The 144,179-nt window shown below is 45.5% G+C and overlaps 1 protein-coding gene across 2 annotated transcripts; it reads left to right on the top strand.

Annotated features, from left to right (window-relative positions):
- The first annotated feature begins 41,777 nt into the window (after window positions 1–41,777).
- Window positions 41,778–141,734, top strand: LOC147424006 (pfkB-like carbohydrate kinase family protein). Of its 2 annotated transcripts, XM_086501209.1 has the most exons (5): window positions 41,780–42,231; window positions 77,948–78,235; window positions 78,320–78,505; window positions 114,106–114,301; window positions 141,264–141,734. In XM_086501209.1, exons 1-5 carry the CDS (start codon window positions 41,842–41,844, stop codon window positions 141,362–141,364), a joined length of 1,161 nt encoding a protein of 386 aa, XP_086357335.1. In that variant the 5' UTR covers window positions 41,780–41,841; the 3' UTR covers window positions 141,365–141,734. The 2 variants fall into 2 exon arrangements, with proteins under 2 accessions (XP_086357336.1, XP_086357335.1); XM_086501210.1 differs by lacking the exon at window positions 78,320–78,505 and having other exon boundaries at window positions 41,778–42,231.
- Window positions 141,735–144,179: the final 2,445 nt, after the last annotated feature.

The following is a 144,179-nucleotide window of genomic DNA, read 5'->3' as shown; positions in this document are numbered from 1 at the left end:
CATCACCAAAACTGAGATCATGACCTGTACATTTGTCATCCACAAATTTGACTACAAGTCTAAGTCTAGGAAGTGCAGATACAGACAAAAGATTCTTTTTTATCCCAGGTACATAAACTTGCATCAATAAGTGTGAAATAACTGCCATTTGCAGCAGTAATCACAATCTTTCCAACTCCCTGAATCGGATAAGAGGCATTGTTGGCACAAGTGACTGAATTCCCATGAGGGACAGACTTGAGAGAGGTGAACAATTCACGATGTGAGGTAATGTGCTTTGTAGCACCACTATCGAAATATCACACATGAGAATCTGTAGCAACTGACATGTATGCATCATGGACAACAGGTTTCTGGCTATGACTGAAAATGTCTCAAAATGTAGTATGGGCACCCTCCATTCCGATCGAACGGGGGAGTATATGTCTCATGAATTTAATGCTTTTCCGGGCTAGTCGTGGGATAAAACACCAATGTATAGTGCCTTATACGCCTCAACAAAATGGTGTTGCTCAGAGGAAAAATAGGTCACTTACGAAAATGGCACAATGTATGGTCAAAAGTCAAGCTTTGCCACGTTCTTTTTGGCTTGAGGCTATCATGTGTGCCACTCGTGTACTAAACAGGTATCCTACAAAAAGCTTTGCAGTCTATTACTCCATATGAAGCATGGCAAAACCCTTCTATTGAGCACATTCGTGTTTTTGGCTGTTTGGTATATGCTTTGGTGCCACAAACACAGTGCAAAAAATTGGATGATAAGGCTGTCAAACGTATTTTAGTTGGTTATAGTGCTGAAAGCAAAGGTTGCAGGTTGTATCATCCGCAAACAAAGAGTATTCTGGTTTCATGGGATACAGTGTTTGTGGAAGATTCTGTTCAGCCCTTACTATCATGTACTAGAGACAGTATTGTCAGCTCACAGGACATTTATGACACTTTGTTGCCTCTTTTCAGTGGTGGAAGTTCGAATGTAAATTCCAATGAGGCAAATGTATTGCCTATGGGGGTTTTTGAAAATGTTACAGATCAACCTATTACTGATGCAGATGTATGTTATGAGGAAAAGGCTGAAAATGAGCAGGCTAGAGGTATGCCAAAATTGTTGGTGCACACTTTGCGTGACAGTAAATTGGATGCACCTTTGTCTAGTCGTACTCGTTCACGCTCTTGCCATGCATCTTATGCATCAGATTGTTATGCTTTGGCTGTGTCTAGCTTACATGATGTTATGGAGCCTCTCTCTTTTGATGAAGCACAAAATTCAGAAAATTGGATGGTTGCCATGCAATCAGAATATGATGCACTTATAGAAAATGATACATGGACTTTATGTGATTTGCCTACTGGCAAATGGCCATTGGTAAGAAGTGGGTTTACAAGTTGAAACGCAAGCCGGATGGTGAGATTGATCGCCACAAGGCTCCACTTGTTGCAAAGGGTTATGCACAACAAAAAGGCATAGATTATGAAGAGACTTTTGCTCCCACTTGTCGTATGACTACTGTACGTTTTCTATGTGCATTGGTGGCTCATTTTGGTTGGGATGTACATCAATCAGACATTGTTATTGCTTTCTTGAATGGTGACATATTTGAGGAAGTTTATGTAACGCAGCCTCGTGGTTTTGTCATAAAAGGACAAGAGGACAAAGTGTGCAGATGTAAGAAGGCTTTGTATGGGTTGAAGCAATCTCCTCGTGCTTGGTATGAGAAAGCTAACACTCATTTGGTTAAACGAGGCTTTCGTAACAGTCCAACAGAAAGCACATTGTATGTAAAGCGTGAGGGTGATGTACTTCTCATTGTGGTTCTTTATGTTGATGATTTGCTGATCACTAGACCAAATGAGAGACATATTGCTGAATTTAAGGCTGATTTGAATGCTACTTTCTAGATGAAAGATTTGGGCCTGTTGCATCATTATTTGGGTATACAGTTTAAGCAGTGTGATGGTGGTATTGCCTTGTGTCAGAAAAGTTACATAGAGACATTGCTATGTAAGTTTGGACTTGAGGATTGCAAACCTATTGCCACTCCCATGGAAACAGGTTTGAAGTTGAGTCTACATGATGCTGGCGATCTTGCTGATGTCACTCTTTACCAAACTGCTGTTGGCTGCCTCATTTATGTATGCAACACAAGGCCGGATATTCAGTTTGCAGTCTCACAGGTCAGCAGATTTATGCATAGCCCAGGGTCTAAGCATTGGCAGGCTGTCAAGAGGATTTTCTGCTACCTTAGTGGCAATTTACATCTTGGCTTGTTTTATCCCAAGGGGGGATCATTGCCGCCATACTTACATGGTTTTTCAGACTCAGATTGGGTTGGTTGTTTTGACATGCGAGTGTCCACAAGTGGTTTTTGTTTCATGCTTGGCAATTCAAGTATATCATGGTTGAGCAAGAAGCAACCTATTGTGGCCACTTCGAGTTGTGAGGCTGAGTACATGGCAGTCTTCACAGCTACGGTTGAGTGTGTATGGCTCATACGCCTTATGGCTGATTCAGGTGTTGGACAGGACACTACCAACACTATCTACACTAACAGTCAGAACACATTGGCAGTTACGAGGAACCCAGTTTTTCATGCTCGCACAAAGCACATTGAGGTGCATTACCACTATGTCAAGGAGAGGCTCTCAGCAAGAGAGATCAACTTGGCTTATGTGCCAACACAGGAAAACCTTGCAGATCTTTTCACAAAGGCATTGTCTCGTGAGAAGCTCGAAGATTTCCGCAAAGCTTTGGGCTTACTCCCCTTTGTGGATTGATCATGTCCTCAAGGCATGGCACTTCCCTTTACTCATGTGCCAACTCTCGTTCACCGCATCACTCCAGGGGGGATTTGTTACCATATACATGTGGTAGTGATGTGTGTTTGCACACGCTAGGACCGCTAGGGCATTTTTTCCCTCTTTAGGAGGTTTTTTCCCCCGTGCATTGTATATACGCCCATCACTCTAGGGCTATCTATCTTTCCATTGCACACTAAGTGACACACTCTCAATTGTGTGCATTGAGCTTCCTTTGTCTTCTCCAAGCTGTGTGTGTTTCTCGACAACCCTAATTCCAACATTGAAATCATCCACTTAAAACCATCATTGCTTTATCTTCAAAACTATAACAAGCATAAAAAATGTTATGGAATTAAAGATGCTATGCCAAAAATAAATAATAATATTGTGAAGCATGTTTGTATGGGTATGTGTAAGAGAGACCTTTTTTTTTGGGGAGGGGAGGGGGAGGGGGTGTCAAAAAATGAGTGCAAAAGCAAAGATAATTGTCTTGATTTTAATATTTACCATTACAAACAAACAAGGATTTTAAGGAATCTACTTACAACTATCATTGGTATATCTTGAAAGCTTTTAAAAAACCAACTAAGCACTAACGCGTTGGGCAAATTGTCCTTGCATACCAAAAACCCAACCAAACACTAAATCCTTTGCCAATAACGGGCCAAAAAATTTCACACAATTAAAATGCATCTAGTTTTCTTGTTCTTTCTTTTAAAATAGAAAAAGCATCTAGTTACTGCATTAGCGTAGAAGGAAAAATCGCAAATCTGACAGCTCCTTCGTCCATGTAGATGCGCTTTTTTAGCAATTGTATCCGTATTTTTCACAGCTCACTCTCTTTTAATTGCAGGCAGATCGCATGAAGCGCTTCCATTGCAGTAAATCATTGCAATTCTAGTAGGCCGTCACTATCTAATAGATTTGTGGCAACTCGTCAGCTCATTTGCAACACATCAGATACAGATAGTTGTCGCAAGGTTAGCAATCTCTCTCTCTCTCTCTCTCTCTCTCTCTCTCTCTCTCTCTCTCTCTCATGGTTTTCTCACTGTTTGTAGGAGGACTGCGTATGATTTGTTTGTGAGTTGTTTGCTTTTGGTCCATGTCTAGTTACATGATGTCTTTGAAACATTTCTAGTTGCATTTTCTCTCACTGTCTATAGGATGACTCTTTATTATGTGTTTGTGAGTTGTTTTCTTCTGGACCATGTCTAGTTTAAGAACACATGCTTGAAGCAAGTAGGATTGCTTCAAAAGAGCTGCGTCCTGACCATCCCTACTCGCTCTAGAGCCCCCGTTGACCATTGCAATTAGGTGCATGCAAAGAATCCCTCGGCAACAATCCACTCGGGAAATGCGGGTTGTCAATCAATCTAATAAGTGCAAGAAATAAAAGAGATACAGTGATAGTGAAAGTAGAGAGTGCTCATTTAGTGGAAGAAATGCATTTGATCAAAATATAACTTGCTGCTTTATCGGGGGTAAATTTAGTAGGCATGGATGACGCTAACACTCACGGGTAACAAAATTCACGGTGATATTGTTACTCAGGGGCTATTGAAAAGTTGTCCTTCTGCTTGAGGAGCTTCTTGTATAGAATGTCGCCTCTTGGAAGGCACTGATTGTGGGATATGCGGGACACGGGCACGGTCTAGAAGATGTGGTGTACTTCAAAACACACAGTGAGTTCTTGAGGGGCTGAAGCAAGCACATCTCTCTAGATGCATCACCTATGCTTGCATCGTGAAGGCATCTGGCAATTTGGAAGATGTTGAGATGGGAAAAAGCCCTGGGCTTTTCATTTTGAAGGTCTGCACAACGCCGAAGTTAAATAAAACAAGAACGTTGCTTTTCTTGTGCCGTTTTGAAGGTCCGCACATGTGTGAGCAAGCATGGCCGTTGTTGCACAAGTTGGAGCACTCACTCTGATGTGATCCGCCACCTCAACCCGAGAGTCTCTTTTGGTGACAGCACTCTCCATATCATGGGCCTCCGTCAGCAATTCAACAGTGCACCATCCCTCTCATCACCAACCACCTCGTGCATGTCATAGCTCAAATGAGGCTCCGTCCGATACTTGGCATGATTGCCTTGATTGCCCTTACCATTGCCAGATCATTGATCCCACTCTAAGAGAGTAAGATCTCCTCTCCTGGGAAAAAATTGGCTTGTCATTTTCTCTTTATGATTTACGATGTCCGTTGACTCAGTAACGAGCTCCATACTTAAGCATCTCTTGGAGTGCATTTGATCGGGATTTTCCCAACAAGGTCAGGACTAGGAAGCACATGGCTTAGAAAAGTGCTTGGCAAGCTCCTCTTTGGAATGTCATTCCTTGGAACACACTGATTGCAGGATATGCCCAACAAAAACAGCTATGGGCCGTTTTTAGCGGATGCAAAGAGATGGCATCTCTCCAGATGCAATTACCTATGCTTGCATTTTGAAGGCATGTGGCACTATGCAACATGCGGATTTGTAGGATTTGCGCAACAGGGCCTTACAGGGCAGGAAGCTTTGGGTTGTTTTCAACATCTGAGAAGAGAGGGCATCTCTCAAGATGCAATCACCAACGCTTTCGTGCTTGACACTAACTTGGTCGACTGGTCGACATGTATGGAAAACGTGGTGTGCCTCAGAAAGAAAACATGCTTGAGGAGCTTCTTGTTTGAAATGTCATCTCTTGGAGTGCATTGATTGTGAGATATGCCCAGCAGGATAGGGCCAGGAAGCTCCAGGCTATTTTCAGCAGATGCAAAGAGATGGCATCTCTCCAGATGCAATCACTTACATACACTAGCATCTAAAAATCATGCGGCATTACCCAAGATGCAAGGAATCCATGATATTTTTAGTCAAAGGTTGTTGCTTGGTGGACATGTATGCCAAATACTTAAGATGACTCAGAAAAGTGCTTGCCAAGATTCATGTCCGGAATGTTGTTCCTTTGAACACTGATTGCGGGATATGCTCAATAAGGACAACTGTGTGTGTGTGTGTGTGTGTGTGTGTGTGTGTGTGTGGACTGTTTTTAGCTGATGCAAAGAGATGGAATCTCTCTAGATGCAATCACCTATGCTTGCATTCTAAAGGCATGTGGCACTATGCAAGACGCTGATTGTGCAGGATTTCGTAGATGGAGCTTGCAAAACCGGACCATACGTGCGCAATGTAGGTATTGGCGCGTAGCTCTCGTCGGGGGCAACACGTGCACTTCTCCGCACTCGATTTCGATCACCGGTGTGCGCGTAGCGTCAAGATGAAGCTCTCACTCTCTCTCATACACAGTATGCTCACTCACAGACTTCAAACTTTTTAAAATGACAAAAAAGGTTTTTCATTAAGGTCAAAAAGTGGTATAAATACCTTACAATTCTCAAACCCTAATGTTCCAATTTAACCATCTACTCAATCTAAATGTCAAAACTGGGATACAATTTGGAAACTTCTGTAAGCCCCAATATTTACAAGGTGAAATATCGGGTTTTCTCAATAAATGGATAATTACAAAAAATAATAATCTGCTGAGTCGTCATTTTTCGTAGGGTGTGTCCAGCTTCTAACACTCCCCCCCTCCTTGCTCATGTCATCCCCGACATGGCTGTTGAGCTGCTTCTTCATCTTACGGTTTCTCACATCTTGAGCAGTGACTCATATCTTGCATGTTGAGCCAGTAGTGTTGGGCCGAATATGTCAAAGCTGATTGTGAAGAAGCCGGTGTAGAAAGCTTCTTCAAAGGCCTGGAGGTGATAGGATTGAAAAAACATGATCCTTTGATACGACGTGTGTATCACCTCCTTGGAAGGCTGACCAGACAGATCGTATGTACATCTGTATGTATCTTGAAAGAAGAAGATATTGTTTATCGCCTGGCCCGGTTTGAATGTCTCGAAGACTGCCAAAAGGGTTTTGCAAATCTTTCTCATCATAATGCAAGAGAGGTCAGGCAAGCCAATGAACAATTTGATGGCGCTCGTTAGGGTTTTCACCATGTATTGAACACTTATTCTCTCGCCTGCCTTCAAGCCTGGCAGCTTCGGATAGTTTAGCCAAGTGGGTTGGCTTCTTTGCAGTAGCTCATGGGCCTTCCACGTCCGTATCCTTAGTAGAGGGTAGAAACTTAGGTTATCTCTGATGACTTTTGGTGCCTCTACCAAATGGATTAGGTACTGTGGATATTTTGTCAGCCATGCCTTTCTCCACCTAAGCTAGAAGTCGACTATCAACTTTACCCCTTCAGGCTTGGAGATGTCTGCTATGTATAGTGGCACTGTTGGCTCTTCTCTAATTCTCTTGTTGATTGTGGTGGCTTCGCACTTTAGCAAAGGATATGGGAGAGAGGGCTGTAGCCATTCACGCCGAAGGTTGCTGGCGTCTATCTTCTGAATGGTCATTGATTTAAAAACACTCTGCTCCCATTCCAATGCTTCTTTGACCGTTTCTCTGATTTCTGCTTCTATGGCCTTGCGCAACTTCTCTTCTTCTTCTTGTGTCAGATCTTGTGGCTCTTGAGAGGGTCCTACAAGGATTTCCTCTTGCATGGGTGTGTCCACAGGATCTGCCACATTCTCTAAATCTATTCCTTCCATGGCTGTTGGCCCTGTGCTTAACTGCTCTTCTGCCTGCTGGCCTCTCAGCTCTTCCATCTGCTTTTGGAATGTCTGTTTTTCTGCTTCAGCTTGCTCTCCCATATTCACAAGGAGGTCGTTCAAATCAGCATTTATCTTCTCCGCTTCCTCGAGCTTTCTCTTGATGGTTTCTAGCTCATCTTGCATTGCCTTTTGCTCTTCTTCCATGCAGGTTTGCATGACCACTAACCCTTCGGCCATCATTGGCCTCTGCTTTTTCTCTAAGGTCAACTCCTTTTGGAGCTTTTTCATTTGTTCTTCATAAAGCTAGCTCTCTGAAGTGGTGTGAGTCGAGCTAATAGCTCTGACTCTGGCAAGAGATGCCCGTAGCCGCTGGATGGTTTGTTCTTTAACTTTAATCTGGTCCTTGAGCTCAATGACCTCCCTGGCTAGCCTCCTGCTCTATTTTTGCCTTCTCTTTGGCATTCTGCATTGCTTCCACTTCCTTAGACTCTTCAGTAAGTTGTAGGGTTAGGTTATCCCTTTCCCTCTCTGCATCTATCAATGTCTTGCTGAGTTTTCTATACTCTTCTTCGGCTCCTTGCAGTCTTTGAGCTACTGCCTGATTTTCTCTTTCCATCTCCTAGCATCTTTGCAATGCCTTTGCTAGACTGGCTTGCAGCTCTGCTTCTCTCTCTATATGCCTTTGGCTTTGTTTGTGTAGAGTGTCGACTTTATACTTGATTTGCACTTCAGTGGCTTTGAGAGTAGCCATTTTACTTTCTGTGGCCAATGATTGTGCCCTTAGCCCGCCGGTTAGCTCGGTCATCACCACATCCCAATCATTGGTGGGTGGCTGCAGGTCCACTGTATCAATGGCCATTTCTTTTAGCTCCATTAACCGCAGGCTCTGCATCTGCTCTTTGGGCCCTGTGCTTGCCAAGTCAAATGCGACTATGGCAGCCTCTTCTTTTGAATATCCAGTAGCTAGTAGGTCTAGAAATGTGTTATACCTTGCTTCATTTGGCTCTAGCTGCTCACTTTTGGGCTTAGCTTCTTCTTTTTGCTCTTGTTCTTGGCTCTGTTCTTGCCTTGACTCTTCTTGATCTTCAAGTTTGTCTAGCTTCTCCTTCTGCTGAGTTTGTGGAGGGCTACGAGGAGGTGATGATGGCGGTGGGCTGGACTCAGGGCTGGACGGTGGAGTTGCCGGCTTTTTCTTGAAATCCCTGTCCGCCTTTGTCTTCCTCTCTCTCTCTCTCTCTTGGCCTTCCCGCTCTTCTAGCAGTTGCCGTCGGACGTCCTCCACTTCTGCCTCTGTAAATGGTACATGTGGGATATTTTCTGCCGTCGCATCCAGAATCTCAAAATTCTTAATATAATCTTCAAATTTGTCCCTGTTCACCCTTCGGGATGATCCCGACATTGCTTCTAGTGACGACTTCCATAGCTCAGTCAAATCCCCCTTGAGGGCTCTTTCGGCTCTGAAACTTTCCATTAGCCGCTCTAGCCGTGCCGCCTTCTGTGATTTTGTCTCTTTGACCGGCACTTGGACACTCTCTTTCTTTCCTTTCTTCAACTATGGTTGCTCCCCTTGCACGATTTCTAACCGGCGTTTCAACCTAGTGGCAACCCTTGGTGCTTTGGACTGTTCCTCTTCCTTATCTTCCTTGAGCCTTAGCCAGTCATTTTGTGATCGGAGGGTCAGGCCATCTTGCCTTGGCATGTAATGCCCCATAAACCACTTTTGTGATTAGCTCACCCGGCACAATGTAGGTGGGGTTCTTGTTGCCCATCTTCACCAGATTGTTGTTGGAATTAGGGTTGCAGAGAAACACACACAGCTTGGAGAAGACGAAGGAAGCTCAAGGCACACAATAGAGAGTATATTACTTAGTGTGCAATGGAAAGATAGATAGCCCTAGAGTGATGGGCGTATATACAATGCACGGGGGAAAAAACCTCCTAAAGAGGGAAAAAATGCCCCGGCGGTCCTAGTGTGTTCACACACATCACTACCACATGTATATGGTAACAAATCCCCCCTGGAGTGATGCGGTGAACGAGAGCTGGCACATGAGTAAAGGGAAGTGCCATGCCCTGAGGACAGGATCAGTCCACAAAGGGGAGTAAGCCCAAAGCTTTGCGGAAAGCTTCAAGCTTCTCACGAGACAATGCCTTTGTGAAAAGATCTGCAAGGTTGTCCTGTGTTGGCACATAAGCCAAGCTGATCTCTCCTGCTGAGAGCCTCTCCCTGACATAGTGGTAATGCACCTCAATGTGCTTTGTGCGAGCATGAAAAACTGGGTTCCTCGCAACTGCCAATGCGCTCTGACTGTCAGTGTAGATAGTGTTGGCAGTGTCCTGTCCAACACCCAAGTCAGCCATAAGGCGTCTGAGCCATACACACTCAACCGTGTACTCAGCCTCACAGCTCGAAGTGGCCACAGTAGGTTGCTTCTTGCTCAACCATGATATACATGAACTGCCAAGCATGAAACAAAAACCACTTGTGGACACTCGCGTGTCAAAACAACCAACCCAATCTGAGTCCGAAAAAGCATGTAAGTCTGGCGGCAATGATCCCCCCTTGGGATAAAACAAGCCAAGATGTAAAGTGCCACTAAGGTAGCGGAAAATCCTCTTGACAGCCTGCCAATGCTTAGACCCTGGGCTATGCATAAATCTGCTGACCTGCGAGACTGCAAACTGAATATCTGGCCTCGTGTTGCATACATAAATGAGGCAGCCAACAGCAGTTTGGTAAAGAGTGACATCAGCAGGATCGCCAGCATCATGTAGACTCAACTTCAAACCTGTTTCCATGGGAGTGGCAATAGGTTTGCAATCCTCAAGTCCAAACTTACATAGCAATGTCTCTATGTAACTTTTCTGACACAAGGCAATACCACCATCACACTGCTTAAACTGTATACCCAAGTAATGATGCAACAGCCCCAAATCTTTCATCTTGAAAGTAGCATTCAAATCAGCCTTAAATTCAGCAATATGTCTCTCATTTGGTCCAGTGATCAGCAAATCATCAACATAAAGAACCACAATGAGAAATACATCATCCTCACGCTTTACATACAATGTGCTTTCTGTTGGACTGTTACGAAAGCCTCGTTTAACCAAATGAGTGTCAGCTTTCTCATACCAAGCACGAGGAGATTGCTTCAACCCATACAAAGCCTTCTTACATTTGCACACTTTGTCCTCTTGTCCTTTTATGACAAAACCGCGAGGCTGCGTTACATAAACTTCCTCAAATATGTCACCATTCAAGAAAGCAGTAACAATGTCTGATTGATGTACATCCCAACCAAAATGAGCTGCCAATGCACATAGAAAACGCACAGTAGTCATACGACAAGTGGGAGCAAAAGTCTCTTCATAATCTATGCCTTTTTGTTGTGCATAACCCTTTGCAACAAGTCGAGCCTTATGGCGATCGATCTCACCATCCGGCTTGCGTTTCAACTTGTAAACCCACTTCGTACCAATGGCCTTTTTGCCAGGAGGCAAATCACATAAAGTCCATGTGTCATTCTCTATAAGTGCATCATATTCTGATTTCATGGCAGCAATCCAATTTTCTGAATTCTGTGCTTCATCAAAAGACAGAGGCTCCTCAACATCATGTAAACTAGACACAGCCAAAGCATAACAATCTGATGCATAAGATGCATGGCGAGAGCCTGAACGAGTACGACTAGATAAAGGTGCATCCAATTTACTGTCACGCAAAGTGTGCACCAGCCATTTTGGCATACCTCTAGCCTGCTCATTTTCAGCCCTTTCCTCATCAAGTACATCATGTACATCTGCATCAGTAATAGGCTGTTCTAAAACATTTTCAGAAACCCCCATAGGCTGTACATTTGCCTCATTGGAACTTACATTCGTATTTCCACCACTGAAAAGAGGCAACAAAGTGTCATAAATGTCCTGTGAGCTTACATTACTGTCTCTAGTACATGACAGCAAGGGTTGAACAGAATCTTCCACAAACACTACATCCCGTGAAACCAAAATACGTTTTGTTTGCGGATGATACAACCTGTAACCTTTGCTTTCAGCACTATAACCAACAAAAATACATTTGACAGCCTTATCATCCAATTTTCTGCGCTGCACTTGTGGCACCAAAGCATATGCCAAACAGCCAAAAACACGCATGTGCTCAATAGAAGGTTTTCTATCATGCCATGTTTCATATGGAGTAATAGACTGCAAAGCTTTCGTAGGACACCTGTTAAGTACATAAGTGGCACACATGATGGCCTCAAGCCAAAAAGAATGCGGCAAAGCTTGACTTTTGACCATACATCGTGCCATTTCCGTTAGTGACCTGTTTTTCCTCTCAGCAACACCATTTTGCTGAGGTGTATAAGGCACTGTACATTGGTGTTTTATCCCACGACTAGCCAGAAATGCATTAAATTCATGAGACATATACTCCCCCCCTCGATCGGATCGGAGGGTGCCCATAGTACATTTTGAGACATTTTCAGCCATAGCCAAAAATTGTTTGAAGCACATAAAAACTTCGGACTTCGCTTTAAGCGGAAATACCCACGCATGCCTGGAGTAATCATCAATGAAAGTCACGAAGTACAGGTAATTGCCCAAGGACGGAGTTTGCATGGGCCCACAAACGTCACTATGCACAAGCTGCAACCTGCATGTGGCCCTAACTGAACCATCCTTTGGAAACTTAGAACGCTGCATTTTACCCAGAATACAGCCTTCACAAACATGTTTGATAGGTGCTTCAAGAGGCGGCAAAGAAGCAACCATATCAGATTTCTGCAAACGCAGCAAACTGGCAAAATTCAGATGACCAAAACGTGCATGCCAAAGTTTTGCATCTGAAATAGCCCTTGAATCTGCAACAGCATTTGCAAAATTTTGTCCACACTTGTCATACAAAGTGAGCTTATACAGCCCACGGCACAAAAGCCCAGATGCAACAATTTCATCACCAAAACTGAGATCATGAACTGTACATCTGTCATCCACAAATTTGACTACAAGTCCAAGTCTAGCAAGTGCGGATACAGACAATAGATTCTTCTTGATCCCAGGTACATAAAGTGCATCAACAAGTGTGAAGGAACTGCCATTAGCAGCAGTGAGCACAATCTTTCCAACTCCCTGAACTGGATAAGAGGCGTTGTTGGCACAAGTGACTGAATTCCCATGAGGGACAGACTCGAGAGAGGTAAACAATTCACGATGTGAGGTAATGTGCTTTGTAGCACCACTGTCGAAATACCACACATGTGAATCTGCAGCAACTGACAAGCATGCATCATGGACAGCAGGATTGTAAGTGCACTCTGCGCTAAAAGCCCATTCTGCATCAACATCAGCATCACAATCTCCTTTCACAGAAGACTCAACAATGGCTGCATTTGTAGTGGAACCAGCATTTGCAGTGGAACCACCCTCTTTCTTCTTAGCCTCTTTGGCCTTCAACTTAGGACACGACTTGATCAAGTGATCATTGGCTTTACAATAATGGCAACGCATCTTCTTTTTGCCCTTATCACCAGAATTGCCAGATGAAGTGCTGCCAGCAGAAGCATTAGGAACAGAATTTTTGCCACTCGCAGCAGAACCATAAGAAGTGGCTGCATTACTGTTACCACCCTTTCTTTGAGAAGCAATAAAAGCCTGTTCAACTGCACGTTGCCTAGTCCTGTTTTTTCTAGAAAGTGACTCTTGCAACAGCAATGTGCATAATGCATCAAACTTGACAACTTCAGGATTTCCTTGGGTCATCAGTCTCCAAGTACTAGCAAAAGTCTGGTAGGAATCTGGTAAGGCATCAAGAACAGTCTGCACAAGGGAACTGTCAGAAATGACTTCACCTGCAGAAATGAGTTGCTCATTGATATCCTTGACACTAGCGAGGAAAGTGTCCATATCATCTTCCTCATGCATAATCTTCGACTCTAGCTCTTTACGCAGCAAAGCAATTTTAGCCTCATTGCGGCTTGCATAAAGACCTGCTAGAATATCCCAAGCCTGTTTTGCAGATTTTGCTGAACGGATGTGAGGAATAATGGTGCGCTTCACAGACAACGCAATCAATGCATGAGCCTGCGCATCCTTAACATCCCAACGAGCTTGTTCTGCTGTAGGCAAAACAACTCTAACAGCTGCAATCCTTGCAGCAAGACCTGCAACATCCTCAATATCGCCTACATCTTCAGAACCAGGACGTACATCAATGCCCTGCACAATGTTCCAGACACCTTTTGACACAAGAACGTGTTGCATCATATAAGCCCACATAGGGTAGTTGTCCCCATCCAACCTGTCCTCAGCAGCAAACATCTTGAACACATCTGTGTTGTTGTTGTCAGCCATGGTAAATGCTGCACCTGATGTGAAAACTGCCCGAAAATAGGAGAAATGGAGCGGGAACAACTTGTGCTATATAGCACAAACCGTAGAAGACTATAAGGCACCTGTTATGCAGAAAACGGCACTGACAGAAAATCTGCACAAAATGACGAAATAACCTGTGCAGTACTGCCCGTAGTGGAAACGGAGGCCGAAATGAGCCCAAATCAAAATTCTGAGCAGACCAGGCTCTTTGAGCTCTCCCAAAATATTTGTCGACCTGCGAACGCTTGCCAAAGCTCACTGAAATCGGAGAAAGTGAGCAGGCGTGTGCTGGAGCAGCTGGCGACTAAGCCCGGGAGGACGTGACCTGCTCTGATACCAATTGTTGGAATTAGGGTTGCAGAGAAACACACACAGCTTGGAGAAGACGAAGGAAGCTCAAGGCACACAATAGAGAGTATATTACTTAGTGTGCAATGGAAAGATAGATAGCCCTAGAGTGATGGGCGTATATACAATGCACGGGGGAAAAAACCTCCTAAAGAGGGAAAAAATGCCCCGGCGGTCCTAGTGTGTTCACACACATCACTACCACATGTATATGGTAACAATTGTCATGTATATAAGCTGCATAATTGATTACCTTCGGCTTGCTTTTCTGCATTGCCTAGGTGAAGGTTGTGGCAATTGCTCCAGGCGGCATTCTGTACTTTTGTGGCCGCTTTGTACACATATGGAAGTACTGGTTGTACAGCTGACTCATGATTACCACTTTAGGGTTGGCAATGTCTTCAAAGGTGTAGTTGCCTTTCTTTTCAGTGTACACCTTTACTTCGTCTCTTCTTTTGGTTACACTATCCCCTTTGTTGGAGAGGTCTAGTGCAGCTGCCACTACTTTCTCTGTGATTACAATCTCTGTGTCTGGCTTGCCTTGTAGATCCGTAACTCTAGCCACTCCATCTTCTTTGATTGTAGTCACGAACTCCCATACTCTTTTTATGTCGATTCCTGCCGGCACAGCTTCAAAATAATTGTGGAGATCTATCTTCTCCAGGTACCTTGCCATCTTGCTTCTGACAAACTCATTAAGTTCCCGCGGTAGCATGGGTAGCTCTATTACATTTCCTTCCGTGTAGAACACACCTTGGTAGATCTTCATATCATTTGACTCTAGCAAGTCCTCTTGGATCCACGTGTTGGTTGGCTTTAGAGTTCCTTCTGGGATGACAAAGGGCTCTGCTTCTTCCAAATAATCTTTTATGGTCATCATCTTCTTCTTTGCCGGTGACTTTGCGACTGCCATAGATCCTGTTGCACTCAGTAGTCCGAAGTTAGCATTTTATTTTTTTCATATTAGCTGAGAAACTGAGTTTTAACTATCCAAATGACTTGAAAATTGAAAATAAAACTTAAAAGGAACTTGGGCAACCTTGCATGTGCTCACAGTGCAATTCTGTCAAAAAATTATCATTTAGACATCCTACGCGTAGGATGTCTTTTTCATCAGATTTTGGTGATACTTGGCAGGCTGGTGGCCCTTGGCCTTTGCAACATGGCTATGTGCTTGGAATTGGGTTTGGGCATCAAAAAGTGCATTTTGGGGCAGATTCAGGCTTTAGGCTCACAAATTGGGTAAAATGTCCACAACAGGTGGCAAATGATATCCAAATGGGAATTGATACATGGGCTCCTTGCACCATGATAATGGCTCCCATGATGTCATTGTTTGCACAAAAGTTCAAAAACATGCTGGAGACATCCTACGCGTAGGATGTCTATTTCATCAAAATGGCTTGGGATTTGTTATGTGGGTAGTCCCTGGCATGTGGAACATGGCCATGCTCTTGGATTTTGATTTGGACAAGATTTGGTGTTGGTAAGACCATGTGTAGTGTTTTTGGGCTCAAAAAGTGCATCTTGGAGGTGTTGGGGGTCAACAATGATTAGAATGGCTTCAAACTTGATATATGAGTTCTTGAAGGTGATATAAAAAGATCTGGAATTGAAAAACACCCTCTGTAGGCCAAAAATGTCACATAGACATCCTACGCGTAGGATGTCTACTTCATCATTTTTTGCAAGTGACCACACAGATTGGTTGGCAATGTGCTCATGAATGTGTTGTGCAAGTTTCATGTGATTTGGACAAGTTTTGGTAGGTCTATGGCCCATTATTGCCTCTATGCCCTAACTTTGCGTTTGTTGGTGCATATGAGGTCAATTTTGGTCCAAATGTGATGAAACTTGATGGCTAGCATGTAAAGGCTATTTAGAAACTTTGTGCAATGAACAATGTTGGGTTTTGTGCCCATAAATGGCCTTGAGACATCCTACGTGTAGGATGTCTCCTGATGAAATTTTTACGGAAACTGCTACTTGTGCCTGCCCTTAGTCCCCATGAGTCCCTTTTAAGCCTAATTTCAACAAAAAAAGTCAAATAGATAAGAAATAACTCCCTGTGTGGATTTCAGAGCCTCCGAGCCGTTTTCTGACTTTTGGAGTGCTTTTCGGCGATGAAATTTCTTGATGTTGGTCTCCATAGCTTCCCGATCCCTTGGGGATCCTTGCCGTATGGTTTTTGTCAACTTTGGCTTCACCGGAGCTCCATTTGGCAATTTGTCGCTCTGGAAACACCCGTGGTTGCGTTTGCATGTCTTTGATGACTTGTGGTGGTCTACCACCATAGGACTTGGTTGTTGATGGTCTAGGAAAGCCGCTCGTGAAGTTTGGTGGCAAACGGACATGCGGTTTGGCCGCAAGAGCTATTTGACGCTTTGTGTGTCTTATGCCGTTTCTGAAGTTTAGTGCCGCTTCGGGTCACCTTTTGTTCATATGGGCTACATAGACTTGTCGAGCATGTCAAGGTGCTCCTACCCATGAATTTTGGTAGCATTTGGGCGCCTCTCCGCCGATTTCCCATTTGGTGGCCTCTTGCGGGGCTCTAGAAATTAGGGTTTTTCCCAATGGTTTTCTATTGCCTTTGGACATCCAAGACTGGTCTTCTATGCTAGGGTAAGCTGCCGATGAAGTCTCACTTTTTTTGGGTTAGCCGTTAGGTGGCCACTTCTACTTATAGGTCTTTACTGCTCGCTTTCAGTGTGAACCCTATGCTAGTTTTCGCGACAAAACGACAAACATGCACGAAAAGCTCAAGGTGGTGAGCCTACCTCTCATGTCTGAAGCCCATCGGGTAGTCGTGCGCGTCGTAGAAGCTGCTAGAAGTTCCGTTCGCTCTAGGTGGCAGAAGCTCTCTCTCAAAAGTCAATAGTGGAAATGAGCTTAAAATGAAGTGAAAAATTCTTATAATGGGGGTCCCCGAACTACTTTTCATGAAATTTGACATGTGCTCCCAACTTCTTGCGAGATGCGATGTAGGCTCAAAAATTTCTTGATTTGGACTCCATTTGCACAGTTTGCAAGAAATTTGATGTTTCGGTCAAAATCTAACTAAAACACACTTTCCGCTCCAGTCTCATAATTGCACCCCCACTGTACCATAGATTGTCCTATAGTCACTGATCATCCCCATATTTTTTTGTTTTTCATTACGACTATTTTTCACCTGCTTTTTGTATTTTTGAAGTTTTTCTGCCGAAAATTAGTAAAAATTAAAAGGAAAATAGCAATTCAAACCCAGAAAATCCCCAAAAATCATAATAAATCAAAAACATAACCACAAAACACTACATACACTCACATGCAATTTTTATGGCTGGATTTCTCCATTTTACCAATATTTTGCTCGAAAATTGGCTATTTTTACTTATATACACACACCTAGGGGCTTGATTTGGCGTTTGGCCCCATATACTTGTAGATTCATGCTGTATAAGGGCATATGTACTTGGGTTAATCCAAAAAAAATTGCAATCAAACAACAACCCTTCAAAGTAGTCGAAAAACATGCCCTTTTTTGCTCTTTCTGCCATTAGGTCCGCATTTGAGAATGACTGTCCCCCTCCTAGCCGGAGTCCTCTCGGACGACAAGGTATTGCCTCGGAGTATGTGCCGTGCACGGGTTGAAAAATTTGTGCTAATGCTTGGCCGTGTAATGTGGACCTATTTTATGCATACTCGGTCAATGCATGGAAAAAACTAATGTTGTGCAAGAGAAGGGTATAAGCAAGATGCTTATTGGCATTCGCCGTCGAGGTTTTCTGTTTGTTGTTGATTTGGTGGGCAGAGTTTCTTTGCAAGTAAAAGTTGTAACTCTATGGCTCTTTGTTTGATTGTCTGTCTTGCAAAAGTCGCTTGCTTTGCCGCTACTGTTGATATGGCCGTAGTTGTCCCCGTGGAGAGAATTGGCTTGGTCGGAATGGTCGTAGACCTTATCTCTTTTGCTTTCCATTTGTAGCTTTGTGTTTCCGGTCTTTGTAGGTTTCTTGCTACTGCCTTGGTTGCCATTGTTTTGTTTCTGATTGGCACCCACATAAATCGGGTGGTCGGTTTCATATGCAGTTGTCTGCCTTCCGATGTTGCTTGTACTGAAGGGAGGTCCTTTTGCTTCGGTTTCGGAATTCAAATGCGAGTCGCATTTGAGTTGTTGCTGAACATTTTGTTTGGGATCCATATCTTTTTTATTACCTTGGTTTTTGGTTGAATTATCTGCTTCTGTTGATTTCTTCTGTTGTGTTGTGGTTTGTTTGCCAAGTCATTTCTATCCTTCCGCACCCATACTTGTTTTTCATGTGTTGGTAACTGTGATGTTTTTACTGCGGTTGGTGACTTTTTATGCATGTAGTGAGAATGGTTTGCAGTTCCCTGTTTGTTCTTTAGTGGCATCCTTCCGTTTGGCTTTTCATCCAGTGATTGCTTTGCTGGCAGCTGATTCTTCTGGGGTTGTTGAGCAAAGGCTACCACCTGTTGTTCTTGTGCATGTTGAATTTTGACTGCATTCGCATTCCAATCTATCTACACATTTGTACTCTTTTTGCCAAGGTTGTCCCAACAACATGGGATGTTGTGTGCTTTCATCCTCGACCACATAAAATTTGTGTGTGTAAATATATTGATGTACTTGTACATGCAATACAGTCCAGCCCAATGTTTTCAGTGAATGTGATGTACTACTTTCCAACACTTGTGGTGTAGGATGAAGTTAACATGTGGGCTTGAACTGTTTGTATAATCTGTAAGAGATCAAATTTGCTTGAGCTCCAGAATCAAGCAATGGCATCGATTCAACTTGATTGCTACCCACTTTGACTGCAATTATTGGCTCCATTGTGTCTTCATCAAAATTCGTTAGTCGAATGGCATTGATTCGCAACGGTGATCCACATTGTTGTTGTTGTCGTAGAAGCCTTCTTTTTGCAATGCGTTCTTTTGCTTCTGCTTGAGCTTCTTCCCGTACCCTTTGTTTCTCCTTCATTCGTTGTTTTTCTTGATGGATTTGTTGAAGCATATCATGTGCTAGTGGTAAATGATATTTCTTCAATTGACATCCACTAATCCAATTTGGCATTTCTTCACCTGCTAATGTAGCAAGCTTGACAGCTCCGCTTTGTGATAGGTCACTAATCACAAAGGGTCACATCCCTCGCTTTTTAAGTTTCTTGGCATGTTGCTTCAAGGTATAAACAAGTACATAATCACCTGTTTTGAACTCTTTCGTGTGCACATGCTTGTCAAAGAACTTCTTTTGTCTTCTTTTTTTAGCATAGATCGAAGCTACAGCTCTCAAGCGAAGTTCATCTAGCTTTTCAAAATTATCTATTCTTGAAGAGAGCTCATGCCCTATCCATTCTAAACGTTTCGCTACTCGTAGAGTTGGAATTAAAAACTCTATGGGTAATATGGCATTTAGGCCAAACACCATGTTGTACGGTGTCGTTCCTATCGATATTTTGTAAGCTACCCTGTATGCCCATAGTGTTGAGTGTAGCTAGTGATCCCAGTCTGTTCTTGACTATGATACAATTTTAGTGAGAACCGTGCATAGCGTTTTATTTGTGGCCTCAGCTTGTCCATTTGCCTGTGGATGATATGGAGCAGATTTTCTATGTATGACCATGAATTCCTCTAGCAGATATTCAATGACTTCATTAAGAAAATGTGTTCCTCGATCACTGACAATTTCTATTGGTGGCCCGTATCGTACAAAAACATTCTCATACAAAAATTGTGCAGTGGTTCGTGCATCTGCTTTTTGTGTTGCCTTGGCTTCTGCCCATTTCGTGAGATAGTCCGTAGCCACAATGATATATTGGGTATGGGTGCGATATGCAGGGGGTGAAATAGGCCCCACAAAATCAATGCCCCATTTTGCAAATGCCCTTGCTCCCATCATTGGCCGTAGTGGCATCTCATCTCTCTTTATCGGCACCTTGGTGCGCTGACAAGCATCACAACGCTTTACAAACTCGTCGGCATCCATATGCAATGTAGGCCACCATATTCCTGCGGTTAAGACAATTTTTTCCGTCTTATCGCCTGAAAAATGGCCTCCACTTATTCCGCCATGTGCGTGTTCTAGAGTCAATAGGTATTCACTTTTACTTGCACAGATTCAAAGTTGATTGTCCTTTCCTCGCTTATAGAGTTGGTTCCCAATTAACTGAAAGTCACGAGCCTCCAGCTCTATAGCCCTTTTTCGTGCTCTTCTTATGTTTTCAGGAAATGTCCTTGTGGTTAAGAAATCAATGATATATTGACTCCATGCAAGTGCAATGTTTCCACTAGTCGGTTGGCACTACATATAGTACAATTGGTAACATAAGCATGTGTGTCCGCGTACATAGTTGGCCAATAAACCCCTAACTGTTTCAGTCTCTGGTGTGTTTTCACTGTTGAACAATGAAATGCACAATCCTGGATATGCGCTTCTTCAAGATAACACTCGAATTCCTCTGGATTTATACATAATCGTAGAATCTGGTCCGATCCTAGATGATACAACTGTCCTGCAATCAACTGGAAGTTTTTTGTTTGTCGAATTGTTTATTGTTTGGATCTGTCTTCCGTGTTATCAAACCTACCAACAAAGGAAAGAATGCTAACAATTTCCTGAGACCATTTGGGTATCATTTCAATATTGAAAAGATAAGCATCTGGTATGTCATCATCTACTCCTTCAGGAGCTTCCCCGTTGTGTAGCCTTGAAAGATGATCTGCCCGTAGATGAGTTTTACCTTTTTTGACCACCAGTGTGAAATCAAACTCTAGCAATATAATAAACCAGTGTACAATTCTCCCTGTATTGCATGGTTTATTTACCAGATACAAAAGAGCTTGATGATCTGTGAAGAACACAAATTTGTTTGCGAGCAAATAATGCCGAAATTTCTTTACAGCATAAATCATTCCTAACCCCTCCCTTTCCATGGTTGTGTAATTCTTTTCCGCAGTGTTTAACTGTCGACTTGCATAACAAACTGGAAAATCCATTGTTTCGTCTCAGGTTGTGCCAGAATACTCCCGATTGCATATACAGAAGCATCAATGTGAACATGGAATATCTTTTCCCAATCCGGTGCTTTAAGTACAGGTGCTGATAGAAGGTTTTCCTTCAGCTTTTGGAATGAAGTTTCACACTCCTCAGTCCAGTCGAAATTGACTAGCAAACGATACAGAGGTTGTGCGATGACTGCATACATAAATATGAATCTTCGATAATATCCGCAGTGTCCCATGAAGGATTGCACTTGTTTCACATTAGTAGGCCTAGGCAGGTCTACTATGACTTTGATTTGTTCTAGGTCTGTGGTTATGCCATTTCTTGAGACAATCTGTCCTAAAATGCGGCCTTGCCTAACCATAAAAATACACTTTTCTGGGTTAAGATAGATTCGATATATTATGCATTTTTCAAATACCTTTTGCGAATGGTCAATATGTTCCTCTCGTAGAAGAGAGTGTACACAAAGATCATCCATGTATATTTCTAAGAATATTCTTAGGTATTCTTTGAATGCGTGCGTCATTAACCTTTGAAAGGTAGCTGGGGCATTAGTTAAGCCAAAAAGCATGACTTGATACGCATAAATTTCCCATTCTGTGGCAAACACTGTTTTGTGTTGATCCTCTATTGCAATTGCCAGTTGGTTGTATCCTGAAAACCCATCTAGAAAGGAATAAGCCCGTTTCCCGGCTACCCTCTCAAGTACATGTTTTGTGATCGGCAAGGGATAATTGTCCCTTATGGTGGCTGCATTTACCTTTTTGAGGTTTACACACACTCGCAGTTTTCCGTTCTTTTTGGGGACTACCACTATTGGTGACACCCAATCTGTATGTTCGATTTCATAGATAAATTCAGCATCCATTAGCTTGTCAATCTCCTCTTTGGTTCGTTTAGCAAATGTGTCATTGTATGTATAAGGACACTGTTTGCTAGGTTTGGCATCTGATTTCAAAGGGATTGTATGTTGACATATCGATGGATCAACTCCTTTAATTTGAGGTCTTTGTAGGACCATGCGAACACATCTTTATACTTCTTGAGAAGTTGTGTTAGCAGTTCTTCTTCTTCAGGCTCTAAATCAGTTGCAATATAGACCGGCTGTGGCTTCTCACCTCGTTCAGCGAGGTCTATCCGTTTGGCATTTTCCAGCCCATCATAAGATTCATGGTTGGTTCTTTCCCTGATTGGTGGTGTCATTATGATTTTTCTATCCTGGATGGTAAATTTTTGATAGTGTGATGGTACATTCATGTTTCCTTTTTCTGACTCCCCTTTACCATCACTATCTCCCTCCGTAGTCCATACCTCTCGTAAAGACCGTTTTAGTTCTTGGTATTTCTGTTTACGCTCCAATTTGGTCCACTCTAGTTCTTTTGTTGTTTCTTGTTTTGATTTTTGCTCTTTTTGTGATTTTTTTTCTGTTTTAGCTTTCCGTACTTGTTTTATTTCCTCTCGCGTTCTTCCCCTTCGAACTTTTGAGAATCTTCCTGATACTTCATCTTTTACACAATCCTCTGCTTTGACAAGCATTAGATAGTGAGTTTTATCTTTTATCCTTGGCATCAGGTTCTCTCTCGCTTTGTATTCTGCTCGTTTTCTCCTATAGCGTTCCTGACGTCTAGGGTGGTGATTGGCAAAATCATAAAACTTGATATTCTCTGTTTTCTCCCCACGCTCACTTGAGCTGTCTGAACACTCATTATCTGCATCATTATTTACCTCCAGATGCTCAGAGGAGTTATGAAACTCTTCTTGTTCTGGTGGTTCTACCATCTTATCTCCTCCTGGTATAATGCTTACCATGTAAAAGGATAGCACATCATAGCCATCCTTATCGCAAAATTTTGTTGTTGGACTATCTATAATGGTACAGACATCCAATGTTGCTAGTATGTGTTCCCATTCCACAGGTTCCAAGGCATCTTCAAGAAAAGATTTCGGAATATAATCCTTGTTCTCAATAGCTCTTTCTAAGACGCATTCCTCTCTTTTCAAGCTCCCACATTGTGAAGCTCCGCACATCCATAGCTCTTTTTGTTGCCCTAACCATGCTGAGAGTTTCGACCCTGCTAATGTAGCTGAATCAAACTCTTCCACTGGTGTTTGGTTCACATCCTTGTAACTATGGTCCTTCACGTGTATTTTGGTTGTTGTCTCGCCTTGTCTGAGGTAAATGGGGTCGTAACCCCAATCCTGGACCATCTTCAATTGTCTCATGAATGGTCTTTCCAAGATGATCTCGTAATCGACTATTGCAAATGTATGCTCATACTCGATTCCGCACGAAGTGACAATCACTTTCTCTAAGAGTCCTAGAGGCTTCTCCATGAACCCATCTGCCAATTGCAATTTCATTCTGGTAGCTCTCAAAGCTGGTTTTCCCATTTTTTCCAGATTTCCTTGGTGGCGATAGCAACTCCTGCTCCACTATCAAGAATAGCTTTGGAAACTACTCCTTGGAATTCTACTGTTAGCGTGGTGTTTCCATCTTCTCCCTTGCAATACTCTCCAACCTTGTTTAAAGATACTGGCCTAGTGTTTAGTTGAGGCTTGTCCAATTCTCTGATCCCTTCCTGAAGCTTTGAGGTGGGGTCTTTCACTCCAAATTTTTCTAGGCATTTGCCTACTGTGGTCCACATGTTTAGTCATAACCTTAGGAGTTCGGCTAATGTGATTGTGCATGCCACCGGGGTGGAAAATAACTCAATCAACCCTTGTGAATCCATCACTTTGTTAGAAGAAAGTCTTTGAGATGGGATTGCTCTCACCTCCGAGTTGGCTTCATACTCTCCTAGGTAAGAGGGTAGAGTTTTCAGCGAGTCTGGTTGGCTGTGCCCCGAACTAATTGACCCCTGGTCTCCCCCTTGTGAATGTATATCAAAGTTCATTTGTGATCTTGCCTCAAATTCCTCAATAGGAGGTAAGATCTCGTTTTTCTCTTTTCTCGTGCTATTCATGTGGTAACTCACCCTGTTCGCTTCATTGGCCTCACGGATTTGCTTCCAAAGATTATCTAGACTGTTACAATCCTTACCCATTTCTACCAATGTTTTAGGCTGGAACCCGTCACTTGCCTCATCTGTCGTATTTGGCACTATGATAGGCTCACCCCTAGGTTCATAAGCATTCGTGAGTCTTTCCTTCCTTTCTACTTGTTCCTCTAAAGTTTGTTTGATAGGGGTTGGAGCTGGTACTTCCTGCCAATTCGCAGGTTTACCAAGCGGGTTTTTTTATCAAAGATTGAGTTGTTTCAATCATCTTTCTACACATTTCCAACCTCTCTTTTTCTATTTCAGCATATGGATAAGTCATCCATCTTTGCTCGTGGGTTTGGTTATTTTTTAGTCTGGCTTCGTAAGCTCTTAAAAGTGCATCTAACTGCTCATTTACCTTGTCTGCCAGTACTGATCCTCCTGATCCTGCACTTTTGGGTTCTGCTATTTCCTTGGGTGCTATGGTTGCCGCAGGGTGTGAGCTTAGGCTAGCTAGATCCTCTAACCGCTCTAATCTATCCTTTGTGTGTTTTAACTCCTCGAATAGAGCCGTTTGCTCTCGTTCTTTTCTGGCTTTCATACGCGTTTTTCTAGCTTTCCAAGTGCTTCTCTGATTTTTCGTTTCTAAACTTGGGGCATCGGTTTTTGGCTCTTCAATTATGGGTTCGTTCGTCATTCTTTGAGCTTGGGCTCGTGTCACTGCATGAATAGGTATTATTGTTTTGTTTTCTGACCCTCCACTAGAAGGCACTACTTCCAGCATGTTCAAAGTGGTTTTTGCTCCTTTGCTCGGGTTCAAATGAGTAACTCCGCACTCGGTGCAATATGCGTTGACTCTAATGATTTCATCATGAGGATAGTCTCTTAACCAATCGTCTCCACCACACTTGTAGCAGGGGCCTTTAGGCTGTTGAGGTGCTCCTTGAGCTCCTCTTTGTTGGTATGCATGTCTCTCTCCACCCATACCTCCGTTGGCTATGAACAACAAAGTTCGTTCATCCAAGCTATATCTTCCTTCTCCTGCTGCCTTTGCAACGGTTGGTGGTCCTGCACCTCCCATCATGCTCCATGGTTCTTGTGTTGAGGGTTCTTCCAGTGGGTAATAGACAGGATTTGCCGCATATCCATTGGGATCTTCATAATATACATACATAGGCACCAAAGCCTTCTCTTCTGATTCGGTTACGGTTAGTGTGTATCTTATGCCGACTGGTCGTAATCCTGGTAGGGCTGGTTGTTGCCCCAACACTGGTTGTGGTCTTTCTACACCTACAGGTCCTGGTAGATTGCTTGCTTGATACCTAGGCATCGATGGAACTTGAGGAGATGCTACCTGAGCTTGGGGAGCATAAGGTCTCTTTCTCACATATCCCTTGTTATAATAACATTCCTCCGTCTCATGGTTTGTCCATTTTTGTTCAATAGCACACCACTTGGGCTGTTTAGCCTAGGGTTTGGCATACAAGTTAATCTGTTTTAGCACTTCCTCTACAAGCTGCTCCTGGTTTACAGCTACTTCTCCTTTCGGTGATGTCTTAGAAGACTTGCTTCTACTTTGTTGTGAGGATGAATCATCGTCAAGATCCTTGAACTCACCCTCTTTGTAGACCGCACAATTGTCTACAAGGTAAAGAGCCTCTTTGGTTAACTCATTCAACGTCGTGCTTCTCTTCATATGTAAGTCCTTCTGGAGGTCTGCATTCCTTAGTCCTTGGATAAATATAAGCATAAGTCTGGACTGAGTTGGCAGTTCTTCCACGGGGTAGAACTTAACATATCTTTTTAGTCGTAGGGCTGCTTTTCGCACAGATTCCCCGTCTTTCTGTTTCAATTTATGGATTTGTGAGACCGTATTATTAGCTATCCCCCTTTGTGAGAATTCCTTGATAAACTCGTCAAACACCTCCTCCATAGACTCAAAGTCTCTACACTCCACAGAGTCAAACCAAGTAGCAGTGTCATCCTCTAAAGTTAGTCCAAACCCTGCAAATTGGGTAGGGAATTCTAACACCTCTTCAGCTCTAATTACACGCACAAAGGCAGCTACATGATCTCTCGGATCTCCGTTTACTGTGTATTTCTTGTTTACCCATTTTTGCACATGAGAAGGTCTAATTCTACGATGGTTTACAAATCTCATCATTGGATCTCCTCGTCCCAATCTATATATCTCCTCTGGTCTTCTGTAGTAGGCTGGTTCCTCTCCCAATGGTGCTCCTAAGCCATAATTTCTAACAGTTCTTGCAAGAGATGGTTCATCTCTTCGAACTCGTTCTATGGGTGGTCTTCCAGGCTCTGTTGACCCTTGAGTCTTTGGCTTACTCTCTCCTTGATACCGTGAATAGAGTGGTAGTTCTTGTAAATCCCTTAGCCCATGTTCAACTTGGTAACCATCTCGGTTACGGTCTTGTTCCAATGTTGCAGTCTGTTGAAGCCATGCCTACAATGATGGCTGAGTTGCTGATTGGTTTTGGTTGTTGAATGTCTGCGGTCAGGTAGAATGTGAGGTCGCGTCATACTCCTCTGAAAAGGGATTTGTCAACTTGCTAGGGGTGTAGGTGGCTCTTGGCACATCATCGGGGGCATATGTTGATGCTCCTGGAACTGTTGCCTTTTCTACCTCCTCTGGGAGAATACGTTGGTATTCTCGCCCGTACCTATCAACAAAAACGATATCCTTCCCCATAGCAATTTCATAGGAGAATAAGTAAAGAACCTTGTCTTTGCTTAACTCGTTTGGATATGGTTCTTTGCAACAAAAGTAAGAAACTATTCCCTCGCTCTCATGCTTGTAAATTCCCACATTTTCATTATAAGTTGAAACCCTGGTTGTTTTCTTATCATACATAAAAATCGCTCCAGAACGATCAATGTTTGGAGGTGGTTCTTGAGTTTCTGAAACCATTTTTCCCTTGGCCACATTATCTCCATATCTGTTGTAATCCTCATGGTTACTAACTATCAAATAGTGGTTCCCCTTTTCGTCTCAGAATCTATCTCCATCATCATAGACTCGAATTATCTCCAATATCTGAGCCGGCCTTTCTTCAATACAAATACACTGCGTCCTCGATAGTCATAATAAACTAGGGCTCCCCTCGAGTTTGTTCCTTCTAAGAAGATTACAGTGAACTTGGAATCATTCAAAGGATTTAGGGAGGTGCTTCCTCCTGGCATTGGTCCGTCATAGGTGAAACCTCCTGGCTGTTGACTACCGATCATGAAGAAGGATTTGTCTGATGAAGTGTCAGTATCACTACCCTCCTCAATAATCGGTGCTAGTGGATCTAGCCTTGCCTGAGTTACACTCTTCTCGGTGGACATTAAGCTACCTTGGTCACCGGCTAGCCACCTTTTGGTCTCTACAAATGTATCTTCCTGATCTTAAATTCATCAAACTTATCAATGCACTTTATTACAAATCCAACCACTCACTTGGCAAAGGATCAGTCTCCACACAACTTCTTGCTTTGCCGCTGAATATACATGTACACAAGCGTTTAATTTCGGCAATCGAATCAAAGCATTTAACCGCTAGAGGTGGTTTTAGTAATGATTGGTATAACTGGAGAGTTAACCTCAACCACTACTGTATTTTATACACTGGTAATGTTCTGGATTAGGTCTGCTAATCTGGAATTGTACTTCCCTCGGATGTTGGTCAATTTACCTAAAAAAGTCTTAATTCTGTCTTTGCTCCGTCAAAAGGTCAAACAAGGTCCAAATTCACTTCTGAAAGAAGTTATGGAACCCTTAAGCCAAATAGAGCCTCACTGTATAATCTCAATCAAATTTTCCCTTCACTAAGTCCCAGTACACATCCTACGCGTAGGATGTCTCCTGCTTTGTTTTTCCTGGATTTTGCCACTATGGATTCCCCTTGATGTTCTGAGTCCATAGCTGTTTTTACTTTTTGATTTGGACACCTATAAGATGGTCAATGGATCAGAAATCTGTTCCGACAGCTTGCTGTTGGTCTTGATCAGTTTAATCAACTCCAATTTGGACCAAAATTGACTAGGAGTCTTGCCTCAGGCTATACAACACCCTGCTAGGCCCACAGTCAGTATCTGGCTTCAATTTCTTGCTTTAAACATTCTATACATAGCATGTCTTTTTGCTCTGAATAGCTTCAAATGCAAAGCACAGACTCCTCTTGAGGTGCTGATCACTTTGGTATGCTCAAAATTAGGTTTGGAGTGCAAAATCACACAGATGACATCCTACGCATAGGATGTCTTTTTGGTCTACTTGACCCCAGACTTGACCCACAGCTTCCCCTTGATGTCAGCAACCCAATGGTATGCTTAGATTTTGGTTTGGATTTCAAAAGTCCCCAATTTTAGTTGTTCTAGCCTTTTTCAGTCAAAAGTGCTAAAGTCTGCTTAGAACCCAATTTTCTCACCCAAATGAGATGAAACCTCTCTCAGACTGAATATATCATGCTCATGCAGCCATCCTATGGTTTTGGTCTTAAAATAATGCCTTTGCACAATTTCGGTAGGATGTCTGGCAATTTCAGTCTATCTGACCTTATCCTGTCAAGATATGGTCAAATTTCCACTTTCCAGGTGAAAATATGGTAAAACCTACCTTCTGAACACACTGGTCTACTCAAAATTCCAAAATTCCCACCAAATTGGCATGTAGATATCCTACGCGTAGGATGTCTCCTACCTTAAAATTAATTTTTTTCCTGACAGAAATGCTCCTGATGCTCTGCAGCTCTATCAGAAACACTCACAGTAACTTTTGGACTTCACTTCAGCTTTTAAACACACTTTTGCGTCTTTTACAACCTTGTGATGACTCTAACAAGCAAGTATACATGCATGAAGTGCTCTAGATCCTGAATCATGATGTCCTACTTACTCTTCTCCTACTCATCGTGTGAAATAGTGATAATGGTGTTTTGGTTGCTTCTTGGCCTCTCCAGACTCTCAAGATCTCCTCTCACCGCTTCTACCACTCCAACTCCTACTCTTTACAACACAACTCAACTAAAAACTCCTAAGTCTACCTAAATCTACCTAAGTCGAAGGATCTAAGCCAGACACACGCTCCCTACACTCCCTCTAAGACCTAGAGAGTCCTCCACCCTCTCATCCTATCTAAATGTAAAACGAGACTCTTGGCAAGCCAAAGAATCCCTATCCTCAAGGACTAGTCTCGATCACCTACCTAAGGTTTTCGTCCCCGGCAGCGGCGCCAATGTTGGACGGATATGCCGTGACGGACGTCAGCATAGCGAGAACTCACCTAACAAGATTTGTCAGCTAAGGACGAACCTCAACCCGCAGGTGCGTGGAAGCAAGCATAGGGTGTCAATCTACACTCGACCGACTCCTAACTAATTCCTACATAGGTATCTACCCAATGTCTAAGCTACAGCCTTCAAGAGTGCATAAGAGGAAACTTCCTACAACGCTTTCTAGAGCCGAATACCCATCAAACAATTTCGAAACACCATAGAACTTGAAGGAGACCCTACTAACACCAATAGGCCGCTCTCCCTAAGGTCTAAGAACCAAAATCCCAACCCGAAACACCCGGTGCAAAATCATGTAGGATGTCTGGCCGAAATTTGCAGGTCTTCATTTTCGAAATCTAAAGTGCCTAATGTGTAGCTCTACTCAATGCGAACACATGGATATGCTGCAATGCAAAATCGGACAATGTATGCTCACCAAATCACCAGATGGAGCTCGTAGATGGAGCTCGCAAAACCGAACCGTACGTGCGCAATGTAAGTATTGGCACGTAGCTCTCGTCGGGGGCAACACGCTGCACTTCTCCGCACTCGATTCCGATCACCGGTGCGCGTGTAGCGTCAAGATGAAGCTCTCACTCTCTCTCGTACACAGTACGCTCACTCACAGACTTCAAACTTTTTAAAATGACAAAAAACGGTTTTTCATTAAGGTCAAAAAGTGGTATAAATACCTTACAATTCTCAAACCCTAATGTTCCAATTTAACCATCTACTCAATCTAAATGTCAAAATTGGGATACAATCTGGAAACTTCTGTAAGCCCCAATATTTACAAGGTGAAATGTCGGGTTTTCTCAATAAATGGATAATTACAAAAAATAATAATCTGCCGAGCCGTCATTTTTCGTAGCGTGTGTCCAGCTTCTAACATCAACACAATTTGGAGATGGAGATTGCAATAATCCAATTCGTCATCATCACATCGTCTGCCCTGTAGTCCTATTTATCATCATCATCACAACACCAGTCCTCATCGGCTGCACACCAAAGCATCGGCAGTAGAGCAAGATTTCAAGTTGAACATACAGAGGAGGGTGCACCAGACCTTTGAGGTGGTGCAATACAGAGATGACACATGAGAAAAGTAATGAGAAGCATAAATGTTTGCCAAATGTCTCAAAGAGAATTACGGTTGTGGAGGATGAACCAAAGGCTTTCTTTTAATAACAACCTCATGCATTCTTTTGATATTATTGCCAAAAATCAGCTTACACCATAACGACAAATCACGATGTGAAGGCAATGATGGGCTGAAAGCTTTTGAAGGATAGCACAGAGCCGGAAGGCGGATCAAAATCATCACAGACAGCAAGTGAACCTGTTGTGAGGTCGTTCACAACAGCCTGCTTTAAAGTGATTCTGTTGGTTCTCTTACGAAAACATTGGGTGTGTTGATAGTCACCTGCATTACAATTGCCACCGTCGATTAGCGGGTATTGCCCCTTGCTCTACGGAATGCCCTCAACAACTTGGAAACTTCCTACACCAACGATCACCCAAGCCTTCCGGATGATGAACTCCAACCATCTACGAACTGCTCAACCCTGGCATAGAACTGTCTTGCCTAGTGCAAGGGAGGGGAGGCGGCTACAGAATGAGCTGTCACATGTCACAAGCTCGCTACACGATTACAACGAGAGAAATATATCGTGGATGATCTATAACATTTGGGTTTTGGAGAGTATGTTTGTTGGAGTTGCGGCGGCTATACCCAGCATGTGACTAGCTTGAAAGAAGAGGAACAACGCAGAAGCAACGGTGATGGTAGTCGATCTGGTAGTAAAAGTGAAAGTGACAATCAGCACAAGGATAGAAGTCATAGAAGAGATGATGAGAAAGGCTCGTATGCCTCTCCTTATCCAAATCTTAGAGCATGCAAATTGCAAGATATTCCCAAAATGATTGAGACAAAGCAACCTGGGGAAACACAACCTTTGGCCTGTTTTCCTAAATGCAATTGTAGGTTCAAGCCTTTAGCCATTTTGACAAGACCAGCGTGATAAAAACAAAGCCAAACCCAACACGATAAAAACAAAGTCAGAACCCCTTGTTGCCGTATGGCCTTCAAGACGTCACCTTGAGCCCAAAACTCTATGGCTGAAGGTCGGGCTAGACATGATCGACATGACAGAAGTATAGCAAACAACGAAACCATGACAGAGAGGATGATATTTACTCGAAAGTTTTGATCGCACAAGCACGACTCCAGCTTGACAAAACTTCAAGGTCCGTTATTTGCATGCAATTCCCCATGTCTATGCGTTTGCTTGGCGCAACACATAAATGCTACGGGGCAAGGCACGGCTTCCGTTTCTTATAATTTTTGGAGAGACCACAATGCCAACTCTCCACCATACTTTTGTATGGCACTTCTACTGACGTGCACTGTATAATTAGCATTTTCACTCTGTGATGTGTCATTGCAAGACAAAATGTTTAACTATTTACATTGGTTTTCTGTAGCTTGACACAAACATTATCCTCCGGCTTGGACAATTAGACGAGGACCGTACATGATTATCAAGTTGGTAGTGCAATTTATTTTTTATAGTCAATTGATGCTTTTTGTATTTTTTGAGTTTGTCAATGCTTCTTAAGTTTAGAATAGCTACATGTTTTTCTCACTAGTACATGCTCAATCTCAATCGTCTTATCTATATATCAAATCGATACACACTTCTTTTCTCATCGATGCTTGATGTCAATCTGGGTATTTCTTGCTCTCAATTCATTTCCACACACATGCAGCTATCAAAGGGAAGCTCTCTCTCTAATTGCAATCGCCTTGAAGGCTTGTACCGTTCCACCAATTTGTTATCCACTTGCAGTCATGCGAGCTAACGAAGCACTCTAGTTACCTTGATTGTGTAATAGTAATTTTGGGAACAGTCTTTGTCTTACTATTATACGTTATTGCAAGTTGAGGACGAAGAGGAGGAGAGGGTGGAGGGAGAGACGGCCTGCTATAGAAGCTTTGAAGCGGCTTTGGAGTATGACGAGTTGTCGATAGTAATGCTTCAAACAAAAACATCAATTGCATAGTAGTGTCGTGATTTGTCAACAACACTAGTATTATGTTCTATTAGCAACTCTATGGATCGTCGCTGCTGCAGGCTCGACAGATCCGTCAGCAAATCCAATGAACGCTTTTGTAGGGCTATCATTGTCAAGGGTGAACCGACTGTAGTAGAAGCCAAGCTTTTATAAGTTGTTTGTTGGCCTTGAATAGCACTAAAATTAATACAAGTTGAGGACAAAGAGGAGGAGAGGAGAGGGTGGAGGGAGGGATGGTATGTAGTATACAAATTTGGAGTGGTCTTTGGAGGACGACGGGCTTTAGAGGCACGTCGATTGCAGTAGAAGCTGAGGGTGGAGGGAGGGACGGCCTATAGTAGACAAACTTAGAGTGGTCTTTGGAGGATGATAGGCTTTAGGGGTGGATTGTTGCTCCAGTAGAAGCTAAGCTTTTATAGAGGCCTTGAGCACCCATGTCAACTCTACATTCGCATCATTGTCTGCTTCAACCAAGCAAAACGTATGATTGGTTGTTGTTAAGGGTGATGTGATTCTATTAGTGAGGAAATCATTGGTTCAAGTGGTCCGCTCAAACAAGGCATGATATCATGGCATTATGTGAACTAAATATGCAGGATGTATAGTAGGTCTTGCAAATGACGCTCCACTCTTGCTTGCCACCCAACCTTAGATGATTCATGGTGAAGGGCTCCATGGCTTCTTTACTTGGTTGGCCTAAGGGCTTGGCCTAAGGGCTTTTTCTGAGATGGGGCTATAGGATGCACCACTTCGTGCAATGTTGACCATCAATCAAAACACGATTGAATGACACAAGTGCATACTATGATTCATGATTTTTTTGATCGTCTATGTTGACTATTGAGTGTATAGGCTTTATGAACAAAGCATGTGGACAAAACGATGGATTTAACCTTCCGTGGTCTTTTTATCCTTGATCACAGAGAAAGGGAATCAAAGATTTGGGAAAGCACCTCGAGCATGAGGCTAAATAGGAGGAACAACACATGAGAAGCGGTGATGGTAGACATGATAGCATAACTAAATGCAGCAGTTGACACGATGGCAAAAATTGCAGAAGAGATGACGATGGAGATCATGGTGGACATGATCAATGTGATCAACACGATGTTGGAATAGGGTTGCATGGAAACACACATAGCTTGGAGAAAAAGTTCACACACATCACTACCACATGTATATGGTAACAAATCCCCCTTGGGAGTGATGTGGTGAACGAGAGTTGGCACATAGAGTATAGGGAAGTGCCATGCCCTGAGGACATGATTAGTCCACAAAGGGGAGTAAGCCCAAAGCTTTATGGAAAGATTCAAACTTTTCACAAGACAGTGCCTTTGTGAAAAGATCTGTGAGGTTGTCCTATGCTGGCACATAAGCCAAGTTGATCTCTTCTGCTGAGAGTCTTCTCCCTGACATAGTGATAATACACCTCAATGTGATTTGTGCGAGCATGAAAAATTGGGCTCCTTGTAGCTGCCAATGTGCTTTGACTGTCAATGTAGATGATGTTGGTAGTGTCTTGTCCAACACCCAAATTAGCCATAAGGCATTTGAGCCATACACACTCAATCATAGCTGTGAAGACTGCCTTGTACTCAACCTCACAACTAGAAGTGGCCACAGTAGGTTGCTTCTTGCTCAACCATGATATGCATGAGCTGTCGAGCATGAAACAGAAACCACTTGTGGACACGAGCATGTCAAAACAACCAGCCCAGTCTAAGTCCAAAAAAGCATGTAAATTTGGCGACAATGATCCCCCCTTGGGATAAAACAACCCAAGATGTAAGTGCCACTCAAGTAGCAAAAGATCCGCTTCAAAGCCCGCCAATGCTTAGACCCTGGGCTATGCATAAATCTACTGACTTGTGAGAATGCAAACTGAATATGTGGCCTTGTGTTTCATACATAAATAAGGCATCACAGTTTGGTAAAGAGTGACATTGGCAGGATCACCAACATCATGAAGACTCAACTTCAAACCTATTTCCATGAGAATGGCAATAGGTTTGCAATCCTCAAGTCCAAACTTACATAGCAATGTCTCTATGTAACTTGTCTAACCCAAGATGTAAGTGCCACTCAAGTAGCAAAAGATCCACTTGAAAGCCCGCCAATGCTTAGACCCTAGGCTATGAATAAATCTATTGACTTGTGAGAATGAAAACTGAATACGTGGCTTTGTGTTGCATACATAAATAAGACATCCAATAGAAGTTTGGTAAAGAGTGACATTGGCAGGATCACCAACATCATGAAGACTCAACTTCAAACCTATTTCCATGGGAGTGGCAATAGATTTGCAATCCTCAAGTCCAAACTTACATAGCAATGTCTCTATGTAACTTGTCTGACACAAGGCAATACCACCATCACACTGCTTAAACTCTATGTATGCCCAAGTAATGATGCAATAGCCTCAAATCTTTCATCTTGAAAGTAGAATTCATATCAACCTTAAATTCAACAATATGTGCCTCATTCGGACCACTAATCAGGAAATCATCCAAATATAGAACAACAATGAGAAGTACGTAACCCTCATGTTTTACATACAAAGGTGCTTTATGTTGGACTGTTACAAAAGCCTCGTTTAACCAATTGAGTGTCAGCTTTCTCATTCCAAGCACGAGGAGGCTGCTTCAACCCATACAAAGCTTTCTTACATTTGTGCACTTTATCCTCTTATCCTTTCTTGACAAAACCATGAGGTTGCATTACATAAACTTCCTCAAACATGTCACTATTTAAGAAAGCAGTAACAATATTTGATTGATGTACATCCCATCCAAAAAGAGGTCCCAAGGCACATAGAAAATGCACAGTAGTCAAACTACAAGTGGGAGCAAAAGTCTCTTCATAATCTAAGCCTTTCTGTTGAGCATAGCCTTTTGCAACAAGTCAAGCCTTATAGTGATCAATCTCACCATTTGTCTTGCCTTTCAACTTGTAAACCCACTTCGTATCAATGTAGTTTTTGCCAGGAGGCAAATCACATAAAGTCCATGTGTCATTTTCTATAAGTGCATCATATTTTGATTGCATGATAGCCATCCAATTCTCCAAATTTTGTGCTTCATCAAAAGACAGAGGTTCCTCTACATCACATAAGCTAGAAACAACCTTAGCATAACAATCTGATGCATATGATGCATGGCTAGAACCTGAATGAGTACGAGTAGACAAAGGTGCATCCAACTTACTGTCACGCAAAGTATGCACTAGGCATTTTGGCATACCTCTAGCCTACTGATTCTCAACCCTTTCCACATCAAGTACATCATGTACATATGCATCAATAATGGGCTGATCCATAGCATTTTTTGAAACCCCTATAGGCTGTACATTTGCCTCATTTGAGTTTACATTCAAACTTCCACCACTAAAAAGGGGCAACAAATTGTCATATATTGTCCTGTGAGATTACATTACTGTCTTTAGTGCATGGCATCAAGGGCTGAACAGAATCTTCCACAAACACAAACATCACGTGAAACCAAGATACACTTCGTTTATGGATGGTATAACCTGCAATCTTTTGCTTTCAGTACTATAACCAGGAAAAATGCATTTGATAGCCTTATCATCCAATTTTTTGCATGGCGTTTGTGGCACCAAAGCATAAGCCAAACAACCAAAAATACGCATGTGATCAATAGATGGCTTTTTATCATGCCCTGATTCATATGGAGTCATAGATTGCAAAGCTTTTGTAGAACACCTGTTAAGTACATAAGTGGCACACATGATAGCCTCGAGCCAAAACGAATGTGGAAAAGCTTGACTTTTTACCATACTTCGTGCCATCTCCGTAAGCAACCTATTTTTACTTTCAACAACACCATTTTGATGAGGTGTATACGATACTGTACATTGATGTTTTATCCCACGATTAGCTTGAAATGCATTAAATTCATGAGACATATACTCCCCCCCTCGATCTGAACGAAGGGTGCCCATAGTACATTTAGAGACATTTTCAACCATAGCCAAAAATTGCTTGACGTACATAAACACTTTGGACTTAGGTTTAAGTGGATACACCCATGCATTCCTAGAGTAATCATCAATGAAATTTATGAAGTACATGTAATTGCCTAAGGATGGAGTTTGCATAGGTGCACAAGCATGGCTATGGACAAGCTGCAATCTGCATGTAGCCCTTATTGAACCATCCTTTGGAAACTTCGAACACTGCATCTTACCCAAAATACAACCTTCACAAACATGCTTCACAAGTGCTTCAAGAGGCGGAGAAGAAGCAACCATATCAGATTTCTGCAAATGTAGCAAACTAGAAAATTCAGATGCCCAAAACGTGCATGCCAAAGTTTTGCTTCTGAAGCAGCCTTTGAATCCACAACTGCATTTGCAAAATTCTGTCCACACTTGTCATACAAAGTGAGCTTATACAGCCCACACCATAAAATGCCAGATGCAACAATTTCATCACCAAAAGTGAGATCATGAACTGCACATCCGTCATCCACAAGTTTCACAACAAGACCAAGTCTAGCAAGTGCATATATAGACAAAAGGTTCTTTTTTATCCTTGGTACATACAATGCATCAACAAGTGTGAAAGAGCTGCCATTCGTAGCAATCGACACAATATTTCCAACTTCCTTGACCGGATAAGAGGCATTTTTTGCACAAGTAACACCATGAGGGACATCCTCGAGAGAGGTAAACAAGTCACGATGAGAGGTAAGATGCTTTGTAGCACCATTGTCAAAGTACTACACATAAGCATCTACAACAAACTGATATACATGCATCATGGACAGAAGGATCATAAGTGTACTCTGCACTAAAAGCCCATTCTGCATCTACATCAGCATCACAATCTCTTTTCACAGAAGACTCTACAATTGTTGCACTTGTAGTGGAACCATCCTCTTTCTTCTTAGCCTCTTTTGCCTTCAATTTCAGAAGTTGCTTGATCAAGTGATCATTAGCTTTATACTAATGGCAACACATCTTCTTTTTTCTCTTTTCACCAAAACTCCCAAAGGAGGTGTTTCCACCAGAAGCATTGGATACAAGTGTTTTTCCACTTGCCAAAGAACCATGAGAAGTGGCTACATTCCTGTTACCCCTTTTTCTCTGAGCATCAATAAAAGTATGTTCAACTACACGTTGTTTAGCCCTGTTTTTTCTTGAAAGTGACTCTTGCAATAGCAATGTGCATAATACATCAAACTTGACAGCTTCTAGATTTCCTTGGGTCATAAGTCTCCAAGTACTAGCAAAAGTCTAGTAAGAATCTGGCAAAGCATCAAGAACAGTATGTACAATGAAACTGTCAGAAATGACTTCGCTTAAAGAAATAAGTTGCTCATTAATATCCTTGATACCAGAAAGGAAAGTTTTCATTTCATAATTCTCATGCATAATCTTTGACTCCAGCTCTTTATGCAGCAATGCAATTTTAGCCTTATTGCGACTTGCATAAAGACCAGCCACAATATCCCAAGCCTGTTTTGCAGATTTAGTTGAACGAATGTGAGGAGTAATAGTGAGCTTCACAGATAACACAATCAATGCATGAGCCTGCACATCTATAACATCCCAAAGAGCTTGCTCAACCATAGGCAAAACAGCTATGGCAGTAGCAACCCTGCCACCAAAACCTGCAACATCCTCAACATCACCTGCATTCTCAGAACCAGGACGTACATCAATGCCCTGCACAACAGTCCAAACCCCCTTTGACACAAGAACATGTTGCACCATGTAAGCCCACATTGGGTAATCGTCCATATCCAATTTATCCTCAACAACAAACATCTTGAACACATCTATGTTGGCGTCAGCCATGGCGAATGCCGATGTGAAAACTGCCCGAAAAGAGGAGAAACAGGACGTACACCAATGCCCTGCACAACAGTCCAAACCCCCTTTAACACAAGAACATGTTGCACCATGTAAGCCCACATTGGGTAATCGTCCATATCCAATTTATCCTCAACAACAAACATCTTGAACACATCTATGTTGGCGTCAGCCATGGCGAATGCCGATGTGAAAACTGCCCGAAAAGCTAGACCAGCTATATAGCACAACCCGTACAAGACTGTGAGGGACCTGTTATTGCCGAAAATAACACTGACAGAACATCTGCACAAAATGACAAAATTGCATGCGCAGTATAGCTTGTAGTGGAAAACGAAGGCCAAAATGAGCCCGAATGGAAAATCTGAGCAGACCTGGCTCTACGAGTCAACCCGAAGTATTTGTCGACCTAGGACGCTCATCGAAGCTCACTGAAATTTGAGAAAGTGAGCTTACGACTAAGCCTAGGAGGACGCAACTTGTTCTAATACTAATTGTTGAAAATAGGGTTGCAGGGAAACACACACAACTTGGAGAAGACGAAGGATTCTCAAGGCACACAACAGAGAGTGTATTACTTAGTGTGCAATGGAAAGATAAGATAGCCCTAGAGTGATGTGCGTATTTATAATGCATGGGGGAAAAACCTCGTAGCAAGGGAAAAATATCCCCACCGTCCTAAATGTGTTCACACACATCACTACCACATATATATGGTGAGAAGGGATGAAAGATGAAGAGACCATATTGACAGAGAACACAAATATAGAAGGGACTGTAGCCATAGGCATAGTGATCAAAGGAGTCACGTGCAATTGCATGTTATGCTTCATGCTTTTTTGATGTTGACTAGATGACGCATGTTCATGCTATGCTTTATGCTATTTTTGATCGTCAATGTTGATTGTCCAATGCATCAAAAGCTTTGAAAAATGAGTTGGTTATAGCAGTCCATGAGAAGCCAGACTTTAGTTGTGATCGGAGAAACTGGCTCAGGGAAAATGACACAGGTCACACAATACCTAGCAAAAGCATGGTACACAACAAAAGGAAAGATTGGAAGTACACGAGTGGCTACAATGTTTGTAGTCAACAAGGTTGCTGAAGAAGTTGGTTGCAAGCTTGGTGAAGAGGTTGGTTACATGAAGAGGTTGGCCTTTTGCAAAGCCCAACAAAGGATACATGCAATACACCATGGCTAGGCAATTTGGAATGATAAAAGCCTTCATAAAACATTGGTAATGAGTTCTTTCTTGTGCAATTACCATATTTCTACAATAAGAAAGTCTATGAGAACTAGATGATTGGAAAAAGTGGTTTTTCATCTTTTGGATTAAGGGCACAAGCTTCTCAAGGCACAAAATGCACGTCTCTGCATTTTCGTCTGGAACTTCTTCTCCATCACACATCATTTACACAAGAAGTTTTGGACAAATTCTCACAATATTTCCCACATTGCGACTTACCTCAACATCACGAGCTTCTGTGAGGGAGGCGCCACATACCTAGCTAGGTACGATTCGGGGCAGGGAACCGCCGGCCTGATGGTCCCTTGCCCCCAATCGTACCTAGCTAGGTATGCGGTGCCTCTCGAGCAGAAGCTCATGATGTTATGCATTGTATGAAAAACACTGAGAGAAAGACTCCGTTTTCGTACATGAGAAAATTTCTAAATCTTCTTGTGTTGATTCAAAGTTCTAATTGTGTTGCGAGGGCATAGATCTTCCGGGAAAAAGATAGATGCATGGAAGCTTCGAGAACAACTATGATATGAAGTGAAAGGTTAGCGTTTGAATTTTTACCATCTGCACACTGAAGCAATCAAATTTTCCTCAACTATAGGGTGCGAGTATGTGCCTTCGATTTCGAAAAAAGATGCATTAATCGGAATCTTTTGAAGATGCCCTGAAGGTAAAGACGCACGACGGCGTACGACGACAGAAGGAGCAGAAAGAAGCGAGCTGAAAGGGCCCTGTGGCGTCAAGGCAAGGGGCGCAGGCAGGAGGCGCCAGCTAAGGGCGAGGCAGACCATGAAGAGCTCCAGACGTGAAGGGACAGGACAGACACAGTTACTTTTTTTATATACATAAGGCTTCAAGCTGGGACACCGAGTAGTTCCAGTTGGGACGGTTAAGTAGTGATTACTTTACTCCGACGACCCCTGAGTTCAACTCCTTAAAATGAGAGGAGCTTTTGCTCCAGAATGAGGAGAATGAATTAAATCTCAAAGGGTATCTGCAGAAGATTCTAGGCAATATAATAACGACGCCACCAGTATGTGGTTCTAATTTTGCGAGCAGGACACATTGATTGGAATCTACGAAGATGCTCACTTTTTTTGTGAAGGATAAGGCCCAAAAAATCTGGGAAATTCAAGGAAAGGAGTTTGACGTTGCATGCGGGATCTGAGCGCAGGGCGCGTGGAACAGAGAGAGAGCAGGAAGAGACAGATATTTGGAGCGACGAAACAACAGTAAAGTGGCAAGTGGGGAGGTGTGAGGGAGGTGAATCGAGTGGGTGGCTCAACCTGCAGGCAGGTGGTAGGTGTGGAGGGACGGGAGGAGGTGGTGCCACGTGACGACATTGGAGAGAGGAGGATGATACGAAAAGCAGATGGACTAGAGGGTTCATTTTTGAAAGCTTGGCATGTCGAAATAGGGAGCGCGGGACCTGTGCAGGCGAGAGTGCCGCAGGAGGAGGACGTTTGCAGGTCGGTGTGTTGGCCTTGTTGCGTGTACATGGGGTAGGATGGAGCGAGCGAGAAGAGGATACATGAGAGAATGGGTGATGGCGTGTAGCGGTTGCAGGTGGGCACAGGGGTAGTGGAATAGTGCATCTCTTTATACAAAATACAGAGGATGTGGAGAGGGTGGGCGCTTAGGCAAAGCGGGACTGTGAAACGGGGAGAGGGTGGATGCGGTGGCACAGCGGGCTCGTGGGAACCGGGGCGAAGGCTGGGAGCTTTGCGTTCTCAAGAGTGGGCCTCGTCACTATATGGCACGGTTCCGGGTCAGAGGGGATCTAGGGCCCAAATTTGGGGGGCAAGGCGGCTTTAGTCTCCGTCGTCGGATCACACAGTGAACTAGGGGTGAACTGGGGGTGAACTAACGGTGAACTAGGGGCGGGTAAGCTAGGGGTGGGTGAACTAGGGGCGCCTAAACTAGGATATAATCATGTGCCATGCCAACCGCGCGCTAGCGTGGTGGTAGGACATTCGTGTGGCAACCGAGACGTCCCAGGTTTGACCCACACCCCGCGAGGTGGGTGAACTACGGGTGTAGGGGCACCATTTTTGCCCCGAGTTCACCCCGAGTTCACCCCCAGTTCACTATGTGATCCGACGGCCGAGATTAAAACCGCCTCACGTCGCCAAATTTGAGCCTTAGATCCCCCCTAGATAGATCCGTGCCATATAGTGACAAGGAAGAGCGGGGGAGAGAATCTTCGAGTGTAATTAATTAATGAACCATAACATAGACCCAGTATGAGTGCATTAAAGGGCCGAGTCTAACGTGGCCTCAGCACAAGGGAACAGCTCCCGGCCAAGAAAGCATGTAAAACAGAATGGAGCACGGAAACTTGCGCTGCTCCTCTAATGCGATCGTCAGAGAAGGGCTTGCTGCGCGTTGTAGCTGGTTCAGAAAGAATACTTTGAATGAGGTGAAATGGTCCTTTCAGTCCTCGAAATCGAGGTTATGCAAGCAGATAGTGCAGGCTTGCAAGAGTGGGTATGCTGTTGAGGCTGCGAAGCAGGAAAACCAGGAGCATACAGGTCTTGCGCCGTTAGTGGTGGTCGGATCTGCCAATGCAGATATCTACGTGGAGGTACAGCGCCTTCCGGCTCCAGGAGAGACTATCGCTGCCTCTACTGGTCGCACCCTTCCAGGTGGTAAAGGTGCCAACCAGGCCGCCTGTGCTGCCCGCCTCTCGTATCCTACCTTCTTCATTGGTCAGGTACTCCATGCGTCCCTCTACTATTAAAAACAAAAAATGGTTGTAATAAATGTTAGGATTTGCATTAGACGGGTTCCACCGAAGTTTATCCTTCCTGATGGAGAAGTCTTTCTGTCAACCCTTCATAAGTCTAGTTTGCTCTTCTAAGTCTCCTTGAGGTTTTAATCTACTTTAAAACATAATATAAGAGTCTTCATGGAAGTTTTGAACGTTGTACTTCTTTGGTAATTTTTAGCCTCTTCTACGTAGGTTTGTAGTAGCGTTCTTTTAGTATTTAGCTTTAAGATTTTGTTGCTTTAGAAGTCGTTGTGTGGAGTCTGATCTCTAGGTTTAAGTGTTTGAGATGTCTTATCCTTGTTAGTTTAAAGTTGAGTATTTGTTTCAAGTTTTAGTCAAGTAAGCTGCTTCGACTTTATTTTACTTATGCCTTTTCTAATTAAAAAAAAAAAGCGAATAATGGTTTGTTTTATCTAGTTTATTTTAGTAGCAAATAAACCGATTTAGTTCTTTTTTCTTCTTTTTTTCTTGTGTTTCTTGCTTTAGTAGTTTTTGAGTGTTTTATTCCTTCTTATAATCCATAAGTTCAGACTATTTTGTCCTTATAAAGATATTTGTATCGTGTTTTTCTATTGGAATCTCCCCACATTTTGAGGTAGCCCTCTCTAGTAGGGGCAGTTTGTAGCCCATTGGGCAGGTTTCTTTACTAATAATGGAAGATTTTTTTCTTGCAAAAGGAAAAGAAAAGAAAGAATACAACCGGTGGGGCTTGATACCCATACTTCGTTCTTGATCTTGATAGGACTAGGGAGAATCCTCTCCCTGACTCTCTCCTTATAGAATCCTACTCGATCGAGGGTATGGCAACCCTTCGAGTTCTTGGACTTCATAAGAGAATCCCTATAGCTGAGGATTGAATCCTTCTAGTGCCACTCCTCTCACTTAGGAGATGCAATGTGCAAAACACAAGCAACGGTCAAGCAAATGTTATTAGAGTTGGATCTTTTGTTAGGTGGTGGCTCAACTATATCCCAAGAGCAGATTGTCAGAGTGCGCAGCGGAAGAAAAACACAAACATGAGAATATGAGAGAGAGAGAGAGAGAGAGAGAGAGAGAGAGAGAGAGAGAGAGAGAGAGAGAGAGAGAGCATGGAGAGTGATGGCCGCATGTGCACAAAAAACCCTAGCTTGCCGCAACCTGCCTCTTTTGCGACGTGTGTGCTCTGCGCAGCTAGCATTCCCCCCCCCCCCCCCCCCCCCCCCCCCCCCCCCCCCCCCCCTTCCATTAGCCTTGCCCCAACCATCTGCCCGGTCAATGCCCTTACCATTTGCCCCCGCCTTGCGACTTGGCGCTCCCCTTCTACCTTGTGGCTTGCCTCCCTTCTCCTCTACCGCGAAGGAATCCCTTGCCGATCCCGGCTTTGCGATATCCTCGACTTGTAGCGTCACTGTTGGCCTCTCTACAAATTCGATTCATGGTCTCCTCTATAAGTTGGCTCCATTCTCTAGGCTTTGATACGTTAGCAGTTTGTTACATCTCCCCTTTTTGAAAGAGAGTAATCGTCCTCGATTACAACATATCTGCAAAAAAACTCAAGTTAGCTCAAAAATTTTCGAGGGTCATTCCGAGGGACAATCAGTTTGCTCTTTTTATTAAGGAGTTAGCTTCTCCTTTCTGCTCTTTTGATCAAGGAGTTAGCTTCTCCTTTCGGCTGTTTTGATCAAGGAGTTAGCTTCTCCTTTCGTCCAGATCGGAACTCTTGATATTCCGGCGTAGTAAAATTAGCCATCACACCCAGACCGTACTGATCTTCCACGGGTGTCTTGATGCACTGAAATTACATACCCAGGCAATCTCATCCAATTAGGAATATTCAGTAATTGGCACATCACAATGCAACACAAATGCTTACATATGTATGTTACAAGACATAGAAACATAAAGCCGCCGATGAACACTCCTTCTGCATAACCTAACAAGGTCCGGGCCGGGAGATATTCAACAACTCCCTCATCACTCCTCCCGCATAAACTAAAAAGGTCCGGGCCGCGAGATATAGAGGCCTTTTACAACCAAACGCCCCCCCAGACCGCAGCCTGCGTCGTTTGGAGGTGCTGAGAGCAACCACTGCTCAGACTTCTTAATACTCCTCTCGCATAACCATCCAGGTCCGGGCCGGGAGTCACAACAATTATTTTACAAGCATACAACCAAACGCTCCCCAAGCATCGGCCTACGTCGTTCGGAGGTTTTCAAACATACAACGAAACGCTCCCCAGGCATCGCCCTGCGTCGTTCCGAGGTTCAAACAATACCAAAACAGTATTTCTCACTTCTCAACCCGGGAGTAAAATCGCCAATCAATGAAACCAGTAATAAAACCAGAGTCAAACAATTCAAATCGGCATCAAGATAGGTTCAAAACAGATACCATCCATTTCAAACAAATTCCAAACAGGATCACCAAACAAGATCAAACAGAACTCAAACTTAAAAAGCAATCTCGACATTAGTCGAGCTCGAAAAGTCGATCGACTTTCCATCTTGAAACTTGCATAAAAAATTAGGGTTAGGTTCCTTCCATGAGGTCGTAGCCGAGCACAGCATGGTCCATCAGCTCTTGGACAGACAATGTTTCTTTGGCGGCGATGGTAATTCGAAGAGATAGCAATCACACCAAACCTCCAAGGTCATCTGCTCGTGAAGAGACATCTACTGAGAGATGTCGAGAAATTTCAAGTTATAATCTGCTAGGGTTTCCATGGCAAGCATTTCAAGATACCCCACTCTGCCAGAAGTTGCACTCCGAAGGAAGATGTCAGAAACCATACAACTTCGGGCAAAATTTTTCTTGAAAGCTTGCCAAGTACTTGGAGTATGCTGCTTGGTAGTTGTAGACATCAACATCTGCATGGCACTGCTTCTGAGAAAAAAAACAGTGACTTGAAACAAATCTGGATCCTTCTCTTGCAAGTGATCTTAATTGGCTTATGCCCTGTAAGACACTGCGGTGAAGACGGGAGCGCGCGCGATGCGTGATGAAGTAAGGGTGGGAGTGGCTAATACGTCCGGGCTGCAGGGCGAAGATACCTCGAATCAAATTCTGATAGCTCTGTCTGCTCTTTTGTAGGACCGGCTGGAGGGCGAAGATACCTCGAATCAAATTCCAATAGCTCTGTCTCCTCTTTTGTAGGACCGGTATGCTTTTAGAAAAGCACACGCCTGATGCTCTGATACCACTGTCACAAGGTGGACACCACGTGCCAATAGAAAAGAACAGATTGAACAGACTTTTAGCACTTCAATAACAACTGAACTGAGAAAGAGAGAGAGAGACGACACGAAGATACCTCAAATTCCGATAGCTCTGTCTGCTCTTTTGTAGGACCGGCTGGAGGGCGAAGATACCTCGAATCCAATTCCAATAGCTCTGTCTCCTCTTTTGTAGGACCGATATGCTTTTAGAAAAGCACACGCCTGATGCTCTGATACCACTCTCACAAGGCGGACACCACGTGCCAATAGAAAAGAACAGACTGAACAGACTTTTAGCACTTCAATAACAACTGAACTGAGAAAGAGAGAGAGAGAGACGACATGCGATACGGAGTGGCGGAATTCCACCCCAGAGAGTATTGGCCCCAAACCTTGGCGCCCCTTTCAGTATTTCTTATATTGCATCAACACAGTACAAGCCGGAACTCCAGACTCTGCACCTTCTCCAGGAAGCATGCTAGAGAATGAGCCCTAGCCTCATATTTAAAGGCCCTTGGCCTAAAAAGCAGTTTACATGAAAAGCTTTCAAACTCAAAAGCTTCTGGTCCAAAAAGCAATGCGAAAAGCTGCCAGCGTAAATCACAGAAATCCGTACAGCCTGCCACGTCATCATGCCAGCCCAATTTTGGAAATCAGCCACGTTGTTGCAGTTTTAGGGTTAGGGTTTTCAAAATTAGGGTTTTTGGAATTAGGGTTTCAGTAGTTAGGGTTTCTGGTAGAAATTAGGATTAGGGTTTTCTGCTCTCGGGCAACCACGCCATCACTTTGTGACACTTCTTCTGTTACTTGTTCTTCTTAGGGTTTAGACTCCCCGGCCACATCTGTAAGTTGGCTCCATTCTTTAGGCTTTGACACGTCAGCAGTTTGTTACATTTGCTTACATACAAACTTACTCAATTTGCCCTACCTACTTTCCAACAAAAGTCACTTATAAATAATAAGTGAAAAATGTCAAAAATAGGTAAAATAGGCTAAAATGCACTGGAAAATTCCCCTCAAGGATTCTGATGGGAATGCTTATGATCATGCTGTGTGCAACCAGAGGATATGCATCTACACTAAGTGTTTGGGCATGCACGGTCTGCGAACAGACTCACAAAAGTGCCAGATCACTTCTAATCTAGATTGACTGGACTGACTGAACCCTTGTCGTGCTGTAGCTTGTCCACGGACACATAAAGTTGGATGTGTCACGTGACATCCCCTCCTTTTCAAAGTGAGGTACTGGTACCGAACTGTATGGCGTCGAGGGAGATCGCCAATAGCATCCAGAATCCTGGAAGGGACTCTTCCCCGGCCCACTCTGATGTGTAGGTCGTGCGGTCCTTGAACTTCATAAAGGTTTGCAACGCTTGCTTCTTTGGGCCGCACTGAAAGCGACAAAGTCTTCTGTGGCTCCTTCGATGCTTCAACTTCGTCTAGAGTCATGCTTCTTTCTTCTTCAAGAATCTCCATGGTTGAAAATTCCTGAAACCATTTCCAACACAAAACCATGAACATACCCATTCCATGTAAAGTGAGTGGAAAAAAGCTTGTCTTCCTCAAAGACTGTGCATGCAATGTAGATGAACAAATAGATGGAGTGCCAAAGCGTTCACCACACACACGCAAACAATGAGATCAAATCTTTCTTGTTTGATCTAAAGCAATCAACTGTGGCAATTCACAACGGAAATGCCCATGCTTGGTGCTGATACTTTCATGTGCTCTTTCTACGAATGTGTCATACCAAGGAAGAGACATGGAATGTGAGGTCCTTGAATGCATACTTTTCAGCTTTTCATGAAAAATCCGTATTGTGCTCATTTATGAGTGAAACGTGCTCAACGTAGAATATGTCATGCCTAGGAAAAGGGATCATATAAAGACGCTGACTAAAATACAGGAAACGATCACGAATGAAACACTCGAACAATGCGTGTGTATCAATTATGGGAACACATAATACTTCCTGTGAGGGTTCTTTGGACCTAGGCTCGAGAGCTAAGATCGATTCTTCGTGAAGGGGTTCTTTGGACCTGGGCTCGAGAGCCAAGCTCGATCCTTCGTGATTGATCGAATCTGCAACGATGTTAGATTCGCTAGAAAAAGCATCAACTAATACATCATCCTTGTGAACAATCACATCATCTTCATGCAAATCATCATACTTGTGAGAAATCACATCTTGATCATGCAAATCATCATGCTTGTCCTTGTCATCCAAATCATCATGCTCATCCTTATCATTCAAATCATCATGCGTATCATCATGCAAATCCTGTGTGTCATGCTTTGGAGAAGAAGAGACCGAAAGAGTCTCCTTTTCTTGATTCTGTGCAAACTGCGCCTGCACAGTGCACAATAGAAAAGATCGCAAGAACTCTTTTGTGTGTTGGTCACTCTGTTCTTGTCTTGCTTTGTTCTCGCGATCAAATGTTGCTTGTCTTTTGTTGTTCTCGCGATCAAATTCTGCTTCTCTTTCGTTCTTCTCGCGATCCAATTTGGCTCGACTTTCTTTGTTCTCGCGATCCAATTTGACTTTGACTTTCTTTGGCTTCCAAGTCTTACTTACGCTCTATGGCTGCCACGCTTTCTTTGTAGTAACGATCTCTGGCTGTCATTTCTTCTTCGTAGGCCTTTCTTTCTGCTTCTCTTACTGCTTTTCGTGCTTCGCGGTCTAACTTCATGTCAATCACCATCTTGTCGAAAGCTTCCATAGGAGTTAGTGCAATTCTTGACGTAGATGGGGAAGGGGAAGGGTCGGAAAAACCTCCTGGTGGGGAAAATTCTTCTTCGCCTCTCTCATGCTCATCACCTCCAAGCGAAGTATCCATTCCGCTTCGAGTGATGACCATCCATTGAAGTCGTGGGTTCTTGTGGTCTTGGGTTCTTAAGTTCACGAGGAACTTGGGTTTTCGCGGGTCTTGGTTCTTGGGGTTCTTGAGTTCTTGAGGTTTTTGGGTTCTTGAGGTTCTTCTTTCGCTTGCAATCTGTGTTTGAGAAGGATCTTCTCTTCACCCGAGTTCTACTCTTTTCCGCGGGCGCACCCCTTGGCGGCCTTGCGCTCACACCAAGGTTGCTTTTTCCCACCTCACGTTGATTGGCCGTCCTCTAAGTGCACGGTCCGCGCTCAATGAGTGAAAAGAGACACAAGGGGAGGCTGGACAAGCCCTTCTTTCTTGGGATTCCTGTCACTTTTCAAAAACACGATTAGGAATCGACACGCCCAAGTGAACTTGGGTTCGTGCGACCTCAACAAGCAAAAAAATTCTTGTGATTCTTTCCTTGAGTGATATAGAACATGTAAGGTGCAGCGGAATGAATGTTTGAACTTTGCTCAAGATGAGTGCTCCGAATTGTGCTCAAGGTTCCTTTTGTTCTTATGGAAGGGAGAGCCTTTCGTTCTTAATGAGAGAGTGCAATGAACACAAACAAGTGAATGGACACTGTGCGTGAAAGTGTATGAGACTGAGAGATAGATAGAGAAGAGAATACGACACCAGAGACGTTTTAAAACCCTCCTCCGAAGGCCCCACTCTCGTCGGCGAGAGTGGTCTACTTATGATTGCACAAACTGGTACAATGATGATGCATGTGACTGATGCAAGTGTAGGCTATGTCGGCGACGACGATGGTGATGACGAAACCGACGTAAGGGCTGAAATCTGCAATCGTTTATCTGCTGTCCAAAAACGCTATGGGCTGAAATCTGCTGTTGCCGAAAACACTGATTTTGCTGGTCTTTAGGGCTGAAAATCTGCCTCTACTGTAGGGTTGAAAACTGAAGTTCTTTGGGCTGAATCTGCTGGTCTTTTAGGGTTGAATCTACTGTTGTTTCATTGCTGAAAAACGCTGCTATAGATGGCTGAAAACGCTGGCTCGACGAGGGCTGAAAACGCTGATTCGACGAGCTGAAACACTGGCTATCTGTGGCTGAAAACGCTAACTGAATCTGCTACTGCTGGCGTTAGTGGATTAAAACGCTAGGCTTGTGGTTTGCTTGCGGTGATGCCTTGGGTCAAAACGCTAGGCCTGGGATCTGATGGCGATGGCTACCTGATGCAAAAACGCCAATATCTGGAGTCTGCGGTCGATGATGTCCAAAAACGCTAGGCTTGCTTGTTGGAGAAAACGCTAGGTTGATGGAACCTCCAAGGGGGTCTTGCTTGAGAAGTTGCCTGTTGAGCGGTGAGCTCTTGCTGCCTCTTCTACCATTCAATGCTAGTCTAGGTTTGCTTATATACAAACTTACTCAATTTGCCCTACCTACTTTCCAACAAAAGTCACTTAAAAAAAATAAGTGAAAAATGTCAAAAATAGGGAAAATAGGCTAAATGCATTGGAAAATTCCCCTGAAGGATTCTGATGGGAATGCTTATGATCATGCTGTGTGCAACCAGAGGATATGCATCTACTCTAAGTGACTGGGCATGCACGGTCTACGAATAGACTCACAAAAGTGCTAGAACACTTCTAATCTAGACTGACTGGACTGACGGAACCCTGATCATGCTGCAGCTTGTCCACGGACACATAGGGTAGGATGTGTCACGTGACAGAACACTGCCAAAGCTCTGATACAAGTGTAAGGTGCAACGGAATGAATGTTTGAACTTTGCTCAAGATGAGTGTTCCGAACTGTGCTCAAGGTTCCTTTTGTTCTAATGGAAGGGAGAGCCTTCCGTTCTTAATGAGAGAGTGCTATGATCACAAACAAAGTGAATGGACACTGTGCGTGCAAGTGTATGAGACTGAGAGATAGAGAGAGAAGAGAATAAGACACCAGAGACGTAAAACCCTCCTCCAAAGGCCCCACTCTCGTCGGCGAGAGTGGTCTACTATTGATTGCACAAACTGGTACAAACTGAATGCATATGACTGATGCAAGTCTAGGCTATGTCGATGTCGACGACGGGGATGACGAGACCGACGCTATGGCTGAAATCTGCTGGCCTTCTATCGCTGTCGAAAAACGCTAATGGCTGAATTCTACTGCGGCTGAAAACTGATGTTCTTTAGGGCCGAAACTGATGGTCTTTTAGGGCTGAAACTGATGGTTCTTATCTGCTGAAAATTGCAGGTCTTAGGGCTGAAAGTCGCCATGCACAAGAGAGGGCGCTCTGGCTCCAAAAACGCTAGGGCTGCAATTTTGCTGGCGTTCTTTGCTTGAAGGAAAAACGCTAGGGATGTTGATCTGCTTGCGGTGGAGACTTGCTGAAAAACGCAAAGTACTGAGAGGCTAGGGCAATTTGATGAAAAACGCTAGGGAGGACTGCTTGATGGAATCTCCAGGGATGGGATCTTGGCTTGGAGGGGAAACCACCAAGCTTCTTGCTGAGAAGTTGCCTGTTGAGCTTGGCTCCTGTTACCTCTTCTGCCCATTAGTGCTAGTCTAGGTTTGCTTACATACAAACTTACTCAATTTGCCCTATCTACTTTCCAACAAAAGTCACTTATAAGTAATAAATGAAAAATGTCAAAAATAGGTAAAATAGGCTAAATGCACTAAAAAATTCGCCCGAAGGATTGTGATGGATTCTGATGGGAATGCTTATGATCATGTTGTGTGCAACTAGAGGATATGCATCTACACTAAGTGTCTGGGCATGCATGGTCTGCGAACAGACTCACAAAAATGCCAGATCACTTCTAATATAGACTAACTGGACTGACTGAACCCTTGTCGTGTTGTAGCTTGTCCACGGACACATAGGGTTGGATGTGTCACGTGACAAAAACCATGACCAAGATCACCTAAAGACTATGGACAACAGATCAACCATCCGGTTAGCGGCCTATGCACTGAAAGAGTTCTCAAGGAGATGGCTTGTTTGAGGGGGTGATGATTTGCCATCAATGATTTTAGAGCAACTTTCTTCTCATAGCCGACGCTGAATCTCCACTTTCTCTTCTTCAACAAACCGTTTTTTTTTTTTTCCGAGAAAGAGATCCTTCTATTAGTTAATGAAAACTGCCCATAGGGCTACATCCACCTCTGCAAGAGAGGGCTACAACAAGCATGATGGGGAGACTCTTCCAATGAAAAAACAGCATATATACAATGAGGCTAAATCAAGAGATGGGAGGAGGGAAGAGCCACACAAGTGGACAGTAGTGCCATCTGAGCACCCCCTGGACTATGGTGTAGAAAGGCCCAAGGCGCCAGAGTCGAAGGAAAGCCTCGCGGCGCTCCTGCATGCGGTCGGAGCTACCCTGTAGTCCCTCAAGCTGTCCTCCGAGAGTATGGATCAGCTCTAGCCAAAAGTCACGAATAGTCTCTGCTGGTGGCACAGGGCGAGCCTCAAAGATGCGGAAACAGCGGGCCCGCCAGATGAACCAAAGTGTCAGGCCACTGATAAGCTCCCAGCACTCCTCTCTCTCACTCCACCACTCCTCTGGAGTAAGCTCTGTAGCAGGTTGGAGTGTAGGTCGCCCCCCCTGCATCACTATCATCCTGCTGGTGGAAGATAGCTCAAATTGAAGTGCCGGGCCGGTGAGTGTGGACCAGGCCGCTGCCCCCCAAGTGTATTGTCGAGCCGTGGAGAGAGCAGGCATCAACCGAAGAACTCGGAGCCACACCTAATGGGCCGAGGGACAGTCCCAATGACAATGATGCTGACTCTCCACCAACCGGTCATAGGCTGCACATGTGGCCGAGAGACCACAATGCACAAGCCAACTCCCTACTGCCGTGGCTCTGTGTGCAACCAACCACTAAAACAAAGTGACGCGCCTCGGCTGTCTGGAGTCCCACAGCCTCTGCCAAAAGTTTGCCAAGAACTCGACTGTGAGGCCCTCCTCCTGCCAATGACGTGCTGCAGCGGGGCGGCCCTCTCTCTGTGCTGCAAGTATATGACGTCCAAGCCGAACAGTGTACTGAAAGAAGGGGACTCCTGGGCGGTCTGTAGAAGAGAGGGGGTCCCTCCATAGCCACTCACCAGGATCCCACTGTACTCGTGCCAGCGGACAACACTCCCAAGCCCATGCCTCCAGTGTCCAGTCTCAAGAGTTGCTGGGTCAGGGTCTATGACGCAAGTCCTCCCACAGATGCCCACAACTCGGATCCTTTGGAAACAACACTTTGCTACCTGCGGGACCTCTACTGCAACTCGCTGTAATCGTCCCCCACCCTGAAGCTCGAAGAACAGGGCTGGGACAGTCTTTGAGCAGGCCCTGACTGAAATGAGAACCTCCAGTCGTGTGAAGGCTCCCATCCACCGGGGTGCTACTGGCTCGAGAGGCGTGAGCCACTCAGCTGGAACTGACTGTGAGATGTCCTGACACATACTTTGCACCCCTCTCATGCCCTGTAGCTGTAAACCCTGCACCTCCTCAGACAAACCTGTGAACTCTAGCCAGTCACCTAGAGAGCGCGTTGGACCTGCTGCCATGGGACCCCAAGAAACATGAGGCCGACTCCCAACCAAGTGGCACTCTCTGAGTGCTAACTATGGGGTTCTAGACGAGGGGCTGCCGTAGGCGCTCCTCCGTGCACGTCGGCTGTCTCTGCTCTAGGCCACGCCGTAAGAGCTCCCAAGATCGAAGCAAACTCACAGCGAAGCGGTCCTCCAGTCTCCTGCTCAAACCAACTCGACGCAACTCTGTAAAGATCCATCTGGTCGAAGGTTGCCAAGGGCCTCCTGACTGAGGCACCCTGGCACGAAGCCTCTGCAGCGAGAACTCCTTCCAGGGCTCCTCGCCTGGAAGAAGTCCTCTGACGACGAACTTCCCAAGAAGGGCTCTGCTGTGCTGTGCTGGATCAATCATCCCAAGTCCTCCTTGAGAACAAGGAAGTGTGATGACCGACCAAGCCACCTTGGCTCGGGCAATCTGAGTGTCACGACCTGACCAAAGGAAGTTCCTGATCAGCCTCTCAACCTGACTGATACAAGAACTCGAGAAGATCCAGCAAGAAGTGATGTACCACATAGTCGCCAACAACACCTGGTTGGCAACTACTGCTCTACTAGCCAACGAAAGTCGTGCTGAGCTCCAATGTAACAGCTTTCTCCTGATGGTCAGGAGAAGAGGAGCAATCTGCTGCTCGGGGGACAAGTCCAAACCAACCTGACAACCCAAGTACTGAACTGCAGTCCCTGGGGAAATCCACCTGAAACCCTCTCCTGGCATCCAACCTGGCACAGGAGCACTGCCAACCGAGAAAGCCACTTTCTTTCTCCAGTTGATCAGTGCGCCCGATGCACAACAGAAGGTCTCCAAAGCCTGCTCACATCTGTGTAGATTGGCCTCTTGGCCCTCTAAGTACAAGGCTGAGTCGTCGGCAAACTCAGCGTCCAGAAGCTCATCCCCCCGTATAGGGAGTGCTAAGCCCCTCAGACCAACCTGTTGTGACACCAAAAATCTGCTCATCGCCTCCGCATAGAATAGAAAGAGAAAGAGAAAGGGGGCAAGAGGACAACCCTGTCTGACGGATCGTGTGAGCATGAAGCGCTCACCTCTACCTCCTGCCAAAAGCACCTGACCGTGAGCCTGTCTGTACAAAGCTGACACCCCTCTGATCCAAGCATCTGAGAAGCCCATCCTGCGTAGAGTGCCCTCTAGAAAGTCCCAGTCAACTCTGTTGTATGCCTTCTCAAAATCGAGAAGAAGAATCACAAGGTCCTCCCCACGGAGCCGTGCCAAGGCAGAAGCCTCCCAGAAAGTGAAGATGTTGTCAAGGATACTGCGTTCCTTGACAAAACCTGTCTGAGTCCCATGTATAAGGCTCTCCAAAAGTGGCTGAATCCTCAAACTCAGAGCCTTGGCAAGAATTTTGTAGGCTGAGTTGAGGATGGTGATGGGGCGCCACTGTCGAATCTCATCCAAGGAGCCACCCTCTTTTCGAATGAGGTAAATCAGGCCCTCACTCATGCTATCCGGCATCACTCCTGTGTGCAGAATGTACTGAAAGGCACTACAAAGATCTGGGCCAAGCAGGTCCCAGTACTCCAAGAAGAAGCTGGGAGTCAGCCCATCCTCACCTAGACAGCTACCACGAGGGAGGGCCCTAAGAGCCGTGTGCAGCTCCACAAGCTGAAGAGGCATCTCTAGCCTCTGGCGCAATCTCCTCAGTCACAAGACAAGGCATCTGTGCCCAAACCTGCTCCCTGCATGCATCCTGCCGCTCTGACTGGGGCTGGGGCTCAGCCGACAGTAACTCACGGTAAAAGTCAGTAGCAACTGCACGCATATCCTCGGGCTCACAAACAACTGACCCATCGGGACTCCTCAACTGATTGACCTTGGCATGCGAGTGCCGAGGTCCCACTGTCTCAAAGAAAACACCTGTCACTCTGTCACCCACCTGAGTCCACTGAGATGCCTGTCGGTGAAAGGCAAACTTATGACGCCTCTCCTCTGTGCAAGCAAGCTCCTGTCGAGCCTGCTCTAACTGCTCCTCCAACCATGGACTGTCTAGATGCTGCTCCTGCATCCTCTGTAGTGAAGAAATGCCTCGTCTGAGACGCTGCTCCTCCTCTCTCGCTGCAGCCCGTCGAGTCAGAGACTCGTGGAGAAAAAAGTGGCTAAGCTGAGCTAGGCCTAAGGCCACTCTGTCTGCAGGTAGAGCTTGGCTGTCCATGCCCTGTGTCCAAAGAGCCTCTACCCTCACTCTGAGTGCTGAGGCCAACAAGACCCGCTCTGGGATGCGAAGCATCGTGCTCCCACTCCTCTGCCTGTCTGCCACTGTGAGGATCACTGGTGCATGGTCCGAGAAGGATGTTCCTGCCAGGATGCCCATTGATCCCCCCAAGTCACTGAAGTGGTCACTAGTGTAGAAGCAATCTATCCGCGATAGATTCACTCCTCCCATTCTGCGGTCCGATCTAGAGAAGGCAAGACTCTCTAGAGGCCTCACAAAGCCAGAATGCTGCCATGTATCCGAGACCCTCAAAGTCATACACAACCTCTCCCAAGCTGCTAACTCGACTACATGCACAGTAGCATGGCTGCCTCCGATCCTGTCAGAAGGGTCCTCCAACATGTTGAAGTCCCCTCCTACACACCAATGGTCAGCCTGTGGCAAAGACTCAACAATCTGTGACCAAAACTCTGCGGGAGCACTCGCCACATTGGGCGCATAGATGTTCAGGAAGCCCACAAGGCCACCCTGAACCTGCATAGTAATCCACTGAGCCCTGCCTGGCACAATAATCCCTCTGCCCACAATGGCTTGCTGCAATGAGTCCGCAATAGTCATACATACCCACCTTGGATGCCTCCAGGTCCAAAAGCAGCTGACCAAAAGGTATCATATCGTCCACGCAAAATTTGACCACATCGCCGAATGTGGCTCTCAGACAAATGGTGCTCCTGAAGCATAAGGAGATCAATCTCTCCTCCCACAAGGCAACGCTGAAGCTCCTGACACAATCGGCCCCGCTGTCGCTGAAACTGGGGCCCACCTAATCCCTGCACGTTCCACGAGACGATCCTCATGGGGAGCGAGAGAGAACAGATGTTGCCGTAGCTGCAAGACGGGCTATCTTTGAGGCTGGCTTGGATGGGGAGTAATCCGCATCCGAGCGTCCTCTAGATTAGGCGAGACTGCAGTGAGTGTCTAGCCCAAGCCCAAGCAGAGCGAGCCGTGCGTAAAGCAACCTCCTCTGTCCAAGAGTCCTCATGAATGTATACATAGCAAGGCAAACACTGCGTATCAGCAAAAGAGTACACCACAATGTGCCTACATCCTGCTGAGTGTGGGGGTGTCACCGCAAACTTGGCCAGTGGCCACAAAGTCTGCAGCAAATGTGTAACTCCAAGTTCTCCCATGTGATGAGAGAACTCGAGAACCTGTGTATGCAACCATCCCACCACTGAGTCGAGGGACTACTCTGTCTCGGTCCTACCACAGAGGGGGAAGGAGAAACCAACTGCTGAGTCCAAGGCCTCTGTCCCCCTAGCGGCGAGGAACAAAGCATGGACCCTGAAGCAGGCTGCCTCGTGGTCTGCTGCGGAATCGCCGAGAAAGCGAGTGAACCCGTAGTCGAAGAAATCCTAGCGGCGTCGGAGGTCAATGCTCGTCAGACCACGAGGGATAGCTGCAAGGGAAGATGTCTGAATCTGTAAAGGGGGCCTCAAGAAGGGTTGACCCTCTCTCGCTAGGCGACTCGTGGCAAAGGCGCTGCCAAGAGATCTCCTAGCCGCTGGCGAGGGACCAGTCTCTTGAGTCGACTGTGGTACTGGAGCAGGAGGGGAGGGAGAAGGAGCTGGGAGGGGGGAGGCGGAGGGGAAGAAAAGTGGGATGGGGCGACAGAGGTAGAGGGGCGAGGTGGGGAGTGGACGGGAGCAGAGGGTGGGGGGGAGGATGAGGAGGAGCAGGGGAACTCTGAAGGTGGGGCGGCTGGCGAGGGTGAAGCGGAGGTGGAGGCTAGCGTAGGGGGCTCCTCCTGCTCAAGAGGACCAAAGGCACCTACGTCAAGAGCTCCTACTGCTGCTGAGTAGGCACCTGAGGGCCACTCTGAGTGCCAGGCTGTCGCTGTGGCCCCTGGCGTCGACGGCCACGGGCCTACGGCCACGGGCCTGCTGCCACCCCTCCTCCGTTGGAGCCCCAGGCTCGGAGGGTGGCTCTGAATATGTGCGCTGTGCCGCTGGCTGAGGCTGCGGCCCAACCTTGGCAGGTTGAGGCTGAGGTGTAGGTCGTGGCCTCCTCCGTGGACAAGCCTTCGCTAGGTGGCCCATCTGTCTACAAATGAAGCACTGGTTCGGGAGACCTGAGTACTCCACACTCTGTCTAAACCAACCCCCACTCACCCGAGGCAGAAGGATGACCTTCGGGAGCGTGTGGGTATCTCTGACCAAAAGTCTAAATGAGGGGATGCCAGCCGCCTTGGCAGACACTGATGCTGCTGTACGAGGTGTCTCCAGGACAGTCCCGATGGCGGAGCCAATCCTAGAGAGAAGTGGTAGGTACTCCCTCCGTAAACCCGGAAAGCAGACTGAGATGGGTATGTCTGCCTCCTCTACTAGCACATCCGAAGTCGGGTCAAAACCATGTCGCCACTGTCGAAAGTGGGCGCGCGATGCTCGGATGGCCAGTGGACTCATAGCTATGACCTTGGAGGCCATCTCAGAGGTCTCGAACTCGATCTGGTAGTACCCCCGTTCGAGAATCTGGACATCCAAGATCTTGCCCACCTCTGCGAGAAGGCGGGCCTGGAGAAGGTCTCGCAGCTCTCCTCTTCTAGGTCGGGTGCCGAGAACCTTGCAGATGACCGAAGTCGCCTGCAAATGCTCTACCTCTGCGGCAAGGCTCGCTTGCTCTGTCGGCGAAAGAGCAAGTCGAATGGTGGGCTCAGCGGGGTCGGGCGAGAGGGCTTCAGGCGAGTCCCTCTGTGGCGAAGCTGGAGCCTCCATCTGTGTCTACTGCTGTGGCGTAAGAAGAGGAGGACGGGCGGAATCTGCAACTTGGCACACAAAGCATTGCCCCAAAATGGACTCAATGCTGTAGGTACTGATTTGCAGGATGCAATTGGGAGGAAATAAAAAGCAGGCGGGCTGGGGGGGGGGGGGGGGGGGGGGGGGTAATGCGGGAGCGTTGGCAGCAAAAGGCGGGGGCGGCAATGGCGGGAGCGACTGCACCAAGGGGAGGGCAGCTGGCGGCAGGGGCTGCAGCAGCAGCAGTAGCGCGAGCTGCTACGGCAGTGAGGGGGCTAGCGGGGGGGCAGGCGGGCAGCTCGGGGGGGGGGGGGGGGGGGGGGGAGGGCGAAGGCGTAGGGAGGGGATTACAGCAGCAGCGAGTTTCATCAGCAAACCGTTTTTCCGTAGATAACCTTCGGTTTTCATTCTTAAGGGTTTCTATATGCTTCTGCTGAGCGGCTATGATTCTAGCGTCGTCGTCGTGGCCAATGGATAGTTCGAGCATCTTGGTCTTAAGCTCGGCCACCTCCCGCTTGGCCTTCTCTAGTTCAGTCTCGGTCTCTTGAAGTTCTGTTTGGTTAGCAGTGATTATTGAGCCGAGAGTCTTTTGTTGGGCTTCAATCAATTGTCCCATGGCATTGACCATTGTGTTCCACCCCAACGTCATGGTGGAAACACATCCATCGGTTATGGCATTGATGTCTGTTTGGGAAGTCGCATGTGCAATGAGAGGTGTGGGGTAGGGCACCAGTGCCTTGTCTGCTTGTTGCACCACCATCCTCTCGTGTAGTGGCTTCTTTTGAAGGCCTTGGAGGTGGTCGAGTTGCTTTTGCTGAACTAGGGGCACCGACAGGGCTAGTTGGAACTTGGATGTCTTTGCTCCTTGTGTCTGTTGATGGAGCAGCTGCGTCTCAGTGGTTTGCTTTTTGGCAGTGTCTGGTGGAGTCTGAGCCAAATCAAGGTTGTGAAGCCAAAAGCAAATGTACGAGTTCGCTAGAGGACAAAGGCAAAGGCAAGCTTGACAAGGATGGCAGTAGCAGTACTCAGTTAGCTGCTTCGGTACCCACGAGGTCCAACAATAGTTTTTATAAATGTGACATGGCGCTTTGTTTGGCTCCGGAGTTTGAAGCTAAATACAAAAGCAGGAATTCACAGGAAGGCAAAGACAAAGGCAAGTTAAACAGAGATAACGGTGATAAAGATTTGAAAGAGGAGATTGGCATGGCACACGTGGTGGCAACCACAATGGCCACGACACGAGATTCTAGTCAGAGGGTAGATGCCGCCACTAGCTTCAGCCAAAGAGAGGCTTGTGAGTGGCAGAGAGGGGCAAACAGTGCTCCGTATAATTAATTTGGACCCTTGTGTTGGAGGTCAAGCTATCGGTGTTTGAACTTGTGGGTTTGAGCTCAAGGCACATGCATCTGGCAGGGAACCAATTAGACGTATCTAAAACACTATGGATGAGTGCACCAATCCATTGTTGTTGGTCGGATTATGGACAGGATGTGTTTGAAAGTTCATTGTCTGAAAAGTATTTTGGACGTGATGTGTTCACAGTTCAGGAATGGGGATTCTTGGACGTAGTGTGGTCTACAGTTCAATTTTCTAGAAGGCAACCGATGCTGAAGATGACATTCTTCTAAGGAACAAAGTTGAGGTAGCAAATCTGAGGTATATCCAGTGGAGTGTACAACTAATGGGGTGTCCATGGTAGCTTCTATTTGACTTGGTCTCACTATTTATATTCACTATGAGCTGCAGAGAGGGTGTTAGAGTTTAGGCATCTCAAGTGAACTGCCCAAAGTGATCCCATTATTTATTTTGGCTTGTAGGTATTTATTTTACTTATTTGTCAAAGTCTGGGTAGGGCAATTTACTGAGGTGGGTATATATGTGACCCCTTGCCCCCATTGTACATTGTATTAGTTATTCATTGCCAAGGTTGATTGGTTCAGGAGACTCTCTCTCTCTCTCTCTTTCCTTGGGCCTCTGAAACCGGCCCGTAGGGCGGTAGACGTAGGCTTTCACCTGAAACTTTACTTTAGACTTTAGGACACAGAGAAACTTTGCAAATAAAAACCTGTAACGGGAATTGATATTTCAAGCACACACGGCTTGGAAGCTAGAGCGCTACCAAGCAGACACTGATAACCTGCAGGCCCCCAAAACTGGCGCCCCTTTCGGTATTTCTTTATTCCTTTAGAGGGAAAAGTTACAAAACTAGAGTCTTGGGGACCTCCTGTATCCAACTAGATCACACATGTTCTGGCAAAATTTTGGCAGCATAACGGCCCCAAAAAACGCCTTGAACAAATCCCCCTGCTAGAACTCGCTTTCAAAGACATAAACCCTCTGTTTTCAGCCTAAAAACAGTAATTACAGCTCGTTGTATTTACTGGTTTTTACAATGTTTTCAGCCCTAAACAGTCTTGGAACTCCGACACTGTTCCCAATGCTTCTGGCATCCATAAGGCTGCAAAACAGTCCAAAAACAGCGCATAACGAGCGCTGAAAATGCACCTGTAAGGTGAGGTTATCACCCTCACTGGTCCTTGCTTTTGGAGTAGCAGTTAGCTACTCCTCTTCTTGCTCAAAGAGGCTCTTGGCTCGGCACACAAGCATAAAACCACACAACTGTACATAGGTCAAATGAAGAGCCCTCTTGTGGGGCATCACGTTATTGTATGTAGGGGAGAGAGAGAGAGCAATGTAGAGTGTGCAGGACATTACTTTTTGCACTACACTGTACATGAGAGGGAAAGCTTGCACACAGTAGCTCTTAACCTGTGAGACAGAGACTAAAAATGCGCCCCTTTGCTGAATTTTACTCGCCCCCCCTTCACAAAAGTGGAAATTTGTCCAAAAAGTGCCACTTGGCACTCATGCGTGCATTTTCACCGCATTGGGCTTTCAACTTAAAAATCTCTCAACTAGTACATCAATTGATTTTGCAGCAGGGTATTAGAATGTTCCTCTTGTCAATCCAGAGCTAATGACTCGAACAGATTTCATGGCTCAAAATAGCAGCTCCCTAAATTTTAGGAGATGCTTCCATTGGACCCTCATTGGTCATCTGACCATCTATCACCACTGGGACCACGTCCAAAAATGCAATGTAGCCCAATTCTCGGGTGAATTTCTCTTGGTGACCCCACCTTGGCACTGTGCCTCTATTAGTTAGTGCGGCAAGAGGACCTAAATGACTTTGAACTGAGCCTAGACACCCTTTTGCTACTCGAATTCCTGTGTCGACCAACTTACTGTTTGTGTGAAACTACCGTTTCACACTGGCCATACAATGTCCGGCCATTTGCAACTTCAAAAAGAGTGTCTTAAACAATTAATGAAAAATTATTGGAAAGAAACCAACAACTAATGTTAGCAATTGCCACGTCCTCGTGACAGTCTCTATGCTTCCGCATTGTCGACTTTGACACACCACATAGCAGGTCCGTCTACAGAGGTTGGTGATTATTGGTCGCCTGGATCAGTGTCTCGGTCTCAGGTGTCATCAATTTCGGCACATGGTGAGAGACTGCTCGTGTCACCACCCTCGTTGCCGTGAGCCACAACATCCCCCACCTAAGGCCCCTTGTCGCCTTACCTTTCTGTGGGCACAGCCTCTTGCAGCATCGCATCCACCACCTCGACAGCTTGTCTCCCTGACAGTCCCACAGATTTCAACTACTCAGCCGACTCAGTCAGTATCGGACATACCCTCTACTACTCGGCATCTGTCGAGTGCTACCTCACATCTGGCCATGGAGACTAATTGCCCATCTCTGCCATCTTCACCAGCTCCTTCTCTTTTGTCATTGGTTTGGCTGTACATATTATGGCGTGCACAGATGGCACACTCTTTTCTAAGTAGTAGGCAGAGTCCTAGGCTCTCCTCCTCCCTACCTTGTGCTGGCACGGAGACATACAAAAGGTTTCAGTGATGGATTTTGTTCTTCAGCACACCTTGCAGGCTATCTAGGCTTGGACAGGCTGCATTTCATCATGCATTGCTACAGACAGACTGACACAACATAGGAGCTATACAGTGGCTACACATAGAGGACTACTACTGTTTACCATTGGTTTTGTCTGTGGACCATAATACCTCGATCCCTCACACCATGCGAGTATGGTCAGAGTCGGCAGTAGTCTCCACACACTAGGATGCTCTTTTGACTATTTTGGTTCTTAGTTTACAACTGCTCTCTCCTTTGCTCTAGGTCAACTTCTACGACCACTACCACATCATGAGGATGTCCTTTCATTAGCTTGTTCCACAGCTTCGGCTAGGGATCAAGAGAGCTTGGCATTGATCCTCAATCTTGTAGCGGTTGACATGGTCGATGTATTCCTTTGAGGTTTCATATTCATCATTGATTGACACATGAATTTACATTTTGTCACTTAATATGCAAATGGCTTGTATCACACTTGCATCAGTGATTGTAGACAGAATTTTCTTTGTAGAGATTTGTGCTCTCATATAGATCGAGTCTACTTAGTTTTTCCGTACGTCAACCACACGTCGGACGTACACGGGTACGGAAGAACGAAATAAGTACGGATCAGACTACCCAAAATTTCACACGTCAGATAGCCTATTACATAGGATGCTTAAAAGCCTACATATTACACCACCATGTTTAAAACTTTATACACAAACACAAAACTATAGAAACTTTAGAAATTAGAATTTAGAGACTAGCTTGTTGCTCAATCTGCACACGATACAGTGGGTACACCAATCAGTCAATGACCATGTGTCAATCAGGCATGTAGACAAAGAACAAAAAGTGGACAGATGGAGCCTCAAAGTAATGAAGTAACCTCCAAACGAAAACCTCAAGAACCTCAAGAACCTCAAGATCCTCAAGAACCCAAGAACCCAAGACCCTCAAGAATCCAAGTTCTTCGTGAACTTAAGAACCACAGATCATAGTGCATGGTCGTCACCCGAAGCGGAATAGATACTTCGCATACAGGTGATGAGCATGAGAGAGGCGGAGAAGATTTTTCCCCACCAGGAGACTTTTTCGACCCTCCCCTTTCGCCATCTACGCCACGAGTTGTACTAACTTCTATGGAGATGATGGTCAAGTCGATGTTAGGCATGATGGCACAACAACAAGAAATGAATCGAGTTGCGTCGTCACAACTCGGAAGCAAAGCAAATCAACAGGAAGCTAAGCACCGTGAGCAAGCAACTAAGGACCACGAGTGCGACGAAAGAAACGCAAGATTTGCCGCACAAGAAGAAGAAAATCGCCTTGCTTTAGAACGCGAACGCACCGCATGAAAAGAAAGAAAAGAACTACAAAAAGAGGAAGCGGTAGCACGAAGCACGGCCTTGGAGACCGAGCGTGAAGCTCAACGAGAACTACGAACTCAAGAATTGGTTCGACAGGTACTTGCCTCGAAGACCAAACCACCCAAAGATTGTGGAAGTTCATTAAGTGGCGCAAGCCACGACACGAATTCCAACCATCCAGTCACAGAGAAGTTGACTTTCAGTAAGTATGACGGTAAGATGGATGCTACGGTTATTCATTCTTGGTTGCATCAATTTAATGCTTATTTTGCGACAACTAAGAAGGCAGGAAATAGCAAAGTTTTGACGGCAGCTATGTACCTTGCCGGTGATGCCATCAATTGGTACCACGCATGGCAAGAGGCACAGCTAGCCGCGCACCTAGAGAAAGCCGACGGATTCATGCCCCTTTCCTTCAGTTGGGCTGATTTCCAAGACAAGCTCAAGGCGCAGTTTATGCCACCTCAGTACCTCGCACGATTGAAGGACGATTGGCGCTCTCTCAAGCAAAATGGTATGCCAGTCATGTCTTTTTCTAATCGTGTTTTGTAGCTAGGCACTCAATTACGAAAATCGGATGATTAGCACAAAGAGGCTTTTCTCTTTGGATTGGAGGAGTATATCAAGTTCGATGTAGAAGTCTTCGATCCAATCGATCTCAACAAGGCGGTAGCGATTGCTCTCGCACAGGAGATGAAGCACAACAAGGGAAAGCCTAAAGAGAACAAGACTTCCACAAGTACCTCGCAGACTTCTCAGAACCCTCAGAACAGTAAGAAAGGTAAGAATGGTCAGGGTTCAGTTCAGTCCAGTCAGTCTAGATTAGAAGTGATCTGGCACATTTTGTGAGTCTATTCGTAGACCGTGCATGTCCAGTCACTTAGCATAGATGCATATCCTCTGGTTGCACACAGCATGATCATCAGTATTCCCTTCAAAATCCATCAGATTCAGTCAAGGGAATTTTCCAGTGTATTTAGCCTATTTTCCCTATTTTTGGTATTAGGGGAATTTTCCAGTGCATTTAGCCTATTTTCCCTATTTTTGGTATTTTCACTTATTATTTTTAAGTGACTTTCCAACAAAAGTGGGTAGGGCAATTTTGCTAAGTTAATATATAAGCAAACCCAAGTTAGCACTAAATGGCAAAAGAGGCAGCAGGAGCTTCCCGCTCAACAGGCATCTTCTCAGCAAGAACCCGCAGTACCCTCAGCACCCGCAGTACCTCAGCAACCCCTTGGCGTTTTTGGTCCCCCCATCCTCGCCTACATTCAGCCTGGCGTTTATGTAGCATCATGATCACCTCAAGCACCTGCCGTTTCCAGCCATCCCATGATCGCCAGCAATCCCAGAGAAACCAGCATTTTTCACTAACGCTAGTAGGGTAGATCAACATTTTTGGTTTTCAGCCCTTATCGCAGCAGAGTTTTCAGCTTTGAAGACGGTAGCAGATTCGGCCCTAGTTGGTTGCAGAAGATCCCCATTTTCAGCCATAAAAAACGCAGCCAAAACAGTCATTTTCAGCCACCGAAACAGTCCCGAAATTCAGCAGTTAGAAGACCACAGATTTCAGCCCTAAAGTCGTCGTCGTCATCACCGTCGTCGTCATCGGCTTAGTCCCAGATTGCATCAGTCCATTGCATCGTCATTGTATCACTTTGTGCAATCATAAGTAGACCACTCTCGCCGACGAGAGTGGGGCCTTCGGAGGAGGGTTTTACAACGTCTCTGGTGTCGTATCTCTCTTCTCTCTATCTCTCAGTCTCATTCACTTACACGCACAGTGTCCATTCACTTTGTTTGTGATCATAGCATTCTCTCATTAAGAATGGAAGGCTCTCCCTTCCCTAAGAACTAAAAGGAACCCTTGAGCACAGTTCGGAGCACTCATCTTGAGCAAAGCGCAAACATTCATTCCGCTGCACCTAACATTGGTATTGGAGCTTTGGCAGTGTTCTGTATCACTCAAGGAAAGAACCACAAGAATTTTTCTTGCTTGTTGAGGTCGCATGAACCCAAGTTCGCCTGGGCGTGTCGGTCCCTAATCGTGTTTTGTTGAAGAGTGACAGGAATCCCAAGAAAGAAGGGCTTGTTCAGTCTCCCCTTGTGTCTCTTTTCACTCATTGAGAGTGGACCGTGCACTTAGCGGCCGGCCGATCGACGTGAGGTGGGAAAAAGCAACCTTGGTGTGAGCGCAAGGCCGCCAACGGGTGCGCCCACGGAAAGGAGTAGAACTCAGGTGAAGAGAAGATCTTTCTCAAACGCGATTTGCAAGCGAAAGAAAACCTCAAGAACCTCAAGATCTTCAAGAACCTCAAGATCCTCAAGAACCCAAGAACCCAAGAACCCTAGACCCTCAAGAACCCAAGTTCCTCGTGAACCTAAGAACCATAGATCATAGTGCATGGTCGTCACCCGAAGCGGAATGGATACTTCGCATACAGGTGATGAGTATGAGAGAGGCGGCGAAGATTTTTCCCCACCAGGAGACTTTTTCGACCCTCCCCTTTCGCCATCTACGCCACGAGTTGTACTAACTTCTATGGAGATGATGGTCAAGTCGATGTTGGACATGATGGTACAACAACAAGAAACGAATCGAGTTGCGTTGGCACAACTCGCAAGCAAAGTAAAACAACAAGAAGCTAAGGACCGTGAGCAAGCAGCTAAGGAGCGCGAGTACGACGAAAGAAACGCAAGATTTGCCGCACAACAAGAAGAAAATCGCCTTGCTTTAGAATGTGAACGCGCCGCACGAAAAGAAAGAAAAGAACTAGGAAAAGAGGAAGCAGTAGCTCGAAGCGCGGCCTTGGAGACCGAGCGTGAAGCTCAACGAGAACTACGAACTCAAGAATTGGTTCGACAGGTACTTGCCTCCAAGACCAAACCACCCAAAGATCGTGGAAGTTCATCAAATGGCGCAAGCCACGACGTGGATTCCAACCATCCAGTCACAAAGAAGTTGACTTTTAGTAAGTATGACCGTAAGATGGATGCTACGGTTAATTCTTGGTTGCATCAATTTAATGCTTATTTTGCGACAACTAAGAAGACAAGAAATAGCAAAGCTTTGACGGCAGCTATGTACCTTGCCGGTGATGCCATCAATTGGTACCACGCATGGCAAGAGGCACAGCTAGCCGCGCACCCAGAGGAAGCCGACGGATTCATGCCCCTTTCCTTTAATTGGGCTGATTTCCAAGACAAGCTCAAGGCGCGGTTTATGCCACCTCAGTACCTCGCACGATTGAAGGACGATTGGCGCTCTCTCAAGCAAAATGGTATGCCAGTCACGTCTTTTTCTAATCGTGTTTTGCAGCTAGGTACTCAATTACGAAAATCGGATGACGAGCGCAAAGAGGCTTTTCTCTTTGGATTGGACAAGTATATCAAGTTCGATGTAGAAGTCTTCGATCCAATCGATCTCAACAAGGCGGTAGCGATTGCTCTCGCACAGGAGATGAAGCACAACAAGGGAAAGCCTAAAGAGAACAAGACTTCCACAAGTACCTCGCAGACTTCTCAAAACCCTCAGAACAGTAAGAACGCTAAGAATGGTAAGAAAGATAACTCTTCTAACCAATCTTCCAACAGTCTCTCATCAAAGAATTCTTCCAATGAATCTAAGGGTAAGGCTAACACAATTGCTAAACCTAAGCTTACTCCAGATGAAAAGGTAGCACAAGGAATTGTAGGAGGATACATCACGTCGGAAGAACAAAGCACTTATTCTAAAGAAGGTCGTTGTTTTCACTGTCACATTAAGAGTCACATAAAAAGAACACGTCCTAAGCTTGAATCGAATGAATCTAAAGAATCCACAGAACCCACTTCCTCTGTCAATGTAGTTAATGATAACACGAGTGTGTCCCAAGTTCCTCATGACCCTCCTATCGATGATTCTCTCATTAAATGTTATGGTCGTACGTCGAGGCACTGTTTTGTCATATTGTTTGACCCAAGTAGTATGCATGATGTGATCAGTTCCTCTCTTGTTGAGAGAGCCCGCCTCGAAGTTAGTCCGAGATCTCCTATCGAGGTCTGTGGCTTTCGTCCCGGTATGGACGCTCTCATCACGGAGGAGTGCCTTGATGTGTTGTTTGCAATTCAACAGACTGCCTTCACTAGAAGATTTGTTGTTTCTCCTCTCTCAGGATGTGATATGATTTTGGGCATTAGATGGTTTCGTGATAATGACGCTCTCATGGATTTTATGACTAACACTATAACTCTCAATGCCACAAGTGGTTCTCCTATTGTCATTCATGGAGAGGACATTGCTCATTCTCCATCTCTCATTGCTAATATGCAGGACAAGATTGAAAGGATTCAGGAGAAGGAGACTCTCTCAGTCTCTTTTTCTCCACAGCATGACACACAAGATTTGCATGATTGTGAGCAGCACGATGATTTGGATGATAAAGACAAGCATGATGATTTGTATGATCAAGATGTGATGTCTCACAAGCCTGATGAGTTGCATAAAGAAGATGTGATTGTTCACCAGGATGATGTGTTAGTGGATGCTTTTTCTAGCGAAGCTAACCTCGTTGCAGATTGGATCAATCACGAAGGATCGATCTTGGCTCTCGAGCTTAGGTCCAAAGAACCCCCTCAGGAAGAACCGATCTTGGCTCTCAAGCCTAGGTCCAAAGAACCCTCACAGGCAGTATTATGTGTTCGCATGATTGATACGCACGCATTGTTTGAATTTTTCATTCGTGATCGTTTCCTGTATTTTATGTATGCGGATTGTTCATGAAAAGCTGAAAAGTATGCATTCAATGAAGTTTCATTCCATGTCTCTTCCTTGGCATGACACAGTTTTCGAACGAGCACATGAAAGTATGAGCACCAAGAGTAGGCATTTCCATTGTGTTTTGCCACAGTTGATTGCTCTAGATCATAAGAGAATGATTCAATCTCATTGTTTGCATATGTTTGGTGAACGGATTGTCACTCCGTCTCTATGTTCATCTACATTGCATACACAGTCTTTAGAGAAGACAAGATTTTTTCCCTTCACTTTACATGGAATGGGTATGTTCATGGTTTTGTGTTGGAAATGGTTTCAGGAATTTTTAGCCATGGAGATTCTTGAAGAAGAAAGAAGCATGACTCTAGACGAAGTTGAAGCATTGAAGGAGCCACAAAAGACTTTGTGTCGCTTTCGGCGTGCCCCAAAGAAGCAAGCGTTGCAGACCTTTATGAAGTTCAAGTACCGCACGACCCGCACATCAGAGTGGGCCGGCGAAGAGTCCCTTCTAGGATTCCGGATATTATTGGCGATCTCCCTCGACGCCATACAGTTCGGTACCGGTACCTCACTTTGAAAAGGAGGGGATGTCACGTGACACATCCGGCTCTATGTGTCCGTGGACAAGCTATAGCATGATTAGGGTTCAGTTCAGTCGAATCAGTCTAGATTAGAAGTGATCTGGCACATTTTGTGAGTCTATTCGTAGATCGTGCATGCCCAGTCACTTAGCATAGATGCATATCCTCTGGTTGCACACAGCATGATCCTTCAGAATCCATCAGATTCAGTCAGGGGAATTTTCGAGTGCATTTAGCCTATTTTCCCTATTTTTGGTATTAGGGGAATTTTCCAGTGCATTTAGCCTATTTTCCCTATTTTTGGTATTTTCACTAATTACCCTATTTTTGGTATTTTTAGCCTATTTTCCCTATTTTTGGTATTTTTAAGTGACTTTCCAACAAAAGTAGGTAGGGCAATTTTGCTAAGTTAATATATAAGCAAACCCAAGTTAGCACTAAATGGCAGAAGAGGCAGCAGGAGCTTCGCGCTCAACAGGCATCTTCATAGCAAGAACCTGCAGTACCCTCAGCACCCTGCAGTACCTCAGCAACCCCTTGGTGTTTTTGGTCCCCCCATCCTCGCCTACATTCAGCTGGCGTGTTTGTAGCATCATCATCACCTCAAGCACCTGGCGTTTCCAGCCATCCCATGATCGCCAGCAATCCCAGAGAAACCAGCGTTTTTCACTAACGCTATCAGGGCAGATCAGCGTTTTTGGTTTTCAGCCCTTATCGCAGCAGATGCAGCAGCGTTTTCAGCTTTGAAGACGGTAGCAGATTCAGCCCTGGTTGGTTGCAGTAGATCCCCATTTTCAGCCATCAAAAACGCAACCAAAATAGTCATTTTCAGCCACCGAAACAGTCCCGAAATTCAGCAGTTAGAAGACCACAGATTTCAGCCCTAAAGTCGTCGTCGTCATCACCGTCGTCGTCATCGGCATAGTCCCAGATTGCATCAGTCCATTGCATCGTCATTGTACCACTTTGTGCAATCATAAGTAGACCACTCTCGCCGACGAGTGGGGCCTTTGGAGGAGGGTTTTACAACGTCTCTAGTGTCGTATCTCTCTTCTCTCTATCTCTCAGTCTCATTCACTTGCACGCACTGTGTCCATTCACTTTGTTTGTAGCATTCTCTCATTAAGAACGGAAGGCTCTCCCTTCCATAAGAACTAAAAGGAACCCTTGAGCACAGTTCGGAGCACTCATCTTGAGCAAAGCGCAAACATTGATTCCGTTGCACCTAACAAAACAAGCCAAAAAACATTCAGGAGTGTAGTCGTCTGAATCCAAAACATAAGTAGAGACTAGCGGCTAGAATCTAAACCGTAGAGTCAAGAGTGAACACCATAAGTAAAGGTCCAACACCATAAGCAGGCGACCAGGCGCAGTGAGCTCTAACTCTGACCATAGCTCACATCCTCATCGTCATAAGCAGTGCTGTCATCACCACCACCACCATCACCATCATCCTCGTCCTCGTGCTCATCCTTATCCTCAACCTCATCACCACCAATTGAGCATGATGTCCCAATATGATTGGTATCAGCATAGTTTTTCCAAAAGGATGCATTAAACACAATGTTCGAGACCTCAGTAGCCTTTTGAGTCTTGGATCTCTTCATCTTAACAAATTTGTCATCAATCATAAGCTTGCGTATACCTTGCATGCATCTCTCATCCACAAGATTGGCCAACATAATAAAGTAGTACTCAAATCGAGTGGCTGACGGCTTGACCAAGTCCTTCTTGCTAAGTTGCCGAAACAATGCCAACACAGTAGATTTTCTTGTCACAAATGTGACAATCTTTGTTGCATCCTCAAGCACTTTTCCAACCCAACCAATCTGTCCAATGTCCTCAAACAAAAGGTCCAAGCAACGGCAAGCACATCTGGTAAAAAAAATGTGTTTCCACTCCCTTTCAATCATCTCCCCAGCACCAAGACAATTGGTTGCATTGTCCATGCATACCTGCACAACATTTGCTGGGCCAATCTCTCTGATAACCTGTTTGAGATGCTTAAAAATAAATTCCGATGTCTTTGTTTCCTCAGATGTGTCTACAGCTTTCAAAAACACTGACCCATGAATAGAGCATGCAAGAAAGTTAATGATAGGCCTGCGCCTAGTGTCAGACCATCCATCACACACAATAGAGCATCCATATCTTTTCCATTTCTCGCGTACACCCATGATCTCAGTCTTTACGCATTTAACCTCCTCATTCAATTCTGTGGTGCGCAAAGCATGATAAGAGGGGGAAACATACGAAGGACTTGCTTGCCCAATAGCTTTCACCATTTGCAAAAAGTAAGGGCTCCTTACTTTCCATGTAGGAATATCCTCAGCATAAAAAAACCTGTGCAAGGCTTGGTCTGCTTGCTTCCGTGTTTGCAAGTCAAATGCACTCGCCAAACCCCCTTGAGAAACCTTCCTCTTTTTGCTTGAGGACCCCACATTGGACTTGGAAGAGCCACTTACATTAGTTGTTCCCTTAGCATGTGTACTCATTGAAGCACCTCCTTGAGCTTGAGAGGCATCTCCTTCCAAATCATGGACCAGTGCATCTACAAAAGCAGCTCTGTCTTCTCCCTCTGGCCTTGCATCTGCATGCAATCTTGTGACAATCTCTACAACATCTGCTGGGGCCTCATCACATGGGCCTCCCACACCATGGCCGGCAATGCCCAAAATATGTGCACGGATACGCAAAGGACCACCGTCCCATGAATGCCCACAAAAATTACATTTACATGTCCATTTTCCTTTTGGAAGACACTTCACTTGCTGCACATACTGCCACTCGGGACGCTTGGTTCGGCCCATCTGCAAACTTGCAAGGAATTCGGCTTGGAAGTTGGAACTTGGAAGATGGTGCAATGAGCTTGAGCCTTGGAGTACTGAGCTGGCTGCTGTGCTGTGTGTTGGCGGGAGAGGTTGGAGGCAAGAGAGAGTGCGACCCGAGGGCGGAGACTCGAGAGGATGGGCGGGCTGATGTCCAAATCTCACTTCATACACGCTCTGTGACAGTGTCTGAGTCTCTGCAATCTCTGTATATTCTATGCAGAGACATTCGCCTACAGACTATACGAGCGCGCTGCCAAAAAAGTGTAGCCAAAACCTTTGTGCCCCAAATTTTTTTCCACGTTGGCTGCAGGTACGAAATCCCCATCCGTACTCCATCCGTACCCGTACCCGTACGGCAGTACGGCAGGCCATCCGTACGCGAACGAAAAAAACTATGGGTATCAGCAATGGAAATAGGCTCTATCGCATGTGTAGTACTCTCTGCAATGGCCTCCTGAATCTCTTGTAAGGCAAGCAAGCGGTTCTCATCTTTTTCCTTGATGAGCATTTCCAATGTGACCTCCATCCTCTCACAGCCGTGCTTTTCGATTTTGGATATGAGCCTCAAGTTGGTGTGTATATACACAAGCTTCTCTGTATGAGATAGGAGTAGCCTATTTCTTCTCTTGGTATGAATGAGAGGGAAGGTGCTCCAATTTCTCTTACGTGGAGAGGCACATGTCCCTTGAGAAAGCATCCTCAAAGCAAGAGCTTGCAAAGCGGGTGTGCAAGCCCCAAAAGTTTCCCACCATTTCACTCCCTCTTGCATCCTATTTTGATCTTTTGCAATTGGATGAGCAAATGACTTTCTTTCAGCTTCATAAATGTCAAACTCATCAATTAGGGTGCCTTGCAAGGTCAAATCACCCTTGGTGTACGTGTCCAAGAATGTCATCCATCTTTCATGCACCTTGCCATCACTTTCTTGCCCTCTTTCTCGCTATATAGGATGCAACATGTATCCTACAACATGTAATGGTGTGCCCAACATATTCCATGTTTCAATGCATAGATCCCTAATCTCTCTCATCTTTGCAGCATCAATGCCTTGCATGTTTTCAATTTTCTCTACCATGCGATCCGTAAGCTTGTACATAAGCTCCATGGTGGTTCCTTCCTCATCAACCAAACTGTGAATTTTTAAAATTGGAGCACAAATTTTCAAAATCAGCTAGGCCTCTTGCCAAAAGGATGCATTAAACACAATGTTCAAGACCTCGATAGCCTTTTCAATCTTGGATCTTTTCATCTTCACAAATTTGTCATCAATCATAAGCTTGTGCATCTCTCATCCACAAGATTGGGCAACATAATAAAGTAGTACGCAAAACGAGTGGCTGATGGATTCACCAAGTCCTCCTTGCTAAGTTGCCATGCCAACACAGTAGACTTTCTTGTCACAAATGTGACAATCTTTGTTGCATCCTCAAGCACTTTTGCAACCCAAGCAATCTTGCCAATGTCCTCCAACAAAAGGTCGAAGCAATGGTAAGCACGTCTGGTAAAAAAAGAGCGTTTCTACTCCCTTTCAATCATCTCCCCAGCACCAACACAATTGGTTGTATTGTCCATGCATACCTGTACAACATTTGCTGGGCCAACCTCTTTGATAACCTGTTTGAGATGCTTAAAAATGAATTTCGATGTCTTTGTTTCCCCAGATGTGTCTACTGCTTTCAAAAACACTGACCCATGAATAGAGCGTGCAAGAAAGTTAATGATAGGCCTGCTCTTAGTGTCAGACCATCCATCACACAGAATAGAGAATCCATGTCTTTTCCAAATCTCGCGCACACCCATGATCTCAGTCTTTATGCATTTGATCTCCTTATTCAATTCTGTGGTGCGCAAAGCATGGTAAGAGGCGGGAACATACGAAGTACTTGCTTGTCCAATCGCTTTCACCATATACAAAAAGTAAGGGCTCTTTACTTTCCATGTAGGAACATCCTTAGCGTAAAAAACTTGCGCAAGGCTTGGTCTGCTTGCTTTTGTGCTTGCAAGCCAAATGCACTTGCCAAACGGCCTTGCGCAACCTTCCTCTTCTTGCTTGAGGACCCCACATTGGACTTGGCAGAGCCACTTACATCAGTCCTTCCCTTAGCATGCCTACTCATTGAAGCACCTCTTGAGCAAGGAGGCATCTCCTTTCAAATCATTGACCAATGCATCTTTAAAAGTAGCTCCGCCTTCTCCCCTTGGCCTTGCATCTCCATGCAATCGTCCGACAATCTCTACAACATCGGCTGGGGCCTCATTACATGGGCCTCCCACACCATGGCCCAACAATGCCTAGTATATGTGTACAGATACGCAAAGGATCACCCACAAATTTTCCTTTTGGGAGGCCCTTCACTTGCTGCACATATTGCCACTCGGGACGCTTGGTTCGGCCCATCTCCTCAATGTCTTGGCTGTCGCGAGAAAGAGTCACGCTATGCGATGGTTTAGGCTTCGTGGGCGTGGGAGAAGCCGAAGGACCTAGGTGAGCAAGAGATGGCAAGACCTGAGACTTGAGAGGATGGGCTTGCCACCAAATCTCACTCTCTGGGAGTCCCTGCAGTGCCTACATACAATATACAAAGAGCTGCATACAGTATACAGAGGCAAAAATGCTTGCGCGGCCAAAAAATTGAACACGTAAAAATTAGCCCCAAATTTTTTTTTTGCGCTAGTTGGCCGTACAGAATCCCATTCCGTACTTTTTTCGTACTCGGACCCGTATGGACTGGTGGTTGATCAACTGGACGCGTCCGAAAAAAACTATGGATCGAGATGTGGATATACTTCTTGAGTAGGAGCACAAGTTATGTATAGATAGTTATCGCAAGTTGTTACCTAGGGATTCTCATACATTTTGGGAAACTGCGATTGGATAGTAGTATTCTAGCAGTCGTGTATGCATTTGTGTGGGACCTCGTTGGCGCCATTGTGTACGTGATGTGGATTACTCTAGAGATTGATGATACCTTGGTTGGTGTGATGTCCATGTATGCCCCCACTTCAACTCAAGAGAGATCCGAGTTTTGGCATTAGATTGTAAATGTATTACCTACTGTGGATTCATGGGTTGTTGGTGGTGATTTCAACAATGTAGAGACCACTGAGGGCTGGTGAACTATTCAACCTCCATCTTTACCAAATGTAGCACCGTGTGAGAGAGATGCTTGGGATAGATTCCTTTTTGCAGTTTTTGGTAGAGATGCCTAGCATATTTCATCTGTGGCCCGCACTCCACAATCATTGCAGATTTTGTGGGGTTTTAGAAGGCAGTCAGGTTGTTTGCTACAGCTATTAGATAGATTTTATGTGGCATCTCATGGTGGGATAGATACAATTTGGCCTCGCACAGTGCTCTCTGATCATGACCTAGTTTCTTTGCATTTGAGATTTGAGACTTCCTCTATGCCTAGACGAGGATTCTGCATTCCTGACTTGGTGTTAGAGGGTGCTTCATTGTCTCAATTGATTTAGGATGTTTGGACACGCATTGGTTTTGCAGATCCTGCGTCCTATATGGTTACATACATCACTTCGTCTTCCGAGGCTTGCAAAGAGACAATTGTAGAGCGGCGGCGAGGCCTGTGCCGCAGTGAGTGTGAGCTACAAGCCTGTTTGAGTTGTATACGCTGGCAGCTCAAGGAGTTTTCAGGAGACGAGTTTATGAGTGAGCGCGAGGTTGACACCACACTTAGTCACATTCAGACTGAGAAATCGGAATTTGCCAATCGTGCTTCGGTCTCGACATGGATATCAAAGCGGGGCTCTTTGACACTCTCGTGGCTTCTGCATTGCTTTATGGAGCTGAGATTTGGGGACCTTCATTGGATCATCACGGGAGGACAGGCCGCAGTGATGGATGGGGGGACATGTAGAAGCCTCTGGTCTCTATGATCTCGCCGCTCATTAGAGCCATTAGCCCAGGAAAGTGGTTTGTCCGTCAACCTTGGTAAAACCAAGGTCATGGTATTTAATACCACCCCACAGTGGATCAGGAGGTCAGCCCCAGCATTCACATACGGCCAGGAGATTGTGGAGTATACAGATGCGTACACTTACCTTGGAGTGGTTTTTAGTGGGCCAACATTCTTATTGAGGAGGGCAGCAGAGACTAGACTGACCAGAGCCCATGCAGCATTGGGTAGATTGGAAAGGATGTGTTCACAGGTTCAATTTCAGGAGCCTCGGACGAAGCTCTGGCTCTTTGACACTCTGGTGGCTTATGCATTGCTTTATGGAGCTGAGATTTGGGGACCTTCATTGGATCATCACGGGAGGACAGGCCGCAGTGATGGATGGGGGGACATGGAGAAGCCTCTGGTCTCTATGATCTCGCGGCTCATTAGAGCCAAGGCCTCAGTACCACGTGCTATTGTTCGAGCAGAGCTAGCGGTCCCCCCACTAGTGGTTGAGGCGCTCACCAGATCTGTCTCCTTCATACACCGCATGTGGGAACTTCCCAGAGACAGATATTCCCGCCTTGCACTTGAGTCCTCTCGACAGTTAGCCATGCAGGGAGATACAGCATGCTGGTATGGGGAGATGACATCATGGGTTCAGGCGCATGGATTCAGCATAGACAAATTGCCTCCCTTCCAGTACTCACTGGATGCACCCTCTCTGACTCTTACACAGTCTGAGATCACCAAGCTCATCCGCCAGGACTTGACTCAACTAGACACCAGGAGGACATGGATACAGCCAGCACAGGAGCTGGGCACGAAGATGGCTTTCTACAGGGAGCATCTCCTCCAGCTTACGGTTGATGGTTTTGTGACGAGGCCCAGATACATGGACACCCACTTGTCTCATGGGGTACGATGTGCTATCGGCCAGATACGCACATCTTCACATCAGCTGCGGATCGAGATTGGGAGATACAGCGGAGTACCAGCAGAGGCCAGGACATGCCCCCTGTGACATCGAGCTTGAGACAGAGTTGCACTACACATGCCACTGCCCCGTCTACTACGAGATACGAGGCCGCTTCCATTGCTTGTTCAGAGAGGGCTTTGGACCATTCTCCAGAGTCATGCAGTACGAGGATCAAAGATGCTTGGGTTTGTTTTTGCTCGAGCTACGCAGACACAGAGAGCGCCTGATGAGAGGAGAGGCTAGGCAGTCTCAGAGACAGATCACAGATTTCTTTAGAGCTGCCACTGGACACCTGGAGGAGTTACTACCATAGTAGAGCTCGTCGTCTCACACCAAAGGCCCACTGATCGACCGAGCGACTAAGCTGGGGAGATCTAGACGCCCACGACAGCGGAGGACTACACAGCATCGGCAGAGGCTGCATCAGAGGATTCGGATCACTTTGGCTCGACATGCACGACGCCCGGTCAGACTACTGACCATGGAGGAGATTGATGAGATCCGCAAGCGAGCGATGCTGGATCTCTTGTGATCTAGCTATCCGAGCTAGCTGCTTAGTTCACACCTAGTAGTTTAGGATTCCATAGTATTTTATTGTGACATTTGTCATTTCATTTTTGTCATCTTGTTACTCTGACTTTGTATCAGATCCACTAGATTGTGACTTTCTGGTCTCATAGGTCACTTTGGCCTTTTGAAGACGTTTATATAACATTTCATTTCATTTCATTTCTCTCTCTCTCTCTCTCTCTCTCTCTCTCTCTCTCTCTCTCTCTCTCTCTCTCTCTCTCTCTTTGTTGATGCCAGGAGGAGGATCAGGTATAGCTCTATTCCTTGAGCATGTTGGTCATTGTCCATGTTGAGGCCGAGTCAGAAGTCTCTTGTGCAGGAGTAGATGGCAAGTGCAATAGGAGTTGTGTACTAGGGGACTGTCCATCGAGGGCATGTCACATCTATGCCGAACCACCCTTGGACACTTTGTACATATAGCTTTGTGTCAGCATAGAGAGCCTTTCCCAAATCTCTCTCTCTCTCTCTCTCTCTCTCTCTCTCTCTCTCTCTCTCTCTCTCTCTCTCTCTCACACACACACACACACACACACACACACACACAGAGGTGTCTTGTTTCTTTCTACCTTAGTGATCTATTTTCTCCATAGTTGCTTTGTATATGTATGTGGCATTGTAGTCGTTCTCTAGTGTCAGAGGATCTATCGGAGTCGAGCCAGCCAAAAGCACTTAACGTTATTTCCTCTTAAAAGTTAGCCCCAAAAACAGCAAACATCGTTTGCTATCTACAAATGTGTGCACAAAAGCACCAAAAATTATATGCTATCAATAAATGGCGCCCAAAAGCAGGTCCCAGCATAAAAAACAGCCATGTCAGCTCTTGGAAAATGCAACTGTGAATTGTGCCGTGTTTCACAGGCTGCCTGGCTCAGTCTTGGTCTGCCAGGTTTGGCTCCTGATCAACTCTCATGTCCAATCGTTTATGAGAACCATGCCACGCAAGTCAGAACTGCTGCTTGTATAAACTGTCATTTCTATGTTTATAGCTTGCTTGCATTGACCTTAGCTAGTGTTTACAAGCAGAAATTACTCAGTAGATGATCATCAAGACTTTGGATGCTAAAATTTTTAAATCGCTTTGAACACTTGGGCACACAAGTTTTTAATGCTTTTCAATGATATTTTTGCAGCCTTTAGTATCGGTGTATGTAAGTGTTTACGTTGGATTGCTTCCTTGTAGGTCGGAGAAGATGCACATGGAACATTAATCCAAGATTCTCTTTTGACATGTGGGGTGCATTTGGATCATTTAAGCTCTGTTCCAGAACCAACAGGTCATGCTGTTGTGATGCTGCAACCTGGAGGTCAAAATTCAATTATTATTGTTGGGGGCGCAAATGTGTCATGGAGAAGGCTAGAATCTACTTCTAGCCAGTTCTCTATGCAAACACAACAACTAATCTCTCAAGCTGGGGCTATTCTTTTACAAAGGGAGATTCCGGATGATGTCAACATTGAAGCTGCCAAGGTGTGTGAAGTTTCACAAGTATTGTGCTATTTTACAAAAAAAAAGGCACTTTAGCCCCGGCTGCATTTGTTTTGGATGTATTAGATTGCGAAGAATGCAGATGTTCCTGTCATCCTAGATGTAGGTGGGGCTGACACACTTATACCTGAAGATCTTCTTCAATGTGTTACAGTGCTCAGTCCAAATGAGACCGAACTTGCTAGACTTACTCGGGCGCCCGTGGATAGTCTAGAAGATTCAATCAGAGCTGCACGACAATGCCAAAAGATGGTAAAGCTAGCTTGCAAGCATTTGAAGTCTTGGTGCTATCTTTGTGTGGAATTTTTGTTGAAAGGGAGTCAACTGAATACATATAGTTTCATTACTCTCAATCAACATTCAAACAAACTTTAGAAAATTGCAAATATGAATTGGTTTTTGCAGGGACTACGTAGAGCTATGTTCAATAGCATGGGAATTGGCATTGTTAAAACACAGCCTCTCTCTAGCTAGAGGCTATGGTGGGTGTTGGATGTCATAAATTGGGCAAAGCAAGAAAAGTTTACTGTACCCCTCTCATACACCAAAACCAGTACAATAAAACCTTCAGCCGTTCTAGTCTTCCATGTATCTAGTAGGCCATTCTGATATTCCAAGCACGAAAATGGCAGTGGAAGATGATGCCCAAAAATGAACATCGTGTAGAGCAGCACTCTTATCATAAACAAACCAACCCTGACATAGAGAAATGGGGAACCGACAAAATGATGGTATGGTAGACACAACACTCACACACACTTCCCAAGGTAGCAAGGCAAGATTACTGGACTTTAGAAGAGTGGGCGACGGAGAGATGTGCGCTCTCATGCACATGGCAGCGAGAACCCTCCATGGGGAAGTCACCCAGAACAAGTGGAAAGGGATAATCTAATAATGCTGGGGATTTACAGAAAGAATAGAGACAGACTTTTGTGCTCAGAGGACTGCACATACATGCCTTTGGAGGACCCAGATTTGGTGGATCAGGAGTATGCCTTTCATATTTTGCTTGATAATGTTATCTTTAGAGAAGTTTCGATGCCATTGGAGGAGGAGTGGATCAGGAGTGTGCCGATGATACCCCCCCTTGAGAAAGTTTTTGATGCTATTTGCTGTGCGCCAACTATGTTTTGTATCACGAATGGCACTGGTGTCAAATGGTGTCATGAACAATAGTGCATAACAATATCAATGGGCTCAGCTAAATAGACTTTGTAACTTAGATAGAAGCCAACCTGAAATACAGAAAAAAAAAGAGGGACAAAGAAGATCAACATCATACTGGAGGCCAAAAGATGGGCTGGTCCCCCCCGTTAATATCTTTGATTATTGTGGAGAAAGTCTGTACAAGCCAATGAACCGAGAGGTTGGGGACGATTCACACACTCGGTTCCATTATCTTATCTCGATGGTCTTGGAAGCCTTTGCTTCCTAATCTCAGGGAAAAACCCTAACACCAGAGCCTCTTCTCCTCGTTTTGAATCCTCTACAAAAAATGCTCTCAACTCTAGAAGCTAAATCTAGTCGCAGGGCACGGCACTAGCAGAGACCATAGCCTCAAACCTTCTATCTTAGACACAGAGTCCATCCTTGGGGATCTGTATTCTCTAATCGAAACTTGAGAGTGTACAATTCTTGATCTCTTAACCCGAACCCAATCTTTGTCAGAATAGGCAGCAAAAGATGCAATGAGGACAATGATTGGCCTCCGATCTGGTGGACACCTTGACTCCGATCTGGCTCAACTCTGATAAGATCCTCTCACGTTAGAGAACGCCTGCAATGACACATACATAAACAAGGCGACTGTGGAGAAGAGAGATCATTGAGGTGGAGAGAGAGAGAGAAAGAAAGAAAGAAAGAAAGATTTTTAACGTCTATGTCAGGCCGAAATCGGCCTATGAGACAAATCAAATGTACATGGTGTGTATGTCATCCGTCTATCGGAAAGACAAATGAAACAAAACTGATACAAAACTGAACTGAATGTAGGTAGTGGAGTATTTGAGGAGGGATGGAGCTCTATCTCTAGGGGTATATGCATGTCTATATGCTCAAGGTAGTACAATCATGAGAATGCATCAAGCTATCTAGCTCCATCCTGTACTAATGGGGGGATGTAAGATGTGGTACATGGGCGGGTCTGGTGCCAAGGCTACCCGGATGAAAGCTGTCGGGTCGGCCCTCATCTGAGCCACTCGCTCCTCAGTGGCACGGCGCTCCCGGGCTCGGATCTCCTCGATCTGTCGGTGGAGAGAGAGAGAGAGAGAGAGAGAGAGAGAGAGAGAGAGAGAGAGAGAGAGAGAGAGAGAGAGAGAGAGAGAGAGAGAGAGAGAGAGAGAGAGAGAGAGAGAGAGAGAGAGAGAGATCCTCCAGCTCAAAGTAAATCCGGCATCTGTCGACCCGATCCCAGAGCTTCGGATTGCTCGCTGCCCCCCCCTCATCACTTCCCTCCCCTCCTGCACTGTGTGCTTCCTAGCGCGCTGTGCCAATCCCCCGCCATTGCCCCTTGCAGCCACACTCGCTCGCCCTCGCCCATGTCCCCCCCCCCCCCCCCCCTCACCCCACACACACACACACCACCCCCAAGCCCATCTCCTCCCTCCCTGGCTCTTGTTCACTTAGGGCAAGGGCGTCGCCATCCGCTTGGCCTTCGATTTTTGGTTCCGCCTTCGTTCCGTTCTCTTTCGACATTGTAGCAGCAGACACATATGGAGGATTTTGCTCCGCCTCAGATGGACTCGACAGAAGCCCCCTTGCTCAACTTGCTCTCTCGCCAACAGAGCAAGCGAGCTTAGAGGGAGAGGTGGCGTGCCTTCAGGCCACCTTTGTTTTTTACAGGATTCTCGGCACCAGATCCAGCAGAGGGGAGGTGTGTGATCTCCTCCAGGCCCGCTTTTTAGCTGAGGTGGGCAAGATCATCGATGCTCAGCTTCTCAGGCGCGGCTACTATCAGATAGAGTTTGAGTCTTCCGAGATGGCGTCCAAGGTCATTGTGATGAACCCTCTAACCAGCCGAGCAACTAGAGCTCACTTTCGGCAGTGGCGCCATGGATTCGATCCGTCTACCGATGCTCTTGTTGAGGAGGCAAACCTCCCCATCTCGATCTGCTTCCCAGGTTTGAGGAGGGAGTACCTCCCGCTCCTTTCCAGTATTGGTTCAGAGATTGGGACGGTCTTGAAGACACCTTGCACAGCAGCTTGCATACCTTAATTACGCGTTCTGGTTCGAGATACCCGCACTCTCCCGAAGGTCGTTTACTACGTAGGTTGGCTCTACCAGAGTGTGGAGTATTCGGGCCTCCCGAATCAATGCTTCATTTGTCGACAGACGGGCCATCTAGCGAAGGCCTGTCCACGGAGGAGGTGTCGACCTTCGGCATAGACCCAGACCAAGCCTCCTAAGGCTAGCCAGCCTCAGCAGATAAAGACGCAAGGAGCTTAGACAGGTTCCTCCTTCCAGCCTAGAGCCCAGAGGAGGAGTGTAAGGTGCAGCGGAATGAATGTTATTCCTTCTCAAGATGAGTGCTCCATAATGTGCTCAAGGTTCCTTTTTGTTCTTATGGAAGGGAGAGCCTTCCGTTCTTAATGAGAGAGTGCAATGATCATAACAAAGTGAATGGACACTGTGCGTGCAAGTGTATGAGACTGAGAGATAGAGAGAGAAGAGAAATACGACACCAAAGACGTAAAACCCTCCTCCGAAGGCCCCACTCTCTATGGCGAGAGCGGTCTACTTATGATTGCATAAATCTCTACAATGCTTGGACTTGCCGATGATGTCGACGACGATGAGGACGACAACGAGACGGGCTGAAATCTGGAAACTCTAAGGACTGAAATCTGCAAATCTTGTATCTGCTGAATTCTGACTCTATGTGGATGACTTTAAATGCTCCTTCCAACAAATGCTTTGTCAAACTGTTCGAGGAAAGAGAAAACCTTTGTCCTCTCATCAAAGCCATTGAATGTGTCAATGGACTCATTGATCATCTTCTTTGTATGGCTTTAGCTTATCCATTGACTCCAAATTGTCAAAAGAGACAGTTTGCATAATGGGTACACCTGTGGGAGCCATTTGTACTCCCTGGCCAGTAACATGTTGATGTCCAGGTGTCATATTCACTGATTGGATTGAAAAACCAGCCATACCTAAGTTGCCTTGTGACACCCCAAACTGACCTTGTGTACCTTGAAATCCTGGGTGCAAACCAATGTTTGCATACATGGGGTTGGGCACCATGCCTTGCATACCCCTAAACACTATTCGTGGCATGTCAAAACTACCTTGAACTCGATGTGCTATTGATGAAGATTGTATGAACTCCATAAATCTTGGATTCTCCATCAATTGCTTGAACATGGTCACAGCAGTAACAACCTGCAAAGCTTTCTCTGCTTGGCCTGAACTATCGCCAATTTCATGTACAGTTGGAATAGGCTGTCTATCTTCTGAAGAGGAATCCTCTTTCTTGTTGCCATCCATCCTGTATCCGAAGAAAGACTCGTAGCCTTTCCCACTTGTATCCAAAGAAAGACTCTCGTAGCCTTTCTCACCTGTAAATCCAAAGAAAGACTCGTAGCCTTTCTCACCTGTAAATCCACTCGATCTACTTTCAAATTCTCTGTGTTTTCAAGGTCATCCCAAACTCTCTGTGTGTCTTTAACCCAAACTGACCAAGGCTCACTTTTTGAGGAAAAAGTGATTTAATCCGGTCGATGGAACCATGTAACCGGCCTGTTAACTTCAAAAAGGGCGGTAGACTTTACTTCAAACCTTGATTTAGCTTTCACCCATTACTAGTCGTCTATTCTACCTGTGCTATAATGAAACAAGAGAGGGGAATGGGATACAGATGCTAGAATGCATCTGTATGCGAGTCAGACACCAGATTGGCCCCTAAATAGGTGCCCCTTTCGGTATTTCTTTATTCTTTAAAAGAGGGAATAAAAGCTGTGGTTCCCTACAAGCTGCCCCGCACAATCTTGGCTGAATTTCAACTGTTCTGGCCTGATTTTGGCAGCATAACTGTACTAGGACCCTTCACAGTCAGTATTCCCACGCATTGGATGACTTTCCCGATGCATACGGACACTTTGCAAAACCTGGCGAGAATCTGCAGCAGGCTGAATTCTCTGTTTTCTGCCCCGAAAATGCGCCAGATCACCTGTACAGCGGTCCCCTTGCGTCCCCGAACCTCCTGGGGGTATTAGGGTCCGTTTAGGGCCAAAACCCTAAACCTGCAAAAAGACACAGCAGGCTGTAATTCCCTGTTTTGGGCTCCGTTTCGCGTGCCGGTCGCATCTGTAGCAAGACCTCGAGCTCCCGCACCTGTAGGGTTACTTGCCCTTTGAATCGGACAAGATTTCGGGCGTGAAACCTCTCCAAATTCACCTGTACTTGCGGGGGATTAGCCGCTAGCTAATCTAGTACCTGTGCAAGAGGCTCTTGCCTCGGCAATCGCGCATGAACCCACACAACTGTACATTGGTCAATCTGATGAGCCCACTAGAGGGGCATAACCATAAAGAATAGGGGAGAGAGAGAGCAGTGAGAGGTGTGCAGGTCATGACATCCTGCACCTCACTGTACATAGAGGGTAAGCCAGCACTCCATTGAAGCTCTCCCACCTGTGACAGCACTCAAAAACGAGCTCACAACTGAAAATCACGTTTTTGCCTTCTCTTCAAGTAGTAAACTGGCCTCCGAGTGCCAAGTGTCACTCATTTGTGCATTTTCCCGCTTTAGATCCTCGGGTCTAAAAATATCTCACTTGCAGCCTCTATTGACTTGGCCACAGAGTAACAAAATGATCCCCATGTCAAAATGCACGTAATGACGCGAAGACATTTTGCCGTCCAAAAATAGCAGTCCCTAAAATTTAGGAGTTTCTGCCATTACATTCTTCTAGATCATCTGACCCTCTTTGTACACTGCAGCCACACCCAGAACTGAAATGTAGCCTATGTAAAAAAGGATTCCGCTTTGGTTGGCCAATGACCCCACTTTGGCTAACCATAGTCCTTGTCCAACCTTAGTGCTCTTTAGCCCTCAGGCTTGGACTCCCTCTGAACAGTTCCACACTCGCTATGCAATGCAGGGGAGTTAGATTTCCAGAGGGGTGTTTCCAAAAGGTAAAACAAATGAAATTCCCCAAAGAAAGAGAAAATAAACAAAAATGGAATTGCCACTGGCTGGTGACAGAAACTGCAAACTTCGATGAATCCCATCGTGCGGCGAGGAACTGCCGCGGGAAGGTGAGATCTGAGAGGTTTAGGGGTTGTTCTACGAGTGCTAAAGGCTGAAAGCACTGGTCCTATGGCTGATTCTGTCGCGATGATCTGCAAAAACTCTAAGGTTAATCTGCAAACCAAAAACGCTAGGGCTGAAAACTGACCTTGCGGGGAAATCTGCTAACGCTAGGAAATCTGCTGTGTTGCTGTGGGAATCTGCTAACGCTAGGGCTGATCTGCTGTCTACTGTCGTCGGGAATCTGCAAGTGCAAAAGCGTTGGCTGATCTGGTGCAAAAACGCTAGGCCTTCTGTTGAGAGAGAACGCCAGAGTTCTCGCGGGGGTTGGTCTTGCTGAGAAGTTGCCTGTTGAGCAAGGTGCTCCTGCTGTCTCTTCTGCCAAAAAGTGCTAGCTCTGGTTTGCTTATATACAAACTTAGCAAAATTGCCCTACCTACTTTCCAACAAAAGTCACTTAAAAATAATATGTGAAAAATGTCAAAAATAGGGAAAATAGGCCTATGCACTGTAAAAATGCTATTGATGGGATCTGATTGGAATCTGATGGTCATGCTGTGTACAACCAGAGGATATGCATCCAATCTAAGTGTCTGGACATGCACGGTTTGCGAACAGACTCACAAAAGTGCCAAATGACTTCCTATTCTAGACTGACTTGATTGAACTGAACCGTGATCATGCTGTAGCTTGTCCACGAACACATAGGGTTGGATGTGTCATGTGACATCCCCTCCTTTTCAAAGTGAGGTACTCGTACCGAACTGTATGGCGTCGAGGGAGATCGCCAATAGCATCCGGAATCTTGGAAGGGACTCTTCGCCAGCCCACTCTGATGTGTGGGTCATGCGGTACTTGAACTTCATAAAGGTCTGCAATGCTTGCTTCTTTGGGCCGCGCCGAAAGCGACACAAAGTCTTCTGAGGCTCCTTCGATGCTTCAACTTCATCTAGAGTCATGCTTCTTTCTTCTTCAGGAATCACCATGGCTGAAAATTTATGAAACCATTTCCAACACAAAAACATGAACATACCCATTCCATGTAAAGTGAGTGGAAAAAATCTTGTCTTCCTCAAAGACTGTGCATGCAATGTAGATGAACAAAGAGACGGAGTGCCAAACCGTTCACCACACACACGAAACAATGAGATCGAATCTCTCTCTTTTGATCTAAAGCAATCAACTGTGGCAATTCACAACGGAAATGCCGATGCTTGGTGCTCATACTTTCATGTGCTCTTTCTACAAATGTGTCACGTGACACATCCCAACCCTGTGTCCATGGACAAGCTACACCACAACAGGGTTCAGTCAAGTCAAGTCAAGTCTAGATTAGCAGTGATTTGGCACTTTTGTGAGTCTATTCGTAGACCGTGCATGCCCAGTCACTTAGCATAGATGCATATCCTCCGGTTGCACACAGCATGATCATCGGAATTCCAATCAGAATCCATTAGCATCAGTTAGGGGAATTTTCCAGTGCATTTAGCCTATTTTCCTATTTATTGGGATTTTCACTTATTATTTTTAAGTGACTTTCTTACAAAAGTAGGTAGTGCAATTTTGCTAAGTTAATATAAAAGCAAACCAAAGTTCACACTTTCTGGCAGAAGAGGCAGCAGGAGCTTCCCGCTCAACAGGCAACTTCTCAACAGTACCCCCCCTCATGACCCCCCATCGCTATACCTTCCATCACCTTGGCGTTTTTCAAATGCAGATCTGCCCAGCGTTTTGGATCAGCAGCCCAGCGTTTTGACCTGCAAATTCAGCGGTAAGAAAACGCAGTTTTCAGCCTATGCACATTAGCCGATCATTCCCCAAGAAGGTTGCAGATGGTTCCCCATTTTCAGCCATAAAAACACAGCCCAAAACAATTATTTTCAGCCCTAAAACAGTCCAAGAATTTCGGCCTAAAGAAGATCACAGATTCAGCCATCGAGTCGTCGTCGTCATCGCCGTCGTCGTCATCGGCATAGTCCCATTGCATTAGTCCATTGCATATGCATTGTACACCTTTGTGCAATCAAAGTTAGACCACTCTCGCCGACGAGAGTGGGGCCTTCGGAGGAGGGTTTTACAACCTCTCGGTGTCGTATCTCTTCTCTCTCCTTCTCTCAGTCTCATTCACTTGCACGCACAATATCCACTCACTTTGTTCGTGACCACAGCACTCTACAAGACGGAAAGCTCTCTCTTTCCGTAAAGTACTAAAAGGAACCTTGAGCAATAAAGATCACTAATCTTGAGAAAATACAACATTCATTCCGCTGCACCTAACATTGGTATCAAAGCTTTGGAAGTGTTCTGCATTACTCAAGGAAAGAACCACAAGAGCCACAAGAATTTTTTTGCTTGTTGCGATCGCACGAACCCAAGTTTACTTGGGCGTGGCGATTCCTAATCGTGTTTTGTTGAAGAGTGACAGGAATCCCAAGAAAGAAGGGCTTGTCTAGCCTCCCCTTGTGTCTCTTTTCACTCATTGAGAGCGGGCCGTGCACTTAGCGGCCAGCCAATCGACGTGAGGTGGGAAAAAGCAACCTTGGTGTGAGCGCAAGGCCGCCAAGGGGTGCGTCCGCAAAAAAGGGTAGAACTCGGGTGAAGAGAAGATCTTTTCCAACGCGATTTGCAAGCAAACGGAAACCTCAAGAACCTCAAGAACCAAGTTCCTCGTGGACTTAAGAACCAAAGACCCTAGTGCATGGTCGTCACTCGAAGCGGCATGGATACTTCGCATTCAAGTGATGAGCATGAGAGAGGCGACGAAGGATTCTCCCCACGAGGAGATTTTTCCAACCCTCCCCCTTCGTCATCTACGCCACGAGTTGTACTCACTCCTATGGAGATGATGGTCAAATCGATGCTGGACATGATGGCACAACAACAAGAAACGAATCGAGTTGCATTGGCACAACTCGCAAGCAAAGCAGAAGCACAAGAAGCCAAGGACCGCGAGCGCGATGAAAATCACCTTGCTCAAGAACGTGAGCGCATTGCTCTTGCCGCAAAACAAGAAGAAAATCGGCTTGTTTTCGAACGCGAGCGCGATGAACGAGAAGCTCAAAGGGAGATTCGCCATCAAGAATTTCTTTTCCACATCCTAGCCTTGAAGACCGATCCACCCGAAGATCGTGGAAGTTCGTCAAGTGGCGCAAGCCACGACGCGGATTCCAACCATCCAGTCACAGAAAAGTTGACTTTCAGTAAGTATGACGGCAAGATGGATGCTACAGTTATTCTTTCTTGGTTGCATCAATTTAATGCTTATTTTGCGACAACTAAGAAGACAAGGAATAGCAAAGTTTTGACGGCAGCTATGTACCTTGCCGGTGATGCCATCAATTGGTACCGCGCATGGCAAGAGGCACAACTAGCCACGCACCTAGAGGCAGCCGACGATTTCACGCCCCTCTTTTAGTTGGGCTGATTTCCAAGACAAGCTCAAGGCGCGGTTTATGCCACCTCAGTACCTTGCACGATTGAAGGACGATTGGCGAGCTCTCAAGCAAAATGGTGATCTGGCACTTTTGTGAGTCTATTCGTAGACCGTGCATGCCCAGTCACTTAGCATAGATGCATATCCTCCGGTTGCACATAGCATGATCATCGGAATTCCCATCAGAATCCATTAGCATCAGTTAGGGGAATTTTCCAGTGCATTTAGCCTATTTTCCTATTTATTGGGATTTTCACTTATTATTTTTAAGTCACTTTCTTACAAAAGCAAGTAGGGCAATTTTGCTAAGTTAATATATAAGCAAACCATGGCTCACACTTTCTGGCAGAAGAGGCAATAGGAGCTTCCCGCTCAACAGGCAACTTCTCAACAATACCCCCCTTCATGACCCCCCATCGCCATACCTTCCATCACCTTGGCGTTTTTCATAGATCATCTTCGCCCTGAAGTTTCCCCCCTCTTCTGGCGACAGTTCCAGCAGTAGATCAGCCAACCTCGGTGGTTTTCCCGCGACAGAACCACACCAATCACTAGCGTTTGAACCTCAGCATCAGCCCAGCCCCTTAGCGTTTTTGCTAATGCCAGCACGGCTGCATTTTCCAGTGTTTCCAGCAATATGCTAACGCTAGCAGAGCAGTAAGTCCAGCATACCAACGTTTTTGTTTTTCAAATGCAGTTCTGCCCAGCGTTTTGGATCAGCAGCCCAGCGTTTTGACCTGCAAATTCAGCGGTAAGAAAACGCAGTTTTCAGCCTATGCACAATAGCCGATCATTCCCCAAGAAGGTTGTAGATGGTTCCCCATTTTCAGCCATAAAAACACAGCCCAAAACAATCATTTTCAGCCCTAAAACAGTCCAAGAATTTCAGCCTAAAGAAGATCACAGATTCAACCATCGAGTCGTCGTCGTCATCGTCATCGCCGTCGTCGTCATCGGCATAGTCCCATTGCATCAATCCATTGCATACGCATTGTACAACTTTGTGCAGTCAAAGTTAGACCACTCTCGCCGACGAGAGTGGGGCCTTGGGAGGAGGGTTTTACAACCTCTCGGTGTCGTATCTCTTCTCTCCCCTTCTCTCAGTCTCATTCACTTGCACGCACAATATCCACTCACTTTGTTCGTGACCACAGCACTCTACAAGACGGAAAGCTCTCTCTTTTCGTAAAGTACTAAAAGGAACCTTGAGCAATAAAGATCACTAATCTTGAGAAAATACAACATTCATTCCGCTGCACCTAACAAAATGTGTCATGCCAAGGAAGAGACATGGAATGTGACTTCCTTACATACATACTTTTCAGCTTTTCATGAACAATCTGCATACATTCGTGCTCATTCATGAGTGAAACGTGCGCAACGTACAATATGTCATGCCTAGAAAAAGGGATCACATAAAGACGCTGACAAAAATACAAGGATCAATCACGAATGAAACACTCGAATAATGCATGCGTACTAATCATGGGAACACATAATACTTCTTGTGAGGGTTCTTTGGACCGAGGCTCGAGTGCCAAGATCGGTTCTTCCTGAAGGGGTTCTTTGGACCTAGGCTTGAGAGCCAAAATCGGGTCTTCGTAATTGATCGAATCTGCAACGAGTTTAGCTTCGCTAGAAAAAGCATCAAGTAACTCATCATCCTTGTGAACAATCACATCTTCTTCATGCAACTCATCATGTTTGTGAGAAATCACATCTTGATCATGCAAATCATCATGCTTGTCAGTATCATCCAAATCATCATGCTCATCATTATCATTGAAATCATCATGCGTATCATCATGCAAATCCTGTGTGTCATGCTTTGGAGAAGAAGAGAGTGAGAGAGTCTCTTTTTCCCGAATCTCTTGCATTTGTGCTTGCACTTGAGAAAAGAGTCGCAAGAACTCTTTCATGTGTTGGTCGCTCTTTTTTTTTATGGCTTTGTTCTCGCGATCAAATTCTGCTTGTCTTGCTTTGTTCTCGCGATCAAATTAGGCTTGACTTTCTTTGTTCTCGTGATCCAATTTGGCTCGTCTTTCTTTGTCTTCCAAGTCGTACTTACACTCTATGGTTGCCATGCTTTCTTCGTATTCACGATATATGTCTGCCATTTCTTCTTCGTAGGCCTTTCTGTCTGCTTCTCTTTTTGCTTTTCGTGCTTCGCGTTCGAACTTGTTGTCCATAAACAACTGTGTCAACTCCTTCATAGGAGATAGTGCAATCCTTGGCGTAGATGGTGAAGGGGGAGGGTCGGAAAAACCACTTGGTGGGGAAAATTCTTCTTCACCTCTCTCATGCTCATCACCTCTAAGCGAAGTATCCATTCCGCTTCGAGTGATGACCATCCACTGAAGTTGTGGGTTCTTGTGGGTTCTTGTGGTCTTGGGTTCTTAAGTGTCTTGAGGTTCTTGAGGGTTTTCTTTCGCTTGCAATCTGTGTTCGAGAAGGATCTTCTCTTCACCCGAGTTCTGCTCTTTTCTGTGGGCGCACCTCTTCGCGGCCTTGCGCTCACACCAAGGTTGCTTTTTCCCACCTCACGCCGATTAGCCGGCCGCTAAGTGCACGGTCCGCTCTCAATGAGTGAAAAGAGGCACATGGGGAGGTTGGATAAGCCCTTGTCTTTTGGGATTCCTGTCACTCTTCAAAAACACGATTAGGAATCGACACGCCCAAGTGACCTTGGGTTCGTGTGACCGCAACAAGCAAAAAAATTCTTGTGATTCTTGTGGTTCTTTCCTTGAGTGATACAGAACACTGCCAAAGCTCTGATACCAATGTTAGGTGCAACGGAATGAATGTTGTTCCTTCTCAAGATGAGTGTTCCATAATGTGCTCAAGGTTCCTTTTTGTTCTTATGGAAGGGAGAGTCTTCTGTTCTTAATATGAGAGTGCAATGATCATAACAAAGTGAATGGACACTGTGCGTGCAAGTGTATGAGACTGAGAGATAGAGAGAGAAGAGAAATACGACACCAAAGACGTTGTAAAACCCTCCTCCTAAGGCCCCACTCTCTATGGCGAGAGCGGTCTACTTATGATTCCACAAATCTCTACAATTGCTTGGACTTGCCGACGATGTCGACGACGACGAGACGGGCTGAAATCTGGAAACTCTAAGGACTGAATTCTGCAAGTCTTGTATCTGCTGAATTTTGACTCTATATTGATGACAATGGCGATGATGACGATGCAACGACGACGCGCTGAAAATGTAGATGCTGAAATCTGCGTTTTCCAGGCTGAAACTGCAAACTTCGATGGATCCCATCGTGCGGCGAGGAACTGTTGCGGGAAGGTGAGATCTGCGAGGTTTGGGGGTTGTTCTACGAGTGCTAAAGGCTGAAAACACTAGTCCTATGGCTGATTCTGTTGCGATGATCTGCAAAAACCCTGAGGTTGATCTGCAAACCAAAAACGCTAGGGCTGAAAACTGACCTTGCGGGGAAATCTGCTGTGTTGCTGTGGGAATTTGCTAACGCTAGGGCTGATCTGCTGTCTACTGTCGTCGACCCACCTTATCTTCACCACCGATAGTCCCTCCTCTCTCCGAGCCCCCCCCCCCCCAAGTCGGCCGAGGGGGCAGGACCTTTCTCGGCTGCTAGGAGATCTCTTGGCAGTGCTTTTGACACGAGCCGCTTGGCGAGAGAGGAGCAGCCTTTCCTGCGGATCTCCCTTCTGGTGCAAACATCTCCCTTTGTCGCAGTCCCTCGAGGATCGACGAATTTCGACATCCGTCACCGGGAGACTTCTTTGCCTACGACTTTACACCTTGGGAATAAAATAGATCAAGCCCTCACTCATGTTGTCAGGCATCTCTCCAATGTGGAATATGTACTGAAATGCGTTGCAAAGATCTGAACCAAGCAGGGCATCTGTGCCCAAACCCGTTCCTTTTACTTCATGAGAGAGATGTGCAATAGACCAGTGAGAGAAGAGAACGATTCTGTTAGTAAAGGTTCTGTGAGTGATAGAGAGAGAAGAAGACTAACACTGGATGGGGTCCCAAACCTCCATCCCCCTCTCTATCGCTAGAGAGGTATTTGCTTTAGATTGCACAAATGCTAATACAATGGTCCTAGATGCTGAGATGCCGATGGGATCATGCCTCAGATGATTGGATTTGCGAGGCTAAGGGCTGAAATGCAAAGGAACTGATGGGATCTGCAATCTTTGACTAGGCTATGGCTGATCTGCTATGACCGATGTTGAGGGTGGTCTGAAAACTGAAAACCGCTTGCTGATCTTAGGGCTGAATCTGAAAAAACTGGTGTGAATGGTTGGATATGCGAATGCCGAATGGTACGGCGAGTATGGATGAAAACTAAAAACGCCGGTGCTGATGTGGTGCTGCAGGTTGATGTATGCTGATCTGGTGGAGAAACATTGGAGATTATGATGGTACTGCTGGGGAAAATGCTAGGGCATGCTGTTGCTAGAGCTTGTATTGCAGGTATTGGACTTATGCTTGGGAAGTGACTTCTAGGGTCACTTATATATGGAATTAAAGCTGGGTCTGGCAATCTCATAATGTTATGTGCAGCGGAAGTGATTGATGGTGAATGCTCAGGATAAGTGCTCAGTGCGTATGAAAACTGTGAGAATTGTGCAATAGACTAGAGCGAGAAAGCGAATGAAAACTGTTAGTGAAATTGGAGAGAGAGAGAGAGAGAGAGAGAGAGAGAGAGAGAGAGAGAGAGAGAGAGAGAGAGAGAGAGAGAGAGAGAGAGAGAGAGAGAGAGAAGACTGACACTAAATGAGGTCCCAAACCCCTCTCCAAGGGCCCCCTCTTTATCGCTAGAGAGGTATTTGCTTTAGATTTCACAAATGTTGATACAACGGGTACTAAATACCTGGATGTTGACGGTACTTGTTGCAGATACTAAGTATTGCAAGGCTAGATACTGCGAGGCTAAAAGCTGAATGCTGAAAACGCTAATGATGTTGAGGCTAGGGTCTGTGACATGATGGCGATAAGGACTTGTTAGGTGCAGCGGAATGAATGTTTGCGCTTTGCTCAAGATGAGTGCTCCGAACTATGCTCAAGGTTCCTTTTGTTCTTATGGAAGGTAGAGCCTTCCGTTCTTGATGAGAGAATGCTATGATCACAAACAAAGTGAATGGACACTGTGCGTGCAAGTGTATGAGAGAGAGAGAGAGAGAGAGAGAGAGAGAGAGAGAGAGAGAGAGAGAGAGAGAGAGAGAGAGAGAGAGAGAGAGAGAGAGAGAGAGAGAGAGAGAGAGAGAGAGAGAGAAATGAAATGAAATGAAATGTCATATTAACGTCTTCAAAAGGCCAAAATGACCTATGAGACCAAAAAAGTTACAATTGGTGAATCTGATACCATGTCTGAGTACAGAAATTACCAGGTTACAAAGTTACCAAGTTACAAAGAACTAACACTGAAACACTAAGGCACTAAGGAGAAAGGGAATAAAAAAGGGGGGGGGGGAGGGGGGGTTTGTGGGTTCAGATGAAATCTCTCATCGGTCGCTGTCGGATCTCATCGACTTCCTCCATGGTCAGAACTCTGGTTGGGCGTCTTGCATGTTGAGCTAGAGTGATCTGTATCTTCTGTTGCAACCTTCGTCGGTAGTGGGAGACCCCCCGAGGTCGTGGACGTCTGGATCTGCCAAGTTCAGTGGCTCTATCAAGCAGTGTACCTCTAGTATGAGTAGGCTGTAATGACTGCTCCGTTTGCTCTCCTCTGTCTGGTGTAAAGAACTCTGTGATTCGTCTCTGAGACTGTCTTTCCCCTGATGTCCTCAGCAAGCTCTCCCTAAGTCTGCGCAGCTCTAGCAGGAACAATCCGAGACACTTCTGATCCTTGTATCTCATGACTCTAGAAAAAGGTCCGAACCCTTCTCTAAACAAGCAGTGGAAGCGTCCGCGTATCTCATAGTATGCCGGGCAGTGGCATGTGTAGTGCAGTTCTGTCTCTGGCTCTAAGTTACATAGGTGACATATCCTGGCTCCTGCAAGCACCCCTCGGAATCGGCCAGTCTCGATCTGGAGCTGATGTGAGGATGTGCGTATCTGTCCAATAGCGCATCTTATTCCATGATATAAGTGTGTATCCATGTATGGTGGCCTAGTCACAAATCCGTCCTCCGTGAGTTGGAGAAGATGCTCTCTGTAGAAGGCCATCTTCGTGCCCAACTCCTGTGCCAGTTGTATCCATGTGCTCCTGGTATTTAGTTGAATCAGATCCTGATGTATGAGCTTGGTGATCTCTGTCCGTGTGAGAGACAAAGAGGGTGCATCCAAGGAGTATTGAAGCGGAGGTAATCTATCCATATTGAGACCATGCGACTGGAACCATGATGCCATCTGTCCATACCAACATGCTGTATTGCCTTGTAGAGAGAGAGAGAGAGAGAGAGAGAGAGAGAGAGAGAGAGAGAGAGAGAGAGAGAGAGAGAGAGAGAGAGAGAGAGAGAGAGAGAGAGAGAGAGAGAGAGAGAGAGAGAGAGAGTAAAAACTACATGAGAGTAGCATGGAGACAGTTGTGTAGAAGGTTTAGTTCTTGTGGTTGATGTGGATGCAGAACCACTAGCAGTACGGTCACCTGTGGTAGAGGATGAAATTGTTGAAGTGGAGCGGAAGCAGGGATTGAATGAAGAAAATCAAAGTGGCTGAACATGGATCAACGGATCATGGGTCTGAGGTTAGCCTATGGCTCAGCCTATGGCTCAAGCCACCGTTCTGTGCCAAGTGTTAAGGCTACACCTCAGTGGAGTAGGATTTTGACTTTAAAAGTGACTATGTAGTGAACCTTAATATGGGGTGTGTCTTTTGAGATCTTAAGTGTAGGGATGTTTATCTATGTCAAGGGGTGTTTGGCAGTAGGCAGTTCATGTTACAATGATGAAGAGGATGTAATGGCAGATTCCTGCAGTATTAAGGAAGTGTAGAATGTTTTGTCAACAATGTTGTCTTCTTTCTCTTTTTGTATCCTCATCAATGTAGTATTGTAAATGCATAATGGAAGCAACGAGTCTTTTCAGAGTATGTCTGCGAGTCTGTACTGAAGTTTGTAGCAATGGAGGAATTTTGTGAATGTTCATAGTGTTTGTTGAAGTTGAATGATGTTTAAATGGGAGAGTTATGGGCAATAATACAACGAAGTTGTTGGGTAACTTCAGCTTGCAAAGCAGGGTTGCCCATAGCTTGTTGCAACCTAGTAACAAAGTAATTAACGAACATGGGGGCATTGTCATTATCACCTTCATGTGCAAAATCAAAGTTTATCAATGTTCATTCTACTCTCTTGGTTATTGTCAACCATGATAATTATACTTATGTATAGAATTACTTTGTGCTTTGGTACCCTCAAAAACCTTAGTCAATACTCTTCTTTACCTTTGAAAATCAATCCTCAAGCAGCCACACCCATGGTTTAGACACTTTTGATTGCAAAGACTAGTGGAGAGGGTTTAACATTGCTCGATTGATTATGGTTCTTGTTGAGCTTGCTCGTAGCTCAATAATGGTTAAGCCAAAAGCAAGCCTCGAGAGGCTCCATTATTAAGACTGTAGCTCCCAATGGTATACCTCGAACTTAGTCCTTCTCAACCAAGATAATAGATTCCTATCTCACTTACCCTATTGCAATAAATAGGCCCAATCTTCCATGGACAACTTAAGGACCTCTCTTCTTAAGCAAGAAAAGAGAAACCAATAGCTTTGATACCAATGTAATGGAAATGGCCCATGAACTTTGAGAATAACGGAATTAGTTGAATTAGAGTGAGTATTTTTGTGAGACTACTTTGAGAACATAAAGGGTGAACTTAATTAGCAGTAGCAACATAACCATAATACTTAATTAACTTGGCATGAAAAATACTTTTTCAAGAGAGAGAGTTTAGAGAACTTCACAAAGTTGAGGACCGAATTTATGTGGAGCTAGCGGTCCCCCTCTAATAGGATTTTGTATTATAGATTCTCCCATCAAGAGAGACTTGGTACAATATAATTTTTGTGTTCCTTGTAACCTAGGTGATGCAATAAAGATGGAAAGCTTCATGCATCACGAGCATAACATAGACTTTGTGAAAAGCATTAACCATCCTCGGCCTCAGTCCCAAGGCCTCAAACACCTTCAAAGGTGGAGAGAGATAGAGGGGAATGAGGATAGAGAAGAGGAAGAAGAAACATTCATAGGAGAAAGAAGTAGTTTCTCACTTATGATCACTCTTCTTGCTTAACATACATAATAGCATAGTAATGAAGATGGAGAAGATGGCAAGCTTAAGCATTGGAATATGGCTCTTGGTTGGATTTGCATTCCATAGCCAAGAGTGTTGGTGTAGACTCTCAACTTCTCTACAAGCTTGGATAAGGAGATGGAGCTCTTGCACTTTGCAACTCACATAATGAGAGTTTTTGTGTGGGTGTGTGTGTGTGTGGGGAGGGGGGGAGACCCCCTCTTCTAGCACTATCTTGCACTTGATTGGACCTCCTCAAGCCTGGACAATCACATGCTTAGTGCATATCAAGCAACAAGGGTAGACTTGGGACAAGTGTCCCCCTTTTCCCTTTGATAAAGGGGACAATAAATGCATAAACAATTAATTAAATTAAATAAATTGGGGGGACAACCAATAAGCTTTAGACATACCAGGAGGGAAACATGACGAGGAGCTTGACATGCATCCTTGTTACCTCCTTGGTCTAGGCTTACCTTGTGTGAGGGTGTGTGTGTTCTCTCTCATGCACCCTACTTGTAAGGCTTGCCCCCTCCTTGTAGGAATACTTGTTGACCTTTTGACACCTCAACCCCCTCAACCTTGGGCCCGGTTCCCACCTCAAGTACAACCCTAGCATCTCAAGCATGACAAGCAACTCAAGTATCTCATTCATCAAGCACCTGAAGCATCTCAATCATCAAGCATGATAAGCACCTTAAGCTTGGGCCAGGTGTAAAACCCTCCTCCGAAGGCCCCATTCTCGTCGGCGAGAGTGGTTTACTTATGATTGCACAATCTGGTACAAATGGAATGCATGGCCTGATGCAAGTCTAGGCTATGTGGACGATGATGACGAAGTTGACCTAAGGGCTGAAATCTGCAATCTTTCTACTGCTGTCCAAAACCGATATGGGCTGAAATCTACTAATCTTCTATCTGCTGAATTTTGACTCTATGTCGGTGACGATGTCGATGATGACGATGCGACGACGATGCACTGAAAACACAGATGCTGAAATCTGCGTTTTCCGGGCTGAAACTGTAAACTTCGCGAGATCTGACCGTGCGGCGAGGATCTGATGCAGAAAGGTGAGATTTGCGAGGTTCGGGACTTCTTTTGCGATGTCTGACTGCTGAAAACTGAAAATGCTGGTCTATGGGTTGATTTTGTCGCGAAGATATGCAAAAACACTGAGGTTGATCTGCAAACCAAAAACGCTAGGGCTGAAAACTGACCTTGCGGGGAAATCTGCTAACGCTAGGAAATCTGCTGTGTTGTTGTGGGAATCTGCTAACGCTAGGGCTGATCTGCTATCTACCCTTGCCGGGAATCTGCAAGTGCAAAAACGCTGGCTGATCTAGTGCAAAAACGCTAGGCCTTCTGGTGAGAGAAAACGCCGGAGTTGCCGAGTTGTCGCGGGGGTTGGTCTTGCTGAGAAGTTGCCTGTTGAGCAAGGTGCTCCTGCTGCCTCTTCTGCCAATTAGTGCTAGCTCTGGTTTGCTTATATGCAAATTTACTCAATTTGCCCTACCTGCTTTCCAACAAAAGTCACTCAAAAATAATAAGTGTAAAATGTCAAAAATAGGTAAAATAGGCTAAATGCACTGGAAAATTCCCCTGATGAAATCTGATGGATTCTGATGGGAATACTGATGATCATGTTGTGTGCAACCAGAGGATATGCATCTACACTAAGTGACTGGGCATGCACGGTCTACGAATAGACTCACAAAAGTGCCAGATCACTTCGAATCTAGACTGACTGGACTTGACGGAAACCTTGTTGTACTGTAGCTTGTCCACGGACACATAGGGTTGGATGTGTCAGGTGACATCCCCTCCTTTTCAAAGTGAGGTACTGGTACCGAACTGTATGGCGTTGAGGGAGATTGCCAATAGCATCCGGAATCCTGGAAGGGACTCTTCGCCGGCCCACTTTGATATGTGGGTCGTGCTGTACTTGAACTTCATTAAGGTCTGCAACGCTTGCTTCTTTGGGCCGCGCCAAAAGTGACACAAAGTCTTTTGTGGCTCTTTCGATGCTTCAACTTGGTCTTTAGTCATGCTTCTTCCTTCTTCAAGAATCTCCATGGCTGAAAATTCTTGAAACCATTTTCAACACAAAACCATGAACATACCCATTCCATGTAAAGTGAGTGGAAAAAATCTTAGTCTTCTCGAAAGACTGTGCATGCAATGTAAATGAACCAATAGACCGAATGCCAAACCGTTCACCACATACACGCAAACAATGAGATCGAATCTTTCTCTTATGATCTAGAGCAATCAACTGTGGCAATTCACAAGGGAAATGCCCATGCTTGGTGCTCATACGTTCATGTGCTCGTTCTACGAATGTGTCATGCCAAGGAAGAGACATGGAATGTGACTTCCTTACATAACATACTTTTCAGCTTTTCATGAGAAATCCGCATACATTCGTGCTCATCCATGAGAGAAACGTGTTGAACAGACAATATGTCATGCCTAGGAAAAGGGATCACAGAAAGATGCTGACTAAAATACAGGAAAAGAAACGAATGAAACACTCGAACAATGCGTGTGTATCAATCATGCGAACACATAATACTTCTTGTGAGGGTTCTTTTGACCTAGGCTCGAGAGCCAAGATCGGTTCTTCCTGAATGATCGAATCGTCCTGTGGGGGTTCTTTGGACCTCGACTCGAAAGCCAAGATTGTTTCTTCGTGATTGGTTGAATCTACAACGAGGTTAGCTTCGCTAGAAAAAGCATCCACTAACACGTCATGCTTGTGAACAATCACATCATCTTCATGCAGCTTATCATGCTTGTGAGAAATCACATCTTGATCATGCAAATCATCATGCTTATCATTGTCAATCGAATCATCATCAAGCAAATCATTGTCATTCAAATCATCATGCTTCTCACAATCATGCAAATCTTGTGTGTCATGCCTGGGAGAAGAAGAGACTGAGAGAGTCTCCTTTTCCCGAATCTCTTGCATCTGTGCCTGAGCTTGAGAAAAGAGTCGCAAGAACTCTTGCATGTGTTGGTCGCTCTTTTCTTTGATGGCTTTGTTCGCGCGATCAAATTCTGCTTGTCTTGCTTTGTTCTCGCAATCAAATTTGGCTTCACTTTCTTTTTCTTCCAAGTCGTATTGATGCTCTATGGCTTCCATTCTTGCAGCGTATGTACGATCTATGGCTGCCCTTCTTTCTTCGTAGTCGAGCTTCTTGTCCATAAACAATTGCGGCAACTCCTTCATAGGAGTTAGTGCAATCCTTGTCGTAGATGAGGAAGGGGGAGGGTCGGAAAAACCTCTTGGTGGGGAAAATTCTTCTTCGCCTCTCTCATGCTCATCACCTCCAAGCGAAGTATCCATTCTGCTTCGAGTGATGACCATTTTGAAGTCGTAGGTTCTTGTGGGTCCTTGTGGTCTTGGGTTCTTAAGTTCACGAGGAACTTGGGTTCTTGGGTTCTTGAGGGTCTTGAGGTTTTCTTTCGCTTGCAAACCGTGTTGAGAAGGATCTTCTCTTCACCTGAGTTCTACTCTTTTCCGTGGGCGCACTCCTTGGCGGCCCTGCGCTCACACCAAGGTTGCTTTTTCCCACCTCACGTCGATTGGCCGGCCGCTAAGTGCACGGTCCGTTCTCAATGAGTGGAAAGAGACACAAGGGGAGGCTGGACAAGCCCTTCTTTCCTCGGATTCCTTTCACTCTTCAAAAACACGATTAGGAATCGACACGCCCAAGCGAACTTGGGTTTGTGCGACCGCAACAAGCAAAAAAAATTTCTGTGGTTCTTGTGGTTCTTTCCTTGAGTGATACAGAACACTGCCAAAGCTCTGATACCAATGTAAGGTGCAGCGGAATGAATGTTTGCGCTTTGCTCAAGATGAGTGCTCCGAACTGTGCTCAAGGTTCCTTGGACGAGACTGTGGAGTATACAGATGCGTACACTTACCTTGGAGTGGTTTTTAGTGGGCCAACATTCTTATTGAGGAGGGCAGCAGAGACTAGACTGACCAGAGCCCATGCAGCATTGGGTAGATTGGAAAGGATGTGTTCATAGGTTCAGTTTCAGGATCCTCGGGCGAAGCTCTGGCTCTTTGACACTTTGGTGGCTTCTGCATTGCTTTATGGAGCCGAGATTTGGGGACCTTCATTGGATCATCACGGGAGGACATGCCGCACTGATGCATGGGGGGACATGGGGAAGCCTCTGGTCTCTATGATCTCGCGGCTCATTAGAGCTAAGGCTTCAGTACCACGTGCTATTATTCGGGCAGAGCTAGCTGACCCCCCATTAGTGGTTGAGGCGCTCACCAGATTTGTGTCCTTCATACACAGCATGTGGGAACTTTCCAGAGACAGATATGCCCGCCTTGCACTTGAGTCCTCTCGACAGTTAGACATGTAGGGAGATACAACATGCTGGTATGGGGAGATGACATCATGGTTTCTGGCGCATGGATTCAGCATAGACAGATTGCCTCCCTTCCAGTACTCACTGGATGCACCCTCTCTGACTCTTACACAGTCCGAGATCACCAGGCTCATCCGGTAGGACTTGACTCTGCTAGACACCAGGAGGACATGGATACAGCCAACACAGGAGCTGGGCATGAAGATGGCTTTCTACAGAGAGCATCTTCTCCAGCTTACGGAGGACGGTTTTGTGACGAGGACGGTTTTGTGACGAGGCCAGGATATGCCCCCTGTGTGACATCGAGCCTGAGACAGAGTTGCACTACACATGCCACTGCCCCGTCTACTACGAGATACGAGGCCGCTTCTATTGCTTGTTCAGAGAGGGCTTTGGACCACTCTCCAGAGTCATGCGGTACGAGGATCAGAGATGCCTGGGTCTGTTTTTGCTCGAGCTTTGTAGACTCAGAGAGATAGAGCTTACCCCCCAGGAGTGGTGCAGTGAGAGAGAGGTGTGTTGGGAGCTCGTCTGTGGCTTGACACTGGTTCATTTTGCGGGCCAATGGTTCCGCATATTGAAGGCTCGCGTTGTCCCTCCGACAGAGACTGTTCGTGATTTTTTGTTGGAGTTGGTTCACACTCTTAGGGGCCGATTCGAGAGACTCTAGGGCAGCTCCGACCACATGCAGGATCGCAGAGAGACCTTCCTGCGACTTTGGCACCCATGACCCTTCTTTACCTTGGTCTAGGGTGCATCCGGATGGCACTACCGTCCACCTTTGTGGCTCTTCCTCCTCCTATCTCGTGATTTAGCCCCATTGTACATTTTTGTTTGTTCACAGGGAGAGTCTCCCCATTCTCTAGATGTAGCCCTCTCTAGTAGAGGTGGTTTTGTAGCCCTATGGGCAGTTTGATTCACTAATAAAAGGATCTTTTTCTCGAAAAAAATAATTTACCAATTTATGAGTAAATTTAGTATACTCTTACCTTTCTTAATCTCTCTCTGTATTCTTCTTTTGTGCGAAAGGAAATGCTTACAGGGGGTTCCTTGAGGGAAGTTGGGGACTGTAGGCTTGTTTTTATCATACGATGGGCTCACTCACAGATGTTCTTCAGTTTCAAAGATCACATTCAGTGGCATTACTCGCCACCACAGAGGTTCATCCTACACTCTTCTTATACCCCACCTTGAGGAGTTAGATTTGCGGACTCTTTGCGATCCACCTTTGTTTTACACTTCAGCCCTGTACATCCTGCGAGATAGGCTATCTCTAGCATCTCCGGGGCTTTATTGTATTCAGATTTATAGAGAGGATCTTTCCACCATAACAAAAAAGAGAGAAAGAGAGGAAAAAGTGTATCATGTTATATTACAATGTCATTTACATATCCCAACACTTTTCCAGAGAGAGAGAGAGAGAGAGAGAGAGAGAGAGAGAGAGAGAGGGGGGGGGGGGGGGGGGGGGGGGGGGGGGGGGGGGGCGAGAGGAGGAGGAGGAGGAGAATTTTAACGTCGTAAGAAACTATCCCAAGAGACCTTAAAAGATTTATCCGAGGAGGAGAGTTGAACTCACTACCTGTTATTCAAGAGGGAAATGGCATAACCAATCTGCCACAGTTGGGTGATAGAAAGGTTATACCATTTTCCTCTTCTTATTAGCACACACCCACACACCCACACTCACACCCGAGAAGAAGAGAATTTTAACGTCGTAGGAAACTATCCCAAGAGACCTGAAAGAACTATCTGAGGAGGAGAGTTGAACTCAAGACCGGTTATTCAAGAGGGAAATGGCATAACCAATCTACGACACTTGAGTGATAGAAAGGTTATGCATTATTCTCTTCTTATTAGCAACACCCACACACACACCCGAAAAGTAGTGAGTTTTAACGTCGTAGGAAACTATCCCAAGAGACCTTAAAGATCTATCCGACGAGGAGAGTTGAACTCAAGACTTGTTAGGAGAGAGAGAGAGAAATGAAATAAAATGATATATTAACGTCTTCAAAAGGCCAAGATGACCTATGAGACCAAGCTGTAACAACACAGTGATCTGATACCATGTCCGGAATCAAAAAGAACCGAAACAAAAAATACAACTATTACAAGCTGGGACTGTATGGATGTGTCAACTAATACAAAAGGTGCCCAATACAATGTGTAGTACAATGAGAGAAAGGGGGGTGGGGAAGATATGGTAGAGATCCATCCTCATCTTCACTATGGATGTCGAGAAAATATGGCTCAAATCCTTTGTTGTAGTCTCTGTCGATATTGTGTAGCTCCTCTCCTCAATCGCGGTTGTTTAGATCTCCCTAGCTCCAATGCTCGGTCTATGAGAATGCTAGTAGTGGTAGTATGAGTACAGGCAGAGCTTTGCAATGGTGGCTGCTCCACTGGCTGCTCGTTTGGGTGTCCAATATCTAGTGTAAAGAAATCTATAATCTGTCTTTGGACTGTCTCTCTCTAGCTCTCCTCAGTAAAGTGTCTCTATGCCTGTGTAACTCAAGTAGATACAGTCTAGACATCTTTAATTCTCATTACTCATGACCCTAGCTAGAGGCCCAAAACCCTCTTTGAATAGACAATGAAAATGGCCTCGTATCTCATAGTACACTGTGCAATGACGTATGTAATGTAACTCTGTCTCTGGCTCTAGATGACATAAGTGGCATATCCTGGTATCTGCTGGTATCCCTCTGAATCTGCTAGTCTCAATCTTGAGTTGATGTGAGGATGTGCGTATCTCGCCAGACGCACAACACAAACCATGAGAAATATGTGTGCCCATATAGTTAGGTCGAATCACAAACCCATCCCCTTTGAGGTGGAGAAGATGCTCTCTATAGAAAGCCATCTTCGCGCCCAACTCTTGTACGGGCTCTATCCATGTCCTTGTGTTCAGCTAGATCAGATCCTAACAAATGAGTCTAGTAATCTCCACCCGTGTCAGAGACATCAAGGGTGCCTATAGAGAGTATTGAAAAGGAGGCAGCCTGTCCATGGTGAAACCATGTGCCTGAAACCATGATGTCATGTGCACATACCAGCATGATGTATCCCCGTGTAGAGCTAACTGTATGGAGGACTCTAGGGCCAACCTAGAGAGAGAGAGAGACACAGAGAGAGAAATGAAATGAAATGAAATGTTATATTAACGTCTTCAAAAGGCCAAAGTGACCTATGAGACCAGAAAGTTACAATGTGGTGGATCTGATACAAAGTCAGAGTCAGGGTAACAAGATGACAAGAATGACAAAAATGAAATGACAAATGTCACAATAAAATACTATGGAATCCTAAACTACTAGGTGTGAACTAAGCAGCTAGCTCGGATAGCTAGATCACAAGAGATCCAGCATCGCTCGCTTGCGGATCTCATCAATCTCCTCCATGGTCAGTAGTCTGACCGGGCGTCGTGCATGTCGAGCCAAAGTGATCCGAATCCTCTGATGCAGCCTCTGCCGATGCTGTGTAGTCCTCCGCTGTCGTGGGCGTCTAGATCTCCCCAGCTTAGTCGCTCGGTCGATCAGTGGGCCTTTGGTGTGAGACGACGAGCTCTACTATGGTAGTAACTCCTCCAGGTGTCCAGTGGCAGCTCTAAAGAAATCTGTGATCTGTCTCTGAGACTGCCTAGCCTCTCCTCTCATCAGGCGCTCTCTGTGTCTGCGTAGCTCGAGCAAAAACAAACCCAAGCATCTTTGATCCTCGTACTGCATGACTCTGGAGAATGGTCCAAAGCCCTCTCTGAACAAGCAATGGAAGCGGCCTCGTATCTCGTAGTAGACGGGGCAGTGGCATGTGTAGTGCAACTCTGTCTCAGGCTCGATGTCACACAGGGGGCATGTCCTGGCCTCTGCTGGTACTCCGCTGTATCTCCCAGTCTCGATCCGCAGCTGGTGTGAAGATGTACGTAGCTGGCCAATAGTTACATCGTATCCCATGGGACAAGTGGGTGTCCATGTATCTCGGCCTCGTCACAAAGCCATCAATCGTAAGCTGGAGGAGATGCTCTCTGTAGAAAGCCATCTTCGTGCCCAGCTCCTGTGCTAGCTATATCCATGTCCTCCTGGTGTCTAGCTGAGTCAAGTCCTGGCGGATGAGCCTGGTGATCTCGGACTGTGTAAGAGTCAGAGAGGGTGCATCCAGTGAGTACTGGAAGGGAGGCAATCTGTCTATGCTGAATCCATGCGCCTGAAACCATGATGTCATCTCCCCATACCAGCATGCTGTATCTCCCTGCATGGCTAATTGTCGAGAGGACTCAAGTGCAAGGCGGGCATATCTGTCTCTGGGAAGTTCCCACATGCGGTGTATGAAGGAGACCGATCTGGTGAGTGCCTCAACCACTAGTGGGTGGGCAGCTAGCTCTGCTCGAACAATAGCACGTGGTACTGAGGCCTTGGCTCTAATGAGCCGCGAGATCATAGAGACCAGAGGCTTCTCCATGTTCCCCCATCCATCACTGCGGCTTGTCCTCCCGTGATGATCTAATGAAGGTCCCCAGATCTCAGCTCCATAAAGTAATGCAGAACCCACCAGAGTGTCAAAGAGCCAGAGCTTCGTCCTAGGCTCCTGAAACTGAACCTGTGAACACATCCTTTCCAATCTACCCAATGCTGCATGGGCTCTGGTCAGTCTAGTCTCTGCTGCCCTCCTCAATGAAAATGCTGGCCCACTAAAAACCACTCCGAGGTAAGTGTACGCATCTGTATACTCCACAATTGTAACAGACTTGGACACTCCAAGTCAAGAATCAGCCCCTTTCGGTATTTCTTTTTGTATTAATCAATTCAAAGTTCAAGAGAGTGGGTCGGGATTCACTCTCAGACTCTGCGTCCAGATGCTCTGAGAAGTGAGGCCCTCACCACTAATTTAAAGGTTACAAGGGATGCCCAAAAGCAGAGCCCCAAAAGCTTTTCAAATAAAAAGCATCAGTTCTCTCTCTCTTAGAGAGTCTTTTCTCTTTTTTTATTTAAAAAAAAAGCAAAATTCGCGTCGCTCATCATTTTCATTTTTTTTTTTTAGCCTCCGCGATTTTCGGAAATTAGGGTTTAGGGTTTGCAAGAATTTTAGGGTTTCTTGCAGAAATTAGGGTTTCTGCTGTCCGCTAGGTCATCACTTTGTGACATACCCCCCTCTTGAAAGCATTGTAATCGACCGCGATTACGCCTGCAAAACCGACAAAAGCCATAAACCGTCTTAGCAGACACTGACTGTTAGTACCTACGTACTAGGAACACACATCTAGCACATGTACGAAATCGACAGTCACATAACACGACATCACAGGACATCACCAGACATCACAGGACATCACATGACATTCAACATTCATTCGGATCTTAGACCATGATTTATCGGCAATGTAGCTAGCAATCACATCTAGGTCCAATCGGGACCTCAACGATGTCCGATTGTCTAACCCCTACTGCAACCATGTCTATTCGAGATCAATCAGACCAAAATGCTGCAGTCATTTCGTCTATCAGTTCCTGCACTCACAAGAAGTCAAGAACAAATCAGTATCATAATCAGGAATTCCATTTCATAAAGTCATCCAACAGAATACTGTTAGCTCTCAGTATCCTTGAAGCTCAAAGAGACATCAGTGACTTTAGTATCAAAATCGAGGCATCTGTTGACAAAGGAGCGGACTAACTCCCCTCTTGTGCATCCCACTACACCAGATCTTCGGCCAAGCTGAGTTTTTGGGTTCCGTTTGGAGTAGACTATGCTAAACCAAAACATCGAGGTAAAGTTTCACAATCCGAGGAGTATCTGCTAGGTCCTCCTCCTCCATCCACTTCGTATCAAATGCAGGAAAGTTCTTGAACTAAACCAAGAACCGCCTTCAGACTTTACCTTTCTTCGTATCATTATGTGCCAAAATCTGTTCAGGAACAAGGACTTCCTCGTTTTCTTCCACTTCGGGTTGCTCATCAGGCTCCCCATCATCAGGCACATCACCCTTAACAGGGTTCAAGAGACTCACATGCAATGCATTGTGAATCCTCCAAGTATCTGGTAGTTCCAATCGGAAGGAGACATCATTCATCTTTTCAGTAATCTGGAAAGGTCCGTAGTATCACATACTAAGCTTTGGAAAAAGCCTCTCCTTTCCCTTTTTCTTTCTTAGGCGTGCCTTCTCAAAAGTAAGAGCAGCCAATCATCCTCCTTCAGTTTCAAGTCGCGACGATGGCGATCCGCTGCCTTTTTCTGTCGTTCTTGAGACTTCTGCAAAGTCTCGCGAACCTTGTCAAAAGCTGTATCCAAATCTCGCGAATATTCATCCGCTTCCAATATCTAATCTTTCGTGCTCAGGAAGGATGGAACCTTCGCAGCACTTTCAACAATCTCACATGGCGTCTTCCCCGTCGAAGAGTGTATCGTGTTACTGTAGGCAAATTCCACCAAAGGTAAGTTCTTTTCCCATTGAGTCTTCTGATCCGAGATACAAGACTTCAATAAATCTAAAATCACTGAATTGGCAATCTCAAATTGCCCGTCAGTCTGCAAGTGGAACGAGGACGAGAACTGCAACCGCGTGCCAATGTTCTCCCAAATTGCCTTCCAAAACAAACTCATAAATCTGGGGTCTCTGTCGGAGACAATCGTCTCAGACTGCCATGTAATCGGAAAATCATCGTGATCATTCTGTGTTCTCGGGAGATCAAAAATGAAATCCATTTCAATACTTTCCCAGGGGTGGGTGGGTACGGGTAAAGGCTGTAACAATCCCTGTGCCTTATGCCTGTCAAACTTGACCTTCTGGCATACCAAGCAACTGCGCACAAACTCTTCCACATCCTTTTTGAGTCTCGGCCCAAAGAAGTATTTCTCTACCCCCTTCATGGTGGTAGCAATGCCACGGTGACCCGTAAAAGGTGGACAGTGGCATTCAGTCATAACCTTTTCCCTCAACGGCTGTGTAACGCACAACATAGTCTTTTTCATCAAGTAGCCTTCCCGAAGGGAGTATCCAGCTACTGTCTCCCCATCCCGTATCCGTGTGAAAATATCTGCAAAATCTCTATGTGGCATATTGATCGACCATATCCTCGAAGCTCTTATGATGTATCGCGGAAACAGCTAGAACCAACGGTTTCCAAGACAAAGCATCTGCCACCACATTCTTCTGTCCTTGCACATGGACAATCTGGAAGTGAAACTGTGACAAGATGTTTGCCCACCGCATCTGCTTTTCCGAAAGCTGCTTCTCTGACAAGAAGTAGCGCAAACTCTGATGGTCTGTAAAGACAGTAAAATCCGCTCCGAGTAGGTAATGCCGCCACTGAATAAGAGCATGGATAACCGCCAAAAGCTCTTTCTCATAGATCTGTGCTGTCATCTCCGGCCTAGAGAACAAACGGCTCTCGTAAGCTATGACATGGCCTTCTTGCATCAAGACCGCACCCAGACTACGACCACAAGCATCACAAAATACTTCAAATGACTTCTGCAAATCCGGCAAAGTCAAATCTGGTCCTGTAGTCAATTTCTCTGTGGGTTCCCACAAAAAAGGTACTCCTTTCTGTGTCAAGGTATGCAAAGGGGAAGCAACCTCTGCAAACTTTCGTATGAACCGCCTGTAGTACGAACACAGTCCCAAGAAGCTTCTAACTTCATGGACATTCCTCAAATTGGGCCAATCACGGATAGTCTCTATCTTGGCCGGGTCCATTTGCACTCCTCTTGCTGACACAATGTGTCCCAAAAAGTGTATCTCTGGTAGGAAAAATTCACTTTTCTTTGCATTAATCACTAACGTGTGATCTCGTAATGCCTGAAAGACTTGAAGCAGATGATCTCTGTGTTCTGTCTCATTCTTGGAGAAAACAATGATGTCGTCAAAGAAAGTGTCAACAAATAGCCTGTACTCTCGAAAAATCCTGTCCATCATCCGGTTAAATGTCGCAGGAGCATTGGTTAAGACAAAAGGCATCACCAAAAGCTCAAATAACCCAAAAGTCGTCCGAAAAGCTGTCTTGTAGACGTCTCCCGGCACTATCCTGATCTGATGATATCCACTCTTCAAGTCAATCTTGCTAAAGCACGAGGATCCCTGTAACGTGTAAAGTATATCATCGATCCTAGGAATCGGAAATCTGTTCTTGATGGTGATTTTGTTGAGAGCGCTATAATTGATGCACATTCTCCAAGATCCGTCTTTCTTCAAAACCAACAACACTGGAGAGCAATCCGGTGAAGTACTAGGCTGGACAAGACCCTTTTCCAAGAGGTCTTTCACTTGGTTCATAATCTCTTCATTCTGTGCTCGGCTCACACGATAAGGTGGCCGATTCGGTGGCGTGCTTCCAGGTATCAGATCAATGGTTTGATCTTCAGGCCCTCTGAAAAGCAATCGGCATGAGTGTGGAGAAAAATCTTGGCGTTCTTTTGATCAGGTCAAAACATATTCAACCTTTATCCATCGTTCAGCTCTCCCAAAAGAATGAGTAAGAAAACTGAAGTTCATCAAGTACAATCTCTAAGCCCTTCATTTATCAAAGTCGCTTTCTTGGCCCGATAGTCAACCACGGCGTAGTTCTTGTGGTACCAAGGGATCCTGAGTAGAACGTCACTCGCGTGCCCTGAACACCCCTGTCATTGCAAAAGAAGTTTGCCAATGCTCGGTGTAATGGCAACATCCCATCCGGGTGCCAGTCGAAGTATCACCGCCTGTGGCGTCAGTCTGTTGGGCGTATTTCCAAATCGAGCCGCCAATTCCAAGTGAAAAGAAGTTGGCCTTGGCTCCTTCAAAAGAGCTTCCTAATCCTTCACTTTGCCCCAAAAGCGGCAAAGTTTGTAGTTTCATTCATTTAGTTCGGTTCAGGTCCCACGCCATGTGGCACCAGTTCTGCTTTTGTGTCTGCCTTTTCTGCCACATTCCTCAGCTGCTCTCGAACTCTCAGACCTGTCGTCGTCTTTATCATTCTGTTCTTTCTGTGCCTTTTTAGGGCACTTCCCGGAGATATGTCCATGTTCCCCGCATCCAAAGCACTTCCCCTCTCTGATGAAGCGAGCTCTCTCCTCAGGAGTAAGCTTGGGTTGTGCATCCTTTTTCTCTGGGTTGCTCTTTTTCTTTCTACTTTCATTCCCAGAAGTCTGTTCGGCTCGTTGTGTCATGGCCTTATCTGTGGGGTAGGTCAAACTGCCAGAGTGAATGGCAAAGCCCCGCTTCGCATGACTCATCAACTCCTGAATAGAAGCTGACTTCTGTTCCAAGCAGTGATCTCGGATCTCTGTAGGTAGACCCAAGGTAAACCGCTCAATCTGTTCTCTGAACGAGATCTTCTTGAATGAAGAGGCGGGTAGAAAAGAGCTCCAGAATCTTTCACAATAAGCATTGATTGTATCTTTCTTGGTCATCTGAAGATGGTTCCAAGCAGCTCGTACATCTCGTTCATATTCTTGCGTCAACCAAGAAGAAATAAAAGGCTTCTTAAATTTCAGCCATGTAACTGGCGCAGTCCTGTTTAAAAGAAGCGTGGTCCATCAAGTACGAGCATTCCCCTTAAGGTAAGAGGTAGCTCTTCGAATCTTGGAGGCTCTGAAGAGCGTCCTCCCGCGAAAGCGATGTCAAACTGCTGTATAAAAGACAAAGCCTTCGAAGCATCTGAGTATCCTGAAAAGTATCAAACTTGATCGAGTGGCCACCTTCCTTAAACTCTCGGACTTTCTTGCTTTTATCTTCGAGAAAGTCATACTGGTTGGCTTTGTAAAAATTCTTCTTGTTCGCATAAAACTTTCCGTCATCGGAATTTGAGCTGTTTGTAGACGAGTCCATAGTAGAACTGTCAGTCTCTGGGCGAGATTTAGCCTTCTTTGCCTTTTTCTTGCCCTTTTCGAAGCTTTGTTTCTTGCTTCGCTTTTTTTACCTTTTCTGTCTTCTTCGCTCGAATCCGAGGAGCTAGAAGAACTATAAGAAGAAGAAGAAGCTTTGTTTCTTGCTTCGCTTTTTTTACCTTTTCTGTCTTCTGTTTCTTTGCCTTGTCAAATGTCGACCGACGACCCAAATAACCTGGAAAGTCAGTGCTTTTCTTCTGCTTTTTGCCGTGCTTTTTGGCTTTCTTTTGCGCGTCAAAAAGCTGAGCAATCCGTGCATCAACCACGCTCTCCAGTTCCTTCTCCGTATATTTTCTTGGAGGCAGAAGGTTTCTTGAGAGCGGGTTTCGGGAGTGGTGTTGTGGTTCTCTGCCACTCCATCTGTACCTCTTCCAAAGAGGTCTGGTTCATATATTTTGTCATCTTCGGATCCTTGGCAAAATTGAGCATCATCTTTGTTGCATCGCCAATCAATTGACCACGCTCCATCTCTCTCTGCTCCGCCTGGGTAGGCCGAGGCGGGCCATACTCTCTGTTTAAATCTTCGTTGTGATCCCAGCCCGCATCTCCAGATGCAGAGGGAGTCGACTGATCATTGCCTGAAGCCATAGGTGCTGCGGAAAAAAAATTCGGGGATCGGATTTCCCGGAGAAGAGAAATCGGCCGTGCTCTGATACCACTGTAACAGACTTGGACACTCCAAGTCAAGAATCAACTGCGACAACACCAAATAACCACATCAAAACAATTCACAGATCACAATAGATTTGCACTGGCCCGGCGGAGTTCTGTGCCTAGAGATATTGGCCCCAAAGACTGGCGCCCCTTTCGGTATTTCTTTTTGTATTAATCAATTCAAAGTTCAAGAGAGTGGGTTGGGATTCACTCTCAGACTCTGCGTCCAGATGCTCTGAGAAGTGAGGCCCTCACCACTAATTTAAAGGTTACAAGGGATGCCCAAAAGCAGAGCCCCAAAAGCTTTTCAAATAAAAAGCATCAGTTCTCTCTCTCTCTTAGAGAGTCTTTTCTCTTTTTTATTAAAAAAAAAGCAAAATTCGCGTCGCTCATCATGAGCCTCCGCGATTTTCGGAAATTAGGGTTTAGGGTTTGCAGGAATTTTAGGGTTTTTGGCAGAAATTAGGGTTTCTGCTGTCCGCCACGTCATCACTTTGTGACAACAGTCTCCTGGCCGTATGTGAATGCTGGTGCTGACCTCTTGATCCACTGTGGGGTGGTATTAAATACCATGGCCTTGGTTTTACCAAGGTTGACGGACAAACCACTTTCCTGAGCAAACCTATTCAAAGCATCTAAGTGACGTTGCATCCCCTCCGGAGAGTCGGAGAAACACAATATCATCAGCATATAACAATAATGGAATCCATGTCCCTGCCAGCTGTGCACCTCTATCACCATCTCTCTCAATGTAGTCAGAAACCTCATCCACATACATACCAAATAGAGTAGGAGAGAGTGGGCAGCCCTGCTTCACCCGAATAGTGGAGTGAATCGGTGTGGATAGACCCTTTGAGGTGCGTACCTGCCCCACTACTGACCTGTATAATGCCATGACCCCCCAAATGAGCTCTGTGGGTACTCCCATCTGCTGTAATCTGCGCATCAATCTAGCTCTAGGCACTGTGTCAAATGCTTTGCGGAAATCCACAAAGCTACAATAGATCCGTCTCTCACGTGATCTACCCTCCTCAATGATGGCTCTGAGTGTCAAGATATGGTCAAGAGTAGAAAAACCCCTCCTGAACCCTGCCTGCCCGGCTGCGCGTATCCCCTCCCTCTCTGCCCATCTACTTAGCTGCTGCTCAAGAATAGATGCGTACAACCGTGCCAATGTGTGTCCAAGCATGATAGTGCGATAATTCCCAGGCTCCATAGGGTCTCCTGACTTGAAGATAGGTACAATAGTAGATAGGCTCCAAGTATCAGGCAAGCCCTCACACATGGCACGGTTAAACATCACTGCTAGAAGCTCTGCTAGTAGATCTCTAGCATGTATGAAATGCTCAGCCACTAAACCATCATGATTGTAAGATCTCCCAGTCCTCATCCTGTCAATGGCCTTCCTCACCATCTCCGCGGTGAAAAAAGCACATGTGTGTGGGCATGGATCAGGAGGGTCGGGAAGGGGGGGCTGCTCAGGAAACTGTGTACAGAGATGATGCGTACTGGCCCCAGTCCTCTGTAGAGGTGATGGCGGGGGGGGGGGAGAGTGCTCCTGAAAGAGCCGCCATGCCTCACGTGAGTCCTGACTCAAGAACAACTGATATAGATCCTGCTCTAGCCGAGCCAAAAATGCCCTCTTCTTCCGCCGCACTAGGCGTCGGAAGTCAATCTGTGACTGTCTGTGAGTGATGTCCCCCAAAAGCACCTCCCTCTGAAGTCTAGCTCTAGTGTCCCGGCATTCCTCATCATACCAACTGTTCTGGGGCATGCTCCCTGAACGGCGTCTCTCCTCAGGCTGGGTATGTGGGTATGCCTCTGCTGCTGCATCATGTAGTGTCTGTGTCAATATAGTAGTAAGCTCCTCCAGAGGTCGCCCTGGCTCCTCTGTGCATAGGCGTTTGTAGATCCCATCTATGTATACAGAGTCTGTCTCCCGCGTGAAGGTGTAGCGAGTAGGGGCTGCTGTCCGTAGCCTGTGTGCTACACTAAACTGAAAAGAGATGGTCATTGACACAAGAGCATGATCCACTGCCACACCAACAGGTCTGGGTCCAATCGTGAGATCCTGGATACTAGAGATGAGGCTCGGCTGTGCCATGACATAGTCCACTGTGCTGGCTCCATGTCTGTGTGGAAAGCATGTAAAACCCCCTGAGGCGGGAAATCTCTGTAGGCCATTCAAGATGGCCAATCCATGTGCAGTCCCCATGTCTATCAAGTGTCGTCCATACTCAATGTGTTCTCCATCTCGTGATAGTCTAGATAGGCCTGTCTCTGCAGCATCCAGCTCTCTCAGCATCTCCTCTGAAGTATCATAAAATACTGTCTGATGATGGGCAGTCCTAGCATTGAAATCCCCTAGAATGATGATGTCACCATCTCTAGAGAACTCCCATATGTCATCATCCAAAATAGAGAAAGGGGACTGTCCTCTGGGTGGTGCATACAGTGACGTGCTCGGAGGAAAGTAGCAAATAGCAATGTAAAGATATCTGTCTGTCTTTGCTCTCAGTCTCACCCACATGTACCTAGCTTGCTCATCTCTGCGGGCTATATGTATCAATGGCTGCAACTCCTCCCTGAATAACACTGCCACTCCTCCCGATCCCCGCCCTCTGCGCTCTGATCGTGTCTCCTGTCTATAGGCAGTCTCCCATCTATATCCACTGATGTGAGACATAGACTGCCCATGGGCCTGATGTGTCTCAGAGTAGAAGACGATGTCTCTTCCCCTGAAACTATCCTCAAAGGTGCCCACATCAAGTTGCAGAGAGAGAGAGAGAGAGAGAGAGAGAGAGAGAGAGAGAGAGAGAGAGAGAGAGAGAGAGAGAGAGAGAGAGAGAGAGAGAGAGAGAGAGAGAGAGAGAGTTGTAACTGACACATTGTGCTTGCTTATTGTTTCTTTTTCGTTGCATTTTTACGTTTTGTAATCATTGTCTTTTTGCTGCTTTGTTTGGTCTTTCAAATGCTCTAGCAGGTAGTTTTCTTACTTGAAGAATATTTAGCATGTAGTTTTGATGTGCCATTTGTCTTTGTCTTGTTCATAGGGTGTCAAACAAGTGCTGATTAAGCTAGGGAAGCGAGGCTCAGCTCTCCTAACTGAGGATGGGAGCACTCTCTTGCAACCAGCAATCCCTGCCCCAATTGTTCTTGACACAACAGGAGCTGGTGACACATTCACTGCCGCATATGCTGTTGCTTTGGTGGAGGGTCAATCTTTAGGCAAATCTCTAGAGTTTGCAAGTAATATGTTGCCCTCAATATCAATACTAAATTCTGTTTATATGTGCAAGGTCTTTAAAGTTTGATAGGCTTAAATAAGTTTGAGTGCTTCTGAAAAGTTTTTAGATTGATGGGGTCTTTTATGGTATACTATGGGAAATCTTGAAAGGTTTTTCAACATACCCAGTCGTTTATTCTCGAAAGTACTATATCTACACAAAAGAGACTAATAAAGCCATGAGTTCACTAGGTAACCTCTCAACTTGAAAGTTCACGCAACCCATTTTACTGGCATACTATTCATGTGCCATGTTTGCTCTAAATAGTGGATAATTTGTTCTAAATTTCTTCCTTTTTGCTCAAAAAGACCCTTCTATTAGTTATAAATCAGATCAACTGGCTACATCCACCCCTATCACGAGGGACACTGTAGATACGACTCGAGAGTAAGTTGTGGCTTTGATACCATCTTAAAGGTCGACAGGAAAGGTGAATCGGTGGATGACTGTCAAGTCTGCAATTGCAAGGCTCGAGCAAACCTCCTCTCGAACACGGACACCCACTGGATCTCAGTTTTTTCGGGATAGAACTCCACTGAATCAGCCCCCGATCAAGGGCAGCCCACGAACAGCCCTTGGACAGCTTGGAATCGGTAGTACTTGCAAGAGGGAACCTGCACACATAGTAGCTATGAAGTGTTGAAACATTTCGTATAAAACGAGTTTCAAAAGTTTGAAAATGGTGTAGCTAGATTAAGAAATGCCACCTAGAAATCTGGAGTGAAAAGTCACAAATACGCATGTGCAAATCTTATGAATATAATGCCTTGACGGAGAGATTACTTATATAAGTCTAGGGGAAGTCCAAAACGGATCTTGAGTTGAGAACCCAATAAGTGTGTTAGACCATGTGACATATAGACTAGAAAGAAGCATTCACCTTCGAAACATCTTGATAAAACGTTTCTAACGTTTCGTAAGTTGAGATCTTAGGCAAAAAGAGAGAAAACGTTTCTGAACTGCAAAACACAAGAGAGAGGGCAACGCTATAAAAATGCTTTAGAGAGGTGAAAAAAACGTGCGCGAGAGAGAAGGGAAAAACAAACGCAAGTCTCCAAAATGTTGGCTCATATTTGCTAACGTTGGAATGTCGAATATAAGGGGGACTAGGGGTCCCTATATAGGGACACCCCACGTCTGCTTGACCAAGATAAAAATACCCTAAATCTATTAAAATAGGGGTGCACCTAAACATATGCCGCCTCACCACAAAAAAAATAGCATAAGTGGCACATTTGGCCTAATTGGACAGGTGGGCCATCTACTGGTGCACAAAACGGGAGACTAGAGAAAACTGAGAGCCTTACAATGGTAAACCCGAGGAACTGGGGTCCTTCCTCATGCTTGTGGGAAAATACATGGCTCGTACTGCCGAAAAAAGTACTCTATCTCTAATACGGCCAAGTTCAACCACAAAACAGCCCTCACTTCCTAATCTCCTCCTGGAAGATACTAGCATAGTCACAAGGGACGCGTCCCGAGGAGTGGGGACGGGGCTCAAATGGATTTTTAGTGTAAAAAAGAGGGCGGGACGGCAAGTGGGGACGGGAAGCCCAAAAATGGGTGTCCCCTGTGACTATGGATACTAGAGCCACCAACAGACAAAGATCAAACTCAAATGGAAGGAGCCACTCGTTCAAAACTTAGAGTGCAAGTAACTCCTTCAAGGCCACTACTTTATAGTCCCTTGGCCTCTTGCTTTTACAAGTGCTCAAATACTTGAAAGTCAATTGCTTGTAAAAACGGAAAGCCGCAAGAGCTAAAAAACTTTAAAGTCATTGCTCTCAATAAGTGGTCCAAAAGCTCTCACACTACCAAGTTATCAACCGTACGACCAGTGAAATGTGCTGTGTTTTAGTTAAAGTGCAATGGAAGGTGTGGTTACAAGGGAACACGAGGGCCAGAGGAGAAGAGGAGAGAGAAAAACGTGCCAGATGGCATTGATCTGTAGCGGATGTCTTGATGCAGTAAATCTCTTTATTCTAAGATTTATATCACCTCACCGGTGAATCTCTATAAAATGTTGTTAACATTTCATCTTACACATATACTCAAACAAACACACATTTGCAAGGATACACAAATCAATCAATATCAAGGAATTCTTATCATAATATTTATATATCATGGAAACCAATCTATGTACGAATCAGATAAAGTCGCTTGGCAAAGTACTATCAGCATGTCGGCACCCCCAAAACGTCAAAGACAAATTGGTTGACTCTATCTTATTCTAAGCAATATTTTACAAAGGAGTGGAGTGACTCCCCTCTTGTGCAGTAGGCGTTGCACTAGATTTTGACCTGCTGATTCGATGTGCACTTTTGGAATAGTTAAGGCTAAACCAAAAACCTCAAGGTAAAGCTCTAGTATCTAAGGAGTATCTGCCGTGTCTCCTCCTTCAACCAAGAGTTGGATAATTCCTAAACTTGACCAAGTATTTCCGGACTAGCTTTCCCTTCACTTGCCTTTCCTTGTGTGCTAGGACCTACTTAGGTGTAAGAATCTCCTCAATTGTCTATCGTGGTTGCTCCTTTGGCTCCTATCCTCTAGCACTTCACCTGAAAGATATCAATAGACTCACATGGAATGCATTTGTGAATCTCAATACTTGGCAACTTCAATCTGCAAGATGCATCGTTGATCTTTTTTGAAATATAGAAGGGTCCATAGTATCACATACTTAGCTTTGGAAAAGCCTCTCCTTACCCTTGGTCTTTCAAAGGTGTGCCTTCTCAAAGCTAAGGAGCACCCCATCTTCTTCCTTCAACTGCAAGTTGCTGTGATGCTTGTCCTCCGCCTTCTTATGCCGCTCTTGAGTCTTTTGCAAAGCTTCCTTAACCTTGGCACAAGTAGTCTTCAGACCCTATACAAAATGATCTACTTCGAATATCTTGTACTTGGTGCACAAGATAGGCTAAATCTTCTTGCCACCATTGACAATTTCAAATCGTGCCTTCCCCCTTTGAAGTGTGAAAAATAAAGTTGTGAGCAAAGTTCAAACTCCCTTAATGGAAAATACCTCTCCCATTGAGACTTATTTTCAGAGATATAGCACTTTAATAAGTCTAATACCACTGTGTTGGTAATCTTTGGCTGCCATCTGTCTGTGGATGAAATGACAAAGAGAATTTGAGTAGAGTGTCCACATTCTCACACACTATTTTCAAGAACAAGCTCATAAATGTAGGGTCTCTATCTAAACCAATAGATGTAGGTATCCCATGTAACTAAAAAATGGGCGGGACAAACAACTTTTCCAAATGATTGGCCATCACTGTCTTCTCCTTTGGTACGAAGTGAGCCTGCTTTTTGAATCTGTCCACTTTACTTGAAATACCATAATGCCCACTTGTGCCTGTCATTTTTTCACTTTTTGACACACTATACAAGTACGCACAAACTCATCCACGTCCTTCTTAAGATGAGGCCATTAAAAGTAACGCTTAATACCCTTGAGTGCTGCCTTGATTCCTTGATGTCGAACAAAAGGTGGATTGTGACACTGTGTCAATCTGTGTGCATCAAATCACCTGTCACACACAACATGGTCTTTTGCATCAAATACCCTGTCTTGAGAGAATATCTAGAAACTGTTTCCCCACCATGTACCTTGTTGAAGATTTCTGCCGAATGCAGGTCTATAGCATACCGGTCAACTGGGCAACCGGTCGGGAGATTTTTAGGCGGCAACTGGGCAAGTACCTTGTTGAAGATTTCTGTCGTGAAGTCAACTGGGCAACCGGTCGGGAGATTTTTAGGCGGCAACCCCGAAACCGGAAATAGCCTGTAAATGTGCCAAGTGGCACATTTCTGTGCACTTTCCTCATGCAGGAAGAAGTGGCGCTGATTTTAGGAGAAGGGAGGCTCATTTTCAGTCTGTCACAGGTTGAGAGCTATGGAGTGATTCCTTTCCCTCTTATGTACAGTGCGGTGCCAGGAGTGATGCCCTGCACGCTACGCATTGCCCTCTCTGTCCCCTATGGCAGTATGTTATACCTCTCTAGTGGGCTTTTCAATTGACCAATGTACAGTTGTGTGGGTTCATGTGCGATTGCCGAGGCAAGAGCCTATTGCACAGGTACTGGATTAGCAAGCGGCTAATCCCCCGTAGCAGGTACAGGTGATTCGGAGAGGTTTCACGTGCGAAATCTCGTCCGATTCAAAGGGCAAGTAGCCCTACAGGTGCGGGAGCTCGAGGACTTGCTACGGATGCAACCGGCATGCAAAACGGAGCCTGAAACAGTGAATTACAGCCTGCTGTGTATTTTTGCAGGTTTAGGGTTTTGGCCCTAAACGAACCCTAATACCCCCAGGAGGTTCGGGGATGCGAGGGGACCGCTGTACAGGTGATCTGGTGGATTTTCGGGGCAGAAAACAGAGAATTCAGCGTGCTGCAGATTCTCGCCAGGTTTTGCAAAGTGTCCGTATGCGTCGGGAAAGTCATCCAATGCGTGGGAATACGGATTGTGAAGGGTCTTAGTACAATTATGTTGCTAAAATCGGGCCAGAACAGTTGAAATTCAGCCAAGGTTGTGCGGGGCAGCTTGTAGGGAACCACAACGTTTATTCCCTCTTAAAGAATTAAGAAATACCGAAAGGGGCGCCTATTTAGGGGCCAATCTGGTGTCGGTCTTCTCATACAGGTGCAATCTAGCAGCCTGTATCCCTTCCCCCTTTGTTGTGTCTTGAAAGTACAGGTAAAGTGGGCGACAAATTAAATGGGTGAAAGCAAATAAAGTTTAAGTCTAAAGTCTATCGCCGTTTTTGAAAGTACAGGCGGATTTCATGGTTCCATCGCCGGGATTAAATCACTTTTTCCCATAGAAGTGAGCCTTGGTCAGTTTGGGCTTGAAGACACAGGGGATCATAGACCAGACACAGGGAATTGCAATTATGGTTGACAGACCAGATGATGTGACTGAAGAGGTTTCCTCCTCACAGGGTCAACAGACACATGAAGTGGGTGAGTCTTCAAGACCACCACAAACGGATGATGATATATTCAGGACCCAGTAGGCTACTGCTGTGGCTATGTTCACACAAGTAATGTAGAACCCGAGGTTTTTAGCCTTTCTGCAACCTTCTCTTCCGTCTTAGCAAGTTGGGTCACTGGATCATATTCAGAAGCCTCTTAAGGCTCAAGCACAGGTGATTCATACTGCAGAGTCAATGGAAACACCGGTACACTTGACGGAGAACATGCAGTCTCCACAACCTGTGCCTAAGGTGCAAGAACAGGTGGCTGAAATGCCAGTCTTTCAAGCTGTACCAGTTCAGCCAGCCACCTTTCAGCAGCCTATAGCTGGTTCTAATGGGCAGGGAAGCAACCTATAGGCTATGCAACAAGTCTTCCCACCACCTTCAGTACACCCTGGCTATTTTGGAGGTGGATCGATATTCCAGAGCATGGCTGGTCATGCACCTCGAAATCAGTTTTACACGCCAGGAACAGTGTTCGGGGGTGCTCAAACGATGATGCTTAACCCCATGTATAGTGTCATGGGTATGCAACCAAGGTTTCAAAGCATTTAGGGCCAATTTGGGATGCCACATGCAAATTTTGGTATGGCTAGAATTACAAATCAACAGCCAAATATGGCATTTCCAGGTGAACTTAATAGCGGACAAGGAACACAGATGAACCCTAACAACGTTCCCATGTTTCAGTCACTTCCATATGACAACTTAACGCCATTGAAGAGGCCAACTCATGACAAAGAAGGTGGCAAAGGTGTGACATTCACGACCTTTACAGGGTTTAATGACAGGAAGAAGGCTCTCTCATTCCTCCAGCAGTTTGACAAGGCCTATGCAGGGGGAAACTTTGCAGAGGCTTCAAAGGTCCTCAAGGCAGCCACTTTCTTGACAGGGAATGCGGGACAATGGTGGACAACTTTATTGCTTCAAGGGCAAGCTCCGTCCACATGGATTTACTTCAAGCAGATTTTTGCAGCAGCATGGTTATGTGATGACTTTGAAGCAGATGTCATGACAGAATGGCACCAGCTTAATGCTGCCACTTGCAAGAATCTGGATGACTACAATCGGAAGTTTTGGAAAGCTCTACTTCCAGTAACTTCCTGAGGTTTATGCCATTGACAGAACAGATTGAAAAATACTGTTGTGGCCTACCCAAAGGATTGAGAAAGTACTGCACGAAGACCAAAGTCACTACTTTGACGCAGCTCATCGAGGTAGCAAACACTGGCAATGGTTTGCTCAAGGGAGAAGATTGTGAATTTAATACCGGCGTCAAGGAAGGATCAGCCGAGAAAAATTCAGCAAAGAAGTACGTTCCCAATGAGGTTCCTAAAGGGACTCATGAGCCAACCAACCTAGGGAAAGGCAAAGCTACGGTTGAATTAGAAAAGGGACCAGCAAAGAAATGGAAAAGACGTTTTCCTCGCAAGTCGGAAGAGCAAAAGAAGGTCCTGAGGTTAGAGAACAAATGCTTTATCTGTGAGTAGCCTGGCCACATTGCTTACAATTGTCCTCAAAAGAAAAGGCCAGCTGATTCTGAAGACAAGGAGGACAGGAAAGGAAAGAGGCCCATGGCTGGTCTAGTGCCAGATATGGTGGGCGACAAGCCAAATTCAGATGCAAGTGAGCTTTGCAGAGCATGGGGAAAGGTCAGGGATCAAACAGTGCTTATCTTCTTTGATTCAGGTGTCAAAGTCAACTTCATTTCCTTAGAATTGGCTTCAAAGTTGGGAATGAGATGGGGTATACAGCAGAGGCAGGTTTGGCATGTCTTGGCCATACAGAGGTTGTGACACCCATCATCGGGAAGTTGCGCCTACATATCCAGTCCTATGTAGATGCTGAAGAATTTTACATCATGCCACTGGATGGATGTGATGTGTTGCTAGGTATTCCTTGGTTGTTTCGTGTACAGGGAATCCTGGATGCCTACAACAAAAAGATCACTGTACAGAGCAGGGGAAAGATTCACATTTTGGATGTAAAGCTTAAAGGGGAGTCTATTCCCACTGTATCAGCTTCTGCTATTACTTCTGTAATTATAAAGCATCTTTCTCCGTACTTGTTTTTTGCACGTGAAGTGTCAGATTGGGATGAATCAAATTTATCCGTGTTAGATAAAGAAAGGTGAATGTTTTTACAACAATATAGTGATTGTTTTTCCGATTCATTACTGTCTCAATTACCGCCAGAGAGACCCGAGGACCATGCGATAAGATTTGGTGCCAGGCAGTAGCCCACCAAATAAGCCTCCGTACAGGGTTAGTGTGGCTCAGCAGAAAGAGATAATGAGCCAAGTAAAGGAGTTGTTAGAAAAGAGGCTGATTCAGCTCAGTTCATCTCCATTCTGTTCTCCAGTGTTGTTGGTGCAGAAAAAGGATGGCTCATGGCGTATGTGCATCGACTACCGTGCACTGAACAAGAATACCATCAAGAATAGGTTCCCTATACCTAGAATTGATGATATTCTGGACAAATTAGGAGCACCCACTTGCCCCAGCCAGCTGTCTCCCCCTCCCCCCCCCCGGCCCGTCTGCTCGCCTGCTTGGGTTCCACCCCGACAGACCTGCAATTCGGCCCATTCAGTTTTGTTTCAATTCTTGGGGTGATGCTTTCTGCGCCGGATTGCAGCATCCTCCCGTCGACATCTTCTTACGACACAGCAGTAGACACAGATGGAGGCTCCAGCTTCGCCACAGAGGGGCTCGGTTCGCTTCTACACTAGTGACCACTTCAGAGACTTGGGGGGATCAGTGGGCATCCTGGCAGGGACATCCTTCTCGGACCATGCACCAGTGATCCTCACAGTGCAGACGGGCAGAGGAGTGGGAGCACGATGCTTCGCATCCCAGAGAGGGTCTTGTTGGACTCAGCACTCAGAGAGAGGGTAGAGGCTCTCTGGACAGAGGGCATGGACAGCCAGGTTTCACTTGCAGACAGAGTGGCCTCAGGCCTAGCTCAGCTTAGCCACTTTTTTCTTTAGGAGTCTCTGGCTTGCCGGGCTGCAGCGATAGAGACGGAGCAGCGTCTCAGACGAGGCATTGCTTCACTACAGAGGATGCAGGAGCAGCATCCAGACAGTCCATGGTTGGAGGAGCAGTTACAGCAGGCTCGACAGAAGCTTGCTAGCACAGAGGAGAGGCGTCATGCCTTTGCCTTTCACCGACAGGCATCTCAGTGGACTCAGGTGGGTGACAGAATGGTTGGTGCTTTTTTTGAGACAGTGGGACCTCGGCACCCGCATGCCAAGGTCATTCAGTTGAGGAGGCCCGATGGGTCAGTTGCTTGTGAGCCTGAGGATATACGTGCAGTTGCTACTGAATTTTACCGTGAGTTACTGTCGGCTGAGCCTCAGTCAGAGCGGCAGGATGCATGTAGGGAGCAAGTTTGGGCACAGATGCCATGTCTTGTGACAGAGGAGATGCGCCAGAGGGTAGAGATGCTGTCACAAAACGGAAGCGTACACGAGCACTTAGAAATCTGAAAAATAAAATACTTTGCACAAGTGAGAGAAGGGAGAAGATCGACACAGTATTGGGGACCAGAAGATGGGCTGGTCCCCCCCATCAAGAGTATTCTTTATTTAGGGAGAATTCTTATACAAGCACGAGAACCCGAGGAAACCCCTCCGTTCTGTAATCTTAGACCCGAAGGTCGTTCTTTCCCGTAAAGGGCTTGGGCACAAGGCCGTCCTTTCCCGTAAGGGATTTAGGCGCGAAGCCGTACTTTCTTGTAAGGGACTTAGGCGTGAAGCCGTACTTTCCCGTAAGAGACTTAGGCGTGAAGCCGTACTTCCCGTGAGGGGCTTACTCGTAAGACGGGAGATTCCTGCAAAACAAACCACACAAAGCAATAATTCTCAATGCGTACCAACACCTTATACCTGTCTCTCCTTGCTCGGAAAAGCGACTTTTGCACTCTGTTGGCACACAAACTGTCGCGAAATCCGTCGCCGGTACTTGCTACCAGATTCTCCAACGCTTGTACTTCTGGGTTGTTGCGATCCCCTTCTTAAAACTGAATGCTACCTGCCTCTTTTATAGGCCTTGGCACCCGGCGAGAATAGCGACCCCAAAAAGCAAGAACCGGCGCCCTAGAGAGAGGAGAGAGAGAGAACGTTGCTGTCCGTACAGCCTTGCGTAGCTTATTAGCGCTGAGCTTTTAACGTAGGCTTTTTTAGAAGAGCCTTGCTTTATTTTATTATAAGAGGGCTGGTCACTTATTTAAGTGACCAGCCACTTTATAAAATAAAGTGTGAACCTGTTCAAACTTTAGAAACTCACTCAGTTAGTGAAAACAATGCTACACAAACACATTCCAGGCGTCCCCGGGTGCAGAACACGGCACAGATGCAATGCAGACACAGACTCCTCGCGGGAAAACATCTGCCCTCCCGCGAATGTTCCTGCTTTTTCGTAAAAAGCTTCATTGAACCCATCTTTATTCTTGTGCTTGCGTTCTTACGCGTATTTTCTTACCCGGTTCGGATTTCCTCCTTAGCCTACGGAATGCCTCCTTACTGATGCACCCGTCACCCATCATGTGACGCATCAGGGGCACTCGTAACCCGGCCCTTTCCACCGAACTTACGGAAACTCCTTCGCGATGTTTACCGTCACCCATCAAGTGACACATCAGAGTTATCCGTTCTTGATGGTACTTCTTATAGCTACAATCTTTTAACAGTTCTTAGTGTACACAATAAAATATCCTAGAAAAAGAAATTAATCATTAAAAGAAAAAGAATAGTCCAATTAGCAACAGATGCCACTTCAGCTTGAGGAGCTGCACACGGCTCTTAGGGCCCTCCCTCGTGGTAGCTGTCCAGGTGAGGATGGGTTGACTCCCAGCTTTTTCTTGGAGTATTGGGACCTGCTTGGCCCAGATCTTGGTAGTGCTTTTCAGTACATTTTACACACAAGAGTGATGCCTGACAGCATGAGTGAGGGCCTGATCTACCTCATTTCCAAAGGAGGGTGGCTCCTTGGATGAGATTCGACAGTGGTGCCCCATCACCATCCTCAACTCAGCCTACAAAATTCTTGCCAAGGCTCTGAGTTTGAGGATTCAGCCACTTGTAGAGAGCCTTATACATGGGACTCAGACAGGTTTTGTCAAGGAACGCAGTATCCTTGACAACATCTTTACTTTCTGGGAGGCTTCTGCCCTGGCACGGCTCCGTGGTGAGGACCTTGTGATTCTTCTTCTTAATTTTGAGAAGGCATACGACAGAGTTGACTGGGACTTTCTAGAGGGCACTCTACGCAGGATGGGCTTCTCAGATGCTTGGATCGGAGGGGTGTCATCTTTGTACAGACAGGCTCACAGTGAGGTGCTTTTGGTAGGAGGGAGAGGTGAGCGCTTCCTGCTCACACGCTCGGTCAGACAGGGTTGTCCTCTTGCCCCCTTTCTCTTCTGTTCTATGCGGAGGCGATGAGAAGATTTTTGGTGTCACAGCAGGTTGGTCTGCGGGGCTTAGCACTCCTTATTCGGGGAGATGAGCTACTGGACGCTGAGTTTGCCGATGACTCAGCCTTGTACTTAGATGGCCAGGAGGCCAATCTTCACAGATGTGAGTAGGCTTTCGAGACCTTCTGTTGTGCATCGGGGGCACTGATCAACTGGAGAAAGACAGTGGCTTTCTCGGTTGGTAGCGGTCCTGTACCAGATTGGATGCCAGGAGAGGGTTTCAAGTGGATTCCCCCTGGGACTGCAGTTCGGTACTTGGGTTGTCAGGTTGGTTTGGACTTGTCTCCCGAGCAGCAGATTGCTCCTCTTCTCCTGTCCATGAGGAGAAAGCTGTTACATTGGAGCTCAGCACGACTTTCGCTGGCTGGTAGAGTAGTAGTTGCCAACCAGGTGCTGTTGGCGACTATGTGGTACATCACTTCCTGCTGGATCTTCTCGAGTTCTTGTATCAGCCATGTAGAGAGGCTGATCAGGAACTTCCTTTGGTCAGGACGTGACACTCAGATAGCCCGAGCCAAGGTGGCTTGGTCGGTCATCACGCTTCCTCAGAGAGGGCTTGGGATCACTGATCCAGCACAGCAGAGTAGAGCCCTTCTTGGGAAGTTCATAGTCAGAGGACTTCTTCCAGGTGAGGAGCCGTGGAAGGAGTTCTTGCTGCAGAGGCTTCGTGCTAGGGTGCCTCAGTCAAGAGGCCTTGGCAACCTTCGACCAGATGGATCTTTACAGAGATGCACCGAGTTGGTTTGAGCAGGAGACTGGAGGATCGCTTTGCTCTGAGTTTGCTTCGATCTTGGGAGCTCTGACGGCGTGGCCTGGAGCAGAGACAGCCGACGTGCACGGAGGAGCGCCTACGGCAGCCCCTCGTCTGGAACCCCATGGTTAGCACTCAGAGAGGCCACTTGGTTGGTAGTCGGCCTCATGTTTCTTGGGGTCCCATGACAGCAGGTCTAGGTGGCTGGCTAGAGTTCACAGGTTTGTCAGAGGAGGTGCAAGGTTTCCAGCTACAAGGCATGAGAGGGGTGCAGAGCATGTGTCAGGACATCTCAGAGTCAGTTCCAGCTGAGTGGCTCACGCCTCTCGAGCCAGTAGCACCCCGGTGGATGGGAGCCTTCACACGACTGGAGGTTCTCATTTCATACTCAGAGATTGTCCCAGCCCTGTTTTCGAGCTTCAGGGTGGGGGACGATTACAACGAGTTGCAGTAGAGGCCCCGCAGGTAGCAGAGTGCAGTTGTAGGCATCTGTGGCAGGACTTGCGTCATAGACCCTGACCCAGCAGCTCTTGAGACTTGACATTGGAGGCTATGGGCTTTGGAGTGTTGTCCACTGGCACGAGTACAGTGGGATCCTGGTGAGTGGCTATGGAGGGACCCCTTCTCTTCTGCAGACCACATAGGAGTCCCCTTCTTTCAGTACACTTTTAGGCTTGGACGTCATATACTTGCATCTCAGAGAGAGGCCCGCCCCGCTGCAGCATGTCATTGGCAGGAGGAGGGCCTCACAGTCGAGTTCTTGGCAGCCTTTTGGCAGAGGCTGTGGGACTCCAGACAGCCGAGGCGCGTCACTTTGTTTTAGTGGCTAGTTGCACACAGAGCTACAGCAGTAGGGAGCTCGCTTGTGCATAGCGGTCTCTCGGCCGCATGTGCAGCCTGTGACCAGTTGGTGGAGAGTCAGCATCATTGTCTTTGGGACTGTCCCTCGGCCTAGCAGGTGTGGCTACGGGTTCTTCGGCTGATGCCTACTCTCTCCACGGCTAGACAGTACACTTGGGGGACATCGGCTTGGTCCACTCTCACGGGCCCGGCACTTCAGTTTGAGCTATCTTCCACCAGCAGGATGATAGTGATAAGGGGGGGCGACTTACACTCCAGCCTGCTACAGAGCTTACTCCACAGGAGTGGTGCAGTGAGAGAGAGGAGTGTTGGGAGCTCATCAGTGGCCTGACAGTTTGGTTCATTTGGCGGGCCCGCTGTTTTCGCATTTTTGAGGCTCGCTCTGTGCCGCCAGCAGAGATTGTTCGTGACTTTTGGCTAGAGCTGATCTATACTCTTAGAGGACAGCTTGAGGGACTACAGGGCAGCTCCGACCGCATGCGGGAGCGCCGCGAGGCTTTCCTACGACTCTGGCGCCCTGGGCCTTTCTACACTAGTGTCCAGGGTGTGCTCAGATGGCACTACCGACCACCTGTGTGGCTCTTCCCTCCTCATATCTCTTGATTTAGCGCCATTGTATATATGTTGTTCTTTCATTGGGAGAGTCTCCCCATCATGTTTGTTGTAGCCCTCTCTTGCAGAGGTGGTTGTAGTCCTACGAGCAGTTTTCATTAACTAATAGAAGGATCTTTTGCTCGGAAAAAAAAAAATAGGAGCAGCAGCTATGTTTAGCAGGATAGATCTAAAGAGTGGGTGCCATCAGATCCGCATTAGATCAGAGGATGTGCACAAGACTGCTTTTAGAACGACGTTTGGCCTTTACGAATTTTTAGTGATGCCCTTTGGTCTCACAAATGCTCCTGCTACGTTCAATAGGGTGATGGACAGAATTTTCCGTCCACACCAGCAGTTTGTTGGTACATTCTTTGACGACATGATAGTCTACTCAAAGAATGAAGAGGAGCATAGGCATCACTTGGCCATTGTGTTCAAAGAGCTACGCAGCCATAGGTTGCTCATCAATGCAAAGAAAAGTGAATTTTTTCTGGAAGAGATTCATTTTCTCGGACACATTGTCTCAAAGGATGGTGTCATAATGGATCCTGCTAAAGTTGAAGGGATCAAGTCATGGCCAGATTTGAAGACGGTGCACGATGTCCGAAGCTTCTTGGGACTATGCTCCTATTACAGAAGGTTTATCCGAAATTTCGCTGAGATTGCTTCACCTTTACATGCTCTTCAAAAGAAGGCAGTCACCTTTAGATGGACACAAAAAGAGATTTCTGCTTTTAATCTCTTAAAGGAAAAGATGACTTCAGATCCAGTCATTGTGTTGCCAGATCTTAGGAAGTCATTTGTGGTCCAGTTTGACGCCTGTGGTAGTAGCATTGGTGCAGTGCTAATGCAAGATGGCAGGGTAGTAGCCTATGAGAGTAGAATCTTGCAAGGGCCAGAAAAGACTATGCAAGTCTATGAAAAAGAACTGCAGGCCGTGATTCATGCGCTCTTAAGTTGGAAACACCACCTGCTAGGTGCAGATTTCGTTGTCCAAACGATTCATCAGACCTTGCGATACTTCTTGACACAGACAAAGTTATCTGAGAAGCATATGCGATGGGCAAATATCTTGTCCATGTTCCATTTTCAGATTGTGCATGTGGAAGGCAAGAAGAACGTTGTGGTTGATGCCTTGTCAAGGAAGCCACACATTTCAGCTGTGTCAATTCCTTATCATCATGAAGTTGATGATATGAGGGAACAGTATGCAAATGATGAAGATTTTGCAAGGGTCTTCGAGCAGCTAATGGATGGACAACGTCATGAACACTATCTTCTCAAAGATGGGTTGATGATGATGCATGGTAGATTTTGTGTCACAAAGCCATTGCGACGCAAAGTTATGGAAGAGAGTCATGTCCCACCGTATGCAGGGCATCGTGGTATCGATGCTACAGTTAAAGCGGTTGAGACATTCTTCTATTGGCCTACATTGAGAAGAGATGTGGATGCCTTTGTGCGAGAATGCCTAATATGCCACTACCTATTCCAGATAAACCATGGAAAAGTATAGCTATGGATTTTATCTTCGATCTTCCGAGAACGCAGACAGGAAACGATGGTATTTGGACCATCATTTGCAGATTCAGCAAGCAGGCTCATTTTATTCCTGTCAGGAAGAAGATAAAGCCAGATCAGATGGCACGCTTGTTTATGAGCAATATTTTCAAGTATCATGGCATGCCACAGTCGATTGTTAGCGACCGTGATCCACGCATGACAAGTTTGTTCTGGAGAGGCTTTTTTGAGAATATGGCACAACGCTCAAATTCTCTTCGTCATTTCATCCTCAAACAGATGTGCAGTCAGAAGAGGCAAATTCTACTGTCCTAGATCTGCTGAAGTGCTACGTGTAAGAGCATAAAGGAAAGTGGGAGCAGTATTTGCCATTGGTGGAGTATGCATACAATAATACAATGCATTCATCAACTGGCAAGGCACCTTTTGAGATATTTGAAGGTGGCAAGAAAGTTCCTCCCATACTGCATACAAATGACAAGATATTTGAAGCAGACAAGTATGTTCAGGACATGGATGAAATGTACAAGAAGGTCAAAGTGGCCTTAGAAAAGAGTCAGGCAAAGCAAAAGAAAGCAGCTGATCGTCACCGTCGTGAAGTGGTATTTTCACTTGGTGATTGGGTGCTTCTACGCTTTGAAAAGGCAAGGTTAAAGAAGATGAAGGGCAAGGAAAGACTGTTTCCAAAGCTCAGCATGCGTTACTATGGGCCTTTTCAAGTATGCGACATAATCATGATGTTGCATATAGGCTGAAATTGCTTGAGAGTTGGAAGATTCACAATGCGTTTCATGTGAGTCTTCTCAGACCCCATGTGGGTGATGTGCCAGAGGATATGCCGGCTGAAGATCAGCCGGAAGTCGAGGAACTTGACGAGATCTTGGTCCCGGAACAGATTTTGGCACATAAACAAAGAAAAGTGAAAGGCAAGGTTGCTAGGCGTTACTTGGTGAAGTTCAAAAACTATCCACCAATGGATGCTAAGTGGATGGAAGAAGGTGAACTTGCAGAGTCACGAACTGTGTTATCACTTTACCTGGAAGCCTTCGATTTGCAACCTACCTTGATCCCTTGAGTTTCAAAGCTACATGGATTGTCAGTGTGACAATGGCTTCTGAAAGAAATGATGTACATGGTATTTAAAGTGAGCTCAAATCAAGTACACGTTACATGAATGTTAGAGCTGTACAGATTGTCAGTTTGGCAATTGCTCTTATGGAAAGTCCAAAAGTGTGGTTAGTGCTATAGAAGTGAGTATTCTTGTCAGTTTGTCAAGGATACAGTAATTGCTTCTATTAAAGGATACATGTGTAACTGCATTCTTAAATTGTCGGTTTGAGTATGCTCGAAAGTGTTACTGGATCCAACGTGTACTAAAAGACAGTGGCAAAATGCGTAGCTACCATTTTGTCATTGGAAAGTTAATAACTCAAAGCAATGGCAGAGTGCGAAGCTACCACTATGTCATTGGGACAGGGTTCACACCCATGCAATACATGTGTCGACGAGGTGTTGAATACACCAGGTTTGACAATGAGCATGTATGTGTCGTACATGTGTCGACAGGTGTTGAATACACCAGTGTTGACTGTGAGCATGTACGACATAGATGCAAACGAGGACGTTTGAGATTTCAAGAGGGGGGTATGTCACCAACGTGTGACTCCTATCTATCCTTTTTGTTGATTTCTTTCTTATTATTTATTCATTTTCACTTTTTGGAAACACCCCTCCGGAAATCTAACTGCCCTGCATTGCATAGCTATGGTGGAATTGTTCAGAGGGAGTCCAATCCCGAGGGCAAGAGAGCACTAAGGTTGGACAAGGACTATGGTTAGCCAAAGTGGGGTCATTGACTAGCCAAAGTGGAATCCTTTGCTACAGAGGCTACATTTCAGTTCTTGGTGTGGCTGCAGTGTACAAAGAGGGTCAGATGACCTAGAAAGATACAATGGCAGCATCTCCTAAAATTTAGGGAACTGCTATTTTGGGACCTGAAAATGTGTTCGCGTCATTACCTCCGGAATGACAAGGGGAACATTTTATTACTCTGCCGTGAAGTCAATTGGGCAACCGGTCGGGAGATTTTTAGGCGGTAACCCCGAAACGGGAAATATTCTGTAAATGTGCCAAGTGGCACATTTCTGTGCACTTTCCTCATGCAGGAAGAAGTGGCGCTGATTTTAGGAGAAGGGAGGCTCATTTTCAGTCTGTCATAGGTTGAGAGCTATGGAGTGCTTCCTTTCCCTCTTATGTACAGTGCGGTGCCAGGAGTGATGCCCTGCACGCTACGCATTGCCCTCTCTCTCTTCCCTATGGCAGTATGTTATGCCCCTCTAGTGGGCTTTTCAATTGACCAATGTACAGTTGTGTGGGTTCATGCGCGATTGCCGAGGCAAGAGCCTCTTGCACAGGTACTGGATTAGCTAGCGGCTAATCCCCTGCAGGTACAGGTGATTCAGAGAGGTTTCACGTGCGAAATCTCGTCCGATTCAAAGGGCAAGTAGCCCTACAGGTGCGGGAGCTCGAGGACTTGCTACGGATGCAACCGGCATGCAAAACGGAGCCTGAAACAGTGAATTACAGCCTGCTGTGTATTTTTGCAGGTTTAGGGTTTTGGCCCTAAACGAACCCTAATACCCCCAGGAGGTTCGGGGATGCGAGGGGACCGCTGTACAGGTGATCTGGTGGATTTTCGGGGCAGAAAACAGAGAATTCAGCGTGCTGCAGATTCTCGCCAGGTTTTGCAAAGTGTCCGTATGCGTCGGGAAAGTCATCCAATGCGTTGGAATACTGACTGTGAAGGGTCCTAGTACAGTTATGTTGCCGAAATCGGGCCAGAACAGTTGAAATTCAGCCAAGGTTGTGCGGGGTAGCTTGTAGGGAACCACAACGTTTATTCCCTCTTTTAAAGAATAAAGAAATACCGAAAGGGGCGCCTATTTAGGGGCCAATCTGGTGTCGGTCTTCTCATACAGGTGCAATCTAGCAGCCTGTATCCCTTCCCCCTTTGTTGTGTCTTGAAAGTACAGGTAAAGTGGGCGACAAATTAAATGGGTGAAAGCAAATAAAGTTTAAGTCTATAGTCTTCCGCCCTTTTTGAAAGTACATGCCGGTTTCACATAGTAACATGAAAACCTCTTTCTTCCCCTTGAAACGAAACGAAAAAGAAAATACTTGAAACGTTTCTACATAGACAAGAAACAAAGTGACGAAACACCTATTCAAGGTTTTGTAAAAATCTTAGATCTAGTTTTAGAATGTTATAATTGGCCATGTTTCTAGCAAAAAGCGAGTGTGCCTTCTCCGTTCGCATGTAGGTTCTCTCTCTTTCTAACATACACATGTATACAGATATAAGGCTAAGAAGGCCCGTGGCATGTTACCACTTCTTTTATTGCACAATCGAACATTATCTATAATACAATGCCCTTGAATGCGAATATCTGTGTGGTTACTACCGAGAGTGCTCTACTTTAGGTATTATGTATCCTACAGGTCCACGTTGCCAATTTGTATCGTCTTGGCATCTTCAAAACAAAATACATTGAAACAACGAAATGACGAAACACAGGAAACGTTTATTGCTACTATGAGCATGTATCATTGGTAAGAGCTGCTTTTCATGAATCTCTTCAACCATGGTAGGAGGATTTACTGTACCTTTGTGGATTTTTGCAAAGCATTTGATACAATTTCTAGAGCTTGAGTGATGCAAAGACTACAGGAGATGAGAGTACCCATGGAGCTGATCTGGAGAGTCATGGCTTTATACAAGACAGTTGTGGGGCAGGTTCGTACTCCCGAGTGGTTATTTGAGCATATTCACTCCATTGTTGGAGTGAAATAGGAATGCCCACTCTCCCCTACATTGTTTGGTTTGTATGTAGATGGAGTTTCAGATTACATTGAGAGGGGAGCTGACCGAGGAGCATAGGTAGCAGGGACATGGATTTCATTACTACTGTATGCAAATGATATTGTGTTGATCTCAGATTCGCACGAGGGGATGCAACAGCACTTCGATGCATTGCACACATTCGCTAGTGATAGCGGCTTGTGGGTGAGCCTTGGGAAGACCAAAGTTATGGTGTTCAACACCACAACACAGTGGGTTGGGCGATTTGCACCGACCTTCACATATGGTCAACAAACGGTTGGGGATATAGACGCATACACTTACCTAGGAGTGGTCTTCAGTGGTCCAATGTTCTTGAGGAGAGTAACTGTCACGTGACACATCCCAACCCTATGTGTCCGTGGACAAGCTACACCACAGCAGGGTTCAGTCAGTTCAGTCAAGTCTAGATTAGCAGTGATCTGGCACTTTTGTGAGTCTATTCATAGACTGTGCATGCCCAGTCACTTAGCATAGATGCATATCCTTCGATTGCACACAGCATGATCATCGGAATTCCCATCAGAATCCATTAGCATCACTTAGGGGAATTTTCCAGTGCATTTAGCCTATTTTCCTATTTTTGGTTATTTTCACTTATTATTTTTAAGTGACTTTCCAACAAAAGTAGGTAGGGCAATTTTGCTAAGTTAATATATAAGCAAACCCAAGTTAGCACTTTCTGGCAGAAGAGGCAGCAGGAGCTTCCCGCTTAACAGGCAACTTCTCAGCAGTACCCCCCCAAAGACCTCTAGCGTTTTCTGTTCCCAGCAGTAAAACCCCTTCTCTCGCGTTTTCCTCACTGGCAGTCCTTGCCATCACCCTCAACACCCTAGCGTTAGCAGATTGTGGATCCATCGCCATAATTCATCAGCAGTAGCGTTTTGCTAATTCAACCCATTAGCGTTTTTACCTCCAACAGCCCAGCGTTTTTGGCAATAGGCAGAACCAGCCAGCGTTTTTGTCTTCAGCGCTCAACTACATCAGATCTACAGCGTTTTCAGCCCTATGACACAGTAGCAGTTTCCCCCCAGTCGGTTGCAGATGATCCCCCATTTTCAGCCATCAAAACGCAGCCAAAACAGTCATTTTCAGCCACCAAGAAGACCATGAAAATCAGCAGATAAAAGATCTCAGATTTCAGCCATCAAGTCGTCGTCGTCATCACCGTCGTCGTCATCGGCATAGTCCCATTGCATCAGTCCATTGCATACGCATTGTACACCTTTGTGCAATCAAAGAATAGACCACTCTCGCCGACGAGAGTGGGGCCTTCGGAGGAGGGTTTTACAACCTCTCGGGTGTCGCATCTCTTCTCTCTCCTTCTCTCAGTCTCATTCACTTGCACGCACAATATCCACTCACTTTGTTCGTGACCACAGCACTCTACAAGACGGAAAGCTCTCTCTTTCCCTAAGAACTAAAAGGAACCTTGAGCAATAAAGATCACTAATCTTGAGAAAATACGACATTCATTCCGCTGCACCTTACATTGGTATCAGAGCTTTGGAAGTGTTCTGTATTACTCAAGGAAAGAACCACAAGAACCACAAGAACCACAAGAATTTTTTTGCTTGTTTCGATCGTACGAACCCAAGTTTACTTGGGCGTGGCGATTCCTAATCGTGTTTTGTTGAAGAGTGACAGGAATCCCAAGAAAGAAGGGCTTGTCCAGCCTCCCCTTGTGTCTCTTTTCACTCATTGAGAGCGGACCGTGCACTTAGCGGCCGGCCAATCGACGTGAGGTGGGAAAAAGCAACCTTGGTGTGAGCGCAAGGCCGCCAAGGGGTGCGCCCACAGAAAAGGGTAGAACTCGGGTGAAGAGAAGATCCTTCTCAACGCGATTTGCAAGCGAAAGAAAACCTCCAGAACCCCAAGAACCCAAGACCCTCAAGACTCAAGAACCTCAAGAACCCTAGATTCTCACGGATCAAGGACCTCAAGAATCTCAAGACCCTCAAGAACCCAAGTTCCTGGCGAGCTTAAGACCCCAAGATCATAGTGCATGGTCGTCACCCGAAGCGGCATGGATACTTCGCATTCAGGTGATGAGTATGAGAGAGGCGATGAAGGATTTTCCCCACCAGTAGATTTTTCCAACCCTCCCCCTTCGCCATCTACGCCAGACGCTATGGAGACAATGATGAAGCAGATGATGGCCATGATGGATAGATAGGAAGACAAGCGCCTTGGTTTAGAACGCGAGCGCGACGAAAGAAACGCAAGATTGGCCGCACAACAAGAAGAAAATCGGCTTGCTCTCGAACGCGAGCGCGCTGAACGAAAAGAACGTAAAGCTGAAAGGGACACTGAGCGTGAAGCTCAAAGGGAGCTTCGCAATCAAGAATTTATTGCCAAAGTCCTAGCCTCGAAGACCGAACCACCCAAAGATCGTGGGAGTTCGTCAAGTGGCGCAAGCCACGACGCGGATTCCAACCATCCAGTCACAAAAAAGTTGATTTTCAATAAGTATGACGGTAAGATGGATGCTACAGTTATTCATTCTTGGCTGCATCAATTTAATGCTTATTTTGCGACAACTAAGAAGACAAGAAATAGCAAAGTTTTGACGGCAGCTATGTACCTTGCCGGTGATGCCATCAATTGGTACCACGCATGGCAAGAGGCACAGCTAGCCGCGCACCTAGAGGCAGCCGACGATTTCACGTCCCTCTCCTTTAGTTAGGCTGATTTCCAAGACAAGCTCAAGGCGCAGTTTATGCCACCTCAGTACCTTGCACGATTGAAGGACGATTGGCGCGCTCTCAAGCAAAATGGTATGCCGGTCATGTCTTTTTCTAATCGTGTTTTGCAGCTAGGTACCCAACTACGCATGTCGGATGAAGAGCGAAAAGAGGCTTTTCTCTTTGGATTGGACGAGTATATTAAGTACGATGTCGAGGTATTCGATCCAATCGATCTCAACAAGGCGGTAGCGATTGCTCTCGCACAGGAGATGAAGCACAACAAGGGAAAGCCTAAGGAGAACAAGACTTCCACAAGTACCTCACAGACTTCTCAGAACCCTCAGAACGGTAAGAACGGTAAGAATGGTAAGAATGATCACTCTTCTAACCAATCTTCCAACAGTCTCTCATCAAAGAATTCTTCCAATGAATCTAAGGGTAAGGCTAACACAACTGCTAAACCTAAGCTTACTCCAGATGAAAAGGTAGCACAAGGAATTGTAGGAGGATACATCACTTCGGAAGAACAAAGCACTTATTCTAAGGAAGGTCGTTGTTTTCATTGTCACATTAAGGGTCACATAAAACGAACATGTCCTAAGCTTGAATCGAATGAATCTAAAGAACCTACAACACCCACTACATCTGTCAATGCAATGAATAATAACACGATTGTGCCCAAAGTTTCTCAGGACCCTCCCATTGATGATTCGCTCATTAAGTGTTATGGTCGTACGTCGGGGCACCGTTTTGTCATATTGTTTGACCTAGGTAGTATGCATGATGTGATCAGTTCTTGCCTTGTTGAGAGAGCCCGCCTCGAAGTTAGTCCGAGATCTCCTATCGAGGTCTCTGGCTTTCGTCCTGGTATGGACGCTCTCATCACAGAGGAGTGCCTTGATGTGTTGTTTGCAATTCAACAGATTGCCTTCACTAGAAGATTTGTTGTTTCTCCTCTCTCAGGATGTGATATGATTTTAGGTATTAAGTGGTTTCGTGAAACTGATGCTTTCATAAATTTTTCGGCTAACACTATAACTCTCAATGCCGACAGTGATTCTCCTACTGTCTTTCATGGAGTGGATACTTCTCCTTCTCCATCTCTCATTGCTACTATGCAGGACAAGGTTGAAAGGATTCGAGATAAGGAGACTCTCTTAGTCTCTTTTTCTGCACAGCATGACGCACAGGATTTGCATGATTATAAGAAGCAGGATGATTTGAATGATAATGATTTGCATGATGATTTGGATGACAAAGACAAGCATGATGACTTGCATGAAGATGATGTGATTGATGATGTGTTAGTTGATGCTGTTCCTAGCGAAGCTAACCTTGTTGTAGATTCGATCAATCACCAAGAATCGATCTTGGCTTTCAAGTCGAGGTGCACAGATCCCCCACAAGAAGATTCGATAGACCTCGAAGCACCGATCTTGGCTCTCGAGCCTTGGTCTAAAGAACAATCACAGGAAGTATTATGTGTTCGCATGATTGATACACACGCGTTGTTCGAGTGTTTCATTCGTGAAGGTTTCCTGTATTTTAGTGAGCATCGATATGTGATCCCTTTTATTAGGCATGACATATTGTATGTTGAGCACGTTTCTCTCATGGATGAGCACGGATGTATGCGGATTGTTTATGAAAAGTTGAAAAGTTTGTATGTTAGGAAGGCACATTCCATATCTCTTACTTGGCATAACACAGTTTCCGAAAGAGCACATGATTGTATGAGCACCAAGCATGGGCATTTCCATTATGATTTGCCACAGTTGATTGGTTTCGATCAAACAGAAAAGATTCGACCGCATTGTTTGCATGTGTTTGATGAACGGGTTGTCACTCCGTCTCTATGTTCATCGACATTGCATACACAGTCTTTAGAGAAGACTTCATAGATAGGCTCCTCAGATTCGTCATCACTATTTCCACCATCACTTTGAGTGATTCTGTGGAAACTCGAGCTAGACATGTGTGTTTTGTTGCTGCAATTCTTCCACTGGTTGTGCATGCATGCACTACAATAGCAAGATAGCTGCCTGTGTGCGATGGAGGAGCCATCTTGTTTTGAGTAGCACAGAACAGAATGTATGAAGCGTGCATACAGATTTTCGTCGGTATGAACATACCCATTTCATGAATGGGTATGTTCATGGTTTTGTGTTGGAGTTGGTTTCATGAATGGGTATTTACGAATGAATAGGTATTCCATGTAAAGTGAAGGAAATGGGTATGTTCATGTATGGGTATTTCCTTCACTTTACATGGAATAGGTATGTTCATGGTTTTGTGTTGGAGTTGGTTTCAGGAATTTTCAGCCATGGAGATTCTTGAAGACGAAAGACGCAGGACTCTAGACGATGTTGAAGCAAGAAAGGAGATTCTGAAGACTTTGAGTCGCTTTCGGCGCGGCCCAAAGAAGCAAGCGTTGCAGACCTTTATGCAGTTCAAGTACCGCACGACCCACACATCAGAGTGGGCCGGCGAAGAGTCCCTTCCAGGATTCCGGATGCTATTGGCGATCTCCCTCGACGCCATACAGTTCGGTACCAATACCTCACGTTGAAAAGGAGGGGATGTCACGTGACACATCCCAACCCTATGTGTCCGTGGACAAGCTACACCGCAGCAGGGTTCAGTCAGTTCATTCAAGTCTAGATTAGCAGTGATCTGCCACATTTTGTGAGTCTATTCGTAGACCGTGCATGCCCAGTCACTTAGCATAGATGCATATCCTCCGGTTGCACACAGCATGATCATCAGAATTCCCATCATAATCGATTAGCATCACTTAGGGGAATTTTGCAGTGCATTTAGCCTATTTTTCTATTTTTGGTTATTTTCACTTATTATTTTTAAGTGACTTTCCAACAAAAGTAGGTAGGGCAATTTTGCTGAGTTAATATATAAGCAAACCCAAGTTAGCACTTTCTGGCTGAAGAGGTAGCAGGAGCTTCCCGCTCAACAGGCAACTTCTCAGCAGTACCCCCCCAAAGACCTCTAGCGTTTTCTGTTCCCAGCAGTAAAACCCCTTCTCTGACGTTTTCCTCACTGGCAGTCCTCGCCATGACCCTCAACACCCTAGCGTTAGCAGATGTGGATCCATCACCAGAATTCATCAGCAGTAGCGTTTTGCTAATTCAGCCCATTAGCGTTTTTACCTCCAACAGCCCAGCGTTTTTGGCAAGAGGCAGAACCAGCCAGCGTTTTTGTCTTTAGCCCTCAACTACATCAGATCTACAGCGTTTTCAGCCCTATGACACAGTAGCAGATTCCCCCCAGTCGGTTGCAGATGATCCCCCATTTTCAGCCATCAAAACGCAGCCAAAACAGTCATTTTCAGTCACCAAGAAGACCATGAAAATCAGCAGATAAAAGATCTCAGATTTCAGCCATCAAGTCGTCGTCATCACCGTCGTCGTCATCGGCATAGTCCCATTGCATCAGTCCATTGCATACGCATTGTACACCTTTGTGCAATCAAAGAATAGACCACTTTCGCCGACGAGAGTGGGGCCTTCGGAGGAGGGTTTTACAACCTCTCGGGTGTCGTATCTCTTCTCTCTCCTTCTCTCAGTCTCATTCACTTGCACGCACAATATCCACTCACTTTGTTCGTGACCACAGCACACTCTACAAGACGGAAATCTCTCTCTTTCCCTAAGAACTAAAAGGAACCTTGAGCAATAAAGATCACTAATCTTGAGAAAATACAACATTCATTCCGTTGCACCTTACAGTAACAAAGTCCAGACTGACGAGAGCAAATGCAGCTTTGGGAAGGATGGAGAGGATGTGTTCGTAGATTCAATTTTAGGAACCCCGAACAACTCTATGCCAATTTGACACATTGGTTACTTTAGCGATGCTTTACGGGGTGCAGATATGGGGACCATCAGTAGACATCATAGCCGACCTAGGAGAGGCCTTTGGTCTCTATGATTCCCGGATGATTAGGGCCAAGGCCTTTGTACCACATGAGATTATTCTTGCAGAGCTCGCCACTCCGTCCCCGTGCCGGTCATAGAGGCACTTACCAGATCCGTCTCTTTTATACAAAGTATCTGGTATTTTTGGGTGAGTACAATCAAAGGCCAAGATTTGCCAATTGTGTCATATAGAGCTAGAGATAGAGTTACATCACATATTTCATTGTCCAATGTACTGTAAGATACGAGGCTGCTTTCAATGTCTATTTAGAGAGGGTTTTGGACCACTGATTGGAGTCATGAGATATCAAGATCAGAGATGCCTCGATTGTTTTGCTAGAGCTGCGTAGACATAGGGAGAGTCTCTTGAGGAGATTAGACAGTGGGAGACATCCACAGAGGAAAATCACTTACTTCTTTAGAGCAGAGACTCAGTAGTCAGATGAGCAAGCCATAGTTACCTGGAACGCGGAATGGGAACGGCGATAGGCCTCCCCGCGGAACAAGGGAATGGGAACGGCGTGGAACGGGAGGCATAAAAAACACCCAAATAGTGCAATTTTTAGAGTTATTTGTTTGAATACAAGTAGTGCTAGAGTCCTTTGACTCTAATACTCACAAAAAACACGATTTAAAGACCATTCAACCTTATTATGACTTGATCGCGTCGTGTGGTGATGCGCGGCGCCGCGGTCATAGTACATACACAAGAGAGTCTTGACTCCTTGAGAGCTTGAGAGAGGCTTCACTCCTTGAGAGCAAGGGAGAGAGCTTGAGGGCAATGGAGTCATGGACTCATGGAGAGAGAGCTTGAGAGCTTGAGCCTTGAGGGTAGACCGTAGAGCAATGGAGAGAGAGAGCTTGAGCTTTGGTCGAGCTTGAGAGCTTGAGACTTGAGTGAAGGAAGAGGGGTGCATTTTATAAGGTTTGCTCCCCTCCAAGGCTCCCATGTTTCAGACTTTGAACTTCAAAAAGATTGCCTTTCTGCTCGTTGGAGGAGCCATTTCTGCCCGTTCCAGAATGCCCATCCATTCTGGGCCGTTCCACGTCACCTTGAACGTCCGGAACGCTGTTCCAGCGTTCCATGCCTCCAAGAACGCGTTCCCCGATAACTATGGAGCAAGCTTCACACAGAGTTCAAAGTCCACCTATACTAGAGGTATATTGATTGACAGAGCCATTGAGCTTAAGAGACCTAGATGCCCATGTCTACGAGGGCCACCATGACATCGATGCAGGCTCCATCAGAGGATCAGGACTATTCTAGCATGGCGTGGGAGATGTCCAGTATGACTATTTTTGAGTGTGGACATTGACGATACTCTTCAGCGACCGGTGTAGTACATCCTCGGACACTCCCCGATGCCGGACATCCTTGGACATCGGTGTTCATTTTAGCTTTTATTTTGTACCCAGACATTGTATTAGATCCACCAGGATTGTATCAGTTTGGTCTCATAGGTCATTTTGGCCTTTAAAGACGTTTAATATAACATTTCATTTTATTTCATCTCTAACTCTCTCTCTCTCTCTCTCTCTCTCTCTCTCTCATTTTGATCCCCTCCCCCCTTGTCTTTTTCTTTTTGAGAGTTTTCTCTCCACGAATGTAATGCAGACTCTTCAGCATCTCACTCACACACAGATACATGCACGCTTGAGTGTTCTTTAGGCGGTGGGCTGGGACCACTACGTTCCTCACAGTATCACAGGGTCAGATTACCAGGTATTATTCTCTGCCACCCTAGTTGATTCTATATGACACTAGTGCGGTAGATTGGTTATCCTAGTTCCCTCTTGACTCTGGAGTATGAAGTCTTGAGTTCAAGACTCGTCAGATAGATCTTTAAGATCTCTTGGGATGGTCTGACATCACTAGTGCGGTAGATTGGTTATCCTAGTTCCCTCTTGACTCTGGAGTATGAAGTCTTGAGTTCAAGACTCGTCAGATAGATCTTTAAGATCTCTTGGGATGGTCTGACATCTTTTAAATTCATATAGAGTAGGAAATGTATAGAGGTCATACTTGGAGGTATACATTTGTACATATATAAATATATGTATATGTATATGTATACATATGTACATGTATGTATATATATGTATTTTAATCTTGCCACATGTTCAATTCCATGAAAACAAATTTGCTCACATTTAGTCACAAACCCCAACCATAAGCCTGCATTCAATATACTTCCAATTTCTTTGAAGCTAATGTTATTTTTTTGCAGGTGCTGCTGCATCATTGTGCATCCAAATGAAAGGAGCTATGCCTAGTATGCCAGGGAGGAAGGCAGTAAATGAGCTATTGCAACAGCTGCATAGGCAGTGAGAAAGATTGATGAGGCTGCTTGGCTACTGAAATCTTCAGATGAGGGCTGAGCTGATGTAGGGAGTCTTTTAACAATTCATTCAGAAAGGACTACGCACAGTTGCCACACAAGACCATAAGTAATACCATCAAGTGGTAGTTCATTGACAGGTTAATAGGAAATACCTTGTATGGTCTAGAACGAGCAAGCCCGATGAAATGCAATAAGGCTAATCAATGGGTAAAGCATACAAAACGTAATAAGGTTCATTCTTGTAGTCATGGTTAAGCAATGTCACCATGAGTTAGGCCCTAAGAGAGTACTGCTTTTGTCATTCCATTAAAATTGGGTAGAGCATTTAAATTTAACATAACAGTCTCCATAGCAAAACTCTCGATGTGACAAATCGTGGTAGTGGATTATGCAAAACCCAGCGCCAATCGTGTGTAACTCAGGAAAGTAAGTTTGAGCTTTTGGAACCAACTTTTAGCTTCTTTGTTTGAATTCTTGAAGGAAGAAGCAAAGGTAGTTATTGGATTCCTTCACTTGAAGCTATTTTGAGATGAAATTTTACTACTGCGTGTGCGCTTCAAGGTATGCTGTGTGCGATACAACAGCACCAAGAGCACACTGCCAAACGACCTGTTCCATTGTCTTTTTGCATCAGCATGATATACAAAGAGCTCTAGCTGATGCAAGATGTGTAACAAGTTTCCAATGATAAGGTGTGTGCGCACCGGTTGCACCGATTGTGATTATAACAGTCCCTCAAAGAGAAGAAGCATCATGAAAGTGATTCCATCATTGTGCCCCACTTTGCTTTATCAAAACTTGGACTGAGAACAATGGCTCAAAAATTGTTTGCTGTGATTGAAGTAGATGGTGGGTGTCACCACTTCAATGCAATCTCTCCTACCTCTCTCTAATGACCTATGTTTTCAGTGGCAAATGAGATTTTAGGATTAATCGTAGATACGTGGATTCCCTAGTCTTTTATCAGCCTCATAATAGCATAGAAGAAACAGAATGTAGCCTGGAGCACATCCTAAACTCCCCTTCAAGGCCTCAAGCTAAGGCTACACTTATACCCTTAATCACTATGAGATTGATCCCACCTCCGGATATCCTCAAGGAGTACCGCATTCTGTGGTGTTTGCTCTATTGCTCACATATGGCCTCCGTTTATATGCTTGAAGAGTTGATGGTTGAGGAGAAACGCTAGTTTGTTAGGTTACTTACATGTCATCTTGATAGGTTAGTAATGGTTCGTGAAGTTTGTAAAGTCACTGGCCATAAATGGCTTGATTCTTCTAGTAGTCCCTACCATATGGTGGTGTTAAGATCTTGAGAGGCTAGTTGGATTAGGTTTCGGGCTCGATAACCAACATTGCAAGTCTACTCAAACGAAAGAAAAAGAAAAATGAAATGAATGATATTGGCAATTTGTCCTCTTTTCTCTTGGTGTTATGTCTCCTATGCTCTGGCTTGCGGTCAAGGGGGGTGTTGTGGGAGAGCTAACTTTTTGGTGGCAACACCAAGTCAGTTGAAGTCTTTGGCACTTATGGTCTCAGGGTGGTGCCCTTTATTAGCCGATATAATAGAAATATAGTGGTATGTTGGTAGATGTCATGCCTCGGATGGAGCATGGCTTCCTATGTGTCTTTTTTGGTTTTTAATTCAATTTTCACTCACAATTTGTGAGTTTGGGAAAAAAAAATAAAAAATCTTGGGAGGCTATGAGCAGAATTCTCCTAAGGCTTCCACAATAAGTGCTCCTCGGTTAAAATGTGCAAGAATCTTGTTCAAAATGAGGCTATTTTGCCTTCATCTTGTTTTATTGTATTTAGTTGTGCACATGTGTGTTGTGTCTTTCTAGTGTTGAAAATGAGAAAGAAGGAAGAGAGAGCAAAATCTTTTTCCCTTTTTGGGATATCAACCTCTCAATACATAGAGAGCACACATAGAGAATGGAGGTAAAATGAAAATAGGTGTACAACACGTTAGGAAATATAATATATAGTAGTGGCTATATACTGCGTCAATGTAAAACTGATAGTGAGTGAGTTGGCATGTAGGGAGCTATCACCCTCTATAGGCAGAGCATGTCGATGAAGTAATGTAGTACCAAAGCAATGGTCCTACCTCATGCCAATGTGGATAAGAAGTCATCTAGGCACACCTGGTTTGTGTTTGCGTTTGCAAGAGCTCAATCTCTCTCCTCCTTTAGGGGCTTAGTATATGATAATCATGGTTAGTGGATAGTTGTATTTACCATATTGTTGCTTATATTCTTGCACTGTCAAATTCCTCCCTGTGATGTGTCCTACTTTCCTATATATGTAGATGCAACGTGCACAGTTTATCCCTCCCATCCTGAAGTGGTCTTGATTTGTTTAATTCTGGTGGTTGGTTGTGCTATGTGCACATCTCTCTCTCTCTCTCTCTCTCTCTCCCCCTTATCCCCATATCTCACAATTCCTCGGTCGGAGTATTTATTTTATAATAAATCTCTAGTATATGTCACAACTTAAATGAATTTGAGCTTGACAATTTTAGAGATTGCAAGGAAATGCTCAATGTAATGAAGAGTGCAATGTACATATAAAAGATAATGCGAAGAGTCGCGGCAATGAAAGTTTTTGAGATGCTCACTTTAGCGCATTGTACGCATAGTGATGGATGACGATGCTACAAGATATCAAGTTAGTGACTTACAGAAGCCATGAAAAGGAAAGTAGTACCAAGCTAAAAGAAGGAAAAAAAAAGATTAGATTATGTACATTCTTATTCTAAGCTGCATACAAAGCAAATTGAATCTGTACAAAGATGGACAAT

The sequence above is a fragment of the Adiantum capillus-veneris genome, chromosome 26, assembly GCF_014529385.1.
Source record: "Adiantum capillus-veneris isolate H3 chromosome 26, ASM1452938v2, whole genome shotgun sequence".
Lineage (NCBI taxonomy): Eukaryota > Viridiplantae > Streptophyta > Polypodiopsida > Polypodiales > Pteridaceae > Adiantum > Adiantum capillus-veneris.
This window is presented reverse-complemented; position numbering and strand designations above follow the sequence as displayed.

What these genes read in the sequence shown, in the direction of transcription:
- LOC147424006 (XM_086501209.1), top strand. Translation starts at nt 41,842, where the DNA reads ATGGAGCACGGAAACTTGCGCTGCTCCTCTAATGCGATCGTCAGAGAA. An exon ending in CTACCTTCTTCATTGGTCAG is followed by an intron (nt 42,232 to 77,947) that starts GTACTCCATGCG and finishes GCTTCCTTGTAG; the next exon opens with GTCGGAGAAGATGCACATGG. An exon ending in CACGACAATGCCAAAAGATG is followed by an intron (nt 78,506 to 114,105) that starts GTAAAGCTAGCT and finishes TCTTGTTCATAG; the next exon opens with GGTGTCAAACAAGTGCTGAT.